The sequence below is a fragment of the Halichoeres trimaculatus genome, unplaced genomic scaffold (assembly GCF_033239565.1).
Source record: "Halichoeres trimaculatus isolate MK-OKI-2021-1 unplaced genomic scaffold, fHalTri1.1 fHalTri1_scaffold_12, whole genome shotgun sequence".
Lineage (NCBI taxonomy): Eukaryota > Metazoa > Chordata > Actinopteri > Labriformes > Labridae > Halichoeres > Halichoeres trimaculatus.
The window spans coordinates 33,462,297-33,603,642 of record NW_027437190.1 but is presented as its reverse complement, the minus strand read 5'-3'; the positions used below and the strand labels follow the sequence as shown (position 1 = coordinate 33,603,642).

General features: G+C 41.0%; 6 protein-coding genes across 10 annotated transcripts in view; 3 read left to right on the top strand and 3 right to left on the bottom strand.

The window, feature by feature from the left end:
- Window positions 1-30,874: 30,874 nt before the first annotated feature.
- Window positions 30,875-84,567, bottom strand: LOC141800163 (uncharacterized). Of its 3 annotated transcripts, none has more exons than XM_074682568.1 (9): window positions 84,158-84,567; window positions 82,124-82,229; window positions 81,339-82,030; window positions 80,994-81,248; window positions 80,788-80,902; window positions 80,411-80,706; window positions 80,269-80,334; window positions 80,018-80,195; window positions 30,875-31,006 (listed from the first exon to the last, which is right to left on the bottom strand). In XM_074682568.1, the coding sequence occupies exons 2-9, from the start codon at window positions 82,212-82,214 to the stop codon at window positions 30,978-30,980; spliced, it is 1,722 nt and encodes a 573-aa protein (XP_074538669.1). In that variant the 5' UTR covers window positions 82,215-82,229; window positions 84,158-84,567; the 3' UTR covers window positions 30,875-30,977. The 3 variants fall into 3 exon arrangements, with proteins under 3 accessions (XP_074538669.1, XP_074538668.1, XP_074538667.1); XM_074682567.1 differs by lacking the exon at window positions 30,875-31,006 and adding an exon at window positions 76,685-77,870 and having other exon boundaries at window positions 84,284-84,566; XM_074682566.1 differs by lacking the exon at window positions 30,875-31,006 and adding an exon at window positions 76,685-77,870 and having other exon boundaries at window positions 84,158-84,565.
- Window positions 84,568-85,555: 988 nt separating this feature from the next.
- Window positions 85,556-87,721, bottom strand: mrps12 (mitochondrial ribosomal protein S12). Its single transcript, XM_074683982.1, has 3 exons — window positions 87,534-87,721; window positions 86,730-86,780; window positions 85,556-86,011 (listed from the first exon to the last, which is right to left on the bottom strand). The coding sequence occupies exons 2-3, from the start codon at window positions 86,776-86,778 to the stop codon at window positions 85,629-85,631; spliced, it is 432 nt and encodes a 143-aa protein (XP_074540083.1). The 5' UTR covers window positions 86,779-86,780; window positions 87,534-87,721; the 3' UTR covers window positions 85,556-85,628.
- A 1,880-nt stretch (window positions 87,722-89,601) lies between these two features.
- On the top strand, window positions 89,602-93,320 carry LOC141801255 (ectonucleotide pyrophosphatase/phosphodiesterase family member 7). Its single transcript, XM_074684233.1, has 5 exons — window positions 89,602-89,842; window positions 90,162-90,307; window positions 90,730-91,353; window positions 91,442-91,658; window positions 93,247-93,320. The coding sequence occupies exons 1-5, from the start codon at window positions 89,602-89,604 to the stop codon at window positions 93,318-93,320; spliced, it is 1,302 nt and encodes a 433-aa protein (XP_074540334.1).
- An 18,049-nt stretch (window positions 93,321-111,369) lies between these two features.
- slc4a7 (solute carrier family 4 member 7) overlaps window positions 111,370-141,346 on the bottom strand; it is a 41,569-nt gene continuing 11,592 nt past the window's right edge. The window contains exons 1-26 of one of the 3 annotated variants that reach the window (XM_074682630.1): window positions 140,992-141,278; window positions 135,785-135,866; window positions 135,536-135,676; window positions 135,308-135,446; window positions 134,757-134,917; window positions 133,153-133,341; window positions 130,232-130,347; window positions 130,000-130,047; window positions 129,361-129,518; window positions 129,176-129,263; window positions 128,944-129,090; window positions 128,725-128,828; window positions 126,939-127,113; window positions 126,718-126,851; window positions 117,153-117,398; window positions 116,958-117,063; window positions 116,637-116,798; window positions 116,431-116,544; window positions 114,197-114,358; window positions 113,844-114,095; window positions 113,695-113,763; window positions 113,446-113,619; window positions 113,235-113,366; window positions 112,590-112,675; window positions 112,400-112,507; window positions 111,370-112,149 (exon numbers count right to left, since the gene is read on the bottom strand). In XM_074682630.1, the coding sequence (XP_074538731.1) occupies window positions 112,068-112,149; window positions 112,400-112,507; window positions 112,590-112,675; window positions 113,235-113,366; window positions 113,446-113,619; window positions 113,695-113,763; window positions 113,844-114,095; window positions 114,197-114,358; window positions 116,431-116,544; window positions 116,637-116,798; window positions 116,958-117,063; window positions 117,153-117,398; window positions 126,718-126,851; window positions 126,939-127,113; window positions 128,725-128,828; window positions 128,944-129,090; window positions 129,176-129,263; window positions 129,361-129,518; window positions 130,000-130,047; window positions 130,232-130,347; window positions 133,153-133,341; window positions 134,757-134,917; window positions 135,308-135,446; window positions 135,536-135,676; window positions 135,785-135,866; window positions 140,992-141,048 (3,432 nt within the window). In that variant the 5' untranslated portion in view covers window positions 141,049-141,278 and the 3' untranslated portion in view covers window positions 111,370-112,067. Of the gene's footprint in view, window positions 112,150-112,399; window positions 112,508-112,589; window positions 112,676-113,234; window positions 113,367-113,445; window positions 113,620-113,694; window positions 113,764-113,843; window positions 114,096-114,196; window positions 114,359-116,430; window positions 116,545-116,636; window positions 116,799-116,957; window positions 117,064-117,152; window positions 117,399-126,717; window positions 126,852-126,938; window positions 127,114-128,724; window positions 128,829-128,943; window positions 129,091-129,175; window positions 129,264-129,360; window positions 129,519-129,999; window positions 130,048-130,231; window positions 130,348-133,152; window positions 133,342-134,756; window positions 134,918-135,307; window positions 135,447-135,535; window positions 135,677-135,784; window positions 135,867-140,991; window positions 141,279-141,346 lie in introns of those variants that run through there. The other 2 variants (XM_074682631.1, XM_074682632.1) reach the window with 2 other exon arrangements.
- On the top strand, window positions 119,095-121,108 carry LOC141800543 (complement C1q-like protein 3). Its single transcript, XM_074683147.1, has 5 exons — window positions 119,095-119,163; window positions 119,986-120,217; window positions 120,359-120,409; window positions 120,615-120,743; window positions 120,825-121,108. The coding sequence occupies exons 1-5, from the start codon at window positions 119,095-119,097 to the stop codon at window positions 121,106-121,108; spliced, it is 765 nt and encodes a 254-aa protein (XP_074539248.1).
- LOC141800542 (complement C1q-like protein 4) lies at window positions 121,284-123,807 on the top strand. The gene is made up of 4 exons (XM_074683146.1): window positions 121,284-121,311; window positions 122,972-123,022; window positions 123,279-123,407; window positions 123,524-123,807. The coding sequence occupies exons 1-4, from the start codon at window positions 121,284-121,286 to the stop codon at window positions 123,805-123,807; spliced, it is 492 nt and encodes a 163-aa protein (XP_074539247.1).

Genomic DNA, 141,346 nt, shown 5'->3' with positions numbered 1-141,346 from the left:
GGATCAGTACAGTTTGGTACGGTACGGGTCGGATCAGGAAAGCCCGATTCTGTTTGTGTTTCCACAGCCAACCGTGCCCTTTGTGGAAGGTTACGTCTAAGCCGGATGCCAATAGATGCATCAGCTATATAAAAGCGAGACGCAATAGAATAGAATAGAAAAAAAAATACTTTATTTATCCCTGAGGGTAAATTCAGGAGGTGTCACAGCAGAAATCAAGAAAACAAAAGTAAGAAAGTGTGAAAAGATCCACAAGAAAATAGATTCTGACAGCTTGTCCATCATTGTCCATTCAGTGTCTGTGCTGTCTGTGAATAGCATGATGCTACTCTGCCCTCTGGTATTCCCTCTGTTGCTGGGTTAGCACAGCTAGCTCGTCCATCTTATTGGAGATAGATTTTACGTTACCAATAACGATGGATGGAAGGACAGGTCCATGTCGTCACTTCTTAGCTCACACCTGAGAACCAGCACGTCGTCCTCACCTCCTTCTCCTCACCTCATGGGAAACACCCGACCTAGCATCAGTTAGCATTGTCATGCTACTGGCTGCTAACAGACGATTTTGCATGTAAACAAAGCAGCCATGGCTACATGCAGGATCTCCAGACAAACACAGGAGAAAAAAAAGGTAATAATATCACTGAATACAAAACCAGTTTGGTGTCCATGACCAAAATATGAGACATACAAAGTAATGATCCACTCAAAATACAAAAATTATGAAAAAGAGGCAAAAAAAAATACAAGAAACGGACACAACCATCAAGGCGGCACCTAACAACAGCACACCTAGCAGCACTACACGGTGTTCCCTGCTAATAAATCCAGCAAAGACGAAAAATTCAACACAGTAAACAAAGAGCAACAATGGAAGACATCCAGCAATTCGTCTTCTACCGCCTCTGTTATTGGCATGTGACTGCAGTGTTTCTAGCGCCACCTTCTGGGGTCAGATCGATATATCTGGCGCCCCAACAGCAGGTTACCAAAAAGTGAGTCAGTACGGGTCGGTTATTTGGGAATCTGTCCCGGTTTTTGTCAAAGGAAATGACACAAAATGCTTTCCATACCGAGACGAACCAAACTTAACTGCACCAGGGAGAGAAATATACAGATTTTACTTCATGTGAATCATGTTAAGATACTAAGGGAGCACCAGAGGGACATAATAGCGACTAAAGAAAGCACTAAAGAAATAGGACAATATCCCCTCTTTAAAGGTCTTGGGGAAAAAAAGGAAAAGAAAGGGTCCCAAAATAGAACCCTGAGGGACACCTTTAGCAATTTTAAGAAAATCTTTTCCCTGTGTTTCTTGTTTTTGTTTTGGGTCTAAAATCAGAAATGCAAACCTTTGTTTTCATTTTTTTTAGGTAGCTTTCTGTAGAAATTTTCATTTTTAGTGTGTAAATATCTCAATATCCCCTCTTCTAGGTCTTGAAAAAAAAGGAAAAGAAGGGGTCCCAAAATAGAACCCTGAGGGACACCTCTAGGAATTTTATGAAAATCTCTTCCCTGTGTTTTTTATCGAAAATCAGAAATACTAAAGTTTTGTTTTCATATTTTTGAGGGAGTTTACAGTAAAATGTTTATTTTCATGGTGTAAATGTGTAAAACAATGAGTTTGCTGTATAACCTCTGAGGAGCACCTGAAGCGTCTGGTGAAGCTGTGAGCTGCTGTCATCCTGCATTAAAAGAGCAACGTGCTTAGACCGCCGCTCTAAACCTGGAGTTATGAGATCATCACATGACAGAAGTGTCATGCTAACACGCCTAAAGTGTAAGTGCGGCTATTTCCACCATCCGTCCTCTGATGAGCCGGCCGCTAACTTTCCCTCCTGAGGCAGGACGAACTCTGAACTCTTCACCTGGCTGTGACAGAACACACACACTCCAAACACTCACACACACCTGCTCTCAACCATCACACACACACACACATGTAGTCCCAAGGCCAAACCTGCTGTAAATCTGCCATGTCACAGCTCAGCATGCCACACACACACAAGACAAACACACACGCAGCAACAGCAGCAGCAGCAGCGGCAGTGTGTGTGTGTGTGAACAAAAGAGTCTGAGAGGAGTGCAGGTTTATTTCTGTCTCTTTTTTCTCTCTTCATCGCTCTAAAAACACAGAATACACACACGCCAAGTTCGTTTTCACTTGTTTGTGCGACAGTTTCTTCTTATTTATCCAATAAAAGTTTAAAAAAAGTGAAGTATTTTCTGATGAACACTACGAAAACTAAAATCTTTTCAAGTGTTTCTGTCTTTATTTTTAATAGAAAAATGTCTTTTTATATGTAATCTGAGCCACATTCACCTGAATGGTCCAGGAAAATGTCTGAATTCAGGTTATTTAAAGACAAAAAAAGCATGAGCTTGCCCAATCTCTGAAGTGTCGAAAGAAGTTGGTCTAAAGCAGGGGCAGTGTTAAGGGTGGGCCCAAAGGTCCCATGCCCACCCTAAACTTTTCTTAAAATTTTTATATTTTAAATCGGGTTAAAAAAAAGCATGGTGAAATTTTCTCACTTCACTTGTTCTATTTTTTTTAGCATTAGATGCTCTGTCTTTGTAAAATGAGTCATGATTTTTTATTTTAACCTTTTTTAAAAATACATAAACATTCATCATCATGTGGGGAGGATGAGAACATAAGTTTGGGAAGGACTCCAGGTTTTTATTTATGCCATTTAACCGTGGTTAATGTCCTTGCTCTTAGAGCTTATAATGCAAAAATGGAAATTAAAAAAACCCACAATGTAGCACTGATATATTGTCAGTCATTTTTATTAATTAAATTAATAATCGACAAAATTTTGGACATTGAGGCCCAGACAAACTTTGTCTGGGCCACCCAGAACTGACATCCTAGCTCCCTTGTCTAAAGTGCAGTTTAGCTGTCGCTGCTGAAGCGATCTCGAAGAGGGGACAACCATTGACTGTAAAAAAAAATGGACGTCCTTTTTGCTCAGCTCAAAGTGAGGTCGCCACAAAAACTGCTCCCCCTGGTGGCTGGCTGCAGTATAGGTCAAAAAAATCCATCTCCCCAGTCATTCCAGATGGGCTGTGGTCAAACTTTAAAAAATTAATACACCTGGTAGAAATGTTTCTCACGTCTGATTGTTGTGGTGGTTTAAAGATATTATTTGGCTGTCTTTTATTCAAGTCCTCTTTTTTCTGAAAATGTTATATATTTCATTAGTTGTACGAGGTTACATTTAATGATGATTGACAGCTGCCGTTCTCGTGTATTTTTTTCGGGGATTGTAAAATATGTCTGGAGGTTTTTACCAGTCTTTTATTGAGAGTCTTCCTTTGGTTTTCTTGTATCTGTTGGTTTTACAAACTCTCTGTCACAGACCGTAACAGTCTGACAAAGATTGTTAATCTGTCCAAAGATAACGGGTGTAAAACAGAGACTTGAACTCACTCAGAAAGGCTGAGAATATTTTAGCCTCTCCAACTCGTGTCCTTTCAAATGAACTGACTTTTAACCTTGTCCAGTGTCATCATCTCCTTTTAATCTGTTATTTTCTTAACTTTTAACTCTTTTTACTGATGCTTTTATGTTGCTTATGAGACAGTTTTCTGGACTGACCAGTTGAATGTGGCTCATATTGAGTATTATCAGACATTTTTACTTAAAAGAGGACAAAAACACTTCATAAGATTTCAGTTTTTTGCAGTGATTGATGCTCGGGAATTCATAAGATGTTAGATTTCATGTGAAAAGTAAAAACTGAGCAGAAACTTTCAGGGGTTAAAGTCTTCAGCATAAGTTTTCACTTTCTTGCTCTTAAAGTTTAAAGTTTAAAGACTCAAACTTCCTTTCAGACAAACTTTTCCCAAACATCACCGTGTATGTGTGTGTGTGTGTGTGTGTGTGTGTGTGTGTGTGTGTGTGTGTGTGTGTGTGTGTGTGTGTGTGTGTGTGTGTGTGTGTGTGTGTGTGTGTGTGTGAAGCGGTTGGGTGGGCCGTGGCCTCATTAAAGTCTCTGGAGGTGTTGTGATTGACAGCTCAGGGTTTGTCTCTTCCTCTGTGGTCCTGGTCCAGGTTTGTGTTTTTTAAAGATCTGACGTCACCGCCGTTTGACGTGCGTTTATCGGAGCTCGTCTCAAACGGCGTCACTACGTTTCAGAGCAGCTGAAACAAACCGCGCGTCGAAGGTGAAGTCGGCGTGAGCCAAACGAGCAGTTTGTGCCTCAGATTCCTGACTGTAAAAACATTTTCACAGCAGTCGCTGCAGCAAAATGTGACAAACACACTCTCACACCCACACACACACACACACAGATAGGCAGCCACACACACTCTAATGAGACGACACCAAAGCGACAGGTCGTCAGGACGAGGCCGCTGTCGCCTGCCGGGTGGCCTGACGGTTACTCTGAGGGTCGTCTGACAGAGAGGTGACGGTTTGATCCCCGCAGGACCAGCTGACGACACAGAGGGAGACGTGGAGGAGAGCGCCATCTGTGGATAGACCCACACATGACACCTCTGAAGGAGACTCTTTTTAAAACACACATCCAGGCTTCCAGACTTCAGGCTTTCAAAAGTTTTAAAGCTTTACTTCACTTCCCCTGATTGTCCTCTGTTGTCAGGTGATCTCTCAAAGTTTACATTTTTACTCCAAACTCATCAAGTATGAAAGCTTTATCTGTTGTCTTAATGCTTAAGAACATGGCGACCTTTTCACCCTCAACTTTAGTTTCATGTTTGCACAACTTGATAATGCAATATGTCACCCACATAAGAGTTTAAAGAATTCAACAACAATTAATTTATGGTGAACTAAAAAAAGGTAAAAACATAGGAAGCAAAAACTCCAAAAAAAAAAAAAAATAATAACAGATAGAAAATACTAAAAAATAAGACAGAAAATACAGGTAGAAGAAACTACAAAATTGAAAAAAAAAAACAGTTTACACCAGTAGAAAAAAAAAAGAAAATAAAACAAGACATAGGAAGCAAAAACCACAAAAAAAGGAATATGGGTGGAAAAACAGAAACTTAAACAGGAAATGCAGGGAGAAAAAAACTACAAAATAAAAAGGTAAGACAGGTAGAAGAAACAACAAAAACAGTTTACACAAGTAGAAAAAAATGGAAAATAAAACAAGACATAGAAAGCAAAAACCACAAAAAAAGAGGAACATGTGTGGAAAAAAACTAAAAAATAAAACAGGACACGTAGGTAGAAAAAAACTATAAAACAAAAAGGTAAGACAGGTAGAAAAAAAAAACAGTTTACACAAGTAGAAAAAAATAGAAAATGAAACAAGACATAGAAAGCAAAAAACACATAAAAAACCATGGGTAAAACAAAACTACACAAAAAAAAAAAAAAAAAAAAAAAAAAAAAAAAAAAAAACAGAAAACATAGGTAGAAAACACTACAAAAACAACCAGTAAACACAGGTAGAAAAAACTACCCAAAAAAAAACAGGAAATGCATGTGGAAAAAACTTTAAAAAGTCTTGGCTTGAGTGGTTGAGCCTTTTTAAAAAAACTAAACTTAAACACATGTTTAGGAACCAGTATCAAATCATAATAGGACTGGACAATTTGTTTTGGTCTCACTGTTTTTAGGCCTTGATTTTGGCATGTCGTCCATCACTATCTTTGATGTTTAGGAGCTGGAGGAAATCAGCAGAGGGATCGGTGATGGTTCGTCTCTTTTCCTTCACACAGGTTGATGAAGTTTTGACTTTTCTTCCTTTAAATAAACCCTGAAGACTCATTTATTCTGGTTTTACCTGGAATAACGTCTACAGAGTTAGAATCAGAGTTTCTGATGCCAAGAAAAAGTTTCTGGATGCTTATTGTAGACACTTTTGCACAAGTTTAACTTTGGAAATCTGAGGTCTGATTGTGTTTCTGTTCCTGTGTGTGTGTGTGTGTGTGTGTGTGTGTGTGTGTGTGTGTGTGTGTGTGTGTGTGTGTGTGTGTGTGTTCATGTGTGTGTGATGCGGGCTCTAAGCCTGGAGGATGTCGGGGTTAACGGTGATAATCGACCCTGAAATCTGCTGCGTGTCGTCGGCCTTGAGCGTAAACCATTAGACGGTTTCTCCCGCTCCTCCTGCAGAGCGACAACTGTTCCTGGATCTGACGCACGGCTCGGCCCGCGCAGCATTCTTCACATTGTGGAGATGGAAAAGGTATCACGTCTACTGTCCAAACACACACACACACACACACACACACACACACACACACACACACACACACACACACACACACACACACACACACGCCTCAGGGTCCACCTGGGGTCCTCTGCAGCCTGCAGGGCTTAAAGAGCAGAAACACACACCCTCAGTCTGAAATAACCTCCGTCTTCTGCCGTCTGTGTTATGATAAGGCGTGTGTCTGAGATGTCCAGACGCACACACACACATGGACACACACACTCCCTCTAATCCGCCGCACGGTCTGCAGCAGCGGCCTGAATAAGCAGAGAGCCGAGGGTCAAAATGCAACCAGGGGCTGCAGGAATGTCAGCGTGTCATATACAGTCACACACACACACACACACACACACACACACACACACACACACACACACACACACACACACACACACACACACACACACACACACACACACACACTGAGCAACCTGAGCTCTGCTGCATTGTCCTTTAACACTGATGAGACGCTGACAGCTGCCTCCAAGACAAGAGAGACGCAGCACAACTGGACTGAAGACACCAGATCTTTTTAAAGAAACACTCACACAGACAATACAAGACAAAAACACACAAATCCACTTTTTCTGATCAGAAAAACACAAATTACTTTGCTAACTTTCACAAAAAATCATTTCCCTGACAGATATTTCTCACCAGATGCTCCACAAACAACAAGAGCGACAGACACGACGCACTTTTAACACTCGATCAGCTGTTTTAGTCCCTGTGTTTATCATGTTTTATTAACGAGGAAGTGTCATTAGTTGCTCTCCTGCTAATGGCCACCAGGGGGCCACACAACCAAAAGTCAGAGACAATAAAGCCCAAGTGATCTTTTTTGCGTTTCCACAGCCAACCATGCCCCTCTTGGTAGGCGACATGTAAGCTGGACGCCGATAGCTGCATCAGTTAGGTAAAAGCATGACGCCATAGCAGCGTGACACAGTGTCCACCACTAATAAATCCAATGAAGAAGAAAAAGGCAACAGTCACACTGTAAGTGACGATTGTTTTGACCAATGAAAGGACTCCAGTGTTTCTAGCTCCACCTTCTGGGATCAGATTAGTATGTCTGAACCCCCAACGTAAGGGTACCAAAAAGTGGGACGGTACGGGTTGGTAATTTGGAGCCGTGAGCTGTACCAAGACGAACTAAACCGAACTGCTTGTGGAAAAACAACCTCAAATCTTCAAGACAAGAGTTCATCAAGAAATGGCGCGTACCTTTCATCAGAAGTCTGTGGTTGAAAACAAAACAGTACAGAGTCCATTACTGATTGGATACAGACAAAAATCTGTCTCAGAGCTCCTTACAGAGTGTGAATTCTGCCCTATTGGGATGTTCAGACTGAGCATGTGCAGATTTTCAAACCTCTACATATTGCAGTGTCGTAGAAATCCCTGAATCTGTCTGTAACTGATCAAAACACTGTTCTAAAAGTGGCACCAATCTACACCAGCTCTTTAATGATGAGGTCATCACATAACGACCCCTTGATGTCAGGTTGGAGAGACAGGGCCTCAAACACCAAGGACTGATAAAGCTACACCTGAAATAGGCCTCCACAGAGCCAATCAGAGTGAAGGTGGTTTGTGGTTTGCAGGGAGCCTTAAAGAGACAGTAGTTAAAACAAAGTGTTTCAGTCAGAGGCTGAAATTAGGGTTTACTAAAACACCAGATAAATAAATATTAAATGTCAGAACTTCCTTTAAAATCACTCTGAGAGCTCAGAGAGTTCCGGAATGTTGTGACATCACAAAGACAGAAAGCTCTCTGTCCTTTATGTTGAACATTCTAGAACCTCATTGATGGAGCTGCAGCATAAAGGCCGTGTAGAGCTTTAACAACAAGAACCAGGACTTAAACATCAGTTCTTAAAGAGACAGGAGCCAGAACAGAGACTGAAGGAGGACAGAAGACTTTAACTAAACACCAGGGAGAGAAACAGAGAGATTTCTTTTCTTCAATGTCATTACCCAGGGCGTATTATAAGGGCGAACTGAAAGGGTCCCAAAATGGAACCCTGAGGGACGCCTCTAGTGGAAAAACTGAAATTTTATCAAGTTTTTTGTCTTGTTTCAAGTAAAAATTGTCTTATTAAAATTGATAAAAGCCAAAGTCACCTGACCAGTCTAGAAAAATATCTTGTTTCATAGTCAGTTATTTAAAGTCAACTTTATTTTTTCTGTAAAGAGCTTTTAAAACGACCAAAGCTGCACCATGCAACACTAAAAAAAAAAGCTGAGACTTCTGTTTTCTGAAGTGTGTCAGTGAGTCAGGAGAACAGAAACCTGTGAAACAACCGTTTGATATCTCTGACCTTTCACTTCTCTTATTCTGTCAGTCAATAAAATTGAAATCCGAACCCGCAGGAAGTGACCCCTCAACCTGTAGACCTGTACACCTGTAGACCGACATACAAACCTGTAGACCGACCTATAAACCTGAGGGATTAAGAGCGGAAGGAGACAGCTCCAGCCTCTTCGTCCTCAGACAATAAAACGGATCAGGTCCAGATTCAGCTCCTCCTACTCCAGGACTGATTTCTGAGGGTCAATGAAGCTGAGCCTCGCTGAAGATTGATCTTTTCAGATTGCTATAGACCTAAATCACCTTTTGTTTATTATTTTACAGGTAAATCAAGTTGAAATCAGGCTGTAAATCAGTCTGTGAATCAGCCGGAGGGAGAGTGTGAGGATCAGAGACACAGAGAGGAGGATTAGAGAAGGAGGACGATGGCGTTCAGTTTCACAGCTCGAGGTGTCAGCTGTGAATATTTCATGTTCTCTTTCTCTTCATGTTAATTTACTCACCTGCTCTTATTTCACTCTGTTCACACCCAGAGCTACATGCTAACATGCTAACAGCTGGTACACCTGGTTTCAGGTATCTGAGGACAAACAGTGGACAGGTGAGTTCTTTGTAAACTTTTGCTCTGAAATACCTCATCAGGACGATACGTCAGCAACTGGTAAGGTTTATTTTGGCTTCACTTTCTCACAGAGGATGAAGTCAGGAGCACGTCGTCCATTTTTTTTTTAGTTAAAATCTAAGACAAACTGGTTTCTGTGCTCCTCCTTCACTCTGCTTTCTCTCTCTCTACACACACATACACACACACACACACACACACACACACACACACACACACACACTATGTCAAAGAGCATCTTTGTGATGACACCGGTCTGTATCTCATGTGAAATCAACATTGAGCTGAGTGAAGAGTCGGGCATGCAACACTTTGAAGTCCACACACACACACACACACACACACACACACACACACACACACACACACACACACACAGTCTCTTTACTGAAGGATTTCTCTTTTAAAAGGCTTGTTACCGCTTTTCTTAAAGGGGTAAACACCTAAAATAAAAAGTTAATTCGGTCTGTCGTGATATTGTGTGTATGTGTGTGTGTGTGTGTGTGTGTGTGTGTGTTTGTGTGTGTGTGTGTGTGTGTGTGAGTGAATCTGGTTCCTCATGTTACACTGAGGCCTTTTATCTGTGACCCAGAGAAGGAGAGAGTATTGGGTCCTGGTCCCTGACATGAAGGACTTCATGCTGACAGAGGACACTGTGTGTGGGAATGTGTGTATGTGTGTGTGTGTGTGTGTGTGTGTGTGTGTGTATGTGTGTGTGTGTGTGTGTGTGTGTGTGTGTGTGTGTGTGTGTGTGTGTGTGTGTGTGTGTGTGTGTGTGTGTGTGTGTGTTTGTGTGTTGTCAGTCGGCGATCCATGCAGAGCTCCACACACTTGTTTATTTATTTTATTTATTTCATTTTGATTATTTAACAATTCTTATTTTGAAAAATGTAAAAGAAAATATTAACCAAGAAAAAAAAAACAACTTTTCATTGAAACGAAAAGTTGGAACATAGAAACTTTGCAATGTTGCAAACAATCTAAAATGAAAATAAAAACAATTTGTTAAATTGCAGATTTAACTACATTTACATTACCGAAAACGAGCAGAAGGAAGTAAAACTTGTTAATTTCCAACCCTTCTTCAAGGTGATTTAACAAATAAAACCCATATATATATATATATATATATATATATATATATATATATATATATATATATATATATATATATATATATATGTCAACTACCAACACCAACCATCAAAAACCTCAAAATTCCCTGCCATAATTATTGAGTCCCATCTTCAACCTTATATTTTGTGAAAATCCCTTCGTCATAAATACTTTAAAAATGGTCATTGTTTAGGTTTATATGGCATGCTATTTTAATATTTAAAATGTGTCTGTCATTCAATTTTAACTAGACAAAAATAGTGCTTCAGATATCTGCATATACATCTTGCCTATCCACATTTATCATTTCACATATCTACTACGTCATTTTAACTCGATGTCACTTTTCGCCATTCATGTGAATGGGGTTTCTGATTCATGATATCTACTTTGTCATTTCGGATATCCAGAAAGTGAATTATATTCATCTGCAAATGAATTGTAGATATCTGTTTCCAATTCAAATGATCTCTAAAAACTATTTGACTAGACAAAACTAGTATTACAGGTATCTTGAATTGACTTCAATTCAAGATATCAACAATTTCTTTTTTGGATATCGAAAATTACATTTTGACTAGGCAAAATTAATTGTAGATATTTGTAAAAAGGGATTAGGAATAATCATAATTCAATAGATATCTACAATCAAATTATAGATATCTGGAAATACATTTTCAAGACAGATGTTTGAAATTTGAGAAATCTATGATTCAATGTCCCCTTGTCAAAATTGAAATAAAGAAATCTTGAATTATAATTCAGACTTGCACTGAATGATGAATGCTTAGTTCGGTACCAATCACCGTTACATGTCTATATTAGGGATAAATTTGTCTGCTCGGGTTTCAGTTCCCTGCTCGGGGCACACACCCCCCCCACACACACAAGATCACCCACACACACACGCAGAAGCTAAAATGTCAAAAACATACATTGAGTCAGAAACTTTCAGCTGTTTCTCAACAACGAACCACATGCAGCCTACACCTACCACATGTAAACACAGCGTGTGTGTGTGTGTGTGTGTGTGTGTCCTATTGCATCCACATATTCACACGTTTTGTGTTTGAAGTGTGGATATTTCTGCAGAATTTATTAATCCGCTGCATGAGGATATATGTCTGACCATGTGTGTGTGTGTGTGGTGACTGCTGCATGAATAAGTGCACACTCAGGACGTCAGCAGTATGTTCGTTTCTTTCCATTTCTATATATTAGTCAGTCTGAGCGGCTGAAAAGGCAGAAGTATGGCTATGTTTATGTCTTGTTGTGTGTGTGTGTGAGTGTGTGTGGTTGTATTTATTAGTCACACACTGACGGGTGTGTGTTGGGTAAGACGTGTCTGCAAACAGCTCACCATAGAGACATCAGAGAGAAAAAGTCCGGCTGTGTCACCGACGCGCAGAGCGAAGGATCGGAAAAGTACCGAGAGTTTTAAGGAGCTGTGGACGAGCTGAGTCAGGAGTGAAGCAGAAGTCGAAGGTTTTTATTCTAGAAACGGATCTACAGGTGATAATTCAAACACATAAAATGAATCATAACACTCAGGGGTCTCCCAGAATGCAACAGCAAAGACAAAAAAGCACAATGGAGGATTTTGGAGGCATGGGAAACAAACACAGCAAAGAGACGTTCGTTCTCATGTTTCCTCAAACAGGAAGAAAACTTTCTGTCACTTGGAGCTTTTATTTCACTTTTTGTTACCACTAGGTGGCGCTGTGTGCAGCCTACTTGTTCGCAAACACGACATTCAAACTTGGCTCCTCCTCCTGGGCTCAGTGCCAGCTGCAGCCCGCACCCACAGCCTCCAACCATGACTGCATGATCACACTCACTAGCCCAGCAACCACCTGAAGCATCACATTTCTACATGGGAGAGACCTGAGAGTCATACACCTGACTTAGCATGTTAGCATAAGCTAATCACAGGTATCTGACACATACTTCACCCTCGTTTAGGAAAAAGCTTTATCTGTTTGGAGTTTCGTTTCACTTTTGTTGTTTTTCTTCCTTTGTTGTCAACAAATCAATCAATCAGTCTTTATTTGTGTAGCGCCAAATCATAACAAATGTTATCTGATGTTGTACATCCACAATCGTAGCTGCTCTGATTAGCTTCTTCTTCTGCATCAGCATGCTGTGATCATCCAATACATTAACATCAAGGCAGGGGAGAGGGTTTGAGGATAACACAGACACTGACACACACATATAGAGGCCTAGAGGAGATGATTTAACAGGATATTCCTGTAAAGGTTGACTTTTTTTCTTTTTTTTTAAAACCTGTGGCTTCTACCTTTAAGCTTTAAAGAAATTTGCAAATGTTATTTCGCTTTCTTCTCAAAGAAGCAGGCTTTCATTTTGAAAGGGGCTAAAAGATAAAGTTACACAATAGCCTCAAACCCAACAGTCAAACTTATAGTCTTGAAATATGAAGCATACGCCAAAGTGTTGTTAACTGCAGTTCCTGGAGTGTCCACTAGAGGGTGTGTGCAGAAATAGTAGGAACCACATACACACCCATTCAAAAAGCCAATTTTTACAGGTGAAATAAACATGTTTACAGCCTGGTTTAAAACATGATTTCAGTCTGAATAGATCATTTCTCGATTAGCACACACTCAACCAGTTATTAATGACGATATTAAGTTCACGCGTTTTGCGTAACTTGTTAACTCAAGCCTTAGCTCCGCCCCTTTGCATCATCATAACTCAAATGAAGTTAGGCTGAGTCATCATTTCCAGTATGGCGACTCTGTTTCATAAACACCTGACGTCACAGAGATACATCCATGTATTAAACAGGAAATGATGTCATCACTGAAGGGGAACCTGCTGTATTTACAACCAGCTGCTGAGGAAGTGACTCCTATTTTAAGACGACACATTAAAAATAAAAACTACTGTTGGTGCATTTTTTACGTCTGGACTATTTTTAAGTGTTGAGACGTCGATACACCGAACCTTTTCTTCCTTATATAGATTTAAGATGATTTACAGGCGGACGTTTGAAAGGAAATAAGGAGAAACAACAGCGTGATTCATCCATAACAACAATTTAAAGCTGCAGCTGGGAGAAATGAGGAACATCATCAACATGTTTGATCAAATGTTTATTATTCACCAGATTAAACTGTGACCAGATCAGAATAATTCGACCGTCCATGACGTGTTTCTGACGTGGGAGCTCTGCTGACTAACAGCTTCAGATGCTGAGTAAAGTGTTAATGTGAAAGTTGATATTCAAGTGTTTCAATGTGTCTTAAAGTGTTTTAAAAGGACCGACACTAAAGTGGAAAATCTGTGAGTCAACAGAGAGAAACCTGTCGTGTAAATCTGCAGAAACAGCTCAGATACATGAAGTGTTTCCAGAGTTTAAAGGTCTGAGAATCCACTTCATGTGTTTACAGGTCGATCACAGGAAAAGGAAAGTAAAAGGAATGAAGCCACAGCAGAGTTTAGAAAAAGGAAAATAAATCACTCAGAGAGGACAAATCTCGATGCAGATCTTTGATGATTTTTACATTTAGGATAAAATCTGACAGTTTTTTGAGTATCTGCATAAACAACTGATGTTTGTCAGACAAGATGAATCATTAGACTAAATTGTTCTTTAAATCTGTGTTTGAATATTACGACCCAGGATTTGGGCTAAAGTTAAGATTTCTAGAATAAAACTTTAATTGTACATATCTACTTTAAAAAAATGCCAAAAAAAAAAGAAATTATATTAATATTTAAAAGTCTGTATTTTACAAGATTATATCTGTTATTACGCGAGATTACAATCATTTACTGCAATATAAGTCATAATGTAACAAAATAAATTGTCTCATATTCAGATAAAGATTTACAAAACCACTACGTCAATGTTATGAGACTGATGTCAAAATGTTTTGAAATAAAAGTCAAAATGCAACAAGATAAAAGTCAAAAAGCAAAGGGGACAAAAGTATAAAAAGAACAAGATAAAAGTCAAAATGCAAAAAGATTAAAGTCAAAATGCAAAAAGAAAAAAGTCGAAAAGCAACAAGATAAAAGTCAAAATGCAAAAAGAAAAAAGTCGAAAGCAACAAGAAAAAAGTCAAAATGCAAAAAAATTGAAGTCAATATGCAAAAAGAAAAAAGTCGAAAAGCAACAAGAAAAAAGTCAAAATCCAAAAAAATTAAAGTCAAAGTGCAAAAAGAAAAAAGTCAAAAAGCAACAATGAAAAAGTCAAAATGCAAAAAGATAAAAGTCAAAATGCAAAACGATTAAAGTCAAAATGCAACGATGTAAAAGTCAAAATGCAAAAAAAGATGAAAGTCAAAATGTGACAAGTTTAATTAAAAAAATGCAACAAGATAAAAGTCAAAAAGCGATGGGGACAAAAGTAAAAAGGAACAAGATACAAATTAAAATGTAACATGAATTTATTAAAAATGCAAGAAGATTGAAATCAAAATGTAATGAGATAAAAGAAAATATACTGAGATTATCAAAATGCCACAAATAAAAGTTTAAACGCAATTAGATGAATTTCAAAAAGCAATATGATAAAAGTCCAAATTCAGAGAGACAAAAGTTAAAATGCAACAAGATACAAGTTTAGATGAAACAAAACAACTTAGAGAGCAAGATAAAAGTTAAAAAGCATCAAGATATATATTAAAATGCATTTAGATAAAAGTAATTATTCAAAGAAAAGAAAAGCCAAAAGGCATGACATTGAAATCATATTGGAGGAAGATAAAAGTCAATATTCAAGGCGACAAAAGCTAAAATGCAACAAGATTTAAGTCATATTGGAGGAAGTCTACAGTCATAATACAACAAGAATTAAGCCAAAATGCTACGAGAAATGAAAACGTCAGGCTGTGGATACCAGGGTCTTGGGGCCTTGTGGTGTCACATCAAACAGAAATCCAGACCAAAACTAGTCTGATTTTTCTCTCTGTCCTGACAATCTGAGCGCCAAGCGTGTGAGAAAGACCACAACATGAGGCGGTGAAAGAATGATGACTGTATGATACTGCCAGTCCTGATGATTGGTTTGTTATTACCATGGAGACGATCATGTCTTTCTTGAAGTTATGGCACAGATTCCTCGCCCTGTGGCCGCACAGAGACCACCATAACAAACGGATCATCCAGTGGGACCTCAGACCTGGAGGATCTGAGCTTATAGCAGTGTGTGGGGGGGCGGTAAAGAGAAACCCAGGGGAGAGTTTCCGTCTGTCTCAGCTACTTAAACTTTACCGGACGCACTGACCACAACAGATGGGACCCCCTCACACCGAGCACACTTAAACCAGCCTGGCACATGTCGCTGCCTCCATCAGGACAGCTTTAGACCCTCATTGCCAACATTAATCAGCCCGTCTGAGCGGAGTAATCAGCTCTGCACATGCTCAGTAAACATTCATACGATCCTGGCCTCGCCGCTCACCGTGGGGTCAGGACTCGAGGGGGAGTCCTGAGTGTGGATGACTCTGAGTTTTTCTATCCATGTTCGTAAAAACAGACACAACACGCTGATGTTTCTGGCCTCACGTTCCTCAGAGCGCTGCGTGGGCAGAGGGGGAAGTGAGACTATTGGGGTCAGGACTAAACGCTGATGTGACGCTCATAAAGGGATAAAAATAACAGCAGCTCATAAAGAGTCACCTTTGAAGCTGATTTAATGGCTAACATTACATATTTAAGCTCTGGAGAGTTGGCTGCAGATGAATGGTTTGTGTTAACAGGAAGCAGAGAGGTGTGGAAAACTGGAGGGACACTGATCACAGGGTTGGTGGTTCAATCCCCTCCCTCCATATTTCATGTATTTGGGTTAATGTGAAAATAGTAGATTTTACAACTCATTAAACAACCAGCGACGTTTGACCACGCTGCTCTGGCTCTTGTCTCTTTAAGAACAGATGTTAAAATTCTTGTTCTTGTTTTTAAAGCTCTACACGGCCTTTATGCTGCAGCTCCATCAATGAGGTTCTAGAATGTTCAACATAAAGGACAGAGAGCTTTCTGTCTTTGTGATGTCACAACATTCCGGAACTCTCTGAGCTCTTGCCCCTCCCCCTTTGTCCTATGTTTTGAGGGCCAAGGGAAAGAGGTGAAAACACAACTCTTAGAAACGAGACGCCAATGTTAGCTTATCATAGCATATATAGCTAATGCAGCTCCTGAATATCATTCATGAAATGCAGTTCATTTAGTGAAGTCTGTTTGCTGTGAATGTGTCGTCCTGCTCTGACATTTTCTGAAGCTGTCATTAGCTATAGCTGTGGCTTTAGCAGTGTAAGCTAGATGTTTATTACAAGTGATTTTAAAATACAACCAACATTTTAAAACATGGCTAATATTTATGTGAAGTAGCAACGGTTTGGATATCTGATAAAAATGAGAAATGAAATGAGATGTGCAAAACCAAGGGCTAAGGGGTAGAACTGAGATTATCCCTGACACTAAAGACCCTTACCTTTGAAATTAGAGGTGACTGCATTATTAAAATCATTGTCTGAAGAACTTTTATTTATCGTTTCTATTCAATTTGCCAAACCCATATTTTCTTAGTCTTTATCCTGTTCCTCTGGTACAATATTCCTCTTCCTTGTGTCTTCGAAAAATCCTTATTTCAGTCTCAACTTGTTATTTTAGATGTCCATACCCTGGAAACAAACTTAAAAAATAAATAAATAAATAAAAACTTTTTAGCCTCTAATAACAAAAAGAAAGCTTTATCTCAGCCTGATTTAGTTTTGTATTCTCGTTTTTTGTTTTTTAGATAAAGAGAGGAGGACTTCTGAAAATCACTGGAGGCGTCCCTCAGGGTTGTATTTTAGGACCCTTTAAGTTCTCTGCTTTTATAAATATCAAGGTGGGAACATTAAAGAGGGGGTATTGTGTTTTCTGAGTATTTATCTTGTCCCTCTGGTCTTCCAGTAGTGCCTTAGCTAAATCATTTTTCTCTCCCTGTTGTTTTAGAAATCTATGCCTGAAACACTTGGTTTCAGCTGCTGTCTCTTTAAGGCTCCACAACCCCCATTTCCTCTGATTGGACAGCAAATCTTGGTGCATGAGAAGGTATGTGATCAAACTTATTTCTTTTCTTCTTTTTTTTTTTATTAAATAGAATTTTGAGTCAGATCTACAATAACAGGAAAAACATGACCAGGAAACCATCTAAAATGTATTAATTGCAGCTTTTTTCTTTTATGGTTTTGCTGATAGAAGTGTTGATAGAAAACAAATTAACCAAGATTATCAGACTCTTTTTCAGACCCAAAGTTTAACTTCAACCGTGGGAAATGAGAGTAAATACTGAGCAGCTGCTCTAATGCTGTAATTATAAACAACACGTAACGTTGGACGAATAAAACTCTGACTAATCATGGACGGTCACTTCTCTGCATCACGTCTGACTGAACATCCTCTTTCAACACCGAACTTTTCATAATGAGAGAAACTTTCTGCAGATTCACTCTGACTTTTCAGCACACACACACACACGCACACGCACACACACACACACACACACACACAAACACAGAATCCTTGGATTGAAGTTTAAACCCACGCCACACGATGGGATGCTCGTTTTCCACCAGACATCATTTAATCTGACACTGATAAATCTCTGAAGCTGAGCTGTTTTGGGTTTAAGAGCCACAGCCTGTAAAGAGTCAGCACTCAGACCACACACACACACCCATACACACACACACACACACACACACACACACACACACACACACACAGCGATGTGACTTCCTCTGCTCAGACCGCTGCTTCTCTCTGAGCTTCCTGTGTGTCCGACAGAACGAGCGAAAACATTCACTTTCAACACACTTTCACTTCGTCTTCCTGCAGCCGCTCGTGTGCTGAGCAAGCTAGCGAGAGTGTGTGTGTGTGTGTGTGTGCGTGTGTGTGTGTGTGTGTTAGAGGATCATGGGAAAGAGGAATGAATAAATAAAACCGTCATGTCATCGCAGGCTGCAGAATCAGACTCAACCTGTGACCTGCATCTGAATCTATTCCATGCTAACACGCTAACTGCAGTGCTACACAACTTGTCTGTCTCCTTCTATAGCCACGTTTCCACTAAGTGGTTCAGTACAGATCGGTACAGTTTGGTACGGATCAGTAAAGATTGATCTTGTTTGTGTTTCCACATCCAACAGTACCCTTCTTGGTAGGCGCCGTGTTAGCCAGATGCCGATAGCGGCTTCAGCTTCATTATAGTGTGACAGCATAGCAGCACGACACAGTGTACCTTGCTTATAAATTTGAGTTGTTCTTTATCGCTGCTGTTGCACAAGAAGTGATGATACTTCTGACCAATCAACAGACTGCAGTGTTTCTAACTCCACCTTCTAGGGTGGGATCAGTATGTCTAGCATCCGAACCAAAGGCTACCAAAAAGTGGGACGGTACAGGTTGGCAATCTGGTGAAACTATGCCGTAGTGGGACGAACTGAACTAAACCATAAACTGTAAAAAAATGGACACCCGCTTGCTCGGCTCGAATTGAGATCTCCACAAAAACTGCTCCCCCTGGTGGCTGGCTGCAGTATAGGTTAAAAAATCCGGCTTTCCAGTCATTCCAGATGGGCTGTGGTCAAACTTTTAAAAATTAATACACCTGATAGAAATGTTCCTCATGTCTGATTTTTGTGGTGATTTGAAGATATTATTTGGCTGTCTTGTTTTCTGGTCCTCTTTTTTCTGAAAAGTTCTGTTATACGAGGTTAAAAACGAGGCTTTACGTTATGTGTAACGATGATTGACAGCTGCCGTTCTTGTGTATTTTTTTCAGGGATTGTAAAATATGGCGGGAGGTAGAGTCAGGAAGTGATTAGACTCTTGAAAGAAAAAGTAAATTTATTATTGTTGTCACCCAGCTCCACTCAGATTAGTTTAGGTTAGTTTCCTCTGATCCATCTAGATGAATTGCCGTTCATGACAAACCACATTTATAGGGACTGTTTCACAAGTTGCCTGCTTTCAAAATCTGAGCTGCAAGTTTCCAGTTCTTCCCCTCATCTGATGATGCATGTGAGCAGTTTACTCCGAGCTCTGCAGGAGAAACACAGAGGCACATGAAGGCAGGCGGTGGGACCTCACACCCAGAGCTAAATAACAGTGTGGAGCTCACATACTGCAGAATAAACTGTACATACTGAACGCAAACACTGAGCAGAGTAACTGAGCATGACGTCAGGTAGGTAACAGTTAACAAAGATCTCAACACTTTAATCTCCAGCATGAACTCCATGCAGTGACTTTTGACGATTTTGTTTGTCAACAAGCTAGCAGCAGGCTGTGTGCATCATTTACTTTAAGTCTGCTTTGTCTCATACTAAGCTCCAAAACTGCTCCATTGACAGTCAAACATAAAGTTTTGCAGCTCTGAACTTAGAATAGAACTTTATTGTCATTGTAACAAGTACAACGAAATTGAAGTCACAGCAGCAATCAAGAAAACAAAAGCAAAAAAGTGTATAGAAAGTGTAAAAAGCTCCATTAGAAAATAGATGCTGACAGCTTGTCCATCATTGTCCAGTCAGCCAGCCTCCACCTCCACAGGGTCCAGGACTGAGCTTCTTCAGCAGTCTGTTCAGTCTCTGTCTCCTGGATCCTGTCTGCTCACAGCAGGTGAAGTTCTTCCAATGTGGTGTTGGTGTCTGGTGTTAGCTCTGTTAGCTATGTCTGTGGATAGCATGATGCTACTCTGCCCTCTGGTATTCCCTCTGTTGCTGGGTTAGCACAGCTAGCTCGTCCATCTTATTGAAGATAGATCTTACGTTCCCAATAACGATGGATGGAAGGACAGGTCCATGTCGTCACTTCTTAGCTCACACCTGAGAACCAGCACGTCATCCTCACCTCCTTCTCCTCACCTTGTGGGAAACATCTGGCTTAGCTCCAGTTAGCATTGACATGCTACTGGCTGCTAACAGCTGATTTCACATGTAAACAATGCAGCCATGGTTACATGTAGGATCTCCAGACAAACACAGGAGACAAAATAGTAAAAATATCACTGAAGACAAAACCAGTTTGGTGTCCACGACCAACAAATGAGCCGTACAAAGTAATGATCCACTCCAAAAATGATAAAAAAGAGACAAAAAAAAAAGAAACAAACAAAGAGAGAGCTGCTGTAACAGGCAGCCACAGCCAACAGGCAACAAAGTGCAACGATGGAAGACGTCCAGCAGTTCGTCTTCTCTGTTATTGGCATGTGAGTGCAGTGTTTCTAGCGCCACCTTCTGGGGTGAGATCAATATGTCTGGCGCCCCAACAGCAAGGTTACCAAAAAGTGGGACAGTACAGGTTGGTTATTTGGGAATCTTTCCCGGTTTTAGTCAAAGGAAATGACACAAAATGCTTGCCATACCAAGACAAACCAAACTGAACTGCTTGGTGGAAACAGGGCTTTAGACAACAGGGGTGAAATATACAGATTTCACTGAGCTGTGAATCATGTAAAAATACTATGGGGGCACCAGAGGGACAGAATTAAGAGTAAAGAGAGCACAATATCCCCTATTTACGGTCATTCTTTAAAAAAAAGGGAACAGAAAGGGTCCCAAAATAGAACCCTGAGGGACACCTTTAGCAATTTTAAGAAAATCTTTTCTGTGTTTTTATCAGAAATCAGAAATGCAAAGTTTTGTTTTCAAATTTATAAAGAAGGTTTCAGTAGAAATGTTCATTTTCAGGGTGTAAATAGCACAATATCTCCTCTTTAAAGGTCTTGTGAAAAAAGGAAAAGAAAGGGTCCCAAAATAGAACCCTGAGGGACACCTTTAGCAATTTTAAAAAAGTAGTAAAAATATCACAGAAGCCTAAAAAACTAAGCCACAAAGAGTTTGATGTCCATGACCAACAAAATGAGCCGTACAAAGTGATGATCCACTGCAAATACAAAGATGATTAAAAAAAAGACGAAAAAAATTACAAGAAACAGACAAAGAAGAGAGAGCTGCTGCAAAAGGCAGCCATAACCAACAGGGCAGTGCCTAGCATGAGCTGTTAGCATCTCCTTTCTGTGCTGCACGGAGCTGAACTGTGCGCTCTCATCCTGACTGAGCTGGATCTATGAAGTGGATGATGCTGCTATACATCGCACAAAATGGCGAGAAAAAAAATATGATATATGAAAACATGAGGGTTTTTTTAGGTTTAATTTTGGTGCGATATTAAACAGGACAACTGCAAAGAGACTGAAGGTGTCAGATTCAGAGCATGAGGGGGTAACACTGCAGTTTGATGCTGGATGCGGCCCTTAAATTGAAAAAATCTTCCTGTAGGTCTTCCTCATTCAGGATTTGATTGAGATGCAATGCATTTACCAACAGTTTTGAGTAACTTTGTCTTCAGGGAAGTGATCAACCGACATGATGCAAAAGTGAAAAGCGTTGGGTTGCAGCAGCAGCAGCAGCAGCAGCAGCAGCCGGTTGGCTCACAGCGTGTTGAAAGTGATGAAGACACAGCAGACAGCACAGTCCTCTTACACAAACACGACCTGGACCATCGCTGCTTCCTGCTCGGCGCTCGAGGGAAGCGGGTCAGTCGGCTGCTTTCGCGTGAGAAGAAGGAGGAAGTTGACGGAGTGACGTTGCTGTCACGCAGTCGTATTTTTCAGCTCTTTTCTCTCTCACACTCTCCGTCCTCTGCAGACCGCAGCTAAAGCAGAAGTTTGAAGAAGGTGTTTGTGACTCAGGGGGAATCTGTCTAAGATTTCTGCTGCTCTTACTCACCCAGAAAACTGTTTGTTTTTTCCTAATCATGGCCTGTATTTTTACTGTCACTACGGGAAACATCAATCACAGACACTTTAACCATCAAAACGATAATATTTGTCATAAAATCTTAAATTTTGTCCTTTTAATAACTGTTATTTCCTTTTTTCTGGTGCAGAAAGCTTCGAAAACTTCCGCTTAAAGTTTGACTGATTAACAGCTTCATCTGTGACATCCATGAGCTAATGCTCTGCTAATTTGCTAACTAGGCAAAGTGCTAACTTGATGCTAATCCCTGGTGTATGAGTCACTGCAAGGAGATGAGGCTCTGCTAATTGCTAATAAAGCTAAAAGCTAAATTCATGTTAATCTCTAATGGATGAGTCATTGGGAGAATTTATGCACTGCTAGTAGCTAGCTAAGTTAAATGCTAATTCATGCTAAGCCTCATAGAAACATATGTCTGTTAATCTGTGGGAAAAAAATCCTTCATTTGTTGGTGTGTGTGTGTGTGTGTGTGTGTGTGTGTGTGTGTGTGTGTGTGTGGGAGAGTGAGAATTGGGAAATAATCACCACAGATTATGGACGTATGCTCGGTCATCATGAATCATTTTCAGAGTTGATCATCGTTCACCAGCGCTGACGTAATCTAACACTCTGACATTTCCCACGTTAAAGGTCGGCGCGGAACATTTTAACCACACATACCGACCAATCGGATCGATTTAGAACACCCCCACACCATATGATCAAAATAATAAAAACAAAGTTAATATGACGCTCCAGAAAATCTGCAGCTGGGTTGGTACATGCAGGAAAATTGGTTTCACTTCCTGACGTTTCTGAAAATGTTATTTACTTCACTTCACTTCTGACTGCGGTGCATCTTATACCCCGACCAGAAGATGGTGCTAGTTTGTCCTCTTAGGGTTAGAGAACCTTAAATAGTGTGCATTTTGCTTTTTCATATATCAAACATGTTTAGCATGTGCAGATTTACAAACCTCTACAAATTAAATTCATATGTTGTAGAAATCCCTGAATCTGGTTACGTTTCCAGAGGTTTGGCCAATCAGAGCAAAGAGGGTTTGTGGAGCAGGGATTCTTAAAGACACAGCAGCTAAAACAAAGTGTTTCAGAAAGAGGCTGAAAAGAGGGTTTATTTTTAACACCATTGGATGAAAATGGGGATTTAAAAAATGGGAATTTTGTATTTTTTTCCCCACAGTTAATACAAAATTCCCATTTTGGATTCAGTGTGCAAGGCGTCTTTGACTGACCTTTTTTTTTTTTTTTTTTTTTTTTTTTTTTTATTATTATTATTATTTTCAGATCCAAAAATGACATACTCCATGTGCAAAGTCTGGTTTTTCTTTTTTTTTTCTTTTTCTTTTTTTCCTTTTTTTGTCTTCTCTTTTTGTGTGTTTTTTTTTTCTTTTTGCGTTTTAGTTTTTTAAAGTTAGTCAAACCAGAGGGAAAAAAATAACATATATCGTAAAACAATACATTCAAAATAAGTATGTCATAACCCAATTGAAAAAAGGACAAATATAATAAATAAAATTAATGAAATAAATAAATGTAACATAAAAGTGATGTTAACAAAATTGAAAATAATACATTACGACATATTTCATTATATTTTTTCATTTTATTAAAAAAAAAAAAAAAAAAAAAACAGGAATACAACAAAATCAAATTCTGTTTGCTATTATAAGCTAAAAAGAAAATAAAAATGTTTGTTTCCAGGGTGGAAACAGCCGAAAAAAAGACACAAGTTTTCTAAAACACAAGTAAGAAATATTTGGATTGGGAAATATTGTGAGCTGTAAAATCATGTAAGTTCTACAGGGGGCACCAGAGGGCACGAGTGTACAAATATTAATATTTAAAATAAGTTACTGTCAGAGCTGATTAAAAAGCTAAGGGTCTTAAGCTTCCTTTATAAACACTCAGAGAGCTCAGAGAGTTCCAGAATGTTGTGACATCACAAAGACAGAAAGCTCTCTGTCCTTTACATTGAACATTCTAGAACCTCATTGATGGAGCTGCAGCGTAGAGGCCGTGTAGAGCTTTAAAAACAAGAACAAGGACTTTAACATCAGTTCTTAAAGAGACAGGAGCCAGAGCAGAGACTGAAGGAGGAGAGAAGACTTTAACTAAACACCAGAAAGAGAAACAGAGATTTGGGTTACCATGGCTTCACTTTTGTGCAGATTAAAGAAGCTGATATGTTGATCATCTTTACCGTCTCTCAGTGATCTCTGTGTTTCAGGACACACTTTAAAGAAGATCTACATGATGCTGCATCAACCACATGCCAATCACTCGCTGCTTTCTCCTTTCACAGCCTCTGCAGGCCTCCTCGGTTGCTGCGGTTGCCAGATCTGAGGGGAAAATCCCCTTAAACACAGGCAGGCTGTTGATGGTAAAATGGCTCCCAGACCGGAGGAGGAAGGAGCGCAGGAGAGGAAGAGACCAGACGCTGTTTGATGGCGCTGGAGAGGACGGCCTGCGTGTGGCATGTATGTCTGACTGAGTTTGTGTGTGTAAGTGTGTGTGTGTGTAAGTGTGTATATTGGTTTGCACGTTTTGTTGTCTGTCATTCCGCCCGTGAGCAACCGCTGTTTACATACAGAGAGCTGAGCAGGGGTGGCACTGAGTGTGTGTGTGAGTGTGTGTGTGTGTAGCTGGGGTGTCAGCAGTCCTTGGGTTTCAGCGGTTAACCCCTAAACTTTTTATTTTTCAGAGGAGCCGGGGCCGCTGGAGGAGGCCGTGGAGCGTGTGGGCTCCTTCTCTTCTTTATGGGAACAATCAGGAGGCAGGAAGTGAACGGTAAATAGGAGTGGGAGGGAGGAAGTAAGTGCCCCCCAATACCCAACATGTCCCACTAAACCCCCCTTGGTATAAAAAACACCCTCACTCCACCACCGGAGGCAGAGGAGAGGACCACAGACCACCCAGAGAGACACAGACAGACGCTGATACAGACGTCAGGACAGACAGATTCAGACCAATACAGCTCGAATAAAGAGAAATAAAAGACAAAACATGAGATTCAATAACAGGACATGGAAAATATGAGTGAACCAGAGCGTAGTGGAAAAAGAGGGATTGAAGAAAATATCAATGGAGACGGAAAATTCACATATTTGTTGAAAAATTCATGATTCAGTGGTTAATTGTGACAGAAAATGTTTGCAAAGTTTGAGCTTCCTGATGAAGGTTTAAAGAATAGAATAGAATAGAATAGAAATAGAATAGAAAATACTTTATTTATCCCCGAGGGGAAATTCAGGAGTCACCGCAGCATTTAAGAAAACAATAGTAAGAAAGAATATAGAAAGTGCAAAAATGTCCATAAGAAATTAGATGACGACATCCCATCCACCACTCGTCCACCACTCTCCAGCCCAGCCAGTCTCCACCTCCACAGGGTCCAGGACTGAGCCTCCCCAGCAGTCTGTTCAGTCTCTGTCTCCTGGATCCTGTCTGCTCACAGCAGGCGAAGCTCCTCCGATGTGTCGCGGTGTCCGATGTCAGCTCCATCAGCCACGCCTGGAACAGTACGATGCCGTTGGGTTAGCACAGCTAGTTCGTCCATCCCCAGGAGCTGGATCCCACGTTCCCAACAACGATGGATGGAAGGACAGGTCCACGTCGTCACCTCCCAGCTCACATCCGAGAACCAGCACGTCGTCCTCACCTCCTCCTCAGCTCGAGGGAAATCATCAAGCCCTACACTAGTTAGCATTGACATGCTACAGGCTGCTAACAGCTAATTTCGCATGTAAACAATGCAGCCATGGTTACATGTAGGATCTCCAGACAAACACAGGAGAAAAGTAGTAAAAAATACCGCCGAAGCCACAAAAAGCTTGGTGTCCATGACCGACAATGAACCATACAAAGTGATGATCCACTCCAAATACAAAGATGACGAAAAAGAGACGAAGAAATTACAAGAAACGGACAAAGACGAGAGAGCTGCTGCAACAGGCAGCTACTTGGGTAGCGCCTAGCAACCGTAGAGACAGGACTTGCAGGAATTCTCTTGTTTCCAAACTCTCAAACTGGGTACAAATAGTTTGTTTTTACAAACTGAAAAATCTCCCAAGAGCTGCTGAAGCTGTAGTCTGAATTAAAAGATTATCTAAAAATAAATTGACAAAAATTTGAGAGATAGCACTGTATCTACAAATATCAATGCATCAGTCTCTGCCATGTCACCAGAAAGCTAAAAATACAGGAAACATATTTTAGCATTAAATACAGGGATAAAATTCACGTTTTAGTAAAGTGGGCCATGACCTGAAGGGAGCACAGTCATTTTTTTATGGTGTCAGTGGAGCCAGTCACTCTCTTTTTCTCCAGTCTCCATCAAAAAATAACAGGAAACAACTAAAAAACTTGGCATTTGTTCTTATTATTGAGTGTTTATCAATGACATGTGAGTGCAGAAACTGCATCACATCAGTGCTCGTACATAACCTCTGACATTGAGTATGCTGGATGACGATAAGTAAGATGTTTGAACTATGTTTGATGTATGTTTAGTGGTTGTTTAATGAATGATTGTTTGATACTTGAAAATTGTGTGACAGAAGATCTTTGAATAATTGATACATTTTTGTTGGATGTTTGGCAGATGTTTGATGGATGTTTGATGGTTATTCAAAAGATGTTAGTTGGATGTTCAATAGATGGTTGTTGAATGTTTGAAGATGTTTAATGGATGTTTTTTATGTTTGTTTGATGTTTGTTGGATTCTTGATGGAAGATTTTTTTCATTTGAAGGATTTTTTCTGGATATTTGTTGGATGTTTGTCGGAAGTTAGTTGGAAGTTTGATTGTTGTTGTTGGATGTTAAATAGATGTTTGCTGGATGTTTGATTGATGTTTGTTGGATGTTTGATGGATTTTTTACAGATGTTTGTTGGATGTTTTGGATATATGTTTGAAGTTTTTAGATGTACGTTGGAAGGTTTTGGATGTCATTTGGATGGTTTATGATGTATGTTGGATGTTAGGTGGATGTTTGCTGGATGTTTATTGGATGTTTGCTGGATGTTTGCTGGATGTTTGCTGGATGTTTGATGGATGTTTGCTGGATGTTTGTTGGATGTTTGATGGATGTTAGCTAGATATTTGTTGGATGTTTGTTGGATGTTTGTTGGATGTTTGATGGATGTTAGCTAGATATTTGTTGGATGTTTGATGGATGTTTGTTGGATGTTTGTTGGATGTTTGTTGGATGTTTGTTGGATGTTTGTTGGATGTTTGTTGGATGTTTGTTGTATGTTTGTTGTATGTTTGTTGTATGTTTGTTTGACGTTTGTTGAATGTTTGTTGGATGTTTGTTGTTTGTTTGTTGGATGTTTGTTGGATGTTTGTTGGATGTTTGTTGGATGTTTGTTGGATATTAGCAAGATATTTGTTGGATGTTTGTTGGACGTTAGCTGGACGTTTGTTGGATGTTTGTTGGATGTTAGCTAGATATTTGTTGGATGTTTGTTGGATGTTAGCTAGATATTTGTTGGACGTTTGTTGTTTGTTTGTTGTATGTTTGTTGTATGTTTGTTTGACGTTTGTTGAATGTTTGTTGGATGTTTGTTGTTTGTTTGTTGGATGTTTGTTGGATGTTTGTTGGATGTTTGTTGGATGTTTGTTGGATATTAGCAAGATATTTGTTGGATGTTTGTTGGACGTTAGCTGGACGTTTGTTGGATGTTTGTTGGATGTTAGCTAGATTTTTGTTGGATGTTTGTTGGATGTTAGCTAGATATTTGTTGGACGTTTGTTGTTTGTTTGTTGTATGTTTGTTGTTTGTTTGTTGGATGTTTGTTGTTTGTTTGTTGGATGTTTGTTGGATGTTTGATGGATTTTCAATAGATTGTTTCTGGATGTATGTTGGATGTTTGCATGTTGGATGATTATTGGATGACTGTTGTATGTTTGACTGATGGTACATACTTCAATATGTGTCACTTTGAAGCTTAAGAACCCAGTTTTGCATGCAGAGTGAATGAATTCTGCGGCTTGTAATAAAACATCATTTCCCCCACGAACAAAATTAAAGCTTTTTGTTTAAGAAGGAAGTTAAGTTAAGAGTTATAGGACATTTTATTTGCAGAAATTTCTTTAAAGCTTCAAATTTATAGAGCTACTACTTCATCTTTGTTTCTGCACACACTGATTTGTATTTCAGATTATTCATACTTAAGTTTTGGCTCCTGTAATTCTGATATGTATTATATAAGTATTCAGTTAAATTTTGCATAAACCCAGCATTTCTAGAGTTTTGTAACATCCAAAGGAAAAAAAGGTTAAGAAAGAGAAACCGGAGAGTGCAACCAGTTAAATCACATATGTACGACACACATCCTGTGTACAAACTGCTGCGGTCATAGAAACACTGAGTTAATAAAAGAAAGAGCAATGTAAAGAAGTGAATAAAAAGACAACAGAGAGAGGAATGAAACCATCAGAGAGTCTGTCAGGATGGATCGAGGGTTCGGAGACTCTGTGTCGTCCCAGGAGGAGAAAACCTCCAAGCTTCACTTCAAACATCTTTAAAACAAAGAGCTCTGTGTGAGCAGGAGGCCTGTCTTCATTCTCCAGACTGGGACCGGACTGAGGAGGAGAGACGTTAGACCAGAAAGGAGGAAGAGACAATTTCATGTCCTCATGCTATATAGGAAAACAAAAGTGTGTATGGTTTGATATCGAGCATGCTCAGTGAGTTTTTACACAATATCTAAACCTGACTGGTGTGTTTTTCTCCTGATGTCTCTGTTCGGTCTGAACGGTTGAAAGTGGGAAGATGACAGAGATTTGTTTTCACCACATCAGTGTTTGCAGTGTGTGTGTTTTCAGTGTGTGTGTGGTTTCCTCCTCTTTACCGCTGCCTCCTCCTCTCAGCCTCCTCTCTCTCTCCTTTTCTCTGATGTTTTCGTCATTATTAAAGAACAGATGAGTCTCTGACCTGATCACTGAAACGTCTGAGGAGGTGACCACCACAGGGGGGCGTTTGTTTCTTATCTTATATCCTTGGTTCATCCCAGGGACTAAACTCTGAGTGCGTTTGTCTCTAAAGCTGTTTGGACCAGAGAGTTCAGGAACTTTTGGTTCCTGTTTAAAAATTTCCCAGAACTAAATTTCTACCGCAGTAGATCGTAAGAAGTTTCATCTAACCTTTCATGACCAGACCCATGTGACCTTGACTTTCACTTCAAAAGCTCTTAAAGGTCCCATATTATGCAAAAATAACTTAATTAAGTCTTTTAGTGAAATTTGTGGGTCTTTGTCTTTCCTCCCAGCCCACAAAATGTGATATTTAATGACAAAACCTGCACTTAGTAGAGCTTGTGAATGTAAAATCCTGACCTAAAACGAGCTGTTTGGATTTTCAGGGATTTGCCGACGTCAGCGTTTCCCTTTTTTGACCAATCAGGAGCAAGTCTGACCTGATTGGACCACCGAAACAGATACTCCCGTCCCCACGCACTCCCCTCTCCAGCAGCGTGGAGGAGAATGCCAAAGTTGAAGAGCCATCACTGCTCCATTTTTGGCTGTAAACAGCCACATAGCTCCATGCTCAAGCTTCCCATCTCAGAAGAAGACAGACTAAGTGTCTAGAGTTCATTTATCAGGAAATGTTCCAGCTACACTCAGTAAAACTGAGCATGTGTGTGCTAGTCACTTCACGGCCGACTGCTTTTCCAACTTTGGACAGTCCAACAGAGGGCTAGCGAATAGACTGGTCCTGAATCCAGGCGCATTACCAACCATCCTCCAACAAACCTAGGACCCTGGAAATGTGAGTATTTTAAATGCTGTGTGCTGTGGAGCAGATGGAAGAGCTTTTCCTCAGTGTCCCCCCTGTCTCTGTGTTAGCTTCAGGATGCTAACTTCAGCTGCAGTTAGCCTGTTGTTTTAGCCTGTAATGTTACTGTAAACAAGCTTCTCTGTTTTCTAAACATTGTGCACTCGGAGCGTGTGGCGCCGCTCTCAGTGACGTGGAAGAGCGGGGCGGTATCAGCGGTGGCTCATTTACATATGAAGGCCACGCCCACTAAATCAGAGCGTTCTGAACAGAGGGGCTATGAGAGCCTGGAAACAATGCTGCTGTGCTTGATTTATTGGCTTTTTGGACCAAAACATGTTACTACTATTTCATGAAGACATCAATGATCCAGATTAAACTGCAGAAAAGGAGCAGAATATGGGACCTTTAATCCAAAACTAAGTCCAGAAGACTAAAAAGATCTCAACAATGAGAAAGAAAATTTGGGTCACAAGCTGTACTTTAGTAACTTTCTTGGCTTATAAAAAGTAAGGTGCATCCTCACACTAATGCAACTGATACTCAATTTCATTTCCCAGCAGGACTTGGCTCCTGCCTGCAGCGCCAGAAGAACTAGAAGATGGTTAAATGACCAGGATATTGGGCCTGAACCCCAGGGAGGACTATGAGGTTGTTAAAACGTGTTTGCAGGAAGCTTTCTGTGGATGTGCACATACCTTTCCTTTGGTTTGGGCCTCGTCAGGTGAATAAGGTCAGAGACAGTTGTGCGTTAAAGAGGGGACAGACGAAGCTTTCAGGCCCGTGGCTCTGTGAGAAAATCTGTCAGGTTCTCAGGGCAATTCAAGGACAAGAGGGGAACTTCAGCTGTGAGTCACAAACAGAAATAAAGAGGAATGTGTTTAATAAACGCTTTGTTTAAATCGTTCCAGATGGAAAAAATCAGCATTGCTCAAGTGGAAAAACATCATATTTATGAACAATGGAAAACAAGTCACGGAAAACTCTTCTTTATCTGTTTGCACCGTCTTCTCCTAACTTTCCTCACACTCTTCCCCGTCTGGGAGAAAAAGCAGAAATACCTTATTTTAGGGAGGAAAGGAGGAAGGAGAGGTGGAAAGTCCCTTTATGGATTCAGGTCAGTTACTTCCACATGTCCACGGCCTGACTGTCTGACTCAAGCTGCGATCACACGGTCAGGTGACGGGCGCGCTCAGTGGGTTCACTGCAAGAAAAGAGAAGATGGAGGTTTGGAAATGTCTGTTTCTAACTCTGAAAGATCTGAGCAGACGTAGTTTCAGAAAGTGGAGTTATCCTCAACAGGTGTCGTCTGTATTAATGCTTTATCCGCCTCTACGCTGATGATACCCTCCTATTCCTGGGACTTGTCCTATCTGCAAATCAAAAAGAAGGAGCTCTTACGAAGGTGTTTAAAAGTAAAAGCACCATTGAAAACAAGTCCCCACACTAAAGTGAAACCATTTCTTCAGGCGTAAATCCCTGTGTCCACATCTGTTTGAGACAAAAACAAATATGGACGATTTTTTTAGAGCTCCCGGTGTCGTTTCTCTGAGAATCAGGGAAATCTGACTCTAAGAAAATAAATCTGCAGAAGTTAACATTCTCACTTCTACTCAACAAGTTTCTGAATTTTTACCTAAAACTTTGATTTCTATTAAAGAGAAGACTTCTCTCTTCTTCACACAACTTCATGGAAACTTGATAAATGTTGTTGAATTTCCCCGTCAGAAAATATGAGTGTTGTTTCTAGAATCAGGATCTGTGTGGAGTGTTTGAAGGACATCAGTTAGACCAAATGGAAACGATGAATCATCTCAGCCTCGCTCTGTTTGTCCCTTTATAACTGGTGTGTTGCTGTTGGGGGGCAGCATTTAATGGCTTTCTGTAGTAAGAAGAGAAACAATAAGGGTTTACCAGCGCTCCTGTTTTGGTGAAACTGATAAATGTCAGTTTGTATAACCAGTGTTTGTCATAAAATCTGATATTGTACAAAAAAGTTGCTATAAATAGATTTTATCAGTCCACGGCACTGTAAAAATGAAGTTTTAAATGACTAACTCAATACAACAAAACAATAACATCAAGTTTAGAAATGAAATATTATAAATATACTTTGAAAATATATTTTATAACAAATAACTTATTTCATCAGGACACTTTCATAACTTCAAGGAAGGTGAATTATTCAAGGTGTCATACTTTTGTGGTGATACCATTTGACTGTTTAATGGGCCTGATTCTTTAACTGGCCTTTTGCAGCAGCTCTCTCTTCTTTGTCCGTTTCTTGTAATTTTTTTCGTCTCTTTTTGGTCATCTTTGTATTTGGAGTGGGTCATTATTTTGTTTGGCTCATTTGTTGGTCGTGGACACCAAACTGGTTTTGTCTTCAGTGATATTTTTACTATTTTTGCTCCTGTGTTTGTCTGTGGATCCTACATGTAACCATGGCTGCATTGTTTACATGTGAAATCAGCTGTTAGCAGCTTGTAGCATGTCAATGCTAATTGGTGCAAGGCCGGATGTTTCCCCACAAGGTGAGGAGAAGGAGGTGAGGACAACGTGCTGGTTCTCAGGTGTGAGCTAAGAAGTGAGGACATCGACCTGTCCTTCCATCCATCGTTATTGGGAACGTAAGATCTATCTCCAATAAGATGGACGAGTAGCATCATGCTATTCATACACATGGCTAACGGAGCTAACACCAGACACCAAGGCCACATTGGAAGAGCTTCACCTGCTGTGAGCAGACAGGATCCAGGAGACAGAGACTGAACAGACTGCTGAAGAAGCTCAGTCCTGGACCCTGTGGAGGTGGAGGCTGGCTGACTGGACAATGATGGACAAGCTGTCAGCATCTATTTTCTTATGGAGCTTTTTGCACTTTCTATACACTTTCTTACTTTTGTTTTCTTGATTGCTGCTGTGACTTCAATTTCGTTGTACTTGTTACAATGACAATAAAGTTCTATTCTATTCTACGCATCACAAATTACAATTAAAATGATATAAATTCAATTCAATCAAGAGTAACTTGTCTGTCTTTTCACCTGGTAAAGACCTCATTGTTGGAGGTGTAAAGAATGATGTCAGGGTTTAGTGGATGAGTGAAACCAACAAACTCATCAGACTTTTGTTTGTTTACCAATCATATGAAACTCTAAAGTCATGCTTGATATGTTTTTTTTTTTTAAATTCCCACGGGTTTATTGTTCATTAACCACAAGAGCCCAAAACAACGTCCTCGCTATGCTTCACCCTTATTTTAATCAAAACATAACCAGGTTGGTTATTTTTTGTTCCTTAATTTAACCAAACCATCAGGATTTCACAACTATTACTTCTTCTTTTCTGGTTGTCTTTTTGAGAAAAGCTGACTAATTTTGTTTGTGTGAGAATTAGGTTAAGGGGCGGGGCTTTAGCCTCCTAGCTAACAGCTACAGGGTGGAGGTAGCTTTATCCTTTTATGGACAAAACTCATAAGTTTAGTGGTGTCGATACAAAGCTAGATCTATCAAATGAACAAGGGCTTATTGCTAACTGCTAACTGCTAGCACGCTAACCGCTAATGGTCAGTGTAAGCCAACCAGACACTTCGGTGTGTACTCAGTCCTCATGGACGCGCACAGTAAATGAAGAGATACACACTTTTGGCCAAACTCACGAAGGGGAGAAGAACCAGAGCACACAGCGTGGAGAGGGCGGGGCTATGACATCATCACTGAGTCAGAGCCTTTCGTACAGATCTGTTCAGACTGAAATCCTGTTTTGAACCAGGCTGTAAACATGTTTATCTCTGTTGTAAAGATCGGCTTTTTGAATGGGTGTGTATGTGGCTTCTGCTGTTTCTGCACACAGCCTCTAGAGGACACTAGCGGAACTGCAGTCTGTAACACTTTCGTCAACCCCAAACTGCTCTGATATTTTAATCATTTCTGCAGGAGGCCTCCGTCTTCCTGCGCGGTGTGTGGTGTGTTTGTGAAACAGCGTCTGTCAGCCTGTCTTTACCTGTCTCTGTTTTCTCTCGTGTGTTTGTAACGGCCACACACACCTACTCAGGGTGTGTTAATGTGTGTATTGTCCTCTGTCTGCTCTTGCTCATTACCTCTCTATCTGCCTGGTGTGTATGTGTGTGTGTGTGTTGGATTGCTTTCGATTGTCTGTCTGAGGTGACTCATCCTCTGTACGCCGCTAATCGCCGGGCATTAGCGGCGATTAGAGCTCATTGTTACTGGGGTTGGGTAACAGACGGTGGTTTTGATAGGGAAAGGAGAAACAGAGAGCCAGACAGTCAGAGGGTTCAGGAAGATGAGATTTTTAACCACGTCTGAAACCAATCCAGGTATTTCACAACACGGCTGCACCCTCGCTGCGCCGGAAAATACTTAAATCAGATTTAAGGGAAACTACAGCTTTTTACAGACCAAAACATGAAGTTAATAAAACTTATTCTAAACATTTGATTTAATCTGATGAGATTTACATCCTTTGAAGAGCGAACAGACCTGTTAATAGGTGAGGAAAGTGAAACTGGGTGCAGACAGAGTGGGCGTAAAGACGGGATTTTCCATATACGCCTGCAATCAGAATCTATTTATCCTACATCCTTCACTCACTCCTGTTGTTTTTCTTCCTGTGTGCATGTTGTGCTGGTTTTAATTGATTTAACCACTACATTCAACACAGTGGACTACAAAATTTTGATATCTTATTTAGGGCAGTGACTTTAACATGTTAATTAGATTAATTAATTACACCGCACATTAACTGGTTATAAAAATCAACGCAAGATTAACTCAGTGGCTGCCAGCCATTTTCAGAGCATCTTGAACGATCTTTTAAGACCCAAATAATAATGTTTTTAATGACATTGTGAACACCAAAGTTCCTTAAGAAGAGTGGAATCTCTTCTGTTATGTCTCTCTTCCTGTTTTTGGTCCAAAAAACAGACAAATCAAACTTTCTTGATCACCGTCGTCTTTTCTCACGATGGCGCCGCTCTTTCTCTCTGTACTACCGCGACACATCCTCAGTTGGAGCATGAGCTGCCTGAATTTTTCTGACTTGCAGTGTCTCGCTATGTCTCTGTCATCTCACATCTTCTCCTCATATCCATGCTGAGCTCTCATCCAAAGAGCACACCGCTCTCACCCACAGTAGTTTACGAGCAGGATTCTGATTGACAGGCTTCACCAGAACCCGCCTCCCTCCGCTGAAAAACATCATTTACTTCTATAGACGCAGTAAGCAGTAATCGAATGTCAATGGCAGAGAACACAGACATTTTAATTAATATTGACCAGTTGAAAAAAAAAAGGATTTACAAATCTTCTCTTTTTCGTGTTTTCCTTCGATTAGTCATGCACTATCATTTTGTAATGCCCTAGAATTCCATTTTTTTTAGTGGGGACCTTAAGCAGATATAAGATTAAAATGTGATTAATTAGATCAATAAATTTTAAATCCTGTAATTGATTAGATTACTTTTTAATCTCCTGGCAGCACTATTTACCACACAACGGCTGATATATGTACTTGAAAGTGGTGTCCTCAAAAAAACATCTTCTGAACAAAATAAAGAAGATTTTGTTGTTTAAACTTGTGTATGAGAATATTCAATGATTAAGTCTTCTACCAAAATCTGTTTGAATTGAAAAGTGTTGCTTCTGATGTTGAATAATGATGTGATTAAAATGTGATTAATTACGATTAATTAATTACAAATGGCATAATTAATTTGATTAATTTTTTTAATCAAGTCCCATCACTAATCTTATTTTTTTTAAAAACTCAGAACTGGATTGGTTTGAATCTGACTCACAGGTCCTTTTCTGTGAACAGTTCATAAGTGGGGCTTAAAGCATCACAAACCCATACGTATTAGTGATTTTCAGGCATGAAACCTGTGCCAGCCAATCAGAATGAACCCCCTCCATTCAGCTGTGGCATCTGCCAGTGTTTTCCAAAATTTTCACTTGGACCAGAGCCTTTAGAAAACATTGTTTTCAGTGACGTCAAACTGTTATTTTTTTTTATTTATCTTATTCTATTTATTTATTTATCTTTTTATGTATTTTTCGTTTCTTAGAGCTCGAACAATTAAAAAAATAAAAATAAAAAACAGTGCAAAGTGCAAAATAGTTGTTCTAACCTTAATTGTACTGTACAGTGAGGGTAAACACTTTAATCTTCCCCTCCTTTAGTTTCACTTTCAGTTTCTCCGGTGACAAGGAGCAGCCATCCTCAGATGTGTGTGTATGTGTGTGTTTGAGGAGTGAGAGAGCTGTGATGCTGGAAATTCCTTTTTTAATTTAGAAAATAAGAGACAATGTTTAAAGTCTTAAGTTTATCCTGTAAAATCTTTTTCCTCGGCTTGTTTGCGGTGTTCTTTCTTTCACTAAACCTCTAAAATCCAACTCTGTCTTTGTGTTTTTCTTTATTTTAAACTGTTTAACTTTCATATAACGTGCAGGAAATTGGAAATAACGCCAGATATTGAAAGTTCAAAGCACTCTGGAAAAAAAATGAGCCAAAGTATTGACTCACAGGACAGGTTTTGACCATTTTCATTGACAAAATAAGCAAAAAGGACCAGGTAGGCGTTTTGACACTCGAGTGTTAAAGGGTTAAACTGGAACACTTGGGGCTAACTCATGCTAAGTGACCCAACGTCTAATGTTTGAGTCAGATGATGTGGAAATCTACAGAATCGCTTCTCTGGGAAACATCAGTGCCAGTTTTTCTTTGGAAGTAATCACTGAACGCCTCAGAGACAGAATGAATCATGGGTCGTTAAACCTTCAAAACAGCTTCTTCACAGTTTTCATCCATATGTCTGACTAAACTAGGATGACTTCTTCTGACAACCATAGACGGTAAAAAAAAAAGAACATCATCTCACGCAGATCGATGTGAGGTCGCCAAAAAATCTGCTCCCCCTGGTGGCTGACTGCAGTATAGGTCAAAAACTGTCTCCCCAGTCATTCCAGATGGGCTGTGGTCAAACTTTAATAAATTGATACACCTGGTAGAAATGTTTCTCATTCATTCTGCAGCCTAATCAGACAGTTTTGGGTGTAATTTATAAAACAAATTAATCTGTAATCTTCCTTTAAACATTAAAAAGTCACTGAAAACCTTCCTTTCTTTCTCCACTCCTTTTTTCACCTCATCCAAACCTCCTCTTTCTTTTCCTTCTTCCTGTCTTTTTCCCACTATTTGGTCCTCCTCTTCATCTTTCATCGTCAGAGGAAGAGGAGGAGGAAGAGGAGCAAGGGCTGTTTGAAGTTGCCGTCTCTCCCAGATGCGAGAGGCACACCTGGAGGCCAAATTAGTGGTATTGTCCTTTAGAGACACTCAACATAGACATAGACATGGACACACACACACACACACACACACACACACACACACACACACACACACACACACACACACACACACATTTCCATCCTCACATCAAAGCGTGGTGACTACAGGGCTCAGAGGAATAAATACAGTTTACCTTTAACTCTACTGACTGACCGGCTTCCTCTGTACACACACACACACACACACACACACACACACACACACACACACACACACACACACACACACACACACACACACACACACACACACACACATCTAGCTTTAACAAAGCTCTGCGGCTCATATTTGTGTGTTTACATCTCTATCAGGGGTCAAAGGTCACTGTGCTTTAACACCAGGACTCCTCAGACAGTGCTCAGCTTACCTGTGTTTACCTGTGTGTGTGTTTGTTTGTATGTAATATCCTTTACAAACACACACACTGAGTGAGACAGTCTGTCATGGATCTGACGCCCTGAAGCGTAAACCACATGAACTCTCAGACTGATCGGCCTCCAGAGGAGGAAACAGGAAGAGGGGAACTAAAGACTGAGGTCCTATTGCAATTCCAGCTTATCATAGCTAATGTAGCTAATGTAGCTAATGTAGCTCCTGAATGCAGCTTATGTCCGATCATTAATGAAATGCAGTTCATTATAGCGAAGTCTGTTTGCTGTGAATGCGTCTCCCTGCTCTGACATCGCTGTAGCTATCATTAGCTGTAGCTGTTGCTGTAGCAGCGTTAGCTTGATCATAATCAAGAGCGATTTCAAAATACAACCAACAGTTCAAACATGGCTAATGTTTATGTGGAGTAGCAAAGGATTGGATATCTGATAAAAATATCCATATCATGGGAAATTGACCTATGGCCTATGGCTAAGCCGCACCCCCTCCACTCCTCGGACAAACAATAAACATTCAGTGACAGGTGCTATGGCTGGCAACACAGTAGGAAAGACCACATATCATTTAGAAGTCACCAAAACAGTCTAAACTAGACAACAGAGGGGTGTATTAATCATCTTATTGTTCAGAGGGTCAATAAAAGCTTCAGTCACAAGCTAAAGTTTACAGATCCCAACTTTATCAAACCTGATAAACAGCATCTCATTACCATCACTATCTTAGACAACAAGATAGAGAATCGGCATTGGTCATGAGAAAAATATAACCTCCTTTTTACCATCTTTATGTGTCTCTGATAGTTTGGTGCTACAGTGTATACAATGAATCATTCAGCACATTAGCCAACCTTGTTACTTATTACAGACCAGCCAATAAAGCTAATCTCTAGAAGCTAACATTAGCTTAACTAGAGCCCTTTGGACAACAGCTAACAATGATGTACGATCACCAGAGAACAAAAACTAGAACAAAAACTGGCCAATGAAGTCCCGACAAACAAAGAGACATAATGAACAACGCAGCTAGGAGCTAACGCTCAGCTAACTTTAGCTAACGTTAGAGAAAACCCCAAAGTGTCTGTCAGACTGCAGTGGTGGTTCTAGAGTTTAAGATAACTTTATATTTCTATACATCGAAGACACAATCTATCTGCTGCCTCAAATACGATGTCAGCTTACCTGAGTTGATGTTATGCTTTATCGTACAACTTTATCAACAGAAGGGACTTTCCTCTGTTCAGATGTGTCTAATGAAAGGGTAAAAAAGTACACGCTGTCGTCCAGCCTCTCAGGATACTTTGCATCTGATTCATATGTACCTCGTTAACACCGTTTGACATTTTTGAATTTAAAATGTCAGAAAACTGAAAAAAAACTGACCCTCAGTGGACGTATAAGCAGAGAATGTTCGAGTGCATTGGAAGGCTATACGCACTGTGATTGGCTCATTGCGTTTGTGGGCGGGACACCACTTCACTTCATTGGTCATTAGTTTACTTTAAAAACACTCAGGCCTGAACCACACGTATATGGATATTTGTTTGATCAGATATCTTTGTTCGTGTTTAAAAAAAAATCTCCCTCCACACCACAGAAATACTCTGTCTCTACGAAGAGGCCAAACTGAAAACGATCAACGGCAATGCCATGCCTGGCCGATAAGTGGCAGGTTAGCAAAATGTGAAAACCATAGAAGAAGAACGTTATGAGCATGCGCAGTCAGTATCATGGTATGTAGTATGCGCTACAGTGACTTGTTGCTAGGCGCTTGACGTCATTGCGTCAACACCACCAGCTCCGTTTAACACCGCTACACGGATCCATTTAACCAGATATTTTTTTATTTCTTCACTTTTTTATCCGTTTTTAAAAATCTCTGTTTATGTGGGTGAAATCGCCGTGTTCGTGTAGTTGAGAGGCCCAATTGGAAAGAAAATGTGCATTTAGGAATACATCCATATACGTGTGGTTCAGGCCTCAGAGAGCCCAGAGAGTTCCGGAATGTTGTGACATCACAAAGACAGAAAGCTCTCTGTCCTTGACGTTGAACATTCTAGAACCTCATTGATGGAGCTGCAGCAAAAAGACAAGAGAACAAGGACTTTAACATCAATTCTTAGATTAAGTGGCTTCATGTTCCCTGAATTTTTGGTTTTGCAGATAGACCGTCCTGTTTTCTGTCTAAAGACCGTGAAATTTACACAAGTGAGATGGAAATCAGTTTGTTTACGTGCAGCATCAGGAGTGTATATAAGCTGTATGCAGTATCTGACCCTGCATGCTCTCAGGTCAGGGGGTTGTTGTCTCTGCAGGAACAATAGTCAGTCTGAGGATACTCTCTGTTTGTGTTTACGTCTGCTAAAACACACCAAGGCCCTGTCTGCTCCTCTCTGCAGGAGGGATCCCGTTACAGTCCGCCGGCAGCATCGACTCTGTCACCTCGTCTTCGTCAAACAGGTCACGTATCACAGACCTGATGAACCTGCAGAAAGGAAGAGGGACTCAGACTCTCAAGAGAAGACCGTGACGTCACACCAGACAGGAAACAGAGCCATCACCAAGTCACCTGACCGCCGTCATCATCCGGCTCTCACAGGGTTTCACCACAACATCACAAGTTCAGATGTGCTCATGGCGTGTGTCACATGTTAGCCATAGCTCTGCCTCCCATCAGCCCCCTCTTCCTCCAGCGTTCAGAGGCTGCACGTGCTAAAAATACCTCTCAGAGCACGGCTGTTCAGGATTTATGCAAGTTTGTGGCACAACTTCCACGTGCAGAATGAAACACATCAAACAAGAGGAAATGAATTAAGTCAACACACCATCTGTGAAGACCAAAAACTGACATTTTTGATTCATTTTGGAGCTAAATGACTCATAGTTGCAAAAATATTTAAAATTGCACAAACAGTCAGGGAAGTGGACTTCGTAGAGTTATCGGTCACCAAAAGGTATCGGCCATAATGTTCTAAGAAAAGGTCAAAATGTATGAAAAATAAAACTAAAACTAACTTCTATTTCCTTCCTTCTTTCACTTTTGCTTTTGTACAGTCTCCCCTGCGTGCTACTTGATGTGAATCACTCTATAAACGACTTCTGCAGAAACCTCAGTAAGTGGTGCCAGGAACAGGTCTCATGAAGTCCCACCCAGAGCTCTCAGGAACTGTCAGGTGTTTTGTCTTTAACGTGAATCCAGTGATTATTTCACCCTGAAGCTGCAGAGAGCCGCTGCAGGACGAGACGTGACATCACATGAAAGCAAAACTGCGTTTCTCTCGAGTCATGAGGCGAGTCTGTGGCTCTGATTTCCCATCAGTCAGGAGACCAGATCACTCCGAGCGCACAGGGGATGTTTGTGTCTATCAGATGGTTTCAAACACACACACACACATGCACACACACATGTGCAGACAGACAGCGCTGCAGGAAACATTTAGCTGAATGTCTTTTATTTTGTAAACATGTTGACGCCCCGTCAGCCAATCAGAGAGCGAGTTATTCACACACACACAAAGCTTCTGTTGAACACACTCTCATTTTGACAGTTAGCCGTCGGTTGTTCCCAGAAATCAGACCCAAACACACAAAGACGACAGACGAGGCCTCGGGACACACAACACACACTCTCTCACATGTCTTCTTCTACCTGTACCTGCACAAATTCAGGTACAGTTAGAGCTCACCTGACGTCTTCGGGCGTCTAATTTTGACTGTAATCCTCTCTAATCTCAGGAATGAGGTGTTTCTGATAATAACCAAAAACAGAAACGATTTCAGACGCTCCTCTTCGCTCTCTCCTCCTTTAACCTGAAGGTTCATTAACAGGAAAAGGTGTGACACGCACCTGAGAGTGGAGTTTCTAACCACAACAACCGTCCCCACCTCTACCTGAGAATCAGGAGTCAAAACAAAGTGACACCTGTGTGTGAGCATCAGGTGAGCTCAGTCTGTTATGTAAGAGGTGTGACTCTGTCAGAGTGTGATGTCACCTTATTTATAAACTAACTCCATCAGAGATGTTACTAATGTTAAAACCTCTTGTTTTTTGCCTTAAAGATTTTAAAGCTCCACTCAGGAGTTTTCAGGTTATGAAACAAACTGAACTTCAGATTTAAGCATCTATCAATGAAAACTCCTGAAACTGCTGTGATGACGTCTGACTCACAAAAAGAAATCAACATCATGCTGCATCAGAGTCTTCCTCTACGTCTCACGTTTGGAAACTGCTTTAACTAAGAAGAGTTTTTGGTTCAGGAGGATTACTGCAGCTCAGTGAAACCCCTCACAGCCAAACTGCACCTGATGTGTCTCCACTGCGTTGCGTCCTTCAAGCTGAGATGTTGAGTTGTCAAGCTTTTGTTATCAGGCAACTTTAGTGCATCTTGAATGTGATGTTGACGCATTTGGACTGTGTTCTTGTTGTGTTGTTGTTGCGTTCCCACTGTTTTGATGTTGCATGTTGATGATGCATTATTATGATGTTGTGATATTCTGACTTCGTCGTTGCATTCCAACTGCGTGGTTGTTGCATTGATGTTGTGTTGTTATTGGGTGGTTGTTATATTACGCTTCCTGCATTCTGACTGCCTTGTCATCGCATTGTAGTTGTGTAGTTGTTGTTGCATCCATCTATATTGGTGTATTCAAAGTCCGTTGTTGTAACGTTGTTACATTTTTGTTATATTCTGACTGTGTTGTCATGTTGTGGTGATGTTTTTGTCGCATTGTTACATTGTTGTTACATGTTGCTTTTTTTAAAATTCTGACTGTGTTGATGTGTGATTATTATATTCCGACTTTTGTTGCATTCAGAGTTTGTTGGTGTCATGTTGTTGTTATGTTGTCATAACGTTTTTTTGTCACATTGTTGTTATGTTGTTATTACTTTGCTGCATTTTTGCTTAATTCTGACTGTTTGATGTTGTGTGGTTGTTAAATTCTGACTGTGTTGTTGCATTCAGAGTGTGTTGTTGTTATGTTGTTGCAATTTTGTTGCATTTTTGTTGCATTTTTGTTGAATTCTGACTGTGTAGATGTTGTGTGGTTATTATATTCTGACTGTTGTTGGATTCAAACTATGTTGTCGTCAAGTTGTTGTTATGTTGTCATAACGTTTTTGTCACATTTTTGTCATGTTATGTTGTGGTTATGTGTTGCGTTTTAGTTGAATTCTGACTGTTTTGATGTGTGATTGTAAAATTCTGACTTCGTCATTGCATTCAGACTGTGTTGTTGTCATGTTGTTGTTATGTTGTCTTTATGTTTTTGTCACGTTGTTGTTATGCTGTTGTTATGTTGTTGTTATGTTGTTGTTACATTATTGCGTTTTTGTTGAAGTCTGACTGTTTTGATGTTGTGTGATTGTTAATATCTGACCCTGTTGTTGCATTCAGATTGTGTTGTGTTGTTGGTATGTAGCAGTAATGATTTTGTTGTGTTGTTGTTACGTTGTAGCAATTTTGTTGAAATCTGGCCGTGTTGTTGTTGTGTGATTATTATATTCTGACTGTGTTGTTGCATTCGGACTGTGTTCTTGTTGTGTTGTTGTTGCGTTCTCACTGTTTTGATGTTGCATGTTGATGATGCATCACTATAATGTTGTGATATTCTGACTTCGTCGTTGCATTCCAACTGCGTGGTTGTTGCATTGATGTTGTGTTGTTATTGGGTGGTTGTTATATTCCGCTTCCTGCATTCTGACTGCCTTGTCATCGCATTGTAGTTGTGTAGTTGTTGTTGCATCCATCTATATTGGTGTATTCAAAGTCCGTTGTTGTAACGTTGTTACATTTTTGTTATATTCTGACTGTGTTGTCATGTTGTGGTGATGTTTTTGTCGCATTGTTACATTGTTGTTACATGTTGCTTTTTTTTTAATTCTGACTGTGTTGATGTGTGATTATTATATTCCGACTTTTGTTGCATTCAGAGTTTGTTGGTGTCATGTTGTTGTTATGTTGTTATTACTTTGCTGCATTTTTGCTTAATTCTGACTGTTTTGATGTTGTGTGGTTGTTGAATTCTGACTGTGTTGTTGCATTCAGAGTGTGTTGTTGTTATGTTGTTGCAATTTTGTTGCATTTTTGTTGAATTCTGACTGTGTTGATGTTGTGTGGTTATTATATTCTGACTGTTGTTATATTCAAACTATGTTGTCATCAAGTTGTTGTTATGTTGTCATAACGTTTTTGTCACATTTTTGTCATGTTGTTATGTTGTTGTTATGTGTTGCGTTTTAGTTGAATTCTGACTGTTTTGATGTGTGATTGTAAAATTCTGACTTCGTCATTGCATTCAGACTGCGTTGTTGTCATGTTGTTGTTATGTTGTCTTTATGTTTTTGTCACGTTGTTGTTATGTTGTTGTGATGTCGTTACGTTATTGCGTTTTTGTTGAAGTCTGACTGTTTTGATGTTGTGTGATTGTTAATATCTGACCCTGTTGTTGCATTCAGATTGTGTTGTTGTGTTGTTGGTATGTAGTGGTAATGATTTTGTTGTGTTGTTGTTACGTTGTTGTTACATTGTAGCAATTTTGTTGAAATCTGGCCGTGTTGTTGTTGTGTGATTATTATATTCTGACTGTGTTGTTGTTGTGTTCTTGTTATGTTGTGGTGATGATTTTATCACATTGTTGTTGCGTTGTTGTTAAGTTGTTACATTGTTGCATTTGCCTTGAATAATGACTGTTTTGATGTTGTGTGATTATTACATTCTGACTGTATTGTTGCATTCAGACTGTGTTGTAGTGTTGTAGTGTTGTCATTAAGTTGTGACACATTGTTACGTTGTTACGCTTTTGTTGAATTTTGACAGCTTTGTTGTTGTGTGATTGTAATATTCCAACTGAATTGTTGTATTCAGAGTGTGTTGTTGGATTTCGACTATGCAGTTGTTGCACTCTGACTGTGTTGAATTATATGAACTGCATAGTCATTTTTAGACTGTGTTGCGTTGATTCGGCGTTGTTGTTACGTTGTTGTTACGTTGTTGTTACGTTGCTGTTACATTGGGTTATGACTGTGTTTTTGCATTCCCACTTTTTTGCAGTTGTGTTTTTCTCTCCATGATTTTGCGTTGTTGTAAGGTTGTTGTGGTGACTTTGTTGCCTTGTTGCATTGTTGAGAAAAATGCATCAGCATAAGGATTACAGGTGTAAAGGATGACGTGCTAAAAGAAAAAGGATCAATGGTGAAAATTGAATAAAGTCTCAAAGATTTGCTGAAGGAAGTGATGTACGTCTGATTTCTGGTCTCCCCTGCGATGTTGTTGCTGTTGTTATTGACTCTCTGTCTCCTCCTACAGCTGTGTGTTATTTAACAGACACACTTGTGAACGTATGGTGTGTGTGTGTGTGTGTGTCAGATTGAGCTGTGAGTTATCTCTCCTCGGCCGTGTGTCAGCGTGTGTCCTTGGTGGGAGATGAGTTGTGTGAAAAGGGGGGATTTCAGCCCAATCCTGCTCCTGACTGGCAACCCTTAAATCACTCCGCTTGGACCCCGGGGTCACGGCAAAATCATGGCCGCCAGATTAGAAACACACTCTCTCTGCACGCCGCGCTCTCCATCATGGTCTGAGCGTCACCTTTCACTCTGAGCACGCTCCAGACGTCGTTTGTGTCTTTTCAGATCTCGAATCAGAGGTTTTTCTGGGCTTGTTCAACAAAACTAAACTCAGAGGATGTTTCTCTCAGAGCGTCTTCTTCCTCAGACTGAAGAAACACATCCTCTACTTTCATTTTCAGCCGCTCAGACCTTCCTCCTCCTCCTCCTCCTCCTCCTCCTCCTCCTCGCGCTCTGAGGCTCCAGGTGTGGCAGCAGGGAAAGCCTCAGTCTCTCACATCAGCTGTCAGACTGCGTGACTCAGCGTGTGTGTCTGGATATTAATGACTCACACACACACACACACACACACACACACACACATATGCAGATAGATGTACAGTACACACACACACATCTGCACCCACGCTCAGGAGATTATTTGCTAATGGCTTTTAAGCTAAAACACACACACACATGTAGGGCATTCCCATGTGTGTGTGAGTCAACGTCTGCGCGCGGCAGACGCAGACGGAGGAATGTAAACAGCCGTGGTTGCAGGTTCAAATCCCTGCAGAATGTAAAGCAGCTTTTTGTGGCTGCTGTTTGCTGTTTAGGACAGATTTACACACCGTCCTGTAATCTGACTCCACCCGATTTCACATCGCGCCAAGATCATCCGAGGTATCAAACCTGAGCGACAAACAACGAGCAGACGACGGGTTGGGAAAGGGAAACACGCTGCAGTGGAAAATTTTAGGAATGTGAGCAACGATTGTCAAGATCACACAAAACTGAAACAAAATCAGCCAAACAAATGCCTAATTGTGAATTTTTATGCTTCAAAACACTTGTAGGAAAATAGCTTTGGGCTTATCCAGGCATGACTTGTTCTCAAATTGGAAACAATTTGCAAAACCTGGTTAGTTTTTCAAAAGAAGAAGGTCATAATCATGTCTGTGTGTGTTACACACCATGAAAAAGCTGCAAATTCGCTCCATTCAGTGTTGATTACAGTGACACCTATGGGCAGAAGTGGTAGTGTTGCTTCAGGATAAAGACTCCATTTCCCATGAGCACCATGGCCCACTGTCATAGAGATGAGATTCTAGTGAGTGAGACTATTTCAAAAGCGCTTTACATAAAGTTTCTACCAAAACCCCAAAAAACGCAGTGAAAAAAATCTGTAGTATACATGCCAGGCCTGTAGTTGGCGACATAACCCCACAGATCGGAAGAAATCCAGGCAGATGCTGATAAACAAAACAGTGTAAGGAAAAAGAAGAAACAGGACACGATGACGATTAACGAGCCAGACTTGAGCTGTGTCTAGAGAGACGATGAAATAGAGTTACGTCTTTGGGCGACAATCGATTGCAGAACGGTGATGGCGCAAGTGTCCACATCGTAGGAATTTTAGAGAAGTTATTTGTAGATGGTCACCCACAAACAAGCAAGATTTCTGGCTCTCACAGACCTCTCATTACCTGTATTAAGGCACCTGTTTGAACTGGTTATCTGTATCAAAGACACCTGTCCACAGCCTCAAACAGTCAGACTCCAAGCTCAACCATGGCCAAGACCAAAGACCTGTCCAAGGACACCAGGAAGAAAACCATAGACCTGTACCAGGCTGGGAAGAGTGGATCTACAATAGGCAAGCAGGTTGATGTGAATACATCAACTGTGAGAGTAACTAGAAGACAACGGACAAGACCATTGATAATCACCCTTTATCTGGGGCCCCATGCAAGATCTCATCCTGTGGAAGTAACACAGGCTACCATCAGAAACGCACTTCGCCAAAAGTTTGTACAAATGTGTTTTGTTTGGAAGTGAATGAACAGTCGCTCTGCCTACAACAGCCAGCGAGCGTCTAGGGGTGATGATGTAGTGATGATGTCATCACCCCTAGACAAGTAACTTCTCCGATACCACCTGCTTAAAACCCAAAAAGTCAGAAGGATTGTGAGGCCCCGCGCTCACGGTCGGTATTCATACTGAAACTCTAGATCAAGCAAGCTTTTGCCCTTCAACTCCACGGGAGGTTTCCGTCCTCCCTGAGATCCCCTTAGGACACCTGTGTTATCGTTTCACAGGTGTACCGCCCCAGTCAAACTCCCCACCTAGTGATGACGGGGATCGGGTGGCATCTCAATTCTAGGAGATGTTTTTTCCCCTTCCTCCTAGCCTTGTTTCAAGGGCCAAGAGGAAGGGGGGAATGAAGAGGCAAGACGAAAGGGAAGAGGTAAGAATGACAATTGGGGTTGTCCCTAAATGGTTCCTGTGGCCCATTGTTTGTCTTACCGCAAAACTGAAAACCTTGGTAGATTATGCAAAATAGCATCAGATCAATGGAAGGCAGTAAGAAAACAACAGAAGCCTTTCTGTAAGAATGACAACATGGACACCAAATTTATCCAGCCCCTTCAGGACTAGTATCTGTTGTCCTTTGTAGAGACCCCAGAGCGTCACCGAGGCACCGCCATGCTTCGTCCATCCAGAGGCTCAAAGTCTCATTTCTTAGCTCCACCAGACAGAAACCTAAAACTTCTGTGGCTTAATGATCCGGTTTGGAGGAAACTGGAGCAGTGGGTGGCAACAGTGTTGAAACATTAGGGCCTGGTGCCACTCAAGTCCCTGGGTCTGAACCCATCCTTTTAGTCTTGAACCAGCGTTAGATTGGTTAAAAGTCAGGGTCCAGCAGAGGAAGAATAGATCTGCACCTCATGGAGGAAATGCATCATGGGAGTCAGAGCAGTCCTGATGGAGGGATGTGAAAGAGTCAGCCTGATTTTCCAAGTTCCTGTGAGTGTGTGTGTGTGTGTGTGTGTACATGCTGAAACACCTGCGTGTGTGTGTGCATGAGTGTGTTCCCACTCATTCATTCCCATCCCTCCTGCTGCAGGTGCTTCATTCATGCCCTCACAGTTTCATTCATGGAGCAGTGGAGGAAAAACAACAGGAAGGATGTTAAACTGGGCGCATTGTGCGGCCCCAGCGACACATCCAGCGCTCATTTCTCACACTTTTCATTTTTTAAGTGGACGAAAGGATCCACTTCACAATGTTGGGAAACCATCAGCGAGGTGATTTCCACACTTTTAGAAAAACTCAAACCCAGATTTTATCGGCGGTCTGCGGCGGAAACACCGGCTCAGAGAGCTGCAGGTTTCACTGGACTTTCTTTGTTGTGGAGTTTTCACTGTTGGTCAGCGACTCTGAGCCTGACGACTAATGTGGTGACAGAGCTCTAACTCGTTCTGAGCAGGTGAATGATAACAATGCTCACACACTGAACCATCTGACTGCTGCTGAAGTTAGAGAAAAAGGAAGCCATTTTCTTTTTATAAATGCATTTATCACACCATTTATATTTCAGTTTTTTACTTTTATCTGTAAATATTTTTTCAAGAAGGGAGTGTTGCGCTTTTTTAGTCCTTATTTTGTCCCTCTGGTGCCCCTGTAGTATCTTTCCAGAATTCACAGCTGTTAAGCTAAACCCTATCTCCTACTTCAGTCGCTGCTCCGGCTCCTGTTTCTTTAAGAACTGATGTTGTTTTTAAAGCTCTGCTCGGCCTTTATGCTGCAGCTCCATCAATGAAGTTCTAGAATGTTCAATGGCAAGGACAGAGAGCTTTCTGTCTTTGTGATGTCACAACATTCCGGAACTCTCCTAATTCTCTGAGGGGGCTTTCACACCAACGTTGTTCGGTCTGGACTTTTGGACTTTTCTGTGTGGTCTGAACCAAAATGATGGGTATGAGATGTCTCCTGGACCCTGGTCTGGACCATAGACTGTATATAGAGTGGACAGCGTGGCTCCGCCATTTATCATCGTACGGTTTTGAAGCCAAAGTACCCCCGTCTCAGGTGCCACCGTTGTAGCAGTTTGGAGCCGGATTCTGCGCAGTGGAGACAATGAGGGATTCTGGGAGAATCTGAGTTGAGCTACTATTAATTAAATAATGTTTTTTTTTCTTTCAAGAGTCTAATCACTTCCTGACTCTACCTCCTGACATATTTTACGATCCCCAAAAAACTTCACGAGAACAGCAGCTGTCAATCATCGTTAAACGTTACGTAAAGCCTCCTTTTTAACCTTGTATAACTAATGAAAACTAAACTTTTCAGAAAAAAGAGGACTTTGATACAAGACAGCAAAATGATATCTTCAAATCACCACAACAATCGGACGTGAGAAACATTTCTACCAGGTGTATGAATTTTTTAAAGTTTAACCACAGCCCATCTGGAATGACTGGAAAGCCGTATTTTTAAACCTATACTGCAGCCAGCCACCAGGGGAGCAGTTTTTGTGGAGACCTCACTTTGAGCCGAGCAAGAGGACGTCCACCTTTCCATGATCTACAGCAATCTCTATTTTCCTCTCCCTGGTGTTTTAGTTAACCCTTATTTCAGTCTCTGTCAGAAATGCTTTGTTTTAGTTGCTGTCACTTTAAAACTCCCTGCTCCACAAACCCCCTTCACTCTGATTTGCTGGCCCCCTGAAGGCAGACCGGGGTGTTTGAGGCCCAGCCTCTTCAACATGTCACGGACCATTTAGGAGATCCTTATGTCACTGATCTTTGGCTGGTATTGAAACTATCTTATTAAAACTGTAAGGGTTTATTCATTTATTTATTTATTTATTTATTTATCTATTTAAATATCCGAAATAAAACTAAATTTACTCCCATGTCGGTTAAAATTTAAAATTGTGGATTGTGTTGTGAATTATTTTGGGCTAAACCTTAAAAAAAAAGAAAAAGAGAAGAGAAAAGAAAAGAAAGAAACGTATATGAAGTGTCTTAGGAAAGAATTGAAGGAATAAATAAATATTTTTTTGGATGTTCCTTTAGTCTCAGCATCCTGCAGGAAGCAGTTATATAAGTTTAACGTCTATGCAATCAGAGGTTTGTTAGTCAAGAACAGTGAGGGTTTAATGTACAGACTTGTCTCAGAGGCTCACTGAGCACTGTAACCTGTAAATAATGTCTCCACATGAAGCGTGACACAAACAGCCTCAGTTAGCTAACCTCTTCTGGATCCAGGTTTGTTTTGGACCCTCCATCCTCCTGAAGTGACTCACAGATGTCCCCACCCTGGCACAGGTGAGTTAATCCACCTGGTCTCCCTTTCTCCACACCCTGAGACAAACACGACCACACCGCCCGCCCTGCAACCCCCGCCTGAGTCACCTCGCCCCTGCCGCGACCACAGCTAACCCCGCACACCGCCGCAGGAACGTTAGCCAAAGCCGCCCTGAGCTAACGATAGCTTTAGAGCTTAGCCTGTCATGAAACTGGTTTGTTGAAGCTTTGGAGTCTTTAACCCTCGTTTCCGTCTAATCCTCAGGGATCGGTCCTGAATAGTTTCCACTCGCTGACTCGTGTGCGGTCCGACGTGAGCAACGCCGGGAATTAGCTAACGCAGGTTTGTTGTTGCTCGTTTGTTGAAGGTGGTGAGATTATTTTCTGACATGACGAGCGAGCTGCAAACACAGAAACACACACTCTCACACACACTCCGACTGTAGCTTATGACTCCTGACTGTTTCAAGCAGAGATCCTCTCCATCTCACCTGCTCCTGAGTCATGATTCAAACATGTTGATTTTCATAAAATGTTTTTGTTTGTTTTTTCACTACTTTCCTCTTTTAAAGCTCTTCCTGTGACTGCTGCTGAGCATTAGTCTGAGTTTTCTGTCCTCATCTCCTTCCAGGACTTGTGTTTAATGTTGTAGTTATATAACATGGCTTTGTTTTGTAATGTATGTCTGTAACTGATGTAATGTAATCTAATCTTTCCCAAGCTGTTTGGACTGTAAACATCATTTGAAGCAGGTTGCTTTAAGTCTTTTAACTGTCTAAAGTAGGGTCTAAATTTAGTTCTGGGGATTGAAATTACTCCTTAAAACAGGCAAGTATTGTTGCATTTCAGCCTTGCGTTTAAACGGAAATGGCGTTTTAGTGGACCTAAAACCCATTTTTTTAAAAACAGCCTCCAGACTGGAATTTTTTAAGCCAGGGTTTTCAGTGGAAACACTGACATCACATTGTCACGTTTACTACTAGAAGGAAAAACAAAACAAAATAACGAAACAAATATTCTAACATTTAAATATCCTTTTAAATGCAACCTAGTTTTAACAATTAAAACATTATTCTGTGTATTTTGTATTTTTATATAATAACAACCTTACACACAAAATTCATACTTTTTTAGAAAGGATTTTGCAACCAGCTTGCAATACCTTCGCAACCCACCAGGGGGCCCCAGCCCACAGTTTGGGAACCACTGTTGTAGAGCTTGTCTCATTTTGAGAGTAAGCAAATTTATCCACAGTGAAATAGACCACCATCAGAACCAGCACAGGCTCTAGATCCTCCATGCTAACAGGCTAACTGCCGTGCTACATGGCGTGTCTGTCTTCTTCTATGGTGTCATTTTTACTAAAAGGCCTTAATTGTTGTCTTACCGCCCTCTACTGGTCTGGTGCTGTTTTTCATAATGGGCCACAGGAACTATTTAGTTGTGGAGGATATTTTAACAGGAACCAAAAGTTCCCGGATCTTCTGGTCCAAACACGTCTGGAAAGCTTTTTCTCCTGCTTAACCTGTGCAAATAAACCAAAACACTTTTTTTTCTTCTTCTTTTTTACTTTTTTATTTTGGTCTAATTCATCAATCAGTTGTTTTTTATTGACTGCACTAGGAGCTGTAGTTCAGCCTCCCTCCAGCAGCTGGAGCTGTAGCTCTGGTTAGTGTCTGTTCCCTAAGTGCTCTACAGCTCTACTACCCCGATGTAAAGAGTCAGTTGTCAGGTTTTAAGGTGGCGATGGTTTTCAGTTGTTCACACACACAAACACGAGATCTCACGCCGTAATGTGTCACACTCTGAGTTGTTGTCGCTCTTTTTAAACCTGTTCACGAGTTCAGACTGAGGTTTAAAGTTTGGAATGAAGAAGAAGGAAAAGAAGAAGAAGAAGAAGAAGAAGAAGAAGGAGAAGAAGAAGAAGAAAGTGTCCTCACAGAGACGGAGAAAGATGTTTGTGTGTTTGTTTCAGAGCATGTCTTAGTTTTCCTTCTCTGCAGCAGAGAGTGAAACAATGACATGCAACAGATTCAATGTGTGTGTGTGTGTGTGTGTGTGTGTGTGTGTGTGTGTGTGTGTGTAATAAACAGCTCTATAAATAACACGGAGGAGGAGACACTCGGCCGTTTTGTTGTGGTTTGATGTTTTGTCGCTGGAGGATCCTGCAGACACAAAAACATCCCTCCGCAGTAATTACCGTCTCCGCGGACACTGACGAGTGACAGGCGTCCTCTCAGCCAATCACAGGCCAGGGAGGGGACGGGGACACTCTGACTCCGCCCCCTCTGGAGCTTTGTTTGTGAAGTTGGTGACAAAAACAGATAAAAGTTGGCAGAGTAATTAATTCATGATGTGTTTGAGACATTTTTTACTTTGAGCTCAGTGTCCCTGTGGAGAGGAAGTGTCTTTTCAAATTAAAAGCCTTACATCTGATGGTTTTAATAAGATTAATTTACTTTACATGCTGATTTTTGGTAACTCTCTTCTGCAACATATTTTGAGCAACACGTAAAAACTGTTTATCCCTGCAAACATTTTAAAACTTTATTTTATGTTTTTCTATGTTTTTTTTTTTTTTTTTTATTGTGTTAATTTTCTATCGTAGTAGCAGAACTTCTCGTAAAACAGGAAGGGGGCATTTCTATGAAGCAAATGCTGGATGTTGAAATGCTGAGCCCTAACTGTACCAGTCCTAATTGTGATCTCGGAACCCCTTATGACATCATCAGCTGTGCTGTTTCCACAGTGATGCATGGAACAGAGCTCAATTCTAGAACCAGTCTCATTTATAAACTCTGCTCGGAACCCTAAGCTGAACCCCTCATGACATCATCAGCTGTGTGGTTTTCATAGTGACAGATCATTTCCATCCATTTCAATGGGCTAAAACATTTTAGAAAATGCTGAATATTTTAAAAAGTAAAAAAGTTAGAGCAGTGAAAAGTGCACGCAGAATTCTCTTGAACATTCTGAATATTTTCAAATTGGAACGCTGAGAAATTGTGCAAATTTTTTGGAGTAGCAAGCCCAAAAATGTACAGCATTAACATTTCAAATCATTAACAAAAAATTAATCAAATAATCTGTCTCCTTTTAAATTCCCATGGCCTTTATTTTGGAATCTGTAACTTTTACTTTTGTGTCAGGTGACCATCCCTGATGATAAAATACTAAAAAGAAATGGACATAAACCAAAAACTTTTGTTTTCTCTACAGTTTGTCGTCATGTTTTCTCACATCCTGTCTGAATTTAAATCGTACATTAATACCCCTGATCATGAAGGTGATAACCTCCCTGAGGACATATTTTGGTGATCATAAAGCTCAATGTTGGAGTGATCACAGCGTGATGACCATGAGGAGGCGGAGTCTCTTACCCTGAAGGTAAACAGGAAACACTCTCAGAGTCAAGGATTCATCTCTTTGATTGTCGAGGTCAGGAGAAACGACTGTTTTTGTTCTTTTGGCTGAAATATTGCTGCCATGCGGCACCTGCTTCCCTCAGATCACCTCCAGCCTGCGACATGAAAGAAAACATGGACGTCTTTCTGAACGCCAGGTGTTTAAAGTCTGATGTCAGGTGACGTCTGAAAACCTGCAAACAGACAGAAATCTGAGATTCTAGTGACTTTTTTTGGACGTTAGGTGCTATTGTGTCTTAAAAATTAACTCACTTACGCGTAGAGAAAAGATTAAAAATGTATTAAACTCTAACATGTTTTATCTCTGAGCTCTAATTATGAACATGCATGTAGAAAGCATGAGGAAATGACTGCACATATGTAAGCGTGTGTGTAAGTGTGTGTGTGTGTTCTGAGAATAGCTCTGCACAGGAAGTCTAAATCTGGCCTGGACCAGGAAGAAAAGTGTGTGAGGAACAAACAAATCAGGAAATCCTCCCCCCCTTCCTCTCCGTCCTCCCCCCTCTCCTCCAAATCATACACAGACACAAACACATGTGGTCGGCTGGACACGGAGAGGAGGATCTACCTCAGACCAAGTTTCATTTTAAGACTATAAACATATTATATCTTCATGTTACACAGGTTGCATCTGAGTGTCAGGCTCTGAGCGTGTGTTAAAGACGACCTGTATGAGTGTGTGTGCTGCTCTCTGAGTCTGCAGGTAACAAACTGACTCTGTGGTTGAAGTGATAAAACCCTGAACATGGAAAAATCCACGACAAGCGGATGGAAGATTTCTGCCTGAACATCTTAAAACCTGCTTCTGTTTCTGAAACAAGAGTGAAAACTAAACCAGTGACTCACAGGATGAAAAAAATGTCTTTTTAAAAAATCTTGTTTAACTTAATTATTTATTGTCATAAATTTTCATTTAACAAATAAACATTACTTCTTGCAAGAATAACGACGAACCAGAAAGACGGACCAAACAGCCTCTTTTCTCGATTTCAAGGTTAGAAACCTGAACCATGTTCCCTTCAGCTCCTTCAACTTTCCTTCTGCTAAATTCCTAATAATAACATAGGATTTGTTTTTCACCATTTAGCCATGAAGTCTTCCTACTAGATATCTGCCTGATCCTAATCCACACTTAAAAATAAGATTATCAGCATCAACATGGATTATTTGTAATTGCTATTTCTAAGCTTCCCTATCGGGTTGGACAAGACTGGATTGATTTACAGCATGTCTAAGTCTCTATGACAACACCACGCTGACTAATGAAGTTTGGGAAAGAGAAGGGAGATCTGTGTTTTTCTCTGCTAAGAACGATTTCTGTGATTAATTTTGTAGCGATGGTGGACACTGGAGCCTAACTGTCAGAAAGACAAAAAAGGACGTGCAAAAGAAAAAAAAACAGAAGAGAGATAAAGTGTGCAAGCTAGAGGCTAACACAGGGGCTAAAGGCTTAGACACAAGCTAAAGCATAATCTAATGGTTAAAACATAAGCTAAAGGCTAAAACACGCGCTAAGGGCTAAAATACAAGCTTAGGCTAAAACACAAGCTAAAGCATGATCTGAGGGCTACAACATGAGGTAAAGGCTAAAACATGAGCTAAAGCCGAATCTATGGGCTAAAACTAAAGCTAAAGGCTAAAACTAAAGCTAAAACATGATCTAAAGGCTAAAACAGAAGCTCAATCATAATTCTAGGGTTAAAACATTAGCTTAAGGCTAAAACATGAGCTAAAGCATAATCTAAAGGCTAAAACATTAGTAAAGGCAAAAACATTAGCTTAGGGCTAAAACACAAGCCAAAGCATAATCTAAAGGCTAAAACATGAGCTTAACGCTTAAACACAAGCCAAAAGCTAAAACACAAGTGAAGGGCTACAACAAGAGCTAAAGGTAAAAACAAAAGCTAAAGCATAATCTAAACTTGAGAGTCTATCAATAAAATGAAGAGTGAGGTTACGTTAGCTCTGCTTGGTGAGGTTGGAGTTGGTAGATGAGCTCTGGTAGGACAGAACCAGGATTCACTAACGTTACACGTTACAGACACGTCTCAGAGAACCGGGCTGTGAGGAGAGAGAAATATAGACAGCTGCTAAACTACGGTACAAACTGACAAAGTTAGCTTGTTGTCACGTTTCAAAGTGTAGCTCTACCTTACATCTTTGGTTTAATTTAAAAAGTGAAAATCTGCAGTTTGCTCCCTTCTCATTTATTTTTATCCTGAAATTAGACACCACATATCCTGATCTGAGAGGTCTTAATCTTTCTCCTCATCATGTTTGATTTTATGACGCTCAGTGTTGTTATTTAAACCTAAATATCAAAGACTTTTAATTTGAAAACAACTTGTTATATTAGGTCATCTTGTAAAATCTGGGCCGAACAGACCTGAGACAGCACTCAAAGCTGCACAACATGAGACAAACATGAGATAAAAGAGTAAGACGGAAAGAAGAGAGGCAGGAAGAAAGGATGGAAAACTACAGAGGGAGGGAGGAAGGGAGGGAGAGTCCAGAGGTAATGAGAGGAAAAGATGAAGGGATGAGGAGGTAAGTGAAAGAGAAGGAGGAGGAAGAAAGAAGAAAGGGAGTGAGGATAGAGGAGGAGGAGAGAAAGGGAGGAAAGGAGATGAAGAGAGGAGAAAGAGCATCTGTTTCCTGTCTGGAGTCCAGCTGGAGGAGGAACAAACGACAAAAGAAGAAGAGGAGGAGGAGGAAGTACCAGGCGGCCTGAGAACCTGTGACACACACACACACACACACACGGGCGCGCACACACACTTCCTCAGAGAAAGAAATGAATCTGACTTCCTCCTGTGTGTGGATGTGAGCGTGTGCATGTGCGTGCAGAAAGAAGAGGTTGTTTTTCTCACGTACGATAAAAAATACGATAAACAAACAACTACAAAAAAAAAATGAATTTATACCTAAAGTCAGGCTTACACACAAAAAAACACATAAAAAATGACGATACAGTTGACGGTAACAGCTTGAAATCAAATATATTATCCCAAAATGTTGATTTTACAAGTGCACACAAGATCTAATTAATACAAATCAGTCTCAATCAGAGAAAGAGCCTCCTGGTTTCCTGGTGTGAAATATTTATTAGTGCTGATTCTGGCGCCCCCTGTGGACAAACTGTTGTGTGTATGTTACATGATCTGAATAAAAATAAACAAACACATCTTTTTGTTATTTTTGTTTTATTTGAATGATGCTGTAAAAAATCTTGTGTTAAAATATTCAGTGATTAAGATTAAGATGTGTTATTAGGAGTGTATGATATACAAAATGCTGAGTCTTTATTAACCTTAAAATTGTTAAATGTATCCTTTAAAGCACTTTTATAAACAATTAAAGAGATTTACTTTGGAATATTTCCTTATAAATAAATTTAATGCTCTGGTATCTTTCTAAAAACACGTATGAGTTTTGCTGTGAGCATAAGGGGAGCAAAATCAGAACTACAAGTGTATAAGTTAAAAGAAACAAGTGATAAATAGGAGTAAAAGAGAAGAATAATCAGGAAAGAAAGGATAGAAAAAGAAAAGTTTTAAAGGTTTAGCAGTTTTGAGAAAGTTTATTTTATAATGTGACGGTTAAGCATCAAAACACAGGAAACAAAATGTGTTTAGCTTCAAAGACCATCAAGAGAAATGAGCTGAATGATCAAAACATCTCCACTTTTTCCCTTTCTTTATGTGTGTTTACCTGCGTCTGTATAAGAGGTACAGTGTGTTTCTTTGCAGTGTGTCGCCATCTAGTGTTCATACTGAGACCTCCTCTCATGACTGGTCTTTAAAATCTCTCACTTATAAATCAAAGTTTGATTTCCATTACAGTCTGACTTTATCCTCTTTGATTTACCCTTTTAACCCGCTTAATTAGGAGTTTATTCAGCCCTCTTAATTAAAGATCACTTTGACTTTATTTGTACCATTCACTGGTTTGAGAGTCTTGAATGATTTCTCACAGTGTTTAATATCTTTCTTGGACTCCTTACTGTTGGAAGTAATTTACAATTATACCTAGAATAAATAAATTAATTAAAATAAAAAAAAACAAACAAAAAAACAAAAAACAAATCATTTTTTAGTTTTTTTTTTTTGCATTCTTATGTAATGGAGTGAAGGATTCCACATGCCATCACTTGGTATGAAACGTCCTTATTCTACTACACAAAATGACAAAATAATGTTTATAATTTATTATAACATGTTTATCCTCTGGAGGCTTTGTGTGAAATGAGCGCCCTCTGCTGGTGCCCATGCAGACTCGACTGGTGCGGTCCATGTATTTTGCACTTTTCTGTACCAGCAATATGTATGAAATAAGACAAGGGCTACTGGGAAAAAAAGTCCAATTTTTTTTTTTTTTTTTTAATAATTAGCGTTTTTTTCTGAGAAAAAAAGTCAGAATTCTGAAAAGATAGAAATAAGGAAAAAAACTCTTACTAAAAAGAAATTGGCGTTTTTTGTTCCTTTTTCTAGATGAAGTAATGATATTACGTTTTATATGTTTGAGGGAGTCTGAAATTGTTGATGAATTTTTCTGTGATTGTATTTCTCTGTTTGTGAGTCATTTAGGCTCACCATGTTTTGTTTGCTGCTAGCTAAAATGTAGCTTCTGATCTCCGTGGTGTAGCTTACCTAGCCGTTAGCTCAATTATCTTTTGATTCTGTTTTAGCAACATTGGAGCTTAGGGTGCGTTCGAAAACTCCTTTTTGGTAAGGAACCTTCCTTACTGAAGGAATGACCCGGGAGTATTTCAGCATCAGTCATGATAAATGCTGTTCAAATTCTCCAAATGTTAAGGAAAGGAAGGTCGTTGCGTCCTTTATTAGCTCCTTTAGCTTAGGAAACACTGGACCATCCTTTACAAAAGGAAAGGAGAGAGGACGCCCCATAATGCATTGCGGCAGCTGACGTATATAAATACGTCACTTGTATTTATATACTTTGTTTATGTTTTAGTTTTGAGGGACAATGAAGATATGTAGACAATACAGAGTAAACATTTGGGCAGGCATAAAGAAAAATATATGCTTCAAAGGTAAACTTCTGTTCAAATCTTTAACATTTTATCTATTGGTGGACAGATAAATAATTGCATGTTATTATTTATAAAGCAGTTACTTTCAAGCATTTACTTTTCTCCATAATTACCCATAATGTTGATGAAAATCAAACAATTGTGCTGCTTGTTTCCAATATTAATATTATATACTAATTAACATATTTTCATCTGTCTTGATATATATGAAGTTAATCATTCCAATAATAAGACAGAACAATGGGGTCTCCACTAATGTTTATTATGAAACAATCAATAAAAGAAAGACACATTTGGTATTTTACAATCGTTCTCAATGCTAATGTGTAAATAAAAAAGATAAACATGTATTAGCAGGCTTAAGGTTTTAATATGTAAACATTTTACATTATTTACCCAAACCTTACAGCAGTCAGCAGAAAAGACAATGCACGGTCATAGAAAAAACACCTATTGTTGATGTTAACAGGTCACAAAACATCGCATTGGGGTAAAGCAGATCTCAAGGGCGGTTGTTGTAGATCTCTTTTTCGGAACATTGTAGTTCTTACAACGTCACAAGAAGCCGTCGTCGCATAAATATGACATCAAAGTGAAAGTGCAGTCGAATTCCTCTTGTACCGCAGTTCTCCTTTCCTTTCCTCTTACTCCCTCCTTTCCTTGACCCTGTGACGTTTTCCATCAGGGTTAAGGTAAAGTCGAAAGGAAAGGAGTTAGGAAGGAGTTTTCGAACGCAGTTGTGCTTCTGTTTTCATGAGCTATAAGGACATGCTGGTGACAAACAGTAAATGAGCATTTGAAATTATCCTTGATATGATGCTCCACTTCTGCTCTTAGCATTCACCAATACACCAGATGATCTACTTCAGTGGAGATCTACCAAAAGTTGCTTCTGCACATGACAGTTATAGCGCCACCTACAGACCTGGCATGCTTACTACAGTGTTTTCAGTCCCTCAGCGTTTTGGTGTAAATACTCAGATGTTTATTCACTGCATTTTAGCGTTTTTGGATGAAACGTTGTTGTGTAAACGGGGCCTTAAACTCTTCATTTGTAATGTGACTGGGTGTCAGTGAAATGTAAGAGTGGAGCACTCTGAGTGAGACGTTGGTGGATGCAGATGTTTGACCGTCAGTGTGACGGTGCCGCTGACAGCAGCAGGTTGGATCGACCTTCTTATGTTCAGTTCGCTCTGATCGGGTCGGGACTTTACGACCCGCAGAGAGAACCAGAACCAATAAAACGGCACATTAACAGAGAAGGAGAGTGAAGAGGAAGCAAACTCAATCTGTGTCTGACTCTAAACAGAAAGTAGAAATGACTGAAGAGTGTTTGTGAAACATGACGCTGCACGAAGGAGAGAGTCAAACTTTTCAGACCGTGGTTCAAGTTTATAGGCTGCTGGTTTGATCGTATACAAGCAGACTGAGAGACGACCATGCTCTGGTTTAGATTTCATTTAAAAAAAGAGAAAAGGAGGAGAAAAAAAAACAGAGCTGTGGATCTGAGCGTCACTGACAGACCAAGATCAGTATAAAGATGTCTGATGTTATTTCACAACGTATAAACTGATTCCTGTGAGAAAAAACATGTGTACACATGAATTTTTGTTTGGTGACTTGATGACACGCCTGCTAATCAAACTGGAACCTGTGTGTGTTCTATTTGTGAACATTCCGGAATCTTTCCACTGTGACATCAGAATGAGTTTGAATCATTGGCTGAATGTGACAAGAGCGGGAAAAGACTCCATACTTTATAACTAATGGTACACAGGGCGATTGAAGACTGTTAAAAAAATTAATAAATAAATAACTGAAATAGAGAGAGATGCTGCACACTTAGCCACTCTGTGGCTTTATGAAAGAAGTTTTCAGACACCTCTAGAGACTTTTTTCTGTTTTGGAAGGCAAACGGGAAAAAATCTAGCAACTATCTCTGGAGTTTCAACCGGGCGAGGTCAAAGTGTTGAAAACTCGAAAGTGACCCCATTGTTGTTGTGTTTCAGGGCTAACTGCTTTAAGGCTAACTATTGTAAGGCTATCTGTTTCTGTCTTAAGGCTGCCCACTTCAGGGCTAACTGCTTTGAGGCCATCTGTTGTAAAGTTAACTGCATCTAGGGCTATCTGTTTAAGGCCTAACTTCTTTTGGGGTCACATCTTTCAGGCAATTTGTTTAAGGGCACTCTGTTGTAGGACAAACTGCTTATGGGCTAGCTGCTTTCAGGCTAACATCTCTAGGGCTATCTGTTTAAGTGCAAACCCTTTAGGCTAACTGCTTTTAGGGCTATCTGTTGTAGGGCTAACTGCTTTAGGGCTATCTGTTTAAGTGCAAACCCTTTAGGCTAACTGCTTTTAGGGCTATCTATTTTGGGCTTACTGTTTTAAGGCTAACAAGTTTAGGGAAAACTGCTTTAAATCTAACCACTTCAGGGCTAACTGCCTCAGGGCTAACTGCTTAAGGCTAACTGCTTAAGGCTAACTGCTTAAGGGCTATCTGTTTTTAGGCCTGTCTGTTTTTGGGCTAACTGCTTTAGGAGCTATCTGTTTAAGGGTAAACTGCTTCAGGGCTATGTGTGTTGTATGTGTTGCTTTAGGGCCATCTGTATTAGAGCCATCTGTTGTAGGACTTACTGCTTTTGGGCTCTCTGTTAAAGCGCAAACACTTTAAGCTAACTGCTTTTGGGGCTATCTGTTGTAGGGCTGACTGCTTAAGGGCTATCAGTTTTAGGGCTAACTCCTTTAGAGCTAACTTTTTTTAGGGCTATCTGTCTAAGGGAAAACTGCTTGATGGCTATCTGTTTTAGGGCTAACTGCATTTAGGGCTATCTGCTTAAGAGCTAACTTTTGGGCAAACATCTTCAGGGCTATCTGTTTAAGCCCAAACCCTCTAGACTCACGGCTTTTGGGGCTATGTTTTGTAGGGCTAACTGCATTAAGGACACTCTGTTTTGGGGCTAACTGCTTTAGGGCTAAACTCATAGTGCGTTGAGCTAACTGCTCGGCCATTTTGCACTCTAGCTGCTGTTTCTCGGACATAAGTAATTCTTTCATATTTTTTCTTTGATTTTTCTATTTTTGTTTGTTTTCTATGTTCATTTGTTTGAATATTTCAAAATTTTGCTTATCTAGTAAGCTAGCTTAATAACTTTGAGGACTAACACTGGTGTTTATAGATTACATTGTTATAGTAACATAAGAAGTTTCCTCATCTGGAAATTTGGTGCAGTGTGTTTTCATCCAGAGGAAGTCAGTGATTTCCTCCTCTCTCTTACTCAAAGGTAAACTGAGGTCAGATCACCTGTGTCTGTTTACCGTGCGTGTTGTTTAATATGGAGATCAGGGTTCGGTGGGGTCAGGTCTTTGAGGGGGGCTTCCTGCTTTTATGACCCAGTCTAATTCTTCCAGTAAAAGTCCACTATAACTACAACAAGCGCTCCCAGTCTGAATGAATCAGAGTTTCCAAAGTTCCTGCTCCAATGACCCCCTCCCTGCTCTCTGCCAACACACACACACACACACACGAGAAACATGGACACACGCTAACACACACTGTCCTGCAGCAGTGGGAGGAAGCAGCCTGCAGAGAGTCACCATGCAGAGATGGTTCCTCTCTGCTGGATGCTGCTGAGTCTTTTTTCACTAACAAACCTGTTATCACTAACTTATGCGTTACTCTGCCTTCCTCACTTCCTCCTCAGTCACTCCAGAAATCCTACGTGTTAACCCTAACCCAGAGGAACAAAAGTACAGACACCAAATTTAAGGATTCAGGTGAAAAACGTCTGTTGCTCTTATTGTCCCGCTAGGTGGCTAACGTCGATCAAACTACACTGTAAAAACTGCGCCGAGACACACGTTTTCTGTGCAAAATAAAACACGAGCAAACTCATCCTGAAAGGGTTCCTGTACACTTTCTTACCTACAGGATCTTCCTTCACTTAATCCCCCCGCCCCCTCTCTCGGGGTTACCTGCTGGTCATCTCAGGGGCCTAGCACAGCGCTCATACATCACGTCTTTATTAGGAGGAAGTCATTAGGTCTCTGCAGAGACCCAGCCTTGACCCCGCTAGAGCTGCATTAAAATCCTCGGGGTCAGGGCAGGGGGTGGGGGCGGGGCTTATCCTCATGCTCAGCCAATCACAGATGATATGGCACCCAGTCAGACTCTCTATGAGTGTGTCTTTTAGGTGGTTTGGTTTGTTTCTACCTATTTGTCTCCTTGTTTCAGCCACACAAGCAGAATCTCAGCCCTGATCTGTGCACAAACTGATGAAACAGAAATGTGAAGAAATACAAGGATGGAAATTTAAAATCACGTCCTCATCATGACTCTGAGACCCAGAGGGTCAGCAGAGAGTTAATCAGTCTGTGACTAGCTGTTCTGTCTCTGGGAAAAGGAGGTGGAGTCAGATTTTTTTAACTCCTGCCAATGGAAAGTGAAGTGAGTCAAAAGTTGAACACGAGTGTAACTTGCTCTGTTAAAGTCACGTTGTCCCTTTGCCGGGCAAAATCGTGCATCTACTCACGCCTTCACTTATACTGTACGTGCAGTTCACAACAACTGCTTGTAGCTCATGAGCAGTTCAGTTCAGTTCAGCAGTTCAGTTCAGAATTCTGTGGCGTTTCCTTTAACTAAAACTGGGACAGGTCCCGAGATTACCGACCCCTACCGTACCACTTTTTGGTTCCCTTCTGTTGTGGTGCCAGACATACCGATTCCAGAAGGTGGAGCTAGAAACACTGCAGTCCGTGGATTAGTGGAAAGTATCGTCACTTCCAAACATTGCAAAGTTTTGAAAATTCAATTTTTTGAAAAAAATGTGAAATTTTGAAACTACATTTTTTTATTTATTTTAATAAAAAAAAATAATAATAATTTAATTTTTTTTTACAATTTTTCCGCTTACTGAAATTTAATACATTTTTGCAAATTTTTTGAAATTTTTGATTTTTTTTTTTCATTTTTTAACAATATTTGAAAATTTATTTCCTTTGACTAAAACCAAGACAGGTCCCCAGATTACGGACTGGTACCGTACCACTTTTTGGTTCCCTTCTGTGCCAGATATACCGATTCCAGAAGGTGGAGCTAGAAACACTGCAGTCCATTGATTAGTAGAAAGTATCGTCACTTCCAAATATTGCAAAGTTTTGCAAAAATTTTTTTTTTTTTTAAATGTGAAATTTTGAAACAACATTTTTTTATATATTGCTTTTTTTGGTTTTGTTTTTAAATTTTTTATTTTATCTTAAGTTTCAAAATTCTTTTAAATTTTGCAGCTTACTAAAATTTAATACATTTTTGCCAATTGTTGAAAATTTATGACAATTTTTTCATCTTTTAAGACTATTTACAAATTTATTCCCTTTGACTAAAACCAGGACAGATTACAGACCTGTACCGTACCACTTTTTGGTTCCCTTCTGTTGGGGTGCCAGACGTACCGATTCCAGAAGGTGGAGCTAGAAACACTGCAGTCTGTTGATTAGTAGAAAGTATTGTCACTTCCTGTGCAACAGCGGTAATAAAAAACACATAACCCCGCCATGTTTAAATCTCTAGTCAACTTGCTGAAGAGAACTTTCTGTTTGTGCTGTCAAAACCAAACTGTGTCACATTTTTCTTCTTCGTTGGATTTTTATTCGTTACTGTGTTGCACTGCTACGCTATCATGCTGTTACGAAGAAGATGCGGTTATCAGCATCCAGTTTACAAGCTGCCCATCAAGAAGGGCACGGTTGGAAACATAAACGGGATCAGACTTTACTGATCCGACCCCTACCAAACTGTACTGATCCGTACCGGACCACTTGGTAAAAACAGGGATCAACAGTGATTTGGGTCTTTGTTTTTCGTAGGTTGGGGACTTTTAGTGTAGATTCATCAACTTCCTGTGCAAAGCTGGACCTTCTCTGTATTTATTTCAACCCCTTGTCATGACCCTGTACCTCCTCTGGGGGGAGCACCCTTCAGTTTGGGATCACTCGGTTTATTTGTTCCTCTTGATGTGAAAAACTGTAGCCTAACTTCTGAATATTATAGCAGCTTGAAGCAGCACTGTACCTGACCTTTGACCTCAGCGGTGGTCGGTGACCTCGCAGCGCCATCTCCGTGGATGATTAACGCTCCTCACTTTCAGTGGACGCTCCGATGCTTCCCCCCGTGGGCGGAGCAGCCTGGGGTGTGCGTTTGAGTGACAGGAGGCGTAATGTGGCGCCGGGCGTCCCCGTACCCTCCGTCTCCCCTCGTCCCCTCGCATCTCAACTTCCTCTGCCCCGGATCCTCTTTCCAGGGGGTCAAAGGTCATTCATTAGGATGCCCCTCTGTGACGTCCCCGGTGATACACACTCATATACACAGAGTGTGTGTGAGGGCTGACAGCTGCCATCAGTCTCTGTGACACACACACACACACACACACACACACGTACACACACTCCTCACCCTCAGGGGGACTGGTGTCCTGGCTTTGCCCTGAAAGGGAGTTGCTGACCGGTCACAGCGATGACAGAAGATGTGATGCTCCATCACTGCACTGTCGCTTTAAGACGAACAGTTTGTGTTTCCAAATCTCAAAATATGTCGTTCACAGCTCAGTGGGGTTAAAAACTCACTGATATCTGCTGATGCCAGACCAGCTAAGGCAAGGGTTTTCAACCTGTGGCTCTGGAGCCTCATGCAGCTCTTTGACTCCTTCCCAGTGGCTCCTTTAAAAAATATTATTGAAATAAAGAATTTATTTTTTTTACAGAGTGTATTTATGATTAAAAACATTGAAACTAAATCAAATCACTTGTTAACATTTTGTTGAAATAAATCTCCATCAACTCTTGAAATAAAGCTTTCAATTTTGGAAAGATTGTTGCACTTTTTTTTTTTTTTTTTTTAGCATTTTTTTAACTTTCATTAGATAGACTTTTTTTCAAACTTAGTAAAAAAAATCTGTTTTTAATGAAGATGATGCAAAGTTTTGCAAATTCACTTTTTTTAAATGTGAATTTTTAAAACGACATTTTCATATATATTTTTTTATTTATAAAATTTTGGCAAAAATTCATTTTATGAAGATGATGCAAAGTTTTGCAAATTCCTTTTTTTTACTGTGATTTTTTTAATTACATTTTTTTATATGTTTTTTTTTTTTAGATAAAAAAATTTTGGATAAAAATTCAGGTTTTTTTGAAGATGATGCAAAGTTTTGCAAATTCCTTTTTTTACTGTGATTTTTTTAATTACATTTTTTTATATGTTTTTTTTTTTAGATTAAAAAATTTTGGATAAAAATTCAGGTTTTTTTGAAGATGATGCAAAGTTTTGCAAATTCATTTTTTTATGTGAATTTTTTTAAATTACATTTTCATATTTTTTTTTAGATCTAAAAAATTTTGGCAAAAAATCATTTTTTATGAAGATGATGCAAAGTTGTGCAAAGTAATTTTTTTTTATGTTAATTTTTTAAATTACAGTTGTTATATGTTTTTTTTATTTATGAAATTTTGGCATATATATATATTTTTTTGTAATTTGCAAAATCGCACATTTTTTAAATATCTATTTTACCATCAAATGTTTCATTTTTTGCAGAAAATTTTGCAGCTTATTGAAATTTAAAACACTGTGAAAATTTATGAAATTTTTGACAATTTTTTTATTTTTTAGAAATATTTACAAATTTATTCTTAATTAAACAAAAACTAAGACACTACATGTACAATTCTATGAACACAAAGAGCTTCTTGTTTGGATAATTATTCACTAGATTTTTACTATGTTTAGAAACTTATCCACTTTTTTTCTTTATTGTGAAGATTTTGTAGCTCCTTAATGACTGAGAAAAAATGTCTCTTCTGAAAGTAAAGGTTGCAGACCCCTGGGCCAAGGCTTTGTAAGTTAGGGGAACAAGACTGAACTTAATTTTTTGGACTAGTGAGCAGAGCTGTGAAGCTGAGACAGGAATAATGGGAGAGATTTTTCTACAGATGCTCCGGAGAAAAAAAAGCTTCAGATCATCTTTAACTTTTGATCAGCTGATGAGCTTTGACTGTTTTAAAAAAATTGCTCACTCATTTTGTTTTGTTTGTTTGTTGTCACACTCCTATTTCTTTGTTTTTGCATTTTGCATTTTACTTGGTGCAAAACAAGTGACACAGTGTCTCATGTTTGAGTCAGTTGATATGGAAATCTACAGAAACTCTTCGTTGGGAAAATTCAGGGCCAGTCTTTCCTTGGAAGTTAATCATGTAAAGCCTCAGAGACAGAATGAATGAAAGGATGTTCTTCTGAGTCTGTTCCTTAGAACTGATCACTGGACTCTGGCTGTGGTTACAACAGGAATTGTGGTTAAGATGGGTTCATTTTTCTGCATGAGTAAGGCAAGAAAAAGTAGAGGTGAGTTGTTTCCTGGCAAATTGGGTTTCCAGTTAATTCTTTCTTCACTTTGGTTTGGTTTGGTTTGCACGCTGGTTTCACTCACAGTTTGCCTGATAATAATTCCTGTGAAGTTATTCTAAAACGTATTATTCACATTAAATATCATGAGGCTAAGGCTAAAGCTGTAGTTCCCCAGGTGTCCACCAGAGGCTGGCTGCAGAAATACCAGAAACTGCATACGCACCTATTCTAAGCTGATTTATGAGACATTTCTAAATTCTTCTGCAGCTTTGTTCGTGCACTTGACAGAAAATGCACACAAGGAAGGATGTGATTTATTTCTGTGCAAAAAAACCCTTAAAATTTTAAGAATTATACTTAAAGGAAATAGCGATTTTCAATTTAAGGAACAAAAAGCTTCTCGGTTGGTAATAAGCAGCTAAGATGCAACCTGTAAGCAAATAAAAACAAACCACCGACGTTAGAGATAAAATTACAAAATAAAAGCTAAAAGAGGATCTGTTTGAATTAGACTGCAGCGCCACCTTTTGGCCCGGAGTCTCATGCACTCTGTGATGACGACAGGATTCTGAAACAACTCTACTTTTCTTTGTTCAAGTCAATCAACAGTTGGGTAGAGCGACACTTTGAAACGTGACAACAAGCTAATTTTGTCAGTTTGTAGCGTAGTTTAGCAGCTGCTATATTTCTCTCTCCTCACAGCCCGGTGCTCTGAGACGTGTCTGTAACGTGTAACGTTAGTGAATCCTGGTTCTGTCCTACCAGAGCTCATCTACCAACTCCAACCTCACCAAGCAGAGCTAACGTAACCTCACTCTTCATTTTATTGATAGACTCTCAAGTTTGAACGGACCACTGCAGAATAACTGCTGACTGTGGGTTGGAGCCAACATTAGCACAAACAGATTAACCTGGGTTTTAGCCTTAAGCTTGTGTTTTAGCCTGTAGTCCATGTTTGGCATTTAGATTGTTGTTTATTTTTTCTTTAGCCTGTGTTTTGATCTTTAGTTTGTGTTTTAGCATTTACCTTCTAATTTAGCCTTTAGCTTGTGTTTTATCGTTTAGCTAGTGTTCTAGGCTTTAGCTCGTGTTTTAGCCTTTAGCTCATGCTCTATTATCTCTCTCCTGTTTACCTTTTTCCTGCTCTTCTGTCCTTTTCTGTCTGACAGTTAGGCTCCAGTGTCCACCATCACTACAAAATTAATCACAGAAATCATTTTCAGCAGAGAAAAACACGGATCCCATTTCGCTCTACTAAACTTTATCAGCCGGCGTGGTGTTGTCATTAAGACTTAGACGTGTCCTAAAATTTTGTATTCATTTTATTTATTTATTTTTTTCATTACTATTTTTTTTATTTATTTTATTTTTTTTTTTTTTCCACCAACCAAATCCATTTTTTCCATTTCTATTTTTATTTATTTATTTATTATTTAAAAAAATTTTAAAAAGTGCCGTAAATTAGTCAGGTCCTGTCTAACCCGTTTGGGAAGCTAAAGAATAGCATTTAGGAATAGCCCATGTTGGTGCTGATATTTAGAGTGTGGATTAGGATTAGACATATATTTAGAAGGGAGACTTTTTAAAGATAATTTAAAAACTCCTCACAAATGTGACTCTTAATGAGTGATGAGATCAAATGATTTGTTTGTTCTTTGCAAATCAGAGTTTTGTTGTTATTTATTTGTTTTTTGTTTTGTACAAAGAGTTTTTTGTCAATCAGTGTTCTTCCATGTTAACTTTACTAAGCCCCGCCCATTTTTGGATACCTGCCACTGAACCAGTGAAGCTGGTCTGATTGGTCGTCTAAAATCAGAAACACTACGAGTTGTTCCTCCGGCCTGCAGCTTGTTTACAAACTGAGCCGTAAACTTCCTAAATCTCTCTCTGTCTTATTTTACGATCTCTTGCTCCGGTGTTTACACACACACTCAGCGTTCATCACTCCATCAGCGCGGCAGGACGGCCCGTACAGGTCGAGTGTGTCGTTGAGTAATCTCAGTGACGTCACACATCCGACACTTTAAGTATAGCTTTCCTCCATGTCTGTGTGTCTGTTTTCTTCTTCTTCTGTGGTTTCAGGGCGCTGTGTGCGTCGTCAGGGCTCAGTGACAGTTTGATGAGCCATTAGTCCTCATAATTTATCTGTGTGTTCACTCTGCAGCAGACTCTCTGTCTGCTGAGGAACGGCGTGCCTTTGTCCTGACTGCTGCTGCTGCAGGCGGCGAGGCCTGGCCTCGTAATACACATTACCACAGGTACACACACTCAGAGTCATACAACAGTGACGTAAACACGTGTGTTACCGTGTTTAGTCAGAGTGACATGGCAGCGTGTTGCAGAGCACTGAAAGTTCAGAAATTGCATAAAGGTTAATAAAACTTCCATGGCTCTGAACGTGGACTCAGAAATGATTCAAACACAGTGAAACCACAGCGGAGTCACGCATTAGACTGAATTAGTCTGCGGTTATAACTTTCATTTTACTTTCACTTTCATAAACTGGTGGCCAAAGGTAGGCTAATGTCCTTCACATCAGATAAATTCAGGATCTTATGATTGTTCTGCCAGCAGGGGGCTCTGCATCACATGACACAAACAACCCTTGACTAGTTTTGGCCTCTTTTTAAGACAAGATATAGAAATAGATTATTTTCCTGATAAGTCTCTATGAGGGTGACCTGTTTCATGTTGATCACAGTGCCCCCTGTGGTCAGAATCGGAAGTGATAAAGATGAGACTTGCATGTCTCTTTTTTATCTCAAATTGTTTTTTTGTTGGAGAAAATTTTTCCCAGGATGCAAAGCGACGAGATTATGTACTCATTTGTAGTTGAAAAGGTGACAACAATCAAACTTTGTAAACTCTGTTTGTGGTTTAGCGTCCAAAGAGTACGCAAAGTATCTGTTTAGTGTCTCTCAAAGCATCCAGCATGGTGTCATCAATCCTAACCTATCCTAACCTATCCTAACCCAATCTATATTAGCCTAGGCTAGGCTAGGCTAGCCCAACCTAACTCTGCCTAACCTAACCCAGCCTAGCTTTCCTAACCTAAGAAGCTGAACCTGGACTAGACAAGCACAATTAAACCTAGCCTTATCTTACATAACCTAGCCTAGTCTAATCATACCTGGACTAGACTGGACAACCCTAACCTTACTTTACAAGGTCTAGCCTAACTTGACTGACCTAGTCAAACCTAGACTAGACAAGCATTACCTAACATTACCTAATCTAACCTAACTGTACATGAAATAGACTCGCATAATCAGGCCATTCCTTACCCAACCCAGACAAGCATAACTAAATAACATGACCTAGCCAAACCTAGGCTAGACTAGCACTATCCTACTTTTTCTAACCTAACCCTGCCAGGACTAGATCAGACTGGACTAGCCTTACCTAACATTACCTAACATAACCCAGTCCAGCCTATCCAACACGACCTTGCCAAATCTAGACTAGACTTGCATTACCCTACTTTACCTAACCTAACCTAACCTAACCTAACCTAACCTAACCTAACCTAACCTAACCTAACCTGACCTGACCTGACCTAACCTAACCCTACTTGGACTAGACTACCCTAACCTAGCCTAGCCTAGCTATCCCTAACCTAACCCAGTCTAGCCTAACTAACTAACTAACATGAACTAGCCTAACCTAGACTAGACTTGTGTTACCCTACTTTACCTAACCTGACCTGGCCTGGCCTGGCCTGGCCAAACCTGGACTGGACCGGACTATCCTAACCTAACTATACCTTACCTAACCCAGCCTAGCCTAGCTAACCTAACCTAACTTAGCCAAAACCTGCCTAGACTACCCTACTCTAGCCCAGCCTTACCTAATCGAGCTTAATTCAGCCGAGTCTGGACTTGATTTGATTTTTTTATTTTTTATTTCTTATTTTAGTCAATTTGACAATAGAAAAATAAATACAGAAGGAAGAAAAATACAAAAGCAAACCAAACAGAAAATAAGGTACCATCGAAACAGGAACTGACCAAAAAGGTGTAGGTGTGTATATAAATATATATATATATAAATATATATATACACACACACATATATATATATATATATATATATATATATATATATATATATATATATATATATATATATATATATATATATATATATATATATACAAAAGCAATATATATATATATATATTTATATATATATAAACTCTTTCTCTCATTTGTGCACAGAAACAATATAATACCTGTAATATGAGTACCTAAATAGATCTTTTTAGTTACATCTATGTACACATACATACATCTATACAAGCAAATATACATATTTATACATAAAAATATGAAACTATACTTATGCATATATATGTACACAGTGACAATTTAATATATTCAGTGTAAGCTGGACATACTTCATACATACATAAATATATAATTTTCAATTACATTTATATACACATATATATACATCTATACAAGCATATAAACAAACATATATATATACACACACACAACACATACATATGAATCTAGAAATATACACTTTCGTATTCCCAGATATATACTCTCCATATCAGACAATCAGTATGAGGTAAATGTAATTATTTGAAGACACTTAGATATTAGGAATATATATATATATATATATATATATATATATATATATATATATATATATATATATATACGCATAATATGAGCTAAACATTATTCATTATTGTATAGATTAAATATATAGAGTAAATATATATGACTATATATATATGACTATATATATATATATATATATATATATATATATATATATATATATATATATCAGATATATACTCTCTATATCAGACAATCAGTATGACTATACCTAACCTAGCGCTACCTAGCCCAACCCAACTTAATCTAGCCTTGCATTACATAGCCTAATCTAATTTACCTTTACCTAATCTAGCCTAGCCTAGCCTAGCCTAGCCTAACCAAAGGAAAGAGTCAGAGTGTTATGAGACATTTTTAAGCTAACAGACTCTGAGCTGGACTTTTCTGTGTCTGCTTTTCAAACTTGCCTTACATCACTCATACAGAGTTGGATAATCCCCAACCTGTTTGTTTTCACTCTGTGCGCTCATAAACCTTTATCTCGTCTGTAACTTTTTCTCTCGTTGTGTTATCAAACTGAAAGTCTCTAAATGAATCCGTCATTTGTCGTGTTGTGTGTGTTTTAAGGTGTGTTTCTCCTCCTGAGAGTCTGCACCTGCTCCAGGAGCAGAGGAAAGAGGGACTGGAGCTGATCTCGGAGCCTGAACAAGAAGATAAGGACGCTGGGTACATGGAGGATTAGCGCTGACCTTCCTGCAGGGGTTAATGGTCAACCACGCCGCTCTCTATAAAGAACATTTCTCCACAGGTGCTGCTTCCCTCTGGACGTGAACATAACGTCATCCTCGTCTCCTGTTTTCAGTTTCGGCTCTTTAAGTTGCTCAATCGCAGAGTCTTAAAGAAAAGGAGGCGAGGGGAACACTGAGGGGAGCGGCGGGCCACAGGCGGAGGGCGGACTCCCAGCTCGATAAGAGGTGAGAGGTAAACACCGAGTCCTGCTCGTCCATCTTCTTCTGGAGGAAGTGAGCAAACATCAGGACGGACTGATAACTCTCTTTCACTCCGAGCTGTAAAATTTAAGTATCGTCTGATAACGAGGAGCCGACTCAAGGCGTCACGGTTTCTACCTTCATTTAATCCTCATGATCGGTTTTCCAAACATCTCTTTCCTTATCTGATTTTTCCAGCCTTAGCTCGAGCTCACAGGCTGCTCAGGTGTTTTTCTGAAGCTCACAGGTTGTGTTAGGTTAGCTTACTTCATTTGTAGGATGACGACATCCTTAAAACAACTTTTAAAGAGACTTTTAAAACAGGATTAAAACAAGCTCTGGTTCCACCAAACATCATCTAAATAAGTGAGACTCTCATTTAAAGATATGTCTCTAAATAAATAAAGCTTTAATGGATAAACATCGGCTGTGTAATTGGAAATCTTTCAGACTATGGAAGAAAATGTGTGAATTATCATGTGCTGATATGATGAAATTTGACCCATAGACCGTAGAAAATAAAGACCTTGTCTTGGTGATGTCACCCAGCTGTTCCTGAAATAGTGAAATTAAGCCAGACGTCGGATGCGGCCATATTGGATATGACGCAGCTTCCTTTCAAACAGCTATAGCACGCTCGTCAGTCTTGTGAGCTGAGCTGTGCTTCTTGTAATTTTTTCGTCTCTTTTTCGTAATCTTTGTATTTGGAGTGGATCATCACTTTGTATGATTCATTGTTGGTCGTGGACACCAAACTTCTTGTGTCTTCAGTGATATTTTTACTATTTTTTCTCCTGTGTTTGTCTGGAGATCCTACATGTAACCATGACTGCATTGTTTACATGTGAAATCAGCTGTTTGTAGCCTGTAGCATGTCAACGCTAACTGGTGCTAGGCCGGATGTTTCCCCACAAGGTGAGGAGAAGGAGGTGAGGACGACGTGCTGGTTCTCAGGTGTGAGCTAAGAAGTGACGACATGGACCTGTCCTTCCATCCATCGTTATTGGGAACGTAAGATCTATCTCCAATAGATGGACGAGCTAGCCGTGCTAACCCAGCAACAGAGAGAATACCAGAAGGCAGAGTAGCATCATGCTATTCACAGACATGGCTAACGGAGCTAACACCCCATAGTTTCTGCCATAAGACTTCCCTGAGATGACGTCTTGATCTGCCAGTTAGGAGGTAGAAATGACCTGATATCTGAAACATCAGACTTTAACTGGTTTTGACCTTTAAAAGAGGTCACAGCCATCAGTCGTCTGAAGTCCATCAGCTGCTGGAGGTTCGTCCCGACCCCACAGAAACCAACATGAAGACAACATGGAGCCATTTTACTCCAGCTCAAACAAAGAAAGACGAGCCGAGCATCTGTTAATGTCTAACACGAAGACACACACATACACACTTACTCATCAGCAAACACACTCTCACATCTACAGGTTACCATCTATAGATTAAATGAAAGGATGAATGAATCATGTGACTTTAACGCAGAGCTTTACGACAGCCTGAGTCTGAGAGAGCAAACACTTTCCACCAGTCAGGATATTAAACCTCTGCAGAGACTCTCACTGCTGATAACATCCATACAGCACATTTCCTGTGCCATAAACACACGCCTCAGACACACACACGCCTGAGACACACACGCCTCGGCCACAGCGGCGTGCACATTCAACTGACCAGTTAAAAAAATGTCTTATTTTAAGTTATTTAGAGACAAAATGAGGTCTTAACTGCCTGTAAAAAGTAAACAAATCTTCCTGTGGGGTATAAAAATGTGCTTAGATTAAGACATTATTCTAATTATATCAAGCACATTTTTCTTGCCCCATTGGTGGATTTTTTGCACTTGTTACAGGCAGTTTAGACCTTACTTTTTGTCTTTAAATGACTTGAAATAAGACGTTTTTCTGGACTGGTCAGGTGACTGTGGCTCATATTAAGTCTAAAAAGACATTTTTTACAAAAAACTAGAGAAAAACACTTGATAACATGCCAGTTTTTGCAGTATTTTCTGTTTGTTTGGAGCAGCACTCACCTGAAAGAGTGACAGCCAACATCAGGTCCACCTGTGGGTCTGTGTCTCCACCTGCTGGCCAGTCAGTGCACTGCAGGAAAGCTCTCTTTTGGGGAGTATTGGTTTGATTTTTGTTTATTTAATTTCCCAGACTGTAGACTACGGAAGTGTAGTGCATTCACTTGAAGAAAAAAAAAAAAACTTTGGTTTTTCAGAGTTATTTATTCTTTTATTTGTTTTTTTTGTTGAAATTATTTTTGTTTTTCTGATTAATATTGTTTTATTGGTTTGTTTTTTGTTATAATTATTATATTGGTTTGTTTTTTTTGTTATAATTATTTCTTTTTTTTTATGAGTAATTTTTTTTTCTGTTTTCAGATTACTTTTTTCCTGTTTTTCGGAGTAATTAATTACCACAAAAAACAAACCGAAGAATAAATTACTCTGAAAATCCTGAGTTGTTTTTTTTCTTCAATCGAATGCGATATGCTTCTGTAGCAGACACTGTCTGTCTTACTGTTTTTTTTGTTTGTTTGTTTTTGGTCTATTTCAGACATCCATTTTGGTATTTTATTACATAATGCAACAAATTCTTACATTTTCTTGATCTTTTTAAAAAAAAAATTATATTAAAAAAACTCTGCATTTTGTAATAACTGATGCAGTATTTAAGAATGGAGCAACGTTTTTTACATTTTGTGTTCAAGAGTTTTATTACAAAATCTGGTGTTTTTACATAATCACTTGAATATTTATTACATTATTACATAATGTGGTGCGACACACCTTAACTCATGTACATACAGAAACAGGGAGAAGAGTCCATCTTGTTTTTCTTGCCCCTTTACTCCAAAAGCAATGGTGAATGTCTTCACCTCCTCAGGAATAAGAAGAAAAACACAGAAAACACACAAACTGCTGTCACAGTCTGGTCATTATTTAAAAAATTCAACATTTAACTCCAGTCAGAGAAAAACACGTCTGTTTCGGAGTTACAAACTGATGTTTAAGTAAAGTATCGTCTATGCTCTTAACCCTCTTTATGGTAATACTTTACTTTTTACTCTGAACATAACTCACTCTTTTCTGTCAGAAAATAACAGATTCATGTTTATGTTTTACCCCACACTTCATCACAGTAACTGACAAAAGGCAGAAAAAGAGGATAATACAAAACCCAACGATCCAATAGGAACTCTGCTTAGATATTCTTGATTTCCACATTAACTTATCATCCATGATCACACCAGAAAACTTGTGTCCTGAGCAAAATAAAAGGTTGTATCATCAGCAAACAAAACTTACTGCAGTAACTTTAAAACTTCCCATAATTCATTACTGTACAAAATAAAAAGTTGAGGCCCCGAAACTGAGCCCTGTGGTACTTCACACTCAGTGTTTAAATACTCAGATCTACTGTCAGATTACCGATTCGGTTTGAAAATTTAATTCAATGTGAAAAAGTTGAAAAAGTTATTGACGATGTCTACAGACTATATCAAGAGCCATATTTTCCAAAAAAAATGCACATCACATGTGAGTCAGTTTTTAGGATTTATTCAGGGGATCTGGCATTGTGTAACCAGAAAGTCAATAAATAGATAAAAAATAAAAACATTTCGCCCCCTTCTGGAGAAAAGTGGTAACTTTTTTCCAACCCAGCTTACTTACAGATATGAATTTCCAAAAAAGGCTTTTTTTTTTTCACAAAACAATTCCACTTTAAAAGTCATAAAATAAAAAATCCAAATTACTATGTAAATGTATTTCTTTCTCTCACCCCTAATCCATGATCACACACATACATAACAAAAATTAAATAAATAAATAAATAAATTTAAAAAAAAAATTAAAAAAGGAAAAATCAGACACTCATCCAATATTTACCGAAGAGAATTGGGGCCACAAAAAACATCAATTTTTTTAAAAAACTATTTATTCTGGAAAAAAAACAGCATCCTGACTTTAATCTCAGAAAAAAAAAACAGTTATATAAAATTTGGATTTTTTTTCCCAGTGGCCGAAATCCTCTTCTGTAAATATTAACTTCATCTAAAGACAATAAAACATTTTCTTTATTCAATTTACATGTCATATACTTAGTTCACTTCAAATCTAAGGATGACTTATTTTCATCAAACCACATTTTTAATTTAAACATTTAATCTTAAATACTTCCTGTTTACATTTTTAAGTCGTGTCACATGACCAAATAAAACTTATTGCTGTTATTTGAAACTTTCCATATTTCATTACTGTACAAAATAAAAAGCTTAGGCCCCGAAACCGAGCCCTGTGGTACTCCACACTCAGTGTTTAAATACTTAGATGTACATATTAGTGTCTGTTACATAAATAGCTGCTGAACCAGTTCAGGAAAAACTCCTTTAACACCAAAACTTTATAATTTATAAACTAATATTTAGTGATTTATTCCATTAACTGCTGTTTTCAGATCAATAAATACACTTATTGTATATTAATCACTGTCTACACTCTGTTCCAGTTACACTGTGATGCTACTGAAGAAAACTTCCATTATCAACGTCCTCATGATGATGATAATCCAAAGCTCCAACGGCTTTAGTGATTAATGTGAACATTAATCTGAGAGCCAATCAGACGCCTCTTTCTCTGTCTCTGTCCCAGTCTGTCCCCGTGGTGCGTTCAGGGACTCGTGTTTCTTCATGTGCTCGGCGTAGCGCCGCGCCCCGCTCAGGCTCTTCCTGCAGATGTAGCAGAAGTACGGCCGGCTGTCGGCGTGCGTCTCCACGTGGTAGGTGAGCTCCAGGGCGCGGCTGAAGCTGCGGCTGCAGAGCGGGCACTGGAAGCGCACGGCAGCGTGCGTCAGCTGGTGGCTCTTGAGCGAGCGCTGCTCTTTGAAGGTTTTGGGACACACGGGGCACTGGAAGGGCCGCGCGTCCGTGTGCAGCTTCTGGTGCCTCCGCAGCGCGCTGGAGAAGGTGAAGCTCTTCCCGCACTCGCTGCAGGTGTACGGTCTCTCCCCCGTGTGCGTCCTCTGGTGCTCCGTCATGTGCACGTGCTGCGTGAAGCTCTTCTTGCAGGTGGGGCACTGGAACGGGCGCTCACCTGAGTGGATCCTCAGGTGTTTCTGCAGCGCCGACGATTTGTAACAGTCTCGACCACAAACGGGGCAGCAGTGCCTCCTCGTCACGTCGCTGCTGTCTCCGGACGGCGTCTCTGAGCGCAGACTTCGTTCTATCAGGGCATGAGGAGGAGTTTAACCACACACAGCCGTTACATCACTCTCTGCACACACACACTCACACACACCAGGCGAATACGAGACGCTCAGGCTCAGGCTCTGTCAGCAACTCTGACTTTGGATCAGTGGTTTTTAACCCTCATGGGTCTTTTAAGGTAAACAGACAAAGATGTCCCCAACCAAAAACTGATTTTAAAACAAAACAGATTAATTTATTATACTGTTTTTTGCTGAAAATGTTCCATTAACTCCAGCCACAAACGAGACCAGGCTTAACTGTACCAAACCAACCCAAACCGTACTGAACTGAACCAAACTGTTTTAGTAGGTCTGGGACGATATGCTATTCTTGCGATTCGATTCTATTATGATTTTTGGGGTGTTGATTTGATTTGTATTGAGATTCTTCGATATTAACGATTTCTAATTTGCTTGTCTAACACCAGACCATGTGACAAAAGTTAAATGATGATAATAATGTATACACACTATAACACAGGGGTGGCCAACCAGTCAGAGACCAAGAGCCACACAAATTACCGTGGTGCTACAAAGAGCCAAATCACACACATGGCCTTACAGACACACTTCCTCTCACACATAAACAAAATCACATGAAATGAAAAGTAATACATTTCCATCTATCTATCCAGAAAGCTATGAGCACATGAGCAATTGAGAGTATGGAGAGAAGAGAAACCGAAACTTAAGTATCAATCTCATCACCCAAGTATTGATCAATACTGATCCCAAAGTAGGCATCAATATATCAATATTTTAGATTGATCAGCACACCACTACTCATAACTGTGTATATATATATATATATATATATATATATATATATATAATTTTTGTAATGAATGGATTGAAGAGCCGCACACAGAAAGGCAAAGAGCCATCTGGGCTTGCGAGCCACAGGTTGGCCACCCCTGCTTTACCAGGGGTGGCCATAAAATTTCCAGGGGTTTCCCATAAAATACACATCACGCGAGTCAAACAGAAACATTTTGCCCTCTGTTGGAGAAAAGTGGGAACTTTTTTCTAATCCAGTTCATAAACAAAGACTGAAATGGAGAATTTGAAGTTGAAAAAAAAAGATTTTTTGACAAAGAATCACATTTTTTGACACTGACAAACTAAGAATCCTGATATATCATGTGAAAAAAATATTTTTTTTCTTGCACCCCTACTTTTAGATTGTGGTAACGTGCTTGTTTGTACTGTATATGTGTGTTGTGCAGTGCATAAAACAGCTCATGTATTTATTGTGGGATGTTAGAAGCAGTGAACCAAGTCTTATTCTTACAATGTGAGCATCATTTGAGGCTTTTATTGTCTGATATCTTTTGTAAATCAATGCACCAAGCCTTATTTGTACTGTACAGTAAGCATAAACGGATGAATCTGTTCCTCCTTTAGTTTCACTTTCAGTTTCTCCTGTTACAAGGAGCAGCCACCCTCAGGTGGTGTATGTGTGTAAGGAGAGAACTGAGGGGAAGCTGGAGATTCTTGTGATGCTTTTAGCGAACTGTATTTATTTATAAAATAAGAGACAATGCTCAGAAATATTAATGTACAAGTTTTTTAATGTTCAATCTCTAAGTTTATCCTGTAAAAAAATTGTTCCCGATGTTTGATTGTTGTGTTTTTTTCTTTGACCAAACCTCTAATATTGAATTCTGTTTTGGGCTTTTTGGGGCTCAGGTGTTATAGGGTTAAACGCCCTTTTTGATTACATGATGTCACTGTTTTTAATTTAGAAAAACTAAAAACGGTGAGGGTCAAACCACACGAAGTGATGAGAACAGATGTTTGCCGTTGATGCGTGCAGTGGTGATGCTTGATGTTCATGCCAAACATGCAAAACAGCACAAGACCTTAATGAGATTTATACATTTCAGGGAAGGGCCTCAAACACCAAGCCCCACCCCCAAGAGGCCTCCAGAAGGCTGGCCAATCAGAGGAAAGGGGGCTCCTCTTAAAGAGACAGCAGCTAAAATGAGGCTTTTCAAACAGAGGCTGAAAGAAGGGTCTTAAAAACAACAAGAAGAGAAAAATGTGGAGATGCTACCACAGGGGGCGCCAGAGGGACAGGGCAAAGACCAAAGAAAGAACACAGACAAACACAGAAACTGACCGATGGTGGCAGCAGGAGGTGCCGTGATGAGCTCGGGCCTCCAGGTCTCCTCCTCTCCATCAGAGTTGATCAAACCGCTCACGTCGCCCTCTTTGCTCTCCTCCTTCAGCTCCTGGTCTCCAGGTGAAGGTCTGGGTTTGGCGAGGATGGACTCACTGAGGGGAAAGCTCTGTGAGGTCTGAAAGAGACGACATAACCTGAGTCAAATGTGGTTTTGGAGACAAACTCTTCATCATGTGATGTGTTGATACCTGCTGGATCAGATCCTCTTCCTCCTCCTCCTCCTCCTCCTCAGCCTTCACGTGGAGCCAGTACTCCTGAAACAGACCTCGTCTTTCAGACCCTCTTATCTCTGCAGATTTTGGTCAGAGAAGAAAAAGGTCTCAGCCTCACCTGGTCCGCGGGGTCCTGGATGCGTCCGTCCCTGATGTGCGTCATCATGTGTTTTCGGAGCAGGCAGGGTTTCCGGAAGCTTCTGCGGCAGATGCTGCAGGCATGGAGCGTCCTGTGGATCTTCTCGTGCGCTCTCAGCTCCTTCACGGTGCTGAACGTCTGGGCGCACGTGGAGCAGCTGTGGAGCGTCTCTGTGGCGTGGACCCTGAAGTGGTCTTTGAGTCCGGATGGACTCGTGAAGCTCTCCCTGCAGAGGCAGCATCTGTGGAGCTTCTCCAGGGAGCAGGGAGGTTCACCTGGACAGACCGGGAGGAGAGACCAGGGTCAGAAATGATCCTTCAGAGTCTGACAAACTGTTTTTGAACAGACGCTCTCACCGGGCAGTGAATGCATCGTTTCCTCTTCATCGTCCTCATCGTTTATGATCTCAATCTTTATTTCCTGCAGCCCGTTCAGACCTCCTGCTGCCGTGCTGCCTTCACTAACCTGCTCCTGTTTCAAACAGCGGCAGAACAGGAAGTACTTTGTATATTCGACAGACTCCAAAAGAGCAGAGCAGAAAAACACTTTTTGCTTAATTTACATTCTTGTGCGTCCTGCGGTGCTCCGTGAACCCTCTCTGTGCAGAGAACCGCTTCCCGCAGACGTCACACTGAAACGGTTTCTCCCCGGAGTGGCTCCTCTGGTGGTCCCTCAGCCGGGACTTCCTGCTGAAACTTCGGCCACAGACGTCGCACACAAACCGCAGCGCCATCTGGTGGAGCTCCTCGTGCTGCTGCAGCTTCTCCAAGGTGGAGAAATCTCTGTGGCACTTCAGACAGCGATGGAGAGATCCGTCCTGGAACGAAGAAGGTAAAGCTGACAAAGATTTGAGGAAACAGAGGATGGAGGATGTGACCGAGCGCTCAGTGTTTGATGTGTCGCTCACCTTGTCCTCTGCTCCTCCCGCCTCCTGCAGCTCCTGCTCCTCTGCGTGTCTCTGCAGGTGTTTCCTCAGGAGGCCCGGGCGGTTGAAGCTCTTGCTGCACAGCGAGCAGGGGTGGAGCCTCTGTCCCGTGTGGTTCCTCACATGGTCTCTGAGGGATGACGGCGTGGTGAACACTTTACCGCAGAGCGCGCAGATGAGATTACTTCCTGTGTGGATCTTCTGGTGCTCGCTGAAGCCCGTCCTGGAGGCAAAGCGTTTAGGACACAGCACGCAGCTGAAAGGCTTCTCCCCCGTGTGCGTGCGCTCGTGTTGGACCAGATACCGCCGCTGAACGAAGCCACGGCCACACAACATGCAAACGTGTGGTTTCTCCGCTGCGTGTCCGAGCCGGTGCCGCCGCAGGCAGCTCAGCTGAGCGTAGCTGACCCCGCAGTCCGGACAGGAGTACGGCTTCTCACCTGTGTGGACTCTCAGGTGAGCCGTTACGTTGATCTTCTTTGAGAAGCGCTTCCCGCACACAGAGCAGCTGTGTGGTTTCTCTCCTGCGTGAGCCGCTAAGTGGTCCGCCAGCCGAGACGGGCGGGAAAACACTCTGCCGCACACCGAGCACGGGTGGGAGGTGTTGGGCGGACGGTGGCATCTGTTGAAATCAGGTCGATCTGTCGCCTCGATGACGGGGACGGCGTCCTCTCCTGAAGGAAACACAGAGAAAGAAACCAGTGATCAGCCTTTAAAGGGACAGTTCCACATTTTTAGAGTCACACTCTCCCAGAAATAATCCTGACCTCCGGCGGGAGATGGCTGCAGACCGTCTTCTTCTTCATCATCCGTCAGTTCATTCGTCTCCTCATCCTCTGGTCCTGATGAAGGCCACATGTCTCCTCTTCAAGCCTGGAAAACAAAAACAGTGAAATCAGACTTTAGAGCATCTGCTCAAACTAATTGAAGATTCAAAATACCTGAAACAGTATTTTTAAAAATCTCTACTCTCTTTGGAATAAACTAGTCTGGATCTCACATGTACAGGTGTGGTAGTTCTGGTTCTGGATCAGGACCAGGTGTAATGTGTGGGAAAAAAAGTAGTGAGTTCACACTTTTTTTCCTTTATCTAAACAGAATAAAGGGTTTTACAGATCTGGAAGCGGGTTTAAAAGAATCTTTGGGCTTTTTGGGGAGCCTCAGGCATAATCTGCCAGGTCCAGGTGTCATGGTTCTGGATTAGGTTTTGGTCTAATGTAGTTTGAGGTTAAATAATTGGTGAAATTGCCCTTTTATTCTGCATTTGAATTTGGGGTTTGACATTATATAACTTTTTGAAGAATGTAGACTCTTTGGATTAGAATCAGTCCTGATCTGGATTGTCCAGGTTTAGGATCTGGATCAGGACCTGGTTTGATGTAGTCCTGGAGTGGAAAAAAAGTTGTGAAATTACTCCATGTTTTAGAGTCTTTAGCCCAGGGGTCTGCAACCTTTACTTTCCAAAGAGCCATCTTGCCTCAGCTCACCTGGATGAAAGTCATTTGGGAGCGCAAAAACTACTTTATCTTCACATTAAGACAAAAAAAAAGTGTATAATCAGGTGAATAATTATTGAAACGAGAATTTTGTTGTGTTTATAAATTTGTACATGTGATTTCTACGTTTTTTATTTTTATTAACTTATTTATTGATTTTTTTTTTTTTAATAAGTTTGCAAATTTAGGAATTAAAAAAAATAGTAGTGTCATAGATTTTATAAATTTTGCAAAATTTGGAAATTGAAAAAAAGATCAAAAATTTGTGAAATGAAAAATGAATTTAAAAAATGTGCAAAATTAAAAAAAAATGATGATAAATTTGCAAAAACAAATCCTAAATTATGTAATTTCAAAATTTTGCTTGATTTCCAAAAATTGTAAAAACATTCCAATATTGCAAAAAAGAGGGATTTATATTAAAGAAATTTCAAAAATTTGCAAAATCTTAAAAAAAATGTGGAATTCTTTTTCTTAATTTGCAAAAATGTCAAAAAATTAAAATTAAATTTTTTTTTTTTTTAAAAACTACAAAAAAATCACAAAAAAATTTAAGCTTTGTTTCAAGAGGTGATGCATTTTTAGTCCAAATTTTATATTATGGTTTTACTTAGTGTCTTTGTTGTTATCATTAAAATATTAAAAGCCCTTCCTTTTAATAATGTTTTTAAAGCTACAAAGAGCCACTGCTAAGGAGTCAAAGAGCCGCATGAGGCTCCAGAGCCACAGGTTGAAGGCCCCTGCTTTAGCCTGTATGGGGGAAGCATTAGTCTCCCATTAAGCGAGTCCAGCTGCAGTTGCTTTGGATCAGAACCAAGTTTGATGTAGTCCTGAGGTGGGAAAAGAAGTCAAATTTTCCTATCTCTGCAATTTTTTAAATAGTAAAAAGTTTAATAAATGAAAATCAGTGTTTTAGAGTCTGCAGACTTTTCAGGGGATGTCTTGGTGCAGTGTGGTCCAGAGGTGCCTTTTTTCTGTATTTTCCTATCTAGAATAAAGGTTTCACGAATATAAACAGTGTTTTTAAAAGTCTGTAGACTCTGTGGGGCTTTAGTCCTGAACTGACTGGTTTAGTGAAGTGGTTCTGGATCAGGACTTGGTTTTCTCTGAAACTATGAATCAGATACTAACTTCAGCGTCGTGTTGAAGCTCTTGATGACCCTCATTGAAGAGACGGAGCAGCTTTAATGGGCATAATTTAGGAGTTAATTACTGTGATAACTGCTATTTATTAAAAACATGACCGATACTGTCTCATTCAGTGTGTATCACGTCAAATATCACGTCTGTAAGTGTCAAACTGACCTCAGTCATCCTCGGTTTGTGTTTGCTGTGATTGAATCATTCAGAGATGAAGAGCAGCTGTCTGTTCTCCGTTAACCGGTCGGTGATGAACTGTAAAATGAACCGTTAGAGCTCAGACACACGTACCGTTACAGCAGCTTCACTGTACACCTAAAGCTCCCGTTAGAGCTGAGAGTTTAATCCATTATTCAGGCAGAAAACGTTAAAATAACAGAGAACTGGCGAGACTCCAGGCTCAATGTGATGAAAGCTAACTCTGACGTCACACGCCTCTGGACGGCAGCCCCGCGAAACCACAGCTGTCTCCTACCGAGCGGTAAAAAAAAAAAAAACACAAATTAACGGCTAATTCAGACATTTATACACATAATATGGGTATCAGCAGAGTTTTCATTGACGTCAAGGCTCCTAGGCAGGATTTATTTCGATAAAAAGCCGGTAATAATGTGAAACCAAGCATGTTGCTCTACTGTGGCCAGACACAGCTCAGCACTGAGCTCAGTGCTGCCACCGCTGGTCGGAGGACGAACTGCAACAACATTCAGTTAATGGATCCAGGCTGTTGACTCCAATATTAATGAGATAAAGTGACATTAGAGATATTTTGTGGCACTGAAATTATATTTTCTTTAATATATTCTATATTTTAATTTTTATATCGGTTTTTAATGTGTTAATTCTTCAATTTTTGTTATCTATACAAGCATAATCGGACCTTATTCAGGTCCGATGTAAGACTGAGAAGTACAGAAGATCATTCCTGCCAGCAGCCATCAGCCTCATACACAAAGTCCAGAATTAATTATTGTTTTTATTATTGTTTTTACTGCTACAATCCTGAATTTCCCTTTGGGATAAATAAAGTATTTTTCTTTTCATTTCATTTCATAAGACAACAAACTCAATGAGAACAAAAACAGTACGTAAGCTAGACATCCTATTGTTATACTGGTGAAAATACAATCATTTCCTTTAGTAGAGGTCCATTCTTTACAGATTTTCAATCTTAGACATAATATCTATCCAGACAGTCTTTATTGGAGGATTGGGTTGCAACCAGTTTTGTGAGTTATGTCCACAAACAATACTGAATAATCCGATTTTCTGCTTTTTTCCTCTGGCGTTTTGAAATATATTAGTAAAAGTATCTCTACATCTCTGTAAAACACACAGAAGAAAAGAATGAATACAGGAACCTATTTCAGGATCATATGTATACCACCTTATTTAAAAACAAACTGGCAGCAACTGCAAAAGTATCTGTGATTAATGTGTTTATCAAGGAGTATTATTTTATATAAATGAATATATTAAATGAGCATTGTGGTATTACTTTTTTGTAGAATAAGGAACATGTAAGAGTTTTATTTGTGTCAGTATGAATGATGTTACTCAATGTTTATTAAACACAAATATTTATTAAACACCAAACAAACACACTCTTCATCACTCTCCTCCTCTTCCTCTCAGTCTACTGCTTCTTCTTCACCACATGGGCACAGTCATATTTCCCTCGCACCACTTTGAGTTTGACTCCAGGCAGGTCCTGCGTCCTCCCGCCCTCCACCAGCACCACGTTGTGCTCCTGCAGATTGTGTCCCTCCCCGGGGATGAACACCACCGCCTCCTTCCCGTTTGACAGACGTACCCGAGCGCACTTCCTGTTGGCAGAGTTGGGCTTCTTAGGTTTTCTGATCATCGTCTTCAGGATGACCGCTTTCAGCTGGGGGCGACCGAACGTGGCGCCAATGGTTTTGGGAGGCTGTTTGGGCTTCCCCTGCCGGTGCATCTGGTTCAGGGTGGCCATGGTTCTGGAGAGGAGGGGCGCCGTCCAGGCTGAGGCATGCTGGGAGGCTGCAGCAGGGAAAAAGTTTGAGCAAAGTTCTTTGTTTTAGATAACCAAAAAAAAATGCATATCATGGCCGGATTTTCCATATTTTTACTGCAGATTCAGAGAGAGTTCAGGACTTCATTTACAGGAGAGGAACTGAAAAGTATTCAGTGATAGGATTTGCTTTAAGATTCCCAAACTTAGATGCAACAGAGAGCCTCACTTAAATCTGTTTCTGTTTATCTGACTTCAGGAGTCACAGCTAATTTTCTAACTACTTCATATGTATGAAGTCTTGTGGGGACTTTAATTTAATTTAATTCTGACACTTAAGTAATACTGACTCTGACAGCAGGAAAACTCTGAAGCTGGAGGTTTATTTATAGATTTTTATGCAACAGATGAACAAAAATTTAAAGTCATTCAGAGTTGCCTTATTACAGCTGCAGGTGACATTTAACTATCGGGGAACAGGACTCACAAGGATCATCAAACATTAGCATTTTCTAAGAGAAATCTCACTTTGAAGAGCTGCTATCTGATAAAAATCTTTCTTTTTTTCCTTTTATTTTCATTGTTTTATTTCTATTTTTTTCTTTATGCTTTCATACTTAACTTTTTTATCTATGCTGTTGGAAAAGACGAACAGTTTTTCGGTTTTTCTGTATGCCCTCACATAATAAAATTGTCAATAAAAACCTTTGATTCTTGAGTCTGAGGTGTACAGGTGTGCAAACTCACCTTGTAACAGTGACGTTAGCACAGGTCTGAGGCTCCACAGTGAGGACATTTCTGAAACAGAAACACAAAAAGAAGATTACAAACACTGAAAGGACACTAACATGAGAGTTTAGAGACTTTGTTACCCATAATTCAGAGGCTCAGGCTGCTTACTTAAAATCAGCTCTCTCAGCTACTGTCTCTTTAAGAAACCCTCAGTATTCTGGAATCCTTCCTTAGTAAATGTAACAAAGCACCTTTTTAGGAGAATAGTGATGTCACAGTTGGAGCAAATCTCACTGAATTCTCATGTGATTCGTGATACGTTGAAATTTGAAACTTTGCTAATGGATAGATATTACATCACACAATTAAACTTTAAATCTGTTTTTAAACATGTGAAAAACAACATGTCACCAACTCTGTCAAATGTCAGAGAAACTGGATTGTGTGTGTAACAGATTAGCTAAAATCAGACTGTAATTACACTGGGATTGTAACTAAAGATTATATTCTGCTTATGCCGAAATAAAGACAGAGTCCAAAAGTCAAACATAAATCTATATCAGCATCCTACACCTGTTCTATGTGTCGCGTTTGGGACAAAATCACAAAATTGATCATTTTTTGAATGGAGTCCGGTGGTTCTTCTGCTGAACTGCAGAGAGTGAGGCCACGCGTTGGAGCTAACAAACTAATTACTTATATAAATTTATAAACTCCTACTATTTAATCAATTAGCTTTTCTTTACTCGTAGTTAACTGAAGATAGTTGTCTCCCAGCTAAAGAACACAGAGGTTAACTGATGAATAATCTCTACGTACCGGATCAGAGTCCCGGACCAAAAGCCGCCGTCAGATCCTCAGAGTTTATACAGAAAAAAAGAGTTTTTGATCAAATATCTGACGAATTTATCGCATATTTACAAAAAAAATCATCCAAGGTCTTTACAGAGCAGCATGAGCTACATGACCCGGAAATTGTCTGCTGCTGCTTCTTCTTCGTTTGATTTGATCGATGCAGGAAATGAAACGCGCGTCACCGCCACCTACCGGACTGGAGTGGGAAGCGGCTGTTTGCCAGATAAGGAAATGTTAGACAAGGTAGTTAGGGCGAGTGTTTTCTCCTTTCAGGAAGCAGAGCCTGAAGTCTAGTGTAGCAGGGCTAATTAAAATTTACAGGGTATGAGTTTTAATCACCAGTCTTTGATTATAAATCTTGAAGAGTTCTTTTAAATAACTTTTAAGTCTTTTAAAATGCTTAAAGATGACTCTCCTTTATAAACCGTGGCCTTTTTTAATTTTTCTGCCAAAGTTTTTAAAAAGTGATCCATATAAAAATATAAGATCAGGTACTGTAGCAGGCAGAAATTAATACGTATGTGTCTTTTTGGCTTGCAAAAGCAAACAGAGATGGTGTATTCCATTTACATCTGACCTGGGAAGTGGGGATTGGGAATGTTAAAAGTTGCCAGTTGGCAAGTTGAAAAAACTTGCCATAACAGCAATATTTCTATGTATAAACATCCAACAATACTATACAGCTGATTCAGAAATACAAATACCAGTCAGAAATGTTGAAATATACAGAAGATTACAGGTGCCTAATTATTGTTTACATCCAGGGCGGCCATCTTTGACTGTAAACTAGGGGGTGGTGTGGATTTCGGAGGGCGTTCCAGTTGAAATTTCCCACTCAGAACATGTAAATCTGGACTTCTGGGTTTAAATAAGATGCACTGAGACATCAGCCTAAATATTTAGTATTATTATGTCAAAATATTCAGTGTTTATAACCACCACAGGGGGGCATGTGACTGACTAGACCATTCAAAGTACACACAATGGAAAGAGACCTTTGTTTGTTTACCCTTTCCTCAACTAAGTTTCTCATTGAGTTATCCAATGGAAGATTAAAAGGCTCAAAAATCTATTTTATGTTAGAAAAAATTACCTGGACTCACATGGTCTCCATTATTGTTTAGACTGGTATGTTATTTATAAACATCTATGAATTGTTTTGAGTTTGAGTCTGTTAGTACTGTCCTCTGTAACCTGTGTACTAATCCAGGTGTGCTCTGAATCATTAAGTCTAATTAGACGTGTCAGCTGATTGAACAGATATACTGACGGAGCTTGGCACCGTGTTGGTGCATGAAGTCTTAGTGTCACAAAGTTTTATAACTGTCCTCATATAATGATCTGATAATGGATCAGCTGTGCAACATCTGATTTGATTCAATAAGACCTGCTCAGGTTGTTCCAGGTGTTTCTGTTGATATCGAGAATTAATCATCGTTGTTCCGGGGCTTGGACCAATCAGAAGCATTCTATTCTTTTTTTGACCATTTTCTTTCCGCTGTGATGTGATCAGATTTTGATTTTGTGTTCTAGAATGAATCACCGTTCTAATCTATCGGAAATGTTCTGTTCTACTCAGTAATGTTCTTTAGTGTTCCGTTCATTTGTGTGTAATTCTTGCAGTTTTACCACAGTGTCAACAGGCAGAGAAGAAATGTTCTGGACCACTTTTAAAGATGATGAATCCCTATTGTTGTTTTAGTGGGGAAAACTCCGGAAGCATCAGCCTTGGCCGTGACTGTGAGCTCAGAGCAGCTGTGAGGAGCTGTTATTTGTTCAAACACTGTGATACGTTTATGGCTCTGTCAGATAATCAGACGTTAGAGTCTTAACGCAGAGCTGCTATCAGCCCGGTCCACAGGTTATCAGTGCTAATCGATGAAATCACCTTTGATAAAGACTCTCTGAGCAGATGCATTTGTCCTTCACCTCCGTCAGCTGATCTCAATCACAGTTAAACATTGATCAGGACAGGAGCTGAGGCATTACAGGTGTGCAGACAGGTGAAGTTTGAGTTCAGGTACAGATGAGGATGAAGCTGGAACTGCTCCTGGTCGTCACGGCCGCTGTCTGTGCTGCCGGTAAGCCGACGAGCGAGGCCGCTCCAAGGAACAAGCTGCTGCTTATCTCCTTCGACGGCTTTAGATGGGACTATGACCAGGATGTGGACACGCCGAACCTGGACCAGCTTGTTCTGGACGGAGTTAAGGCCAAGTACATAACCCCTCCGATGCTGACCATGACGTCTCCCTCCCACTTCACCACCATCACCGGTAGGACATCAAAGCTGTCACTCCTTGACTTTAAATATTAAAACATGTGAAAACAACCTGTCAGAGCAAAAAGTTAAACTTTTAAACTCTTGGTTTAAAAATGTCAGAATAACCCTTTAATCTGTGAGGGCTCAGGTATAGTTAACAGGTTCTTGCCACAGTGTCAACAGAGGTGAAATGTGCTGTACTCCTTATCGTGCACATTGTTCTGATACGACTAAGAGATCAGGTCAACACTAGTTTCGACCAATCAGAATCCAGTATTTACCACAGCCAGGTCTTAAAGTAACCTCTTACTGTCTGGTTTCCTGTGTGTTAGGCCGATGGGTGGAGGATCATGAAGTTGTCCACAACATGATGTTTGACCCCAAGACTAACCTCAAAGTTCCTCACAAGAAGACGCTGACCCGATCCGAGTGGTGGGACAACGGACCGCTGCCGTTATGGATCACAGCTCAGAACCAGGTGAGTCTTTGACAGGGAGACTCCACATACTAACTTTATCATTTTCTGTTGGTTCACCACTTTTGACACTTTCTATCTGGAGGTCTTGAGTCCTCCTAGAAGTCTGACTTTTTATATACAGTCTGTTGTAAAAATAAATAAATAAATAAAATAAAATAAACACAGTACAGTAGGGGACCTAGAAAAGAGCCCTGAGGTACTCCTCAAGACTCTGGTTCCCTGTCACCATGCTAAAAGCTCTGTTCACAGCTGTCAGAAACCAGGAAACAGATAAGAAACTGCTTCACTGTGTGTGATGACAGAATATCAGGGCTGTGAGGAACATGAAATTATTCTGAGGAGGTGGTGGAGACCAAAACCAGAGACGGAAGAGGTACGTTGTGTTGTTTGACCTGACGTTCTCTCCCTTTGCGTTGCTTCAGGGTCTGAAAACGGCCTCCTTCTTCTTTCCGGGAGGTGGAGCCAACTACAGCGGTCAGGCAGTCAACAGAGTTGTGGTAGAGGACTCAAACCATCCAGACGCCAACGAGACCGAGTGGCGTGAAAACATTGACAAAGTGTTGAGCTGGTTCTCCGAGGAGGACTTCGACCTGGTGACCCTCTACTACGGCGAGCCGGACAACGTGGGCCACGCCAAAGGGCCGGACCATCCCGACAGGAAGACGATCATCATGCAGATCGATCGTACCATCGGATACCTCAGGGACGCCATCGTTCGCCATAATCTGGAAGACAGCCTGAATGTCATCATCACCTCCGACCACGGGATGACCACCGTCAAGAAGCGGCCGCAGGTGGACGAGATCATCCTGAACAAATACCTGAACTTAATCAAGCTCGCCAGTTTTGAGATCCTGGACTATGGCGGGTTCGGTATCTTAACGCCACGTCCGGGGAAGGAGCAGGAGGTGTTCGACTCTCTGTCCAAGGCTCCCAACCTGACGGTGTGGAAGAAGAGCGAGTTTCCAGAGAGCTTCCATCTCGCCAAAAGCAAGCGGCTGCCCCCCATTGTGATCGTCGCAGATCTGGGATTCAACCTGAACTCAGTGAGTGTCTCAGATCCTGCTCTGGGTCCTTAAAAATCCTGGATCATGGTTTACATCCGTAACCTTTCTACATGTTTGTGTCCTCTAGAGATTCATCGTCTACGTCAACAAAGGAGACCACGGCTACCATAACGGAGAGATGGACATGAAGACCATCTTCAGGGCGTTTGGTCCAGACTTCAAGAAGAACTTTGTGTCCGAGCCGTTCGACAGCATCCATGTCTATCCTCTGATGTGCAAACTGCTGCAGATCGAACCGGCGCCGCACAACGGCTCGCTGAGTGTAACCGAAAACCTGCTCAACGGTTAGTCCAAACCTCCACTTTGATTCATTTCTTAAAAATTTTTTTTTTCATTCTTATCACTAAACTGTTTACCATCCCAGCTTTTCTTTCATCAGTATTTTCTCAAACACAGAGATCTGGCCATAGCCCCACCCCTAACCGGCCCCCAGAGGGCTGGCCAATCAGGGAGAAGGGGTTTTCTCTTAAAGAGACAGCAGCCGAAATGACGTGTTTCAGATAGAGGCTGAAATAAGGGTTTTCTTAAATGACAGGTAGAAAAAAAATAAAGTTTTCTAAAGATTCCACGTGTGCACCAGAAGGAAATAATTTTAAAAATATGGAGAGAAAAAAAGAGTTTTCATACTGAAGTGAAAAGTAAGATATATACAAATATATACATTAAGAGAATACAACCTGAATTAGATTGTACATATAACTTAAATCACTGGCCCTCCAGATGGGACTGTAAACTATATAATTTGTCCATAGGGGGCGCCAAAATCCACACAAACTGAAAGGTCTGTCCAACTGCTTTATTTGTGACCAGTGTTAAAGTTTTATCCCGCACAATCAAAAGTTTTTAACAACTCAAACTGGATGATGATCTAGATCAGTGATCCTCAACTTAGGGTCCCAAGACCCCCAGAGGCCTGAAGACCACAGCTTGAGACTCCGTAGAATAATTCATAAATGATTGCAAAAGTGTGTTATATCACTGAAAGAGCAAACCAGCGAACTGGGATCTCTTGGACCATTAAAATCAGCTGTTTTTTAATTTTGCTGCCAATTTGTTTTTGTGCCATGAGATTCATTCGGATAAGATTGTGTCTATAACTTCAAAGTGCGCAACGATAGGAAAAAAACTTAAAACAGAAAACACTTCGGTACAAAATTTAATCAAAGTTTACGAAAAGTTTACGAAAAGTTTACGAAAAGTTTACAAAAAGTTTACAAAATAAACTTGGAAAGTATAAATGTAGCCCAAAGGCTTATTTCTCCTCCCTCTACGTACGAAAAAGTTCACAAACGTCCATGCATTCTTTATGTTGTCATTGCTGTTCACCAATACATCCACCAGGGGGCAGCACAGAGTCAAAAGTTTAGGACAACAACAAACCCAAAAACAAACATGGCGACTGTGGAGGAGGTGTTGCTAATGTTGCTCTGATCTAAAAGACCAAAACGGAGGCAGCGTTGTATGAGGTGGTTGTCGGTGAGGTCGATAAATACATCCCAAAAGTTTCGCCATCATTATTTCTTCTTCGTGTCTCACTAAAGCTACATGTCGGGTAGTAACAGCAACACTGCCCCCATGGGTTCTGGTGGTACTGCTCCATATGGCCTGGTGGTGGTGGTGGAAACGTGTGGAAAAACAGAGGAAATGAACTTCCAGTACTGGCAGAAGCCACGTTTTATATTAATTAAACGTTGAGCATAAATGGGCCTTAATTCTATCATTGCAAAGTTCCTTTAAAGTAGTAACACTAGGCTCATCAATGTTGTGTAAATGAGAGGGTCCTTGGGAAAAAATTCCCACCTGAAAAGGGGGGTCTTGATCCTGTATTGTTGTTGGTCTACATGTCTCAGTTCCTCCTCTTTCTGTTCCCAGGTGGACCCCAGAGAGCCCACCTGTCTGTGGCTCTGCTGCTTTCGGCGCTGCTCCTCTTCTTCACGCTGCTCTAACAGATCCAGGATCCGCCCTGGCTCTTCCTCCTTTAGGGGTTCTTAATATGTATATGCAGACTTTATATCACTTTATATAACTAGGATGATATTTATACACAGAGCTAACTTATGACGGGATGTTTTCTGTTTGTATTAAAGGGCTAATTCACATTTCTTCTGATGCAGTCGTCTGTGCAGCTTTCTGAGATTATTTATCAAATAAAAACTTACATTTAAAGAATAAAGTGTCTCACTGGAGCTGTTCACCTGTTAAAATAAGTAGACACAGTGTTCTGATCATTTTGTGCTAGCTAAGCTAAATCACTGATCTGCCTCCTGTAATAAAGGGTGTGTTGATGTTTTCCTCTGACTCAGTTTATCTGATGAGGATTTCTTCATATCCAGGACTCTGCTGTTGATAAACTGATGAAGAGCAGAAAACTACTTCCTCCTGAGACCCAGAAGAAACAAAGTGTTGCAAATTCTGATTTTCTGTCTTTCAAAATTGTCCTGTTGAGAAATTTTTTCTCATAAGAGGGTTTGGATTTTGTAATGAAATGTCCTTTGCAGTGGTCAGCTGGACTTCCTTGTACTGAAAAACAGTCTTTCTTCATCTTTTCTATAGTTTTAAATGAGGAACAAAGAAAAACAACCGATCATAACCTTTTTAAAGTTAGCTTTTAGCAGCTGTAGCTAGTTTACCCTCACTTCTTCAGGCGTATGTACATCCACGTATCTGGGAAACAACTCTAAAAAATAAAACAGTTAACTCTTAATATGTGTGTAGTTGTGTGTGTGTATGTATAAGTCTGTATCTTTGTATGTGTGTCAGTATGTTTGCTATTCGGTCTGTTGGGTAGACATTTTTGTGAGTTTGTGGATCTTTAGTTTTGTTGGATAAAATCTAACAAATCAGGTACCTGGAAAGTCCAGGATTTCCTCTGCAAAGCACAACAGGTCTTGGTATGCAGACTGTTATGTCGAGGATGAAGAGGGTACATTCTGTCCCTGACCTCAGAAACTGACAGTTTTTAGAATTCTGTCTTCTGTCTATGACGTCATGAAATTCTAGAACTTCTCAACTCCTGCTCACACCTGATTGGTCGGTACTCCTCAGACCACACACTGAAACCTGACACCTCTCATATTCCACAGATATGACAGTTTTATGTTAAATTTGATTTTCTTGAAGCTCTCAATTTTACATAAAGTCATCATGATGCAGATCAGAGGTCATTTTGGGGTCATTATGTATGAAGTCAATACAAACAGCTTGTACAATTGATTGTCACCGGTACTTGTATCAGTTGAAAAGGTATGTTCATACATGGCAGAGGCAAATGTTTCAAATGAAAAAATTAAATATATAAATGTGGAGCTAGGCTCACTTTAATATAAAACATTATACACATAGTGATAAAAAACATGTATTTTTAAAGTGATTTAAAAAATTAATCAAGTTATTCAATTCTGTGGTTAATCATGATTAATCATGAATAATGACACATTTCACTTGGGTTTAATAAAGTCTATATATACAATCCATTTACCCAACTACTACAACTGACTTGAATTTAGTTTTGAGTAGTGCTGTCAAACAATTAAAATATGGAATCAGGTTAATCTCAGGTTCCTGTGGATATTAATCATGTTTCATTCTGCATGAGCAAACAGACTCTAGAAAGAAGGAAATATTTTTGCAATTAGCGTGTTAATTCAACACCTCAAACAACACTATTCAAAGCAGAGAAAAAAATCTTTCCAGCAGAATGTACATAATACTTTATGTTGGGTGACTTTTATTTATTTATGTATTTACTTTTTATTTTTACTTATTTATTTCCATATTTATTTATTTCCATATTAAGTGATTGATTTCTTATTTATCAAATTATTTATTATTATTTTTCAATTATTATTATTTAAAAAATAATTATTCAATTAATTAATTAATTTATTTATTTATTTATTTATTTATTCATTTATTTGTCTATTTATTTATGTATTTGTTAACTTTTTTTTATTTTTCTATTTTTAACCTTTTTTTTTTTTTAAAGATCAATTAATTAATTAATTAATTAATTTATTTATTCATTTATTTTATTTAATCTATGTGAACAAAGCCCAAAATACGTTGCTAGCGACATTTTAGGGATTTTGTGTCATTCTGCACAGCAGATGAGTTCACTAAGTTGAAATTTTAAATCAGATTAACCATGATTATGTCCAAGTAGATCTGAGTACCAAAAATAAACAAAAGTTAAAAAGAAAAGGCGACCAACCTAAAGTCTTATGCACACTCTGGTCTGTTAAAATGAACAGTTAAAAGTGTTTAATTAACATGCTGAGTGCAAAATAATTTCCTCCTTTCTAGAGTCTGTTTGCTCATGCAAAATGAAACATGATTAACATCCACAGCAACCATGAACCTGATTAAATATTTAATCGTTTGATAGCACTACTCAAACTAAATTCAAGTCAATTGCAGTGTTTTGACAGACAGATTATATCTATAGACTTTATTAAGCCCAGAGGTAATGTGTGATTAATCATAATTAATGTGATTAATTAACATTTAATCACATGTAGATTATGTATTTACATGTAGTAGATACACAAACATTAGTAGCACCACTCCTGATGTGCAGCTCACAGCCAGAAAAGCTCTGAGGAAGTGAGGAAATGTCAAAGTTTCTCCGGCTCCAAGTTGCGTAATCCTGGAAAACACACAGCTGTGAAAGAGCTGAAGAGCCGGGATCCAGCTGCCTCTGGTCTGAAGTTGTTTTAGTTTCATTTCTGGCGTGCGAGTCATCAGGAGTTTCCAAACAGGAGGAGAATCCTCGCTCTGGACTATAAATTCAAGCTTCTTCCAGTTCTTCCAGCATAAACAGAAAACTGTCCAACATGTTGTCCTTCAGAGCTCTCATCTGCGTCCTGGTTCTGACTCTGCTGGGAGTCCTCGTGGAGTCTGGTGGAGGTAAGTCCTTCCTTCAGGTTTTTGGGGGGACTTTTGTTTCAATCTGATGATCCGGGTGTTTTCTGACAGCCGTGTGGTTCGCTGTGTATTTCTGAATTCTGTTTTTATTTTGAGATCTAAGTTTTAAAAATGATCTGCTGCTCTGACAGATAGCCCCGCAACGTTCAACCACGACCTGCCAGGATCTCAGCTGAACAGTCTTTACAACTCCAAAGTCGTGACAGCCGAGAAGGTGGTCCGACCCCTGGGGAACCTGAAAAGGACCTACGGACCAATCAGCCACTCAGGAGTCAGGTCAGTCCACACACACACACACACACACACACACACACACACACACACATACACACGCTTTGAGCATACAAATATACTTTATTACACTCTCTTTCATTTTATTTAGACTTACTTATTCCCACCTGTTCCCTGATGATCAGAGCTCAGTTTTCTGCAGAGTTATGTTGCTGCATAAACATCAGCAAACCCTGCTTCAGACCAAGGAACATGTTCTCCATTAGGGGGCGCTATAGAGAAAATACATCAGGATGGTTTTATGGCAGGATCAGGATCTGGATTTTGTTTTTCATAGCTTTAGAGACTATTTCAACATTTTCAGCCCCAAATTTATCTAATCCTGCATTCTGAAATTATTTTTCTGCTCCATTCCATCACGTTAATCTGGCTTTTTGTCCTCTGACGTGCTTGTTGATCTTTTACATTTTCACATCCTGAGTAACTGCCTGAAATAATTAACAGTAATATTTAAAAAAAAGTTTTTGCATTCTTACAGATGCTAAAAAAAAGATTGTAAATTTTTTTTAAAAAGCACAATAAAGTTGTAAATAAGTTATCAGGTATATATAGGTATAATAATTTTACCCTCAGATTGCAACAACAGGCATCAAGGGTTAATCCATCCAGTGACATCATTGATACATTGATAGATAAAAACTGTTTTTGTCTTTTCCTTTCCAAGACGATGATGAAGTAAAAAATATTTATGGCTCTGTGTTTTTGTTTTTTTGGCAGAGTGACCCTGGAGAATGGAAAGCAGTATCTTGTCCATAAAGGACCAGGATTTGGCCGCTCCTCTCAGACTGTGGTTGTCGATGCTAAACACATGTCCAGCAGGTGGAAGGTGAGCCACAGAATAACACATCTTTAGTTTGTTTAGTGTCTGTCCTCTTCATGGTCACGATGACACAAACTAAAAGGTTCAAAGTGTGTTGAAAGAAAGAAAAAACTAGACCTGATTTTCGCGATTTCAAGAGATCAAGTTTTGACTGCGTGGGTTATCTCCGGGTCCTCCGGCTTCCTCCAACAGTCCAAAATCAAGCTCATCAGGTTAACTGATCACTCTAAATTGTGCGTAGGTGTGAGTGTGTGTGTGAATGGCTGTCTGTCTATGTGTCAGCCCTGTAACTGGCTGGCGACCAGTCCAGGGTGTACCCGCCTCTCACCCAATGACAGCTGGGATAGGCTCCAGCCACCGTGACCCTGAACAGGATAAGCGGTTCAGAAAATGAAAAGATAAATGAAGTTCTGACTAGAGCTGTATCCACCACTGCAGAAGAATGAGACCAATATAGACGAGTTTAAAATGAGCTGCAGTTCCCTGAGTGTCCACTAGAGTCTGTCTCCAGCAGTGAGTCAGTCCCCATAGAGCTCCATGTTAAATGAAATAAACGTTAAAAATTGCAGTCATCTAAAGCTGCAGAAGTAAACTCTCTGGACTGTATGAGTGTATCATGAACAGCCACAGGTAGGGATGGTACCGAATTAGGTACTTTTATAGGTACCAACTGAATTCTGTCAAAAGTACTGGGTACTGATTCATGTGGAACAAAAAGATACCATGTTTAGGTACCTTAGTGCATCCTTGTGACTGTGAGGGGGTGGAAAATTAGGAAGTTTTTCATGCTGGACATGAACACAGCATTGCAAGGTTATATATTGAGAGATAAATATGTAAAACTGAAAAAAAAAAGTTTTTTATTGATATTTTTTACCACATAGACACAAAAAAGTACCAAAAATTGGTACTGTTGAGTATTGTTTCTAACGTAAAAGGTACCCATCCCTAGCCACAGATGATTCAAACTGTATTTACAAAGCTCCTCTCTTTCTGTTCCCCTCTCGCAGCCCACCCAGACCAAGAACTTTAACGGACAGAGGACGGTCGGTGACTTTGTGAGGACTGGAGGACGAAAATACAACGTCGCAACAAGAAACTGTCACCGAGCAGCAAACGCCATGATGCGCCAGAGACGCCGAGGCTGATGATAGAGACTGATTCTGTCTGCTAATCACATGATCAATCAATCTGTAATTAAGGGTTAATAAAGGTCAAACCTCTCAGAGTACCAAGTGTTTGTGTTTGTTTTGTATCAAAGGATGTAAACAAACAGTTCTCCCACTTCGGCCATTGTCCTCTGATCTTCTCCCAGTGTGAAACTGTTATCATGTGTTATTAGCGTGTTCCAGGAGACAAACTGTGTTAACCTGTTAGCCACAAAGACAACAGGCAAACACAGCTAACATTAGCATTAGCTCCTTCCTTTAGTCAACAGCTATGTCTGAAAAACAGAGACTGCTTTGGAGGAGTTAATGTTTATGATTGTGTCTATTTTTACATCACATTAACTCGCAAATATTACACTACTGGCATTTCTGTAGGTATTAGCCCCCTCTTCTGGAAAGTAGGTCAGGCATTTGAATGATAAAGATGCCCTCCATTTTCAAGATGGCCGCCATTTCTACTGTATATTCTTTAACCCATCTGGGAATTCATCTCTCCTCTGGAAAAGAGCAATGGCCTGTGAATAATGGAAGATGTCAGAAAAGGACCATCTTGAAAAATGGCCGCCATCATCAAGCCTCTAGTGGACACTCAGGGAACTGCAATAACACTCCAGCTTTGAATGAATGTCACCAGTTGATAGGGTCGCTAATTACACTGTAACATCACATCTGCTGGTTAGCTAACATGATGGAATAACAGATGCCAGGTCTGCTGTTGTTAGCATTGTTAGCTTATTCAAACCAATGACTGTGTGATATCTGTTTAGTCTGAGGCTAAAGTAGCCAATCACAGCGCAGCATGAGACCACCTGTTTCAAACTAACCAATTAAACCTGAGGAGGCAGTTTCCAAAAGTGGAGGTCAGTTTGGCGTCCTAAGGTTGGAGTTTCTGACTCACCAGAAAACAAGAGAATAGAAAATGCTCGTCTTAATCTGAACCACACTGTTGGACTCTCTTAGTGTTGGTTCTTTGTTTTCATCACAAGCTCTTTGGAAACTAAAATGCCACTTTTAGGGACAACTAGTTAAGAGAAGGATACAAACACAGCTGTGAAGGAGTTTCAGAGAATATTTCCACCTGATCTGATCCAGCTGATCCTCTCTCAAGTTGTTATTTAACATCTTAAGTTTCGTTCTGAGTTAAACCCAGATCTGGTGAATTAGTGGTTGCGTCCAGCCACATGTTGGATTTTGGACTGAAGTGATGGATGAATCTTGAGCCGACTGATCCAAACAGGGAGGAGGATCACAGCTTTGGACTATAAATTCAAGCTTCCCAGAGTTATTCCAGCATTAACCAGAGAACGGTCCATCATGGTCGCTCTCAGAGCGCTGGTCTTTGTTCTGGTCCTGGCTCAGCTTGGAGTCCTCGTGGAGTCTGGATCGAAAGGTAAGTTCTACAAATTTTTTTGGAGGATTTGTTATAGACCTGTTTTCTCCAACATGCTGCTCAGTGTTTGTGCATTCTCTGCTCAATTTTGTTTTTCATATCTAACTTGACAGTCGTTTGGTTCACTGTGTTGTATCTGTGTTTACCCAAAAGCACCAAACAGACTTTTTTCTTTCTGTGAGTGAAAAAGATTAGACATAAAAATAGGTTCATATTGATTTTACATTAAGTTATTAGTTGTTTTTTTTAATAATCTGCAGCTCTGGCAAGGGAATTTACAAGAGTGACAGGATCTGCACTTCGAAAACTGTACGACTCCAAAATTTATCGTGCCGATTGGTTGAGACGACCCCTGGATGGTTTACCTTACATTGTTGGAGATATCAGCCACTCTGCAGTCAGGTTAGTCCACACACTCACACACACACCAAGCCGACTCACTTTATAGCTATGTGGTAGACTGTAAAAGAATGGACGTTATCCTACTCCCAAAGAGAGGTCGCCACAAAAACTGCTCCCCCTGGTGGCTGGCTGCTGTACAGGTCAAAAACTCTGTCTCTCCAGTCATTCCAGATGAGCTGTGATCAAACTTTAAAAAATAAAAACACCTGGTAGAAATGTTTCTCATATTCTTATGCTGTGGGGATGTGAAGATATTATTGTTCTGTATTTGGAGTAGATCATTACTTTGTTTGGTTCATTTGTTGGTCATGGACACCAAACTTTTTGTGTCTTCAGTGATATTTTTACTACTTTTTCCCCTGTGTTTGTCTGGAGATCCTACATGTAACCATGGCTGCATTGTTTACATGTGAAATCAGCTGTTAGCAGCCTGTAACATGTCAATGCTAACTGGTGCTAGGCCAGATGTTTCCCCTCAAGGTGAGGAGAAGGAGGTGAGGATGACGTGCTGGTTCTCAGGTGTGAGCTAAGAAGTGACGACATGGACCTGTCCTTCCATCCATCGTTATTGGGAACGTAAGATCTATCTCCAATAAGATGGACGAGCTAGCTGTGCTAACCCAGCAACAGAGGGAATACCAGAGGGCAGAGTAGCATCATGCTATTCACAGACATGGCTAACAGAGCTAACAGCAGAAACCAACGCCACATGTGAAGAGCTTCACCTGCTGTGAGCAGACAGGATCCAGGAGACAGAGACTGAACAGACTGCTGAAGAAGCTCAGTCCTGGACCCTGTAGAGGTGGAGGCTGGCTGACTGGACAATGATGGACAAGCTGTCAGCTTCTATTTTCTTATGGAGCTTTTTGCACTTTCTATACACTCTCTTACTTTTGTTTTCTTGTATTGCTGCTGTGACTCCTCCTGAATTTTCCCCCAAGGGATAAATGAAGTACCTTCTATTCTATTCTAAGTTGATGTAAAACAACAGATTGAGTTGTGTTCTGTGTTTTTTTGGCAGGGTGACCCTGATGAATGGAGATCAGTATCTCATCCATAAAGGCCCAAAATGGAGCAGAGACAGTGATACGGTGGTTGACGACTCCTTTTACCTGGGTACCTGGTGGAAGGTAAGCTTCTGCTTAATGAATTTTTTTGTTGTTGTTGTTGTGTCTGGTAACTGTTGAATTCAAATCTGGCACAAACTTAAATGCTTAAAGTGTTGCTGTAGAGGAATGAAACCACTGTGGACGAGCAGAAAGCAGCAGGTCTTGTTTCCAGCAGTGAGTCAGTCCCCATAGAGCTCCATGTTAAATTAAATAAATGCCAAATATTAACGTAAAATTTCAAAAGTAAATTCTCTGTTTTGTGTGAGTTAACCATGAACAGCCACAGATAAGTCATTAAACATCGTATGATAAAAACTCAACCTCCTCTCTTATTTTCTTGCTTTTCCAGCGCTTTCAAAGAAAATATTTTGGAGGAAGAAAGACGGTTCGTGACTTTGTCAGGGCCGGAGGAAGGGACTACAACCTCGTCACCGCAAACTGTCATCATGCAGCAGCGGCCATGATGAGTCTGTGATCTTCAATTTGTCCATTCCCTTAAGGCTACTTCTTCCAGCTGATCACATGATCAATCAATCTGTAAATAAGGTTAATAAAGGTCACACCTCTCAGAGTACCATGTGTTTGTATTTTTGACAACAGAAATGGCATCCTTCTGGAAAAATTATTACAATCTTCAATTTTCCAGAGGAGTTATGAATTCCGGATGTGTTAATGATTATTCAATTGAAATGGCAGCCATCTTGAATTTTTGAGTGTCTAGCATATTTTTTCAAAAGAGTGGCCCTCAGAGAGTATTTTTGCCAAATGTCATGCTTGTATCCCCATTAAAAAGATTTTTTCAGCTATCTGTTGCACTAGTGTGTATGAAACTAAATGAGTGTTATCACTTCTTATTAGCATGCTCCAGGAGATTCACTGTGTTAACAGGCAGACACAGCTTCATTTGCATTTAGCTCCTTCTTTTAGTCAACAGCTATGTCTGAAAAACACAGATGAGCTGGGAATGATAAAAAGCAAAACAAAAAAATGATATTTCATTGAAAACTGCTTTGGAGGGGCTGACTCATCATAACATTAAAGATCAGCTTTTTGAATGGCTGTGTGTGAGGTTTCTGCTGTTTCTGTACACACCCTCTTGTGGACACTCAGAGAACTGCAATAACACTCCAGCTTTGGCTCCATATTTGAAGTTATTAGAGAAATATCACTCATTAAACTATGACATCACATCTGCTGGTTAGCTTACATGATGTAATAACAGATGCCACCATGGTGGGGAGGGGGCGCCCCTGCTGATGGCATTTACCTCAGAGGCTGGAAATGACATCAGATTGTCTAGCTGTTAGCTCCTGCTGTTGTTAGTACTGTTAGCCAAGTCCAACCAATGACTGTGTGATATCTGTTTAGTCTGAGGCTCCAGCAGCCAATCACAGCACAGCACAACCACCTGTTTCAAACTAACCAAAGAAACCTGCGGAGGCAGTTTCCAAAAGTGGAGGCCAGTTTGGCGTCCTGAGGTTGGAGTTTCTGACTCACCAGAAAACAATGAGAACAGGAAATGCTCATGTTAATCTGAACCACACTGTTGGACTCTCTAAATTATGTTTTTTTGGAAACCAGAGGGCCAGTTTTAGGGACAACTAGCTCAGAGAAGGATACAAACACAGCCATGAAGGAGATTAACAGAATATTTCCACCTAATCTGATCCAGCTGATCTGCTCTCAAGTTGTTTTTCATCATCTTAAGTTTTGTTCTGAGTCAAGCCCAGAACTGGAGCCATCAGAATCCAGCCACATGTTGGATTCTCGACTAAGGTGATGGACAAATAATGAGCCGACTGATCCAAACAGGGAGGAGAATCACAGCTTTGCAGTATATCTCAAAGTTTCCCTGAGTTATTCCAGCATAAACCAGAGAACGGTCCATCATGATGTCTCTCAAAGCGCTGGTCTTCGTTCTGGTTCTGGCTCAGCTGGGAGTCCTCGTGGAGTCTGGGTCTTGGTCTGAATATGTGTCTGGGTCTGAATATGGGTCTGGGTCTGAATATGGGTCTGGGTCTGAATATGGGTCTGGGTCTGACTCTGAGTCTGGGTCTGGCTCTGAGTCTGGGCCTGGGTCTGGGTCTGAATATGGGTCTGGGTCTGGGCCTGGGCCTGGGCCTGGGTCTGGGTCTTGGTCTGGGTCTGGATCTTGGTCTGCTAAAAGTAAGTTCTTCAGGTTTGGGGGTATTTTGATTTAAACCTGTTCTCACTTTAAATTCTCAGCTTTTATCTAATTTCATATCTGACTTGATTGATTGACCTTGGAGCTTTCTAACAGTCGCATGGTTCAGTCGTAAACAGACTTGTTTCTTTCTGTGAGGGAAGGAGCTTAGAAATAAAAACAGGTTTGTATTGATTTTACATTTAGTTTTAAAATGATCTGCTGTTTTCACAGGCAGGGACAGAAGAGTGAAGGAATCTAAACTGATGAAACTGTTTGGGGCAAAAATTGATCGTGCTGATTGGGTGAGACGACCGCTGGATGGTCTCTATCACGTCATGGGAGATATCAGCCACTCTGGAGTCAGGTCAGAGACACACACATAAACTCACACACACACACACACACACTGAGCTGACTCACTTTATATTTATGACGTAGACTGTAAAAAAATGGATGTCATCTTGCTCAGCTTGAAATGAAGTTGCCTCAGAAACTGCTCCCCCTGGTGGCTGGCTGCAGTATAGGTCAAAAACTCCTTCTCCCCAGTCATTCCAGATGAGCTCTCACACTTAAAAAAAAACAAAACAAAATACTTGGTAGAAATGTTTCTCACATCCATTTGCTTCACAGTACAAAGAGTCACTGAAATCTGTTTTTTTTTGGCAGGGTGACCCTGAAGAATGGAATGCAGTGGCTCATCCATAAAGGATCAAAATGGGGCAAGGACAGTGACACGGTGGTTGACTATGCTGATAACACAGACTCCAGTTGGACAGTAAGCTTCTGTTATTGTAGTTATCGTTGTTGTAGTGGTGTCTGGTAACTGTTAAATTTCATTTTGACACAAATGTAAAGTTTTAAAGTGTTGCTGTAGAGGAATGAAACCACAGTTGAGTTAGTCAGTCTCCCTAAAGCTCCATGTTAAAATAAACTGCAGTTCCCTGAGTGTCCACTAGAGTCTGTCTTCAGCAGTATCAGTGTCCATAGAGCTCCATGTTAAATGAAATACATGTTAATATTAATTATTGCATTTATCTAAAGCTGCAGCAGTAAATTTTTTGTTCGGTATCAAAAGATTCATAATTACATGAATAAAAACAAAATTTTGAAATAAATACCATTTTGATAAATAACAGGAAAATATGTAATATGGCCATTAAATTGTGAAATATGGCACTATTTTTATGATATTTTTTTTTATTATTTCCTAATATCAAATTATCATAAATAAATATTTCACGACTATTTCAAAAAATGTCATACTTTTTAAAATAATGACTTTTTATTTAATTTCCGAGATTTTATAAAATGAAAAAAATGTTTTTTACAAAGTCATTTTTTTTTTTATATTATAATGATCTTTTCAACAGTGGCCTTTTTATTTCACAATGTCGTTTTTCAGCATAATGACCTGGTCTGTCAATCAAAGCACATAAGGCAGCCAGTTGAGTGATTGGCATATACTTTACAACAACATCATGAAATTAAAATTGACTTTGTTAAAAACATTTCATTTATTTTATAAAACCTTGGAAATTAAATAAAAAGTCATTGTTCTAAAAAATAATTAAATTGTTAAAATAATCATTATGAAATATTTAATTAGAATAATTTGATATTAAAGAATGATAAAACATATTTAGTGCTTAAAGCTGCAAGCACCTCGGGGCTCCTGCTGGTCCTTCGTTTCGGTCTGTCATACCTGTTTCCCCTCCACTGTCAAGGTTTCATCCCTTTCTGGCCCTCTTAGTGCTTTAACAGTTGATACCATGTATTATTTCCTCTGCCAAGTCACATGACCAGCTGCACGGAACTCCTAATTAGAGTGTGACATCATCACAGAACTCCTAATCAGTGTGTGACATCATCATGGAACTGCTGCAGCAGAGGGAGGATTCAAATTCAAGTTTACAAACAATTATAGACTCTTGACCTAATCTGTGTAAAAGTATGGTATTTCTGTAGGATTTCTTGTCAGAAATCCATTCATGTCATTTTTAAAGCTGTACGACTTTTACTTTTTTGTCTAGAGGCCCAAATGCGGGCGCCTGCATGGGCAGGAATGAGAAATCCCATCTGTTTAAATGGAGGGAGCTGGGAGGGTTCACCGACTTTGAGGGCTCACCACTCGAAAACTGGGACTGAAATAACAACTTCCATACAAACTTTTGTAGTGCAGGGTCTAGTCTGTCATGTGGGCGAATTTTAAGCCAATACCACTTATGGCTTTGGAGGAGGTAATTTTTGCAGAAAAGGTAAAAATGCAGCGAAATCTTATTTTGAAAGGCAAATTGCCGGCTTTCTGTACAAGATAGGTAAAAAAAAAAATACGCACCTTTTTCATGCATCTCAATGAGACAAACATTTTGGCGTTGCTTTTTTCTCTACGACATTCCTACCCCCTGCCAGGGGCTTTTTAGAGTGTTTTTGAGTGCCTAAGTGGCACTAGAGGGCATATTATGGGATGTTGGGGGTGATGTTTGGTATCATATCACAATTTTTCGCAATTGTAGGCTTTGTGCCAATTTTGGTGGGTGTTTGAGCATGTTTAGGGGGTCTAACAAGCGTTCAAAGCGCATGTGGTATAATGAGAAAGAAATGGACGAAAAACAATGGTGCCCTCTTTCTGCGGCTGAGGACCCTAATAACATTAACTTATTTTACAATTTAACGGCCATGTTACATTTTTTTCTGTTATTTATCAAAATGGTTCTTATTTCAAAGTGTTGTTTTTATTTATTTAGTTATGAATCTTTTGGGGCTCCATTGTATCATGAACAGTCACAGAATAAACGATTAAATGTTGTATGATAAGAACTCAACCTCCTCTTTATGTGTTGCTTTTTTTCAGACCTTCCAAAAAAAAAATTTTGGAGGAAGAAAGACGGTTCTTGACTTTGTCAGGGCGGGAGGAAAGTACTACAACCTCTTCACCGCAAACTGTCATCATGCAGCAAAGGCCATGATGAGTCTGTGATCTTCTATTTATCAATTTCCTAAAGGCTGCTTCTGTCAGCTGATCACATAATCAATCAATCTGTAATTAAGGTCAATAAAGGTCAAACATCTCAGAGTACCATGTGTTTGTGTTTTTGTATCAAAGGAGCTAAACTGACTGTACTCCCACAGTGGGGAGGGGGCGCCCCCTATATGAATATGAAATATATTTGAAATATATCTGTCAAATGTTATATATGAATTTTATGACCTGATTCTAAATATGAAGCTGTGGTTTTTTTTCTAAATATTTAGCAAAAATTTCCTTATCTTAAGCAACAACTTCTAAAAATTTTCCAAGATTTCTAAATAATTCATCAAAATGTCTTAATCTTAAGGTAGGATTTCTAAGTATTTAGCTGATATGCAAATTCACAGTCCCGACCAGAAGTGCCAAATAAAAGTTGGAGGAAACGATCCAGCCGAGCGAGACTTTGTGAATGTTGACAAACACAGTCGGCTAAATCAGCCGTTAGAAAATAAACGTACCAAGTGCTGTGATGGCGCTGTTGAAGATCCTTTGATCGACATTTAAGAAGTGGAGCTTGATATTCTCAAACCTTGACTAAGTATTTAGAAATCTTTGGTTAAGATTTAGAAATCTTAGATAAATTTTTATTCTTAGCAAGATATTTGAAATGAAAATTAAATGGTTAGAAACGTAGCTAGGACATTTGACATTTAAATAAAACATTCAACATTTATATATAATATTTGACAGATATATTTTACAAACATTTCTCTGCAAATCTGCATTAAAAGTGACGTTTTGGGGCTAAATGTGGAGAAATGTTATTTCTAATGTGTGCAACTTTCAAATCAGCGCCCCCTGCTGATGGTATTTACCTCAGAAGCTGGAAATGACATTAGATTGTCTAGCTGTTATCTCCTGGTGCTGTTAGCATTATTAGCTAATTCTAATCCATGACTGTGATACCTGTTTCGTCTGAGGCTCCAGCAGCCAATCACAGCACAGCATGAGAACACCTGATTCAAACTAACCAATTAAACCTGAGGAGGCCGTTTCCAAAAGTGGGGGCCAGTTTGGCGACTTGAGGTTGGAGTTTCTGTTTCACCAGAAAACGATGAGAAACATAACATGCCTGTGTCAATCTGAACCACACTCGTCTTCTCCTCTGTCATGGAAACCAGAGGGTCACTTGTAGGGACAACAAGCACTGTCATCTTGAGTCCACAAAGTTACTAAATCTAGAAAAGGACCAGAGAAGGAGATCAGGTAAGGATAAAAAACAGCTGCCAAGGAGAGCACATATACATCTAATCTGATCCAGCTGATCTTCTCTCAGTGTTTTTCATCATCTTTAGTTTCGCTCTAAGTTGAGCTTTGAGCCGGGACGGTCAGCAGATGCGTCCAGCCACATGTTGGATTCTGGACTGAACCAATGGATGAATTATGAGCCGAATGATCCAAACAGGAGGAGGATCAGAGCTCTGAGCTAAAAATTGAAGTTCCCCAGAGTTATTCCAGCATAAACCAGAGAACGGTCCATCATGTTGTCCGTCAGAGCACTGGTCTTTGTTCTGGTTCTGACTTTGCTGGGAGTCCTCGTGGAGTCTGGGACAAGCTCAAGTAAGTTCTTCAGGTTTTTGACATTGATCTGGTTTCTCTAACTGAAACTTTCAGATTAAATTTGACAGATGATCTGCTGCTCTGACAGGCGGCTCCAGAAGACTGAGGGGACCTAAACTGTGGAAACTGTACGACTCCAAAGTTTACCTGGCTGAATGGATGATACGACCTCTGCATGGTCTCTATTACATCATGGGAGACGTCAGCCACTCCGGGGTCAGGTCAGTCCACGCCGTAGACTGTCACTGGGCTCCACCTTTCACAACATGTGGCCCCAACACGTGGCATCAACATGTGGCACTTAAGTCCTGTTTCCACCGAGTAGTCCAGTTTAGATCAGTACAGTTTTAGATCGGTTAAGCCTGGTCCTGTTTGCGTTTCCACAGCCAACCCTGCCCCCTTGTGGTAGGTGGCGTGTAAGCCAGATGCCGATAGCCACGTCAGCTATGTAATAGCATGACGCCATAGCAGTGAGACACAGTGTACCCCGTAAATAAATCCAACGAAGAAGAAAAATGCAACACAGTTAACAAAGAGCAACAATGGAAGACATCCAGCAATTTGTCTTCTCTGTGATTGGCATGTAGCTCTTGTTCTTGTTACATTGAACAACCAAGCTTCGTTTCAGAGAAGGCTGAGTAATACAGCAGCCGCTGCCACACAGGAAGTGACCATTCTACCCACCAATCATTGGACTGCAGTGTTGTAGCTCCACCTCTCGACCTCTCGGGATCGGATCGGTTTAGTCTGGCACCCCTACGGAAGGGTCCCAAAATGCGGGATGGCTCTTCTTGGTCATTTGGGGATCTGCCCCGAGATCAGTCAGTGACGAGACAAACTGATTACAGCCTACAGAACACAGTTGCATACTTGCCCACAGTACACAAGTACATTTTATTCTATCTCAGCTCCTTTTAGTCAACAAGTTGTGAAACAACAGAGTTAGCTGAGTGCTCTGTTGTTTTGGCAGGGTGACCCTGATGAATGGAGATCAGTGGCTCATTCATAAAGGACCAAATTACGGTTCCTACAGTGATACTGTGGTGGTGGATGCCGATACCATGGGCCCCATGTGGAGGGTAAGGTTCTGTTTTGTGTCTGTCCTGGTAACTTTTAATGGTCACTCTGACAAAAAGGTTTAAAGTGTTTATTTTTTAGTCTAAATCTCAAGATTTTGAAACTTTTTTGGGATGCAAGAATGAAATCTAGATAAAGCTACAGTTCCCTGAGTGTCCACTAGAGGCTTTTTCCAGGAGTTAGTAAATCCCTGTAGAGCTCCATGTTAAATTAAATAATAATAAAAATTAAAGAGACTATGAAGAGGATCTGTTTTAATTAGACTGCAGCATTCAGTTTAAGTCAACCTTTTAACCAGATCCACGAGGTAAGGTATTTATCAACAGTTAGGTAGAGCTACGCTCTGAAACATGACAACAAGCTAACTTTGTCAGTTTGTACCGTAGTTTAGCAGCCGGCTATATTTCTCTCTCCTCACAGCCCGGTGCTCTGAGACGTGTCTGTAACGTGTAACGTTAGTGAATCTTGGTTCTGTCCTACCAGAGCTCATCTACCAACTCCAACCTCACCAAGCAGAGCTAACGTAACCTGGCTCTTCATTTTATTGATAGACTCTCAAGTTTTAACAGACCACTGCAGAATAACTGCTGACTGTGGGTTGGAGGCTACATTAGCACAAACAGAGTTTTGGCCCTCAGCTTGTGTTTTAGCCTTTAGCCCATGTGTTGGCCTTTAGCATGCATTTTAGCCTTCAGCCTGCGTTTTTGCCTTAAACTTGTGTTTTGGCCTTTAGCTCTTGTTTAAGTCTAGAGCTCAAGCTTTGTCCTTTAGCCTGCATTTTGGCCTTATGCTCGTGTTTTAGCCTCTCGGCTGCGTGTAAGCTTTGAGCATGCATTCAAGCTTTTAGCTTGTGTCTTTGCCATTACCCTGTGTTTTCGCCTTTAGCTCTTGCTTTAGCCTTAGCTTGTGTTCAAGCATTTAGCCAATGTTTAGCCTTGACCATGCATTTTCACCTTTAGCTTGTGTTTAAGTCTCTAGCTTTCATTTAAGCCTTTAGCTTATATTTTGGCATTGAGCTCATTTTAGTCTTGAGATCATGCTTTATTCTTTAGATTGCGTTTTAGCCTAGAGCCTGCATTTTAGCTTGTATTTTAGCCTTTAGCCTGCCCTACAGCCTTAGGCTCGTACTTTAGCCTTTAGTTCATTTCAGTCTTGAGATCATGCTTTAAACTTTAGCCTGTGTTCAGCCTTAAGCTTGTATTTTAGCCTTTAGCCTGTGTTCTAGCCTTTAGCCTGCATTTTAGTCTTAAGCTTGTATTATAGCCTTTAGCCTGTGTTTTAGCCTTTAGCTCTTTTTAGTCTTGCGATCATACTTTATACTTAAGCCTGTGTTTTAGCCTTTAGCCTGCCTTACAGCCTCAAGCTTGTATTTTAACCTTTAGCTCGTTTTAGTCTTGAGATCATGCTTTATACTTTAGCCCGTGTTTTAGCCTTTATCCTGTGTTTTAGCCTTCAACCTGTGTTTTGGCCTTTGGCCTGCATTTTAGCCTTTAGCTTGTATTTTGGCATTTAGCTCACATTTCAGCCTTTAGCCTTTGTTTTACCCTTTAGCCTGTGCTCTATCTCTCTTCTGTTAAGCTTTCTTCTGCTCTTCTGTCCTTTTTCTGTCTGACAGTTAGGCCCCAGTGTCCACCATCACTACAAAATTAATCACAGAAATTGTTTTCAGTAGAGAAAAACACAGATTTCTCTTCTCTCTACTAAACTGAACCTCATCTCTTTCTGTTTGCTTTTTTCAGCCTGTACAGAGAAAATATTTTGGAGGAAGAAAGACAATTCGTGACTTTGTCAAGGCCGGAGGAAAGTCCTACGACCTCATTTACGCAAACTGTCATCATGCAGCGAAGGCCATGATGAGTCTGTGATTTTCAATTCATCAGTTTCCTTCAGGCTGAACAGATGATTAATCAGTGATTCAGGTTAATAAAGGTCAAAACATTTAAGGGCACCATGTGGTTTTGTTTTTATCTTGTGTCAGAAGAGTTGTGGACTTTCCAACCTCTGAGATGACGCTCACACACTCAGTGTTCCTCAGCAGTAAACAGGACGTCGTACAGCGTTTCTGTGGTTTGAAAAACTGAAATCAGATTTTATTCCTCATCAAAGTGTCCAACAGATTCTGATCTTTAGCATCGAACTGATTTTATTTCAATTTTAAGGAGAAACTGAGAAGACACGAGCTGTGACATCACTGGGTCAGTCGCTGCAGGCAACACGGTGAGGCACGACAGTGATCTCACACACACACACACACACACACACACACACACACACACACACACACACACACTCACTCATACACACACACAGAGACAGACGGACTCACAGACACGTATAAAACTGAAATCAGCATGATGGATTAAATAAAACGTCCTCGTCTGCTTCATGAAAGCAGAGACAGAAAATTAAAAACAATAAAAATTTGACTCAGTCTGGAAGGATCAGGTGTACATCCAGTCTCTGTTTGGTTTGAGGCTCCAGCAGCCAATCACAGCGCAGCAGGAGACCACCTGATTCAAAACTAACCAATGAAACCTGAGGAAGGCGTTTCCAAATGTGGCGGTCAGTCTGGCTCCCCGAGGGGCGGAGTTTCTGTTTCACCATAAAACGATGAGAAATTAAACCTTCGCCTCCGCCTGTGACGACGCAGCGGGGGGGGGGGCGACGAGTACGGCACGGCCAGGTGAAGCCTGATTGGTCCTCCTGTGACGACCTCAATCCAGAGATCTCCCACAAACAGCGCCGCCTGGTGGTGGATCATAGAGACGTCTCAGTGTCCACCACTTTCCGTTCTTCCTCGTTCTCCACGTTTATCTGCACGCTGGGCAGCTTCTCTGTGCTGGAGACACCGAGACAAGGATCAGGAGTCTGAGGTCATCCGTAAAACTCTGAACAGAAACACTTTGAAACACAAGAGCGCCTCACTCTGACTCCACAAAAACTTCTCCAACTCCTAAAGTTTTACAGGTGAGATTAGGATGTTCATCTGTCTGATCTCCTCACACCTTAAAATAAATAAGACTACCCACTAAGAGCGAGTGAGCCAATCACAGAGAGCTTCAGCTGATGATGTCACAGAGCAGGTTTACCTCTTGCTGCGTTTCAGACCTTTGCTGCCTTCAGAGTTCATCGCAACCGACTTCCAGATGCCGCTTTTCGCCATTTCATCTGAGATGTTCACCTCCGAAGGGTCCGCTCTGCACACACACACACACACACAGGAATATAAGTTAGTGTCTCCTGTGTGTTTGTAAGGTGCTTTGACATCTCTATCTCTACCTTTTCAGGTTTTTGATCGGGAAGTTGATGATGTTTCCTCCATCGTACGGCTGATCCTCCTCCTCCTCCAGCATCCGCCGAGCGTCCTGTCAGAGGAAAACAAACAGAGGACACTGTAAACAGACGTAAACAAACAGGGTGCTGTCAACAAAAGTGGGCTGCAAACAAACAGAGGACTATGGAAATTAAGAGGACAAGAGGAAATTAAGAGCTGTAAAAAAAGGGGACAATGGAAATTAAGAGGACAATGCTCACAAAAAGAGCTGTAAAAAAAGGGGACAATGGAAATTAAGAGGACAATGTTCACAAAAAGAGCTGTAAAAAAGGGGGACAATGAAAATTAAGAGGACAATGTCCACAAAAAGAGCTGTAAAAAAGGGGACAAAGTAAATTAAGAGGACAGTGTTCACTAAAAGAGCTGTAAAAAAGGGGACAAAGTAAATTAAGAGGACAGTGTTCACAAAAAGAGCTGTAAATAAGGGGACAGTGGAAATTATGAGGACAATATTCACAAAAAGAGCTGTAAAATGAGGACAAAGTAAATTAAGAGGACAATGTAAATAAAGAGGACGACATAAACAAATGACATGATGCAAACAAAGAAGACAGAGTCTAAAGTCGTCTTTTAGATGTGTAGCTACTCGCCTCCTTCTCTTTCTTCTTCTTGTCGTCGTCCTTCTTCTTCTTGCTCTCTGGTATCAGGTCGTCCAGCCAGCTCAGCTCCCTCTTCGTGAAGCAGAAATCCAGAAGCTTCCGGATGAACACCAGAGCCAGGACCTGCGGGCGTAGGAGTAATAACGATAGTGAGCCTTAACATCATAAAACACATCCTCTCCTCTGTCTCTGCCTTTCTCACCATCATGGGGAAGACGACGGCAGCAGCTGAGACCTTGATGACCCAGAGGACGATGAGGCAGGACAGCTGCACCACGGTGAAGATGTGGACCTTCCACAGGGGGACGTAGCGCAGGTAGATGAGGTCCGGCTGGTGTTTGGCGGGCATGCCGAACAGTTTAATCCGGTCGAAGAGCTGCAGGACAAAGAAACAGGACGTCAGAAAGTTTTAGAGACACACAGGTGAAGACCTCGGAGGACAGACACTCACCTGGATGCCTTTGAGCGAGGACACGCCCATGTAGAGGAAGACTCCGTACAGGACGGGCATCGGGATGAACTGAAGGACAGGAAGAGGTCTGAGCACGGTCTGATTATCAAACAGCGGCGTGGACAAACATGAACAGGTGTGAGGGTCACCTTCAGCGCTGACGTCATGAAGACAGAGCAGCCCATCAGGACGAAGATCATGAAGCCCGTCACCCTCTGCTCTCTGATACCCAGGAACTTCGGCTGCTCCCCCGGCGCCGCGCACTCCGACTCCAGCTTCAGGCTGTTCACGTGAGAGATGGAGAGCACGGTCGCCGCCACGAACCACGGGAGGCCCATGATGGAGCACACACCAAGCATCACCGCCACCACCAGCAGGTCCAGGTGGTAACCACAGCCTTTCTGCAACCAGGACACAGAGAGAGGTAACAGAGCGCCACCATCACACAGCCCCTCCATCACGGAGCGCCTCCATCGCACAGCCCTCCATCACCCGTCTTCACCTTCAGTTTGTTCTCCTTCCTGTTGATGATGACAGCGGTGATCTGCTGGTCCATGAAGATGAGGATGGTGCAGAGCAGAGCGGGGACCGCAGCCACCAGGAGCGTCCACCAGGGGTTGGGGCCTAACGGCGAGATTAGCCAACCTCGATGGCTTGAAGTGGGCTGGTGACAACAGAGAGAAGTTTGATGTCACTTCTTGGAGGAGTTATGTATCAGCTGCACTGGATGGTAAGTGGCATTTATTTCTAACGATCTGGTTAGTCTACGGTATTTCAAGAGAACTGTTTAAATATTACTTTGACAAGTGAGTATTTGTTTATCAGGAGGTTTAAATAATTTTTCTACAGTGCCTTGTATCTGTGACCATAGTTAAGTTTCAGTTTCTCCTCTCCTCCCTGCTTTGTGTGTTGCTGGTTAGACCGGTGCAGTGTGAGCTCAAATGAGCTCCATCAGATTCAGATGAGAGTTTTGACTCTAGTTTGTGACCAAAAGACTATCTATGACAGTGAGAAAAGGAGACACGAGTGAACCTTTATTTCTCTAAATCAAGTTATAAGGCGCTTGGTTGCTAGGCGCCGCCCTGTTGGCTATGGCTGCCTTTTGCAGCAGCTCTCTCTTCTTTGTCCGTTTCTTGTAATTTTTTTCGTCTCTTTTGTTCGTAATCTTTGCATTAGGAGTGATTCATTACTTTGTTTGGCTCATTTGTTGGTCATGGACACCAAACTGGTTTTGTCTTCAGTGATATTTTTACTATTTTTTCTCCTGTGTTTGTCTGGAGATCCTACATGTAACCATGTCTGCATTGTTTACATGTGAAATCAGCTGTTTGCAGCCTGTAGCATGTCAATGCTAGCTGGTGCTAGGCCAGATGTTTCCCACGAAGTGAGGAGAAGGAGGTGAGGACGACGTGCTGGTTCTCAGGTGTGAGCTAAGAAGTGTCGACATGGACCTGTCCTTCCATCCATCGTTATTGGGAACGTAAGATCTATCTCCAATAAGATGGACGAGCTAGCTGTGCTAACCTGGCAACAGAGGGAATACCAGAGGGCAGAGTAGCATCATGCTATTCACAGACATGGCTAACAGAGCTAACATCAGACACCAACACCACATGTGAAGAGCTTCACCTGCTGTGAGCAGACAGGATCCAGGAGACAGAGACTGAACAGACTGCTGAAGAAGCTCAGTCCTGGACCCTGTGGAGGTGGAGGCTGGCTGACTGGACAATGATGGACAAGCTGTCAGCATCTATTTTCTTATGGAGCTTTTTACACTTTCTATACACTTTCTTACTTTTGTTTTCTTGATTGCTGCTGTGACTTCAATTTTGTTGTACTTGTTACAATGACAATAAAGTTCTATTCTATTCTATTCTATTCTAATCTAAAGACCGGCAGCTGTCAGGCTGTCCAAGAATAAAAAGAATTATAATTTTATTTATAACTCAATTTTCATTTCTACAAATCTTAAAGTGCTACAATATCAAAACTCATATATGAGTTCAGTGATCTTTCGCTTTAAAAGCAACACAGCACCTCATTTACTTGATAAACAAGTCGCACCTGACTCTAGGTGGATGGACCAGCCAAACTTTGAAAAAGGTGAGACTTGTAGTCCAGAAAATACGGTGATTTCACAAACTTTCTGCACACTTTTCCTTTCAGATGTTGTATTTTATATTTTGTTGTAAAACCTGCTAAAGTCTGGTTCATGCTGGAGTAACGTGACCAGCGGGGGAACATGGCGGCGAGGGGGGCAGTTGTGCATGAGTACGGCACAGTTTGGACGGCCAGTGTGATCGCGCCCTAAAGTTCCTCAGAGTTAGACGACTTCTTTCTGAGGATTTAACTTTTGATCTCCCCCTTTTTAACCTCATCTTTAACCAAAGGAAGAAGTTTAGAGATTTACCCTAAAGCTCCTGCTCCTCCTGTCAGGATTCAAACTAATATAACCTCCTGTTCACTATACATTATCATACATCACCCCTTACATCACATGACCCCTGAAAACCCACTGCTGCGGCTTCATTCATCGGCTGAAAGGTGTGTGTGTGTGTGTGAGTGTGTGTGTGTGAAGCAGGGGGTCGTTGCTCTTCATTTATGATCTCTGCAGTGATGACCTTAAACCTGAACCCTGTTGTGTAATAAACCATCAAACACACACACTGATAACACACACAATCTGATTACACACACACACACACACACACACAGAGGTGAGAGGAGGAGTGTTACCTCGAAGCGGTCGGGCACGTTGAGTTTGGGTGAAGGAACTCCGACCAGATAATCCACCAGCACCATGATCATGATGGTCAGGAAGACGGCGAAGTCGCTGATGGTCGACCGGACCTGAGGGAACAGAAACGTTTAGGAGGAGTAACAGTATGTGAGTGTGTGTGTGTGTGTGTGTGTGTGTGTGTGTGTGTGTGTGTGTGTCAGACCTTGGTGGGGAAGTATCTCTTGGTCTTGAACTGTTTGAGGAAGGAGGAGAGGAAGAAGGTGGTGAAGAAGAGGATGATGGACCAGAAGAGGACGTCAGGGACATAGGGACCGCCATGGCCGCAGGCGGAGCCCACAAAGGCCCCGTGCAGGGATACACACTCCTGAGAGATCGAAAGAGACGTCAGTGATCTCTCTGTTGATTCTCATGAACTGAGAGACTCCCACCCACTGATTAGCTCAGAAAAATGTGAAATATCCCTTTAATGACACGATACAAACTGAAAGACTAAAATTTTGGAGCTGTTTGAGTCCCGTCAGACCTTCACACTCAGCTGCTCCCACTCGATGGTCTCTGCCGTCAAGTTCTTCTTCATCCAGAGCTTCTGGACGTCGACGGACGCGTTGGTGGGCTGTGAGCACTGACACCTGCAGGGGGAGACACAGGTGAGTCAGGTGAGGTTTAAAGAAGAAGAAGAAGACGGAGAAAACCAGCAGCTGCACGGCTCCCGTCTCACGAGTAGAAGGTGAGGTTGTCCAGGTGGTTGTCCATGTTGATGGGGTACAGCTCGCCCAGGTGCACCAGCTTCTCCAGAGCCTCGTAGATGAAGATGATGCAGATGAGGGCGGCGAAGGCCTCCTCGGTGAAGCGGGTGATGTAGCAGACCAGGGAGCTGGCGTCTGTGGCGACCAGCACCAGGCAGAGGAAGGCGGTCCAGAGCCCGATGCTGGTCCTCAGGGACAGGTAGCACAGGCCGTAGTCACTGAGGGGGGACAGGAGGAGAGCGGTTTAAGCAATCTCTCTATCTTTACAATGAAACACAAACATCAGACAGGAAACGCGCAGTGATGTTACAAAATAAGACAATGAACGCTGTCATCAAAGTCTTTTAGGAAAGTTTCTGACTCGTTAAAAAAATATCTGAAATTCAGCCTCTGGAGTATCTGTTCAGTTTGACCTCATTATCTATGCAGGGATCAAAGTGGGCGTGGCTGATATGGTAATGAGGCAGCGCGTCCTGAATTTGGTCAGCAGAAAGACCAAACAAATCCAGAATCAGATCCCGAACCCCAGACTCCTCAACTTCAAACCAGAACATAAATAAATAAACTGGCTCCAGAGGGACACCAACTTCTCACTGGGCGAGAAAAAAATGCTGACATCAAGGTCAGGAGGCAGAATTATCACTGACAAAATTACACCACCCAAAACTAAAAACAGCCCAAATACCAATGAAATAGAGTGTTTCCAGAGGTCGTTACATTGCAGGAGGAAGAGATGGGCACCTTTCACATTTAAAGTGACATGAAACAGATGCCCGGTACCTGGCAATTGGAATTTATATCCAACAGTACGAATTTTTGGTACTTATTGCGGTAAAAAATATAACTTTGTTTAGAAATGCAATATAATTTTTTTCAATTAAACATATTAATTCTTCAGTATATAACCTTGCAGTGCTGTGTTCATGCCCCAGCATGGAAAATCACCTACTCTTCAACTCCCTCACAGTCACAAGGATGCGTTTAGGAACCAAGATATGGTACCTTTTGATTTTATGTGAATTGGTACTCGGCACTTTTGACAGAGTTTGGTCGATACCAGTGGCAGCTGCTGGTCAGTTTTCTTGGTCCTACATCATAAATTTGTTTAGTTATTTAAACATAAATTCTACCCTCCGTTCCCTTTCAATAAAATGATCTGTGACCATGTCGTACTAACCAGGTGTTTTTCCAGAGATTTTACCGGTGTTCTCTCAACGTTCGTTGTTTCTAAGAAAAGTAAACTCACTGGGGATCGATAAAGCCTCCGGATCCAGAACAACTGAGAAGATGCTCCGGTGGAGGGTCATACTTCAAGATCTCTGACTGGCTCATTTCACTGTCAATCAAAAAGGGATTCAGCCTCAGACAGATCATCCAATCATCATGCAGAAGCCCAGCGTCCAGGCCAGCCCACTGCCTCATAGACCCCCAGAGATGCTGAGCGTCCGATGGGCGGGACAAAGCCCAGCGTTTATCCAATGACCGTCCAGTTTCCACAGTGGAACAACCCACTCTACGCTTCCCCGCTGAAGTCAGAAGACGCTCAGCGTCCGACTGTGTTAAAGCGCTGAGACGCTGCGGGGATGAATGAGAAGGAGGTGGAGCCAGTTACCTGTGATAGGAGCTGATTCTGAACTAAAGATGAAGGAATTCTAGCTCAGATTTTGTCAATAAAATGTTCACACAGCAGAACATATCAACACTTTTTAGGGACATTTTAGGGGAAGCTGAGCTTCCCTTGCAGTCTTAGAGCAATCACCACTGCCCTGTACCTATAAAAGTACCTAATTCAGTACTCATCCCTACATGGAAGACAAAGGTTTGTTTATTGTTGATTTTTAATGTTTATTTCCATTTTTAAAGCCACAACAAATGCAGAGGCAAAGAAGGAATGCTGCCACATGGAAGTAAGGAATGCTTCCCCAAGGAAAGTACACTGACTCAAGGAAGGAAGGTCGCAAGGAAGGAACGAGTGCTGCCAAGGTAGGAGCCCTGTTGCAAGGAACACAGTGACACTGTCACAGTGACAGTGTGCCTCCTTGCCGAGGCACACTTCGGCAAGGAAAGGGAACACTGATTTGAAGACGCTGACAGTTTGGGTAAACACTGGACCAGAGATGCATGTGGTGTATTTTAGACTTCAGTGTTGATATCTGTGACCAACAACAGAGTTTCTCTGACCTCTGACATCCTGACTCTTAAACTCAGAATCTAAACCACTTCAGCGTGGCAGGTAGGGGGAGCTGTTCAGCAAACCACTCCTGTCGTTACATCATCACAGAGGCCGATTAAAACCCCCTCGTGGAGGCTTCGTCTTTCTGTTTTTGTCAAAAGAAACAGAGCGGAGGCTTTTCCCTCCCATCTGCTCAGGGTTCCCAGGTGAGAGGATGAATCAATATAAGAAAGAAAGAGAGTTTTTCATCAAACAACCTCTATGTTAACTTTAGGACACAGAGACATGGACATGCACAAAAGCTGTGCAGGAATCAGAGCAGATATCTGACTCTGCTGTTTCTGGATGTTTGTGTGTGTTACCTCTGGGCTGAAAGATAAGAAGTGCTGACCTCTGTGTGAACCAATCAGAGCGCAGAATGATCAGTGGCTGAACACTGACCTGATCAATAACTCCATCAATCAGTTACTGATGTCAGAGAGGTTGGACATGAAGAGATGTTTCACTCAACAATGAGCTGCTAATGATGCTAACAGCTGTTAGCAGCAGGATGAGACAGTAAAGACATCAAACAGAGGCTCTGATCCAATCAGCTCACAGATTGATGTAAACGTTGACCCTGTGGCGTTGAGCTAACAGAGGATCTGAGCAAACAGAGCGTTGAGCCATCAGCCTCTATAAAAGCCGTCTGGCGCTCTCCTCTCCTCTCCTCGTCGCCTCTCATCATGTCTCGCCTCCTCCCCGTCCTGCTGGTGTCCGCTCTGGTCTGCCTGGCCCGGCTCGGCTGGGCTCAGCCCGTCGACATGCGGGCCGAGCTGAAGAAGATGCAGGCCGCCATGGAGGAGCTGAAGGCCGAGCGGCGAGGTGAGAAAACGAAACCTCAAAAACCACCATCCTTTATTTATCACTGGTCGGGTCTAATTTAACTGGATGTATAATAAAAATTGATGCAACCTTTACCTTTTAAAGTTAATTACGATAACCATAAACTGTTTTGATTTGTAGAGATGTCTGTGCGTCTGGAGGCGTCTGAGAAGGAGCTCAGGGAGATGAAAGGTGAACTTTAACTCTTTACAAACACACTGAAGAGCTCAAAACTGATCTGTTTACAAGTTAAACTCAGTCCGTGGGATTTATTAAAAGGGAACTATGAGGGAATGTGGGAAAAAATTCAGACTACTGCAGATTTTCCTAAATCTTCATCTCTACATGTGTTAAAGCCAAAACTATACAACGAGTTAAAGACGTTTGTTTGATTCAGAAACACCTAAAGTCGCCTTCGCTGCTTCGCTGGGAGGAAACGGCCTCGTGAAGACCACATCCGGCAACAAAGACCTGATCTACAGGGAGGTCCTGACCAACGTGGGCGGAGCCTACAACCCTGAGACAGGTGAGCAACACGACTTTGCACAAACTTTAAATCTCAGTGAAGTGTCAGGTAAACACAACAGATGTTCAATCTTTCCTCCAGGTGTGTTCACGGCACCAATTCGTGGCGTCTACTACATCCGCTTCACCTGCAACGGCCCCACCGACTTCCCCCGGAGCGCCGTCCTCTACAAGAACAACGCAGTGATCCAGCTGATCGCACACGAGCAGGAGTCTGGCGCGGGCAGCGACACAGCGTCCAACGGCGCCACCCTGCTGTTGCAGCAGGGCGACACGCTGAAGATGGTGCTGTGGCACAACACGCAGATCTGGGACAACAGCAACCACCACAGCACGTTCAGCGGCTTCCTGCTGTTCCCCATGTGAGCAAAGTGTGATACCTGAGGCTGACTGAGGGGGGCGCTAACATAAGAAAACATCACCACTGCTCCAAAAACCAGAGTCTTTAACCCTTCTGTCTTTTCTGTTCCTGGGTCAAAGGGTGGACGAAGCTCCCAAAGACTTCGACCCTGAAGCTGAGCTGAAGGACCTGAAAGCTTCAATGAAGCTGCTTCAGACTGAAAACCAGGGTAAGACTCGGCGAGCGCCGCTCTGTGGATTTCAAACATTAAACACCATGAGGGGTGGTTTGTTTCTCTAGCTGCATTTAGACCAAAGCAACGATTGTCTAAATTTAGTTTTGGGGAATAAATCTACCTCAGACAGTAGCCCTACCTGAGGATAAGTGCTTTCCAGAAGTCCAAGGATTTTTGTGACGTGGCTCTGAGCCCCGACTCTTAGACCACAACTTTCTTAGGCAGCAACTCTCTTAGGCCTTGACTCTCTAAGACCACGAGTCACTTAGACCATGGCTCTTACAGTCTGTTTGTCACTCAGGCCTTGACTCTCTTGACCCACAACTCACTTGGACCATGGCTCTCTAAGGCCAAGTCTCACTCAAGCCATGACTCTTTTTTGGCCACAGCTCTTGGGCCAAAGCTCCCTTAGACAATGACTCTCTTAGACCATGACTCTTAGATCATGACTCTCTAGGACCACGATGCTCTTAGACCACAAATCTCTTAAACTATGAGTCCCTTAGACCATGACCCACTGGATCATCATTCTTAGATCTTGACTCTCTTAGACCACGACTCTCTTAGACCATGATTCTTAGATCATGACTCTCTTAAAACCATGATTCCTACGCCATGACTCTCTTAGACCATAACTCAATTAGTCCATGACTTTCTAAGACCACCACTCTCTTGGACTATGAGTCCCTCAGACCACGACTCTCTTACACCACGACTCTCCTAGACCATGATTCTAAGATCTTGACTCTCTTAGACCATGACCTTAAGTCCACAACTCTCTTGGACCACAACTCTCTTAGACCACGACCCTCTTAGACCAAGAATCCTAGGCCATGACTTTCGTAAAACATGACTCTCTTAAAATGTGACTCTCTTAGACCATGACTCTTTCAGACCATGACTCTCTTAGACCATGACTCTTTCAGACCATGACTCTCTTAGACCATGACTCTTTCAGACCATGACTCTCTTAGCCCATGACTCTTAGACCACGACTCTCTTAGACCAAGATTCTTAGATCATGACTCTTTTAAAACATGACTCTTAGAATATGGCTCTCTTTGACCATGACTCTCCTTGGCCACACCTCCCTTAGGCCACAACTCTCTTAGATCATGACTCTCTTAGACCCTGACTCTCTTAGATCATGACTCTCTTAGACCATGACTTTTAGATCATCACTCTCTTTGTTCCTTTAAATGTCCCAAACCATCTTTGGTGAAAAGAAGCACCATCAAAATCTTTACAGGCTGAACATCCCGCTGCTAACAGGCTATCTGCAGAGCTACAAAGCTTGTTTGTCTCTTTCGTTGGTGTTTACTGTTACTGAAAGGCCTTTGTTGTTGTCTTACTACCCACTGCCCAGGACTTGTTTTGACAGAAACTAAAAGTTCCTCTACCCTTCGGTCCAAATGTAGATTTAGTGTCTTGCTGTTTGTTTTTTCTTCTCTGTTCCCATAATGAACAAAAACATAAAAATGTGAAATAAGAAAAGGTCATTGATCAGTTATAGTCATTTTCAGAAGTCAGTTCTTGGTTGACCAGTTTTCCTGGATTGTTTAGCGGGATTAAAGTTAAACTGGAACACCTGATGAGACAGGACTCTGTGTCTATTAAATTCTTTATTTTCTGTGTTTATCTGTTTTTGTTTCAGGTCTTAAACAGAGACTGGAGTCCACAGCGACGGAGCTGAAGGCCATGAGAGGTCAGGTGATCTCTGAATAATCACTGATTAACTCTGACACTCGGACTCAAAGTCAGACCTCTGCCTCTCCTGGACTGTGGCCTGTTGTTTAAACCATGACAGGAGAGCGCCCCCTTGTGGATTCAGTCAGTGCTTACAGTGATGATTACTTCAGGGGCTTGTTGAGAGCAGGGACCAAGGTCTAAATCTAATCCAGGATGGTTCCTGTAGTCCCTCTTAGTCCTGCCCTTGTTTTCCTCTGTCCCTGTGTGTGTAGACATACCTAAGGTGGCGTTTGCAGTCTCTCTTGGCGGTGACGGTCTTCAGAAGACCACATCAGGAAGCAAAACCCTGATCTTCAAAGACGTGTTGACAAACATCGGACAGGCGTACAACTCTGAGACCGGTCAGTGACGACTGAGCTGCACACGCTCGTGTTTGTTCAGATATTTCAGAGCAATCACACGCCTGAAGAAGTCGACCCTAACCCTGACCTTCCTCTTCCTCCTCCTCCTCCTCCAGGTGTGTTCACCGCTCCCACCCGTGGCGTCTACTACATCCGCTTCACAGCCAACGCCCCCACCGACTTCCCCATGAGCGCCGTCCTCTACAAGAACAACGCAGATATCCAGCTGATCGCCCACGAGCAGGAGTCCGGCGCGGGCAGCGACACAGCGTCCAACGGCGCCACCCTGCTGCTGGAGCAGGGTGACAGGCTCTCCATGCAGCTGTGGCACAACACGCAGATCTGGGACAACAGCAACCACCACAGCACGTTCAGCGGCTTCCTGCTGTTCCCCATGTGAGGAGGAACGCCGCCGTAAAGATCCCAGCTTCTGAAGTTTGTCCAATAAAAACTCAACCTGAGCTCAGAACGTCTCCCTTCTTTCAGCTTTATGACGTCTTAATGTTGTGGTGCATCATGGGATATTTCAAAGATATCAGGGTAGCTCGTCCAGAGTTCAGAATCCAGATTATCTAATAACTAAAAGTGAGACAATTAACAAGTGAACTAAAGGAATCTTAGAGGAGGTTTTGAAGCTTTGAGGGATTAAATGGGGTTTGTGTTCAGGTTGGTTTCAGTTTCCATGACAACAGACGGAGGGAGGAGGAGCCAGGGTGGAAGGTACGATGATTTCAAGGTCTGAGGAGGGCAGTAAGGGGTTTAGGTTTTCCAGTCTGAAGAGGACTGAAGAGAAAAACCCGTTCAAGACCTTCACAAGGAGCGGACTAAAGCCCCGTTTCCACCAAACAGTCTGGTTTAGATCAGTACGGTTTGGTACTGGTTGGCTCAGTAAAGCCTGGTCCTGTTTGCATTTTCCAGAGCCGGTCCCTTTCACACGGAAAATTTCCATGTTGTACAAACTCAAAATTTTCTAACCTGCCGGACAGAGATGTGCAGACAAGGCGGAAGAACAGGATCTCCTAGTGGTCAAAGTGCAGAACTACAGACATCTGTCTGACTCTTTACACAGAGACCACTGTGATAAATAAGCAGTAAATAACTCATGGCGTGAAATTGCGGCTACGCTCGGCAGAGAAGAGGAATAAGTTAAAGTAACCTGGAAAAACCTCCAGGACAGATATGTCATGTTGTAAACGGTGGCAAACTTATTTGACTCTTATTTGATACTCTGGTATTAGGAATAGGTTCCTTTCACATTTGAAACGATACGGTACTTATGACCTGGCAATCGGAATCGGTACTCAACGGCATCCATTTACGGTAAATTTGTGTGTTTATGTAGTAAAAAAAATTACAATAAAATGTAAATTCTTTTCAATTAAACATATTTATTCTTCAATATATAACCTTGTAATGCTGCGTTCATGTCCAACATGGAAAATCGCCTACTCTTCCACCTTCTCACAGTCACAAGAATGCATTGCATGTTTAGGTACCTGAATTTTGGTACCTAAACATGGTACCTTTTGATTTTTCTTGGATCAGTACCAAGTACTTTGACAGAATTTGGTTGGTACCTATAAAAGTACCTAATTCGGTACCCATCCCTATCTGGTAGACGTACGTTTGTGATACACCTCCCCCTGCAGTTTAGGAATGGACACCGACAGATGCCTCATGCAAGCAATCAAGCTTGGTTTCAGAGAAGTCTGTGAGCTGCTAGGAGAAATACAGCCGCTGTCGGGTTAAGTGATGATTCTTTTGACCAATCAACAGACTGCAGTATTGTAGCTCCACCTTCTGAGAATGGATCACTTAAGTTTGGCACCCAGATAGAAGGGTCCCAAAAAGTAGGGCGTCTCGTCTCGGATATTTGGGGATTTGTCCTGGGATCAGTCAGTGGAAACGCTGTACAATATGTGAGACGAACTGAACTGAAATGCTCGGTAGAAATAGGGCCAAGATCAGGAGTCAGAACATCAGGAGTCCCCCCACACAAACGGATCAAACAACTTACTCATTCCCGGAGCCAAATCACTCCTGAACCAGAGACCACGTCAGAAGAGTCCGGAACAGAACTGGGCTATAGTTGAGTAGTCCAAAGTCCAAAATGCAAGTTTCGTTTGTGGCTCAAGACTCAGAATCCAAGCTGCCTGAAGTCCAGAGAAAAGTCACCAATGGTTTGGGGGGACCATGTCCTGCTGCTGTGGATCTGCTGGGTTTTCTAAAGAGCAGAGTCAACGCAGACGTCTACCAGAACAGGACCATTAGTCCTTTGGCTGAATGCATGACAGCAAATAACTGACCAGTTAAATTCCTTCATGGAAAAGACGCGGGTGCAGATTAAATGTTTATCTGGGGGAACCTCTTGGAAAAACCCCATCCAACAAATTTAAATTGCACATTAGGAGCTCTGGTTTTAAGGTGTACATAAAGCTGTGTATCATCAGCATAGAAATGAAACTTAAAGACAGAAATGCTGAAATATTTGACTCTGAATGAGCTGAATGTGCAGATTATACAAGTTTAAAAAGAGACTCGAGTGTGGATGTCTGTGTATGAGGCTAAAAGTTTTCTCTGGCTGATACTGAGAATAAAGAATAATCCAGTGTCTATTCCTGATGAAGAGAATGAAACGATTAAACTGAAGAAATCATATTCATGGAATATTTGGACAGAAACACGGTGAAGACGCTCATATCTCTGACATATTTACCCTGAAATCTAAAAACTAATCCCTGAGTGTCTCTGTGAGGGATGTCTGATGATAAATTGCGAGCAGCTCTTATCGAATAGATTCTGCTTTTGTTTACAAATCGACTTATGAAACGTTAACTCTTATATCACTCACTCAGTATGTTTTCCAATCACAGAGATTAAATCCAGATTAATAATAAAAACATCTTTCAAAGCGTTATTAAAGGTATTTTCCTTCACTGACGTATTTTACTGAGAAATTATTTTTTAAAAACACAAAAGTGATTTAATCCTGCTGAAAAATAGAGCAGGTTGAGTAAGACGGGTTTATGTAAGAGTTATAAAAGCTCTTTTCATCAGCGTAAGCTTTTTTAAATCCTCAAAAGGAAACAAAGGGAGCTCCTCGGTCCTCTGAGGTAACACAAAACCAATCAGAGATCTGATCCTCAAACCCAGAAACCCAAATAACCTGAGCCTCAGTTCACTCCCTTTGTGTAAGAGCAACATCCACGGTTTGATCTTCTACGCAGAGTCCTGCAGGGGGCGCCACAGCCTCATACACAGGCTGAAGGAGGAACAGGAGACGGGAGACGTAGCTTTCAGCCAGACTCACCTGCAGAACTGAAACAGGATCTTCTCAAAGACCAGAACTGGGCCGGTGCTGCCCAGGATGGTGAGAGGCTGACCGGCAAACATGGAGTACGCCACGCCGGTGAGAGACGCCCCGAACAGAGACTCTATGGCACTCTACCAGAGAGGGAGAGACGGAGAGGTGGTTTAAAAATGTGGGACTGCTCCTTTAAGAGGTGACATCACATCGTCTTTGGCTCTTACGATGTTTCCTTTGGTGGCTTCTCCCAGCAGCCCCCCGAAGGTGATGACGGGCGACATGCAGGCGCAGTACAGGAAGAGGACGGACGCCAAACACTGCAGGCTCAGGGCGTCTCTGATGTCACTCCACAGGAAGGGCGCTTTCCTCCGGCAGTCGTTCACCAAACCGCCAAAGATCCTAACGGGAGACAGAAAGTTACAAAACCGATAAGGAGCGCCTTCTCAGAAACCACCGGGGGGCCGCTGCATCCATGACTCATGACCAAGAGTCTTCAACCTGCAGCTCTTTGACTCCTCTGCAGTGGCTCCTTGTAGCTTTAAAAAGTTATAACAATAAAGATTTTTTTATTTTTCTTCCAGAGGGTATTGATGATTAAAGACACTGACACTAAATAAAATCCTGTGTTAACATTTAGTTGAACTAAATCTTCATCCCATCTGTCAATAAAGCCTGCCACCGCTCTACTTCACCTCCTACAACATCAACAGCCCACCAACTTTCCATGCACCTGTGGCTAACCTCAAGTTTTACAGCCCTGGGAAGATAACTACATCTACAAAAAGACTCATCTGGAAGAAAATACTGATTTTAATTCTGACACAATGAAGAGGCGAGCAAAATGATCAAGGTTTCATATCTTATTCAAGTTATTTCCATAATGCTTGAAATTTTGCGAATTATAAAAATCTTTTAATTTTTGCAATTTTTTTGAATTTCCTTTTTTTTTTTTATAATGTGAATTCTTCAAACCTCATATTTGAAATTTGAAATTTCATTTTTATTAATTGTGCAATTATTAAGATTTTTTTTTCAAAAATTTGCAGATTTAAGCTATTTCTATTTTCTCCCCATGTTAACTAAAAACAAATTTCAATTGATCTAAATTTTAATTAAATGTAACATTTTTTGACATTTTTTGCGAGTTTTGTAAAATTTTTCTTAAAAAGTTCTTAAAACGTTGAATTTTTTTTTCTTTTTCATTTTTTTGAAATTTCCATTTTTTTGAACATGTTGCAAATATTTGACTTTTTTTTCAATTTCATTTTTTAAAATATTGAAAATAATTCAAATTTCAAAATTTTCAAAAGTGTTTACATTTGAAATTTCATTTTTTTTATCAGTCAAGTTATTAAAATGTTTTTGTTTTTCGAAAAATTTAAAAATGGAAGATATCACTTTTTTTTAATTTACTGGAAACATATTTCACTTAATTTTTTTGAAATTTCAATTTTTATTATATTTTTACTAATTTTTTTATATTTCCATTCTTTTTTAATGTTGCAAATTTTTGAAATTTCCATTTTTTAAAATGTTGCCAATTTGTGACATTTAAATTTTTTTTTGTTTATTTTTTTAAGCATATGCATTATAATTTAGACATTTAATCATTACATGTACAGCTTGAAAATCTTAAAATCTTTTCTCTTAGATAATCTAACACTAGGTTTTAATATTAAAAAAAAATCCTGCTCTTCATGGCAGCAGCCAAATAACTTGCAGCACTTTAGTTGCACTGGCTGGGTTTTTCCTTCTTATTTTCTTAAAAATTCCTGCTCGTGTTGTCTTTTACTCTAGTCAAAAGTATCTGCGACATGAACTGTAGTACTATGTACTGAATTTTATACACTTCATCGCCTTTAATGTGAAGATAAAGTAGATTTTGTGGCTCCTGAACGACTTTAATCCAGGTGAGCTGAGGCTAAATGGCTCCTCTGACAGTAAAGGTTTCAGATCTCTGGTTTATGAGAACAACGTTCAGGTTTCGTCTCGGATAATCTCGTTGCTGACCTTCCCGTCCTCTGCAGCTCAGGTCCAGTGTGATGTTCTGCCTCCTTAACCGTGTCACAGCTGTGGGCGGAGCCATTAGGGACTGACGGCATCTTCCTTTTCTCCTGCAGAGAGACACATGATGGAGACGCAGGTGAGACCATCAACGATCCTCTATTTGATGAGATGCAGATCAAAGATCCTCTCTGCTGCAGGATGCAGGACTTGTAGTGAGCTCACCTGAGATGGGACACTCTTCGGGGGCTCAATGCGAATGCTGGGGTCCCACTCGCCTGGAGGAAGCACGGTGACCTGATCCAGGAACTCGTCGATCCCTGACAGGAGGTCGATCCTGTCCTTCGCTTTGTAGGCGACATCGTGAAAGATCTGGCAGACAGAAAGGAACCAGACTTTTATTTCATGAAATCCTGTTCGTCAATGAGCTAATGAAAGGTCTTCTCTGTTCTCTTACCTCGTCCGTCATCAGAGTGGCCATGGAGCGCCCGATCTCGTGGTACTGAGGACCTTTTCCGAACGGACCGAGCAGCAGGAACAGAAACCTGAACGAGCACAGAAAACATCCAGTTCAGTCTGAGGATCAGATAATAAAAATCATGTTAGGAGTGTGTGTGAGTGCATGTGTGTGTGTGTGTTCACCTGGTGGGCACGGGGACCTCAGTGAGCCCAGTCAGCAGGATGGCGGGGGAGAGACGCACGAAGGCGATGATCGGTCTTTCCAGGAAGTCAACTTCACCGACGAGCACGTTGGAGGCTTCAGCACCGGGAGGGATCTTCTTCATGAAGTTCATGTCCACCTTAAAAAAACACACACACAGAGGATCACACACTCATCTGTGCTGTAATGCAGAGAGCAGCCTGTAGGGGGCAGCAGCAGCCCAGACTCCCAGCCTCCTCGTCTGTTTGGTCTCAGGTGAGCAGCACGATGAATCTTAGAGTCAGTTTCCTCTGATCCTGAACCAGGAGAGGACTCAACAGCTCGTAGACAGTCTGATGAAGACTTTCTGTCATGTGATTCAGGATATGTCCATATAAGGGCGACACGGATGGAGGTGGTCGACCAGGACACAAACATCCACAGGGACTCACAAATGAACCAGTCAAAGTCACGACAACAAACCGGACCAGGGTCAGAATTATCTCCACAAACATGTCAAACACGGAGACGGAGCAGCACGTGATGGAGTCACTGAACAACAACATGCAGCACAACGAGCCACGGCACAGCGAGCTCTCTGATTGGTCCACAGCTGGTGACTGACGGGCGAGCAGACTTACAGCGGGCTTCCTGCCGGCCGTCGGCAGCAAACACACGCAGTCACAGTCCTGCTGAGAAACAAACAGGTCATCCTCCAAAACAAGGACAGAGTCCGTCACTGCACGGGGGTTTTATTGACCTGAGATCCGAAGGGGATGTGGTCCGGGGTCAGAGCCATCAGCTGGTTCCTCCTCCACTCATGAGCTTTAAAGAACAGGGCACAGGTGGAGGTGGAGGTAAGGGGGTACTCACCTTGCTGAAGTCCACCGTGCTGTTCTCTCGGCTGCCCCCGTTCCCGCCGTTGATGCGGTTCTCGCTGTTCTTGGTGTCGAGGTTTCCTGGGGCTGAGTGAGGGGACGCCAGCAGACCTGCAGAGACCAGAAGACTTTTAGTCAAACTACAAACGACCACACGAGGAAAAAGAGAGCGAAGTATCTAACCGTCATCCTCAGCTGACTATGATCACGTGACGAGTGAACACCTTGACCTGAGACGGAGGAAACCCTCTGACATTAGTGACACACTCAGCCTGGAGTCCAGTAACAGCCCAGATACCCAACCTCAGGTGTGCCAACAGGAAATGAACCTGACTTTAACCTTCAACCTTCAACCACAGACTCCTCACACTTACCCCTGCAACAGTCAAAAATATTCATTCTCTCATTATGTCCAGCAGGTGGCGACTCCACAGGTTATTAATCAGTCTGAAGTTGAGTGTCCTTCCTCCTTATCAGCTGATTTACTCCCTCAGTGTCATTTTCCTCCTGAGTTTATGGTCTCAGTCTCCAGTTCATGATCTAGTTTCCTTTGATCTCAATACACTTCTTTAATCTCACTTTTTATCTCATTCAATTTATTTGACAATATTTCTTTATTTTCATTTTTTGTCTCAATCCTTTATCTCAAACCATTCCATTGATTTTATTCCATTACTTTGGTCATAATCGTTTCCCTATAATCTCATCTCTTTGATTTTGTCACATTTCTTTATCTTATTTCTTGGATTCTATTACATTTCTTTGGTCTCATACCTTTTCTATGATCTCATTTCTTTAATTTAACTTCTTTGAAATCATTCAATTTCTTTGATCCAATTTTTTTAATCTCACTATTTTGATCTCGATCCTTTTCTTTGGTCTCATTCTTTTTCTTAAATATCTCTTTGATTTCATTTTATTTCTTTATCTTAATTCTTGGATCCTATTCCATTTCTATGGTCTCATTTATTTGATCTTATTTCATTTCTAGAGCTCATTCCAGTTCTTTGGTCTCATTTTTCTACAATATCTCTTTGATTTGATTTGATTTCTCTATCTTATTTCTTGGATCTTATTACATTTCTTTAAATCTCATTCCATTTTTTAATCTCATTTATTTGATCCTATTTTATTTCTTAGATCTCATTTCACCTTTTTGTTCTAATTTCTTTTACCATTCTGGTTTATGATCTAGTTCGCTTTGATCCCAATACATTTCTTTAATCTAATTTCTTGGATCTCATTTTTTGATCTCATTCCAATTCTTTGACCATATTCATTTTTTCTCATTTTTTGTCTCAACCCTTTATCTCAAACCATTACATTGATTTAATTCCATTTCTTTGGTCTCATACCTTTTTTATCATCTCATTTTTTAAATTCAACTTCTTTGAAATCATTCCATTTCTTTGGTCTCGTTCTTTTTCTATAATATCTCTTTGATTACATTTTATTTCTTCATCTTGTTTCTTGGATCCTATTCCATTTCTTTGGTCTAATTCCCTTTTTTATGATCTCATTTCTTTAATGTAACTTCTTTGATAACATTCCATGTCTATGATCTAATTTCTTTGATCTTATTTCATTCCTTACATCTCATCCCAGTTAATTGATCTCATTTCTTCTATCTCACTTTTTTGACCTCATTCTATTTCTTTTTCTATAATATCTCTTTGATTTCATTTTATTTCTTTATCTCATTTATTTGATCCTTATTTATTTCTTAGATCTCATTTCACCTTTTTGATCTAATTTCTTTTTCCATTTTTTTTATCTCATTCCATTTTTCTTATCATAAGCCTAAACTCCCTGAACCACTTTAAACTAGAACACTTTCATTTCTTTGATCTATTTCCCATTAATCATCCTGCTGACCGTCTCCTCCTTTTCACATTTTCCATCGGTCTGATCTGGTCTCTGGGTTTACCTTCAGCAGAGTCAGCTCTCTGCTCCACGCCACTGGTCACGCTCTCTGACTCCTTCCTGTTTTTGGAGACTTTGAGTTCAAACCTGTGAGCTTCAGCACATTAACACCTGCTGATCAGTGAACAGGTGATGGTGTGTCAGCTGAAACTCAACTGAGAGTAAAGCTCAGACAGACTTCACCTCTGACCCTGTCTCTGGATCACTGGTTCGCCTCCCTTTGACCTCTCCTTGTGGGTGCTGCCCCCTACAGGCAGGAAGACGCTCTCTTCATTTGTAAAATTAAAACACTAATGCAAAAACGGGAATTAATCATCACTGACAGAAAGGAAGAAGAGGAGGAGGTAAAGAAAGAGAAAGATGGGGATGAGTGGACCACACTCAGGCTGGATGTAGACTGAGCTGAGATCAGATAACAAAGTGATGAGTCACGGTCTGAACGTTGACATCAAAGATGTTTTATCCTCTGGGATCATTCAACAACTTTCCCCTGAAGCCTGAGATCAAACATGCTCCACTTCAGAGACCATACCTTTAGCTAAACTGCCGTCAGACCGGTTTCAGATCCACATTTCAGAGGACCGTGTTCTGTTTGTAAAAACCTGAGTTATCGTCTCGCTCCGAGATGCAGGAGGAGGATGTGAGGGATCAAACAAACTCGTGCACACACACACGTCTCTCATCTTCCTGCAGCGCTCTGCAGGTCTCAACCTGTCCCCCTTCAGGTGAAACCAGCAGGATGAAAATAAACCTGAGTCAGTCACAGAAAGGATTTATGAGTCCGGGTGTTAAAACGCAGACTCCTCACACGCTGTTAGCATGTTATTAACTCGCTGACACCACAGGTCCTTACAGGTCAGAGCTGACCGACAGGAAACAGACCAGACTGGAGACATGCACGCTAACTCTTGGTTAATGATAAACAGCTTCATTAATTAACCTTAGACAGAGAAACTCAAAAAAAACACAACATGACAGACTCTGGTTTCTCACCGTTCCGTTCCAGTAAATGTGGATCCGAGTGTTTCTTTCCCATGTCGGCGAAGGATCGAACCAGCGGGATCCTGTTGCTGAGCTTCTTCTCGTTCTGAAAGTGGTGGCGCCTCAGCATGGCCTCCCTCACCTTCTCTCGAACGCCTTCCTCCAGCTGACCCGTCGCCAGCATGCTGTCGATCACCATGTCTGCAAAGACAGGAAGGACGGCGCAATGTTAGCTTACATGCTACAGATCAGGTTTTTTACAGTCAATATTTCACAATCAGCTTTAACTGGGTGCGAGGAGTTCCCCTGGGCTCCATCCTGGGTCCTCTTTTATTTCTAAATTTTTTCAAATGTCATGCATACACTTCCTGTGAAAACTAGGGATTAGGTCCTCCTAGAGTGGAGGTGGAAGAGATATTTGTCACAGGAGAAACCCTTTATCCGACAGCTCTGGTGGCTACGTTTACATGCAGTCAATGTTCAGGTTAAGGTCAATATTGCGGTTTCTGAAACATTCGGGATAACCTGTTTACATGTTTACAGGGTTATTCCTGTTTACATGGTATACCGATCACGACAGCAACACATGGACAACACCTCAGTGCATAGAGAACGGCCTGTATCCTCCTGTATCCATAGCAACAGCAACAAGAACAACTACAATGACAACAGTAGCATGGTGGACTTCCTGTGCTCAATAGACCAAGATTCCTTGTAAACAGAACATGAGCAGAAAACAAACTAAAGTTCCTTTGGCAGGAGATATCCTTATGTATTCAAGACCAAATATTTGAGTTAGAAAAAGAGGGACCCGGGGGGGGGTTCAGGTTTTTAAAAAATGGAATATGAGCATTTTAAGGTTTTTGAAAATAAGTGTTATTGGTATTTACATGGCCATATGCAACCAGGTTATTGCTAGTATTCTGATTATGAAGGGTTAATGACTGCCTGTAAACGTAGCCACAGTGATATGTCAACAGATACTGAAGACGAGCTGCATGGTCATCTCAACCGTCAAACTTTGGACTGGATGGACTGTGCCGTCACTGCATGTGAGGCTATTTTATATCTGCATAATATCACTACAGGAGAAATGCAGCCAAATGTGTTGAGGATCCGAACAGAAAAGCAGCATTTAATGAAATACAACATGTTGATGATGATGATGATGATGTCATATCCCCTCTTTTTATAACATCAAATAACTGATTCAAAGTAAACTTAATTTAGAATAAACACGGTGGCATAAATCAGAGTGATAAGAACTGATTAATGACAGAAACATGTTTGAGGAACTTTTATGTAGAGTTATATTGTAGTTTAACCCATGTACAATCTGTTAACATGGAGGAGGCGGGGCTTATGGCTGATAATGCAGCTGTCAGTGGGGGAGCTCCAAATGTGTTGTAACTGAGATCTCCAGTTCTGTGTCTTTAAGAATCATTTCCCAGAGATTCTGATTGTCCAGAATTCTAGAACATCATAAAGTTCTATCTTTGTGATGTCATATATTGTGATGTCATAAATTGTGTGTAGTTAGAAAACAGTGACAAAGCTGTCGTTTAGAGCAGAAATTGACCCGTTTGCACACAGAGGAGCTTGGGTTAGGACCTGACCTGCGATCTCCTCGATGGTGTTGGCCCTCATGTCCAGCAGCACGGTGCCGTTCAGGATGCAGGACCGCAGCTCAAACAGACTGTGGAGGGACAGCGTGGCCACGTATGGTTTACTCCATCGCTCGCCTCCGTCTTCTACGTCCTCCTCGAACTTGAGCCACCTGAGACACAGTTGAACAGAAATGTAACCAAATCTGTCAATAAATGTTTCTTCATCCCCTAAATTTGGCCATGAGGACAGAGAACACAAACAGCTCCTCTCAGAGTCTAGGCATAAAGAGTAGAAAGCAAACACGTCCGTCAGATTAAAGCTGGTCTCAGAGGCGTTAAAGAGACTTGAAATGATCCACCTGGGATCAGAGGACATGACGGTGCAGACTCTTGAATAAACAGAGGTTAGTCTGTTCAGAGACTAAAGGATTATCTGTGAAAACACAGAGCAGCGTGCTTTCCTCTACAAGCTGTTATTAAAGATCCTCTCAGATTAGACTGGAACACAGGTACACACACGCTGAGGCTCTAATCTGAATAATCTGATGCTGACTCCTCACCTCGCCGTCTCTCTCCACTCCTGGAAGTCCCCGTCCCTGAAGGCCAGCTCGTCCAGCTCGGTGAACAGGTCGTGAGGGATGTGCTCCTCGTCTCCATCCTCCGTCCCCAGGATGAACTGGACTCTCTGAGACGGTGTGTCTGCAGGGACACACACACACACACTGACATTAGATTCATGACCCGCAGCATCACATTATAAAAGTGTGTGTGAGGTGACCTGTACCCACCGTACGTGGGCGACTCCCGCCCGTCGTCTCTGTCTGAGCGGTCCCGTCGTTTCCGGTGGTGTCTGTGTCCTCTGTGACGGTGCCGCCGTCGGCTCGGTCGGCCGTGGGGGACGTGGACGCCGACATACACCGCTCTGTGACCTGGACAAGTTCAAAATATCAGTCATGTAATTACAGAAAAACTACTGCACAACAACTGTGTGTGTGTGTCAGTGTGTGTGTCAGTGTGTGTGTGAACAGCAGACTCACTCTCCAGTTCTTCCTTCTCAAAGTTGGTGTGGAGGGTGGAGCTGGTCTTTCCCTGGTCCAGAACGGCCTCCTCATCGTTTCCCTGTATAACACACACACATACACACACACACACACACACACACACACACACACACACACACACACACACACACAGGAAAGGAGAGAGTGAGTCAGGTGTGTTTTTTCTGACAGGTAGCTGTGAAAACAAATCCGCTCAGAGGTTTGTTTAGAGAGTTTATTTATTCAGCTTTGAACTGAGATCCAGACTGTTCTACAGAGAAACTACTACACCAGGATGGATGGATGGTTGGATGGATGATAGATGGATGGATGGATGGATGTTTTTTTGTGAAATGTGGTAGGATTATTTGTTTGATAGTTGGCTTTATCGATTGATTGCTGGTTGGGTGGTTAGATGAATGGATAATGGATGGACTGACTGTCTGAAAGTTTGATGTATTGATGGTTGGATGTATGATAAATGGATGGATGGATGGATGGATGGATGGATGGATGGATGGATGGATGGATGGATGGATGGATGGATGGATGGATGGATGGTTTGTGTGATGTATGGCAGTATGATTTGTTTGATGCTTAGCTATATTGATAGATGGTTGGATGGACAGAAGAATGCATAGATAAATGATAGATGGTCTCATTGATAGGTGATTGGATGGATGGATGGATGGATGGATGGATGGATGGATGGATGGATGGATGGATGGTTGGACAATTGGATAATTGGATTGATGGGTGGTTCGATGAATGGATGGCTGGATGGATGGATGGATGGATGGATGGATGGATGGATGGATGGATGGATAATTGGATTGATGGGTGGTTCGATGAATGGATGGCTGGATGGATGGATGGATGGATGGATGGATAATTGGATTGATTGGTGGTTCGATGAATGGATGGATGGATGGATGGATGGATGCCCTGATTGATTGATGGATGGATGGATGGATGGATGGATGGATGCCCTGATTGATGGATGGTTTGTTAAATGGATGGATAGATGGTTGGATGGATAAATGGATGGATAGATGGCTGGATGGATGGATGGATGGATGGATGGATGGATGGATGGATGGATGGCTGGATGGATGGATGGATGGATGGATGGATGGATGGATGGATGGATGGCTGGATGGCTGGATGGATGGATGGATAATAGGACTGATGGCTGGATGGATGACTGGATAGTTTGTTGAATGGATGGATGGATGGTTGGATGATTTGCTGGAGTTCTGTTTGTATTTTTCTACATTTATCCATTTTATTATTGATCACCAAGATTTGTCGCCACAGCAACAACAACAACAACAGCAACAACAACAAACACAGGAACAGCCTACAGGCTGTGGTGTTAGGTAGAGCCTCAGTTAAACGATGACATCAGGAGAAACCAATGATTACCATTCATATCTCTACAAGGGAACAACAAGTCCTGTTCATCTGAACCTCCAGGACCAAAACTCCTGCTCCAGGGTCCAGGTCCACATCTAGCTAAGAAAAGGGATCTCTAATTCTAAAATTTCTTAATCTGTAGTTTCAAAGAGACTAATCTGACCCAAAAGTTGCACTTTAATAAAATCACCAGCAGCGCCCCCCTGTGACCTGTCAGAGCTCTGCAGATCTGTGTTCCTGACCTGGCTCCGGATCTGAGAGTCTGTCAGTGGGTCAGGGGTTTGGGGCCTCTGGCCTCACATTCAGGCTTTTTGATCTCAAAACTAAAGCTAAGAGACTGTCCCAGTTCGACAACATCAGCTTTACTAAGTGACAGAAACACTTAAGCTCCGCCCACAGACTGTGGGAACGCCGTGACTCATCACCCTGACACAGCTGATCTGAACAAGAAGTCGTCTGACAGCTGAGGAGACTGCAGCTGGACAGGCTGAGGACAGGAAAACACACACACACACAAACACACACACACAGAGTCACAGGGCTGTGATATGTGTGTGTGTGTGTGTGTGTGTGTGTGTGTGTGTGTGTGTGTGTGTGTGTGTGTGTGTGTGTGTGTGTGTGTGTGTGTGTGTGTGTGTGTGTGTTTGTGTGTGTTTGTGTGTGTAGAGTGTGAAATAGGAAGTGCTGCGAGAGGCTGGTTGGTTTGAACTCTGCTGTGACTGTGAGCTAAGAGCCTGCTGTGTGTTTGAACAGCAGCATGTTGACAGGCTACACTCACACACACACACACAAACAGTTCCTCTTTTGGACATACAAAAGCTCTGCACTGCCCCTGTTAGCAAAACTAACTTCACCTCTGTTGCAGTCTAGATCCAGCTGGTTAGAGTCCACATACTGGAGCAGGGTTCGAAGAAGACCGCTCCTCTCTGACAAGATTACAATTTATGGAAACTAAGGAACTAAGAGAGTAACCCAATCAGAACCCCAAAAAACACTAACCCAACATAAGACTGACCCTAACTCAACAAAAGGCTGACCACAAGCCCTAATCGACAACGAACTGACCCCAAAACCTAACCAAACAAAAAACTGACCCCAAAACAGAAAACTGACCCAAAACCCTAACCCAACAAAATACTGACACCAAAACCTAACCCAACATAAAAAAATGACCCCAAAACCTAACCAAACAAAAAACTGACCCCAAAAATTACCCAACAAAAACTGACCCCAATACCTCACTAAACAAAAAACTGACCCTCAACCCTTACAAAACAAAAAAACTGATCCCAAAACAAAAAAAAAACTGACTCCAAAACCTAACTAAACAAAAGGGACCCCAAAACCCTAACCCAACAAAATACTGAACCAAAAACTAACCCAACAAAAAGCTGACCCAAAACCTAACCCAACATAAAAACTGACCCGAAAACCTAACCCAAAACAAAAACTGACCCCAATTCAAAAAACTGACCTAAAAAACCCTAACCCAACAAAATACTGACCCCAAAACCTAACCCAACAAAAAACTGACCCCAATACCTCACTAAACAAAAAACTGACCCTAAACCCTTACAAAACAAAAAAACTGACCTCAAAACAAAAAACTGACCCCAAAACCTTACTAAACAAAAGCGACCCCAAAACAGAAAACTGGCCCAAAACCCTAACCCAACAAAATACTGAACCAAAAACTAACCCAACAAAATACTGAACCAAACCCTAACCCAACAAAATACTGAACCAAAAACTAAGCCAACAAAATACTGAACCAAAAACTAACCCAACAAAAAACTGACCCAAAACCCGAAACCTAACCAAACAAAAAACTGACACTAAACCCTAACTTTACAAAAGACATACCCTAAACCCTTACCCAAAAAGCTGACCCCAAAGTCTAACCCAACAAAAAAACTTACCTCAAAATCCAACCCAACGAAAAACTTTCCTCAAAATCTTGCCCAAAAAGCTGACGTTGAACCCTTTCCCAACTCAAAACGGACCCTAAACCCTAACTCAACTGAAGACTGACCATGACTGAGAACCCAAACTCAACCAAAGACTTACTGTAACCCTAATCCCATTAAAGACCAACTCAAAACTCAGAACTTGTCCAAACCTGAACCCTGACCCAATGAACGACTAACCCAAACTCTAACCAGAAACCCCAGAGCTATGAGCTCTCTGAGCTCGACATGGCTCTGAAACCAAACCCCAGCTGACACAAGTTCAGTTCAAGTTCACACATCGGAGGGTTCACACAGGTCAAACATAAAGTTTACACTCTGGTAAACACACACACACACACTCACTCTCACACACACGTCCTGTCATCATAGCGCCTGTTATCATATCAACCCAACGCCACGCTGGGAGAAAGGATGTGGGGAAATGTGGCCTCTTCTTCCGCCTCACTTCTTCTTCAGTATTCAGCGATCATCATGTGAACGTCTCTGAAATCACTTCCCACCACTTTAACCTCGGACTTTAATCCACGCTAGGGCGCCAAAACTGGTACTAACTCCGCCAGAGAGGGCGGTATTAAAGGGTTAAACAGCTGTCACGTCCCTCTTTCTTTGAAGCTGCCAGACTCTACTGAGTACAGGAGCTGCTGGTCTACCTCTGTAATCTTTACAGCATGACGGGGTCGTTGAAGGAAACAGTATCCAGTGTCCTATCACTCAGTAAAAGCTGGGAAAGATCAAAATGAGCTGCTGAGTTCAAACTGAGCATCAGAATGATGAAGAAAGGAGATTTAAGGGACTTTGAATGAGGCATGGTGGTCAAAGGTGTCAGCAATCAGGTGGTTTGTTGAGTTCAGACTTCTGTTTGACACTCTCAGATGTTTGTTGATCTTCTGTATTTAAACTCTAAATGTTCTCACGGACTGAAACATGCTTCCTTCGGGGGATAAATAAACTCTGTTATCTGTGTCACCACAGGCAGAGTGAGCCTGAGGATGGAGCAGAGCAGCGGGGATTACGTGGTGGAGATATCAGCCAGGAAGACTCTAAGATAAAGTCTGGCCTGGAGGAATCTGGAGAAGTTTCTGCACGTTGAAACTCTGTTTACTTTTAGTATTCAGGGAGTGGCTGCACCTTTTATGTCTATCTTTTAGACTTATATTCATGTTAGGAGTCAGACAAATATTTCCTATTTCTTATTGTATGTCTTTGAATTCAGGAAAATCATTCATGTCGTCTTGTGTTTACATGTGCAGATCAGAAACTTATTTACGTCATTATTTTGTCTCCAGGGGACTCTGGGCAAATATTTCTGAGCTTAAAAGAAAGGTTAAAAAATTATTTTTAGCATTTGAATCTTGCAACAAATTCTCACATTTGCACAAAGACATCTATTTACTAAGTTTTAGTGCTTTCCTAAAGGACAACTGTGTGATCGAAGTCTACAACACGGAAAATAATGTTGCAATCTAAGTTTTTTGGCACGTCGGAGTGTGCAAAGCTGTGCGAGGAATTTGTGACGGACTCGTTCCTCTCTTTTGCATCCTCTTGCAGAAACAGATGTGCAGTGTGTCTCTGTTTTCAATCTTTAAAAGCTGAAATACGTGCATAAATAAACACCAAACAAAATGTCTTTGGCAGCTCTCTTCCTGTTTGACTCGTTCCTAAAGTTTTGTGAGAACCAGACGTCACTCTACATAAAAAGCCTTCTGTGTGCAAACACCAACACTGACAGCAACAGCCTGTGACTTGTTTCCAACTCTACCTGTGTGAGGAGCAGAGGCCACAGACTTTACATACACCACACACACAGTGGATACATACCAGGGACATGGCTCTGGCAACTCTCTGACTGGCAATATCTCCCCAATAGTCTCCCATCGCTGCTTTTTCCAAAACAGACTCGACTGCGCAGAGCTAACTCCACAAACACTCAGCAGGAGGAACAGAAGAGCCCGGGGCAGAGAAACCCTCGCAGGCTGTAAATCCAGCAGCTGTGACACAGACCCAGAGCAGACAGCAGCGACGTGTAGATCTGCGACTCGTCCCAGTTCAGAATGTAAATACAGCTGCACAGACTCGCCAATGATTGGTGTATTTATAGCAGAGAGAAAGAGCTGCTTCAGTGAGCAGGCAGCCAGCATGAAGTCTGCAAACACAGCAGGAAAACACCAAAAAA

Coding starts and splice junctions, on each gene's coding strand:
- LOC141800163 (XM_074682567.1), bottom strand. CDS start 82,214: ATGTGGCCTTCATCAGGACCAGAGGATGAGGAGACGAATGAACTGACG. Junction 80,903..80,993: donor ACCGCAGGACGCACAAGAAT/GTAAATTAAGCA, acceptor TGTTTGAAACAG/GAGCAGGTTAGTGAAGGCAG. Junction 80,707..80,787: donor AACGATGCATTCACTGCCCG/GTGAGAGCGTCT, acceptor CGGTCTGTCCAG/GTGAACCTCCCTGCTCCCTG.
- mrps12 (XM_074683982.1), bottom strand. CDS start 86,778: ATGTCCTCACTGTGGAGCCTCAGACCTGTGCTAACGTCACTGTTACAA. Junction 86,012..86,729: donor GCTAACGTCACTGTTACAAG/GTGAGTTTGCAC, acceptor TCCCTGCTGCAG/CCTCCCAGCATGCCTCAGCC.
- LOC141800543 (XM_074683147.1), top strand. CDS start 119,095: ATGCTTCCCCAAGGAAAGTACACTGACTCAAGGAAGGAAGGTCGCAAG. Junction 120,410..120,614: donor GGAGCTCAGGGAGATGAAAG/GTGAACTTTAAC, acceptor TGTTTGATTCAG/AAACACCTAAAGTCGCCTTC. Junction 120,744..120,824: donor AGCCTACAACCCTGAGACAG/GTGAGCAACACG, acceptor TCTTTCCTCCAG/GTGTGTTCACGGCACCAATT.
- LOC141801255 (XM_074684233.1), top strand. CDS start 89,602: ATGAAGCTGGAACTGCTCCTGGTCGTCACGGCCGCTGTCTGTGCTGCC. Junction 90,308..90,729: donor GGATCACAGCTCAGAACCAG/GTGAGTCTTTGA, acceptor GCGTTGCTTCAG/GGTCTGAAAACGGCCTCCTT. Junction 91,354..91,441: donor TGGGATTCAACCTGAACTCA/GTGAGTGTCTCA, acceptor TGTGTCCTCTAG/AGATTCATCGTCTACGTCAA.
- LOC141800542 (XM_074683146.1), top strand. CDS start 121,284: ATGAAGCTGCTTCAGACTGAAAACCAGG. Junction 121,312..122,971: donor GCTTCAGACTGAAAACCAGG/GTAAGACTCGGC, acceptor TTTTTGTTTCAG/GTCTTAAACAGAGACTGGAG. Junction 123,023..123,278: donor GGAGCTGAAGGCCATGAGAG/GTCAGGTGATCT, acceptor CTGTGTGTGTAG/ACATACCTAAGGTGGCGTTT.